Source organism: Ascaphus truei, chromosome 2 (assembly GCF_040206685.1).
Source record: "Ascaphus truei isolate aAscTru1 chromosome 2, aAscTru1.hap1, whole genome shotgun sequence".
In the NCBI taxonomy this organism is placed as follows: Eukaryota; Metazoa; Chordata; class Amphibia; order Anura; family Ascaphidae; genus Ascaphus; species Ascaphus truei.
In genome coordinates, this window is record NC_134484.1 from 475,510,366 (window position 1) to 475,654,544 (window position 144,179).

General features: G+C 50.4%; 2 protein-coding genes across 2 annotated transcripts in view; one reads left to right on the plus strand and one right to left on the minus strand.

Moving 5' to 3' along the window:
- Positions 1-47,361: 47,361 nt before the first annotated feature.
- LOC142487995 (uncharacterized) lies at positions 47,362-111,286 on the minus strand. Its single transcript, XM_075588285.1, has 4 exons — positions 111,082-111,286; positions 87,834-87,960; positions 85,843-85,947; positions 47,362-55,625 (listed from the first exon to the last, which is right to left on the minus strand). Exons 1-4 carry the CDS (start codon positions 111,088-111,090, stop codon positions 51,721-51,723), a joined length of 4,146 nt encoding a protein of 1,381 aa, XP_075444400.1. The 5' UTR covers positions 111,091-111,286; the 3' UTR covers positions 47,362-51,720.
- A 26,727-nt stretch (positions 111,287-138,013) lies between these two features.
- LOC142488003 (uncharacterized) overlaps positions 138,014-144,179 on the plus strand; it is a 20,872-nt gene continuing 14,706 nt past the window's right edge. The window contains exon 1 of the mRNA XM_075588307.1: positions 138,014-138,115. Coding sequence (XP_075444422.1) covers positions 138,101-138,115 — 15 coding nt within the window. The 5' untranslated portion in view covers positions 138,014-138,100. The remainder of the gene's footprint in view (positions 138,116-144,179) is intronic.

The following is a 144,179-nucleotide window of genomic DNA, read 5'->3' on the forward strand; positions in this document are numbered from 1 at the left end:
GCAGAACCCCCTCCTAGCACACTACAAATAGCAGAGCCCCTCCTAGCACACTACAAATAGCAGAACCCCCTCCTAGCACACTACAAATAGCAGAACCCCCCTCCTAGCACACTACAAATAGCAGAACCCCCCTCCTAGCACACTACAAATAGCAGAGCCCCCTCCTAGCACACTACAAATAGCAGAACCCCCCTCCTAGCACACTACAAATAGCAGAGCCCCCTCCTAGCACACTACAAATAGCAGAACCCCCTCCTAGCACACTACAAATAGCAGAACCCCCTCCTAGCACACTACAAATAGCAGAACCCCCTCCTAGCACACTACAAAAAAGCAGAATCCCCTCCTAGCACACTACAAATAGCAGAGCCCCCCTCCTAGCGCACTACAAATAGCAGAATCCCCTCCTAGCACACTACAAATAGCAGAACCCCCTCCTAGCACACTACAAATAGCAGAACCCCCTCCTAGCGCACTACAAATAGCAGACCCCCCTCCTAGCGCACTACAAATAGCAGAACCCCCTCCTAGCACACTACAAATAGCAGAACCCCCTCCTAGCACACTACAAATAGCAGAGCCCCCTCCTAGCACACTACAAATAGCAGAACCCCCTCCTAGCACACTACAAATAGCAGAACCCCTCCTAGCGCACTACAAATAGCAGAACCCCTCCTAGCACACTACAAATAGCAGAACCCCCTCCTAGCACACTACAAATAGCAGAACCCCTCCTAGCGCACTACAAATAGCAGAAACCCCCTCCTAGCACACTACAAATAGCAGAGCCCCCCTCCTAGCACACTACAAATAGCAGAACCCCTCCTAGCACACTACAAATAGCAGAACCCCCTCCTAGCACACTACAAATAGCAGAACCCCCCTCCTAGCACACTACAAATAGCAGAACCCCTCCTAGCACACTACAAATAGCAGAACCCCCTCCTAGCACACTACAAATAGCAGAACCCCTCCTAGCACACTACAAATAGCAGGACCCCCCTCCTAGCACACTGCAAATAGCAGAACCCCCCTCCTAGCGCACTACAAATAGCAGAACCCCCCTCCTAGCACACTACAAATAGCAGAACCCCTCCTAGCACACTACAAATAGCAGAACCCCCTCCTAGCACACTACAAATAGCAGAACCCCCTCCTAGCACACTACAAATAGCAGAACCCCCTCCTAGCACACTACAAATAGCAGAACCCCCCTCCTAGCACACTACAAATAGCAGAACCCCTCCTAGCACACTACAAATAGCAGAACCCCCTCCTAGCACACTACAAATAGCAGAACCCCCTCCTAGCACACTACAAATAGCAGAACCCCCTCCTAGCACACTACAAATAGCAGAACCCCCTCCTAGCACACTACAAATAGCAGAACCCCTCCTAGCACACTACAAATAGCAGAACCCCCTCCTAGCACACTACAAATAGCAGAGCCCCCCTCCTAGCGCACTACAAATAGCAGAACCCCCTCCTAGCACACTACAAATAGCAGAACCCCTCCTAGCGCACTACAAATAGCAGAACCCCCTCCTAGCACACTACAAATAGCAGAACCCCTCCTAGCGCACTACAAATAGCAGAACCCCCTCCTAGCGCACTACAAATAGCAGAACCCCCTCCTAGCGCACTACAAATAGCAGAACCCCCTCTCCTAGCACACTACAAATAGCAGAACCCCCTCCTAGCACACTACAAATAGCAGAACCCCCTCCTAGCGCACTACAAATAGCAGAACCCCCTCTCCTAGCACACTACAAATAGCAGAACCCCCTCCTAGCACACTACAAATAGCAGAACCCCCCTCCTAGCACACTACAAATAGCAGAGCCCCCCTCCTAGCACACTACAAATAGCAGAACCCCTCCTAGCACACTACAAATAGCAGAACCCCCTCCTAGCACACTACAAATAGCAGAACCCCTCCTAGCACACTACAAATAGCAAAACCCCCTCCTAGCACACTACAAATAGCAGAACCCCCCTCCTAGCGCACTACAAATAGCAAAACCCCCTCCTAGCACACTACAAATAGCAGAACCCCCTCCTAGCACACTACAAATAGCAGAACCCCCCTCCTAGCACACTACAAATAGCAGAACCCCTCCTAGCACACTACAAATAGCAGAACCCCCTCCTAGCACACTACAAATAGCAGAACCCCCTCCTAGCACACTACAAATAGCAGAACCCCCTCCTAGCACACTACAAATAGCAGAACCCCCCTCCTAGCACACTACAAATAGCAGAACCCCCTCCTAGCACACTACAAATAGCAGAACCCACTCCTAGCGCACTACAAATAGCAGAACCCCCTCCTAGCACACTACAAATAGCAGAACCCACTCCTAGCGCACTACAAATAGCAGAACCCACTCCTAGCGCACTACAAATAGCAGAACCCCCTCCCAGCGCACTACAAATAGCAGAACCCCTCCTAGCACACTACAAATAGCAGAGCCCCCCTCCTAGCACACTACAAATAGCAGAACCCCTCCTAGCACACTACAAATAGCAGAACCCCCCTCCTAGCACACTACAAATAGCAGAACCCCCCTCCCAGCACACTACAAATAGCAGAACCCCTCCTAGCGCACTACAAATAGCAGAACCCCCTCCTAGCACACTACACATAGCAGAGCCCCCTCCTAGCGCACTACAAATAGCAGAACCCCCCTCCTAGCACACTACAAATAGCAGAACCCCCCTCCTAGCACACTACAAATAGCAGAACCCCCTCCTAGCACACTACAAATAGCAGAGACCCCCTCCTAGCACACTACAAATAGCAGAACCCCCTCCTAGCACACTACAAATAGCAGAACCCCCTCCTAGCACACTACAAATAGCAGAACCCCCCTCCTAGCACACTACAAATAGCAGAACCCCCTCCTAGCACACTACAAATAGCAGAACCCCCCTCCTAGCACACTACAAATAGCAGAACCCCCCTCCTAGCGCACTACAAATAGCAGAACCCCTCCTAGCACACTACAAATAGCAGGACCCCCTCCTAGCACACTACAAATAGCACAACCCCCTCCTAGCACTCTACAAATAGCAGAACCCCCCTCCTAGCACACTACAAATAGCAGAACCCCCTCCTAGCACACTACAAATAGCAGAACCCCCTCCTAGCACACTACAAATAGCAGAACCCCCCTCCTAGCACACTACAAATAGCAGAACCCCCTCCTAGCGCACTACAAATAGCAGAACCCCCCTCCTAGCACACTACAAATAGCAGAACCCCCCTCCTAGCACACTACAAATAGCAGAACCCCTCCTAACACACTACAAATAGCAGAACCCCCCTCCTAGCACACTACAAATAGCACAACCCCCTCCTAGCACTCTACAAATAGCAGAACCCCCCTCCTAGCACACTACAAATAGCAGAACCCCCTCCTAGCACACTACAAATAGCAGAACCCCCTCCTAGCACACTACAAATAGCAGAACCCCCTCCTAGCACACTACAAATAGCAGAACCCCCCTCCTAGCACACTACAAATAGCAGAACCCCCCTCCTAGCACACTACAAATAGCAGAACCCCTCCTAGCACAGTACAAATAGCAGAACCCCCTCCTAGCACACTACAAATAGCAGAACCCCCCTCCTAGCACACTACAAATAGCACAACCCCCTCCTAGCACACTACAAATAGCAGAACCCCTCCTAGCACACTACAAATAGCAGAACCCCCTCCTAGCACACTACAAATAGCAGAACCCCCTCCTAGCACACTACAAATAGCAGAGCCCCCCTCCTAGCGCACTACAAATAGCAGAACCCCCCTCCTAGCGCACTACAAATAGCAGAACCCCCCTCCTAGCGCACTACAAATAGCAGAACCCCCCTCCTAGCACACTACAAATAGCAGAGACCCCTCCTAGCACACTACAAATAGCAGAACCCCCTCCTAGCACACTACAAATAGCAGAACCCCCTCCTAGCGCACTACAAATAGCAGAACCCCCTCCTAGCACACTACAAATAGCAGAGCCCCCCTCCTAGCACACTACAAATAGCAGAACCCCCTCCTAGCACACTACAAATAGCAGAACCCCTCCTAGCACACTACAAATAGCAGAACCCCCTCCTAGCACACTACAAATAGCAGAACCCCCCTCCTAGCACACTACAAATAGCAGAACCCCCTCCTAGCACACTACAAATAGCAGAACCCCCCTCCTAGCACACTACAAATAGCAGAACCCCCCTCCTAGCACACTACAAATAGCAGAACCCCCCTCCTAGCACACTACAAATAGCAGAACCCCCTCCTAGCACACTACAAATAGCAGACCCCCCTCCTAGCACACTACAAATAGCAGAACCCCCTCCTAGCACACTACAAATAGCAGAACCCCCTCCTAGCACACTACAAATAGCAGAACCCCCTCCTAGCACACTACAAATAGCAGAACCCCCTCCTAGCACACTACAAATAGCAGAACCCCCCTCCTAGCACACTACAAATAGCAGAACCCCCTCCTAGCACACTACAAATAGCAGAACCCCCCTCCTAGCACACTACAAATAGCAGAACCCCCCTCCTAACACACTACAAATAGCAGAACCCCTCCTAGCACACTACAAATAGCAGAACCCCCCTCCTAGCACACTACAAATAGCAGAACCCCCTCCTAGCGCACTACAAATAGCAGAACCCCCTCCTAGCACACTACAAATAGCAGAACCCCCTCCTAGCACACTACAAATAGCAGAACCCCCCTCCTAGCACACTACAAATAGCAGAATCCCCTCCTAGCACACTACAAATAGCAGAACCCCCCTCCTAGCACACTACAAATAGCAGAACCCCCTCCTAGCACACTACAAATAGCAGAACCCCCCCCCTAGCGCACTACAAATAGCAGAACCCCCCCCCTAGCGCACTACAAATAGCAGAACCCCCTCCTAGCGCACTACAAATAGCAGAACCCCCTCCTAGCACACTACAAATAGCAGAACCCCCCTCCTAGCGCACTACAAATAGCAGAACCCCCCTCCTAGCACACTACAAATAGCAGAACCCCCTCCTAGCACACTACAAATAGCAGAACCCCCTCCTAGCACACTACAAATAGCAGAACCCCCTCCTAGCACACTACAAATAGCAGAACCCCCCTCCTAGCACACTACAAATAGCAGAACCCCTCCTAGCACACTACAAATAGCAGAACCCCTCCTAGCGCACTACAAATAGCAGAACCCCCTCCTAGCGCACTACAAATAGCAGAGCCCCCTCCTAGCACACTACAAATAGCAGAACCCCTCCTAGCGCACTACAAATAGCAGAACCCCCTCCTAGCACACTACAAATAGCAGAACCCCCCTCCTAGCACACTACACATAGCAGAACCCCCTCCTAGCACACTACAAATAGCAGAACCCCCCTCCTAGCGCACTACAAATAGCAGAACCCCCCTCCTAGCACACTACAAATAGCAGAACCCCCCCCCTAGCGCACTACAAATAGCAGAACCCCCTCCTAGCACACTACACATAGCAGAACCCCCTCCTAGCACACTACACATAGCAGAACCCCCTCCTAGCACACTACAAATAGCAGAACCCCCCTCCTAGCACACTACAAATAGCAGAACCCCCCCCCTAGCGCACTACAAATAGCAGAACCCCCTCCTAGCGCACTACAAATAGCAGAACCCCCTCCTAGCACACTACAAATAGCAGAACCCCCTCCTAGCACACTACAAATAGCAGAACCCCCCTCCTAGCACACTACAAATAGCAGAACCCCCTCCTAGCGCACTACAAATAGCAGAACCCCTCCTAGCGCACTACAAATAGCAGAACCCCCCTCCTAGCACACTACAAATAGCAGAGCCCCCTCCTAGCACACTACAAATAGCAGAACCCCCTCCTAGCACACTACAAATAGCAGAACCCCCTCCTAGCACACTACAAATAGCAGAACCCCCTCCTAGCACACTACAAATAGCAGAACCCCCTCCTAGCACACTACAAATAGCAGAACCCCCCTCCTAGCACACTACAAATAGCAGAACCCCCTCCTAGCACACTACAAATAGCAGAATCCCCTCCTAGCACACTACAAATAGCAGAGCCCCCCTCCTAGCACACTACAAATAGCAGAGCCCCCCTCCTAGCACACTACAAATAGCAGAACCCCCCTCCTAGCGCACTACAAATAGCAGAACCCCCTCCTAGCACACTACAAATAGCAGAACCCCCTCCTAGCACACTACAAATAGCAGAACCCCCTCCTAGCGCACTACAAATAGCAGAACCCCCTCCTAGCACACTACAAATAGCAGAACCCCCTCCTAGCACACTACAAATAGCAGAACCCCCTCCTAGCGCACTACAAATAGCAGAACCCCCTCCTAGCGCACTACAAATAGCAGAACCCCCTCCTAGCACACTACAAATAGCAGAACCCCCTCCTAGCACACTACAAATAGCAGAACCCCCCTCCTAGCACACTACAAATAGCAGAACCCCTCCTAGCACACTACAAATAGCAGAACCCCCTCCTAGCACACTACAAATAGCAGAACCCCCTCCTAGCACACTACAAATAGCAGAACCCCCTCCTAGCACACTACAAATAGCAGAACCCCCTCCTAGCACACTACAAATAGCAGAACCCCCTCCTAGCACACTACAAATAGCAGAAACCCCTCCTAGCACACTACAAATAGCAGAGCCCCCCTCCTAGCACACTACAAATAGCAGAACCCCCCTCCTAGCGCACTACAAATAGCAGAACCCCCTCCTAGCACACTACAAATAGCAGAACCCCTCCTAGCACACTACAAATAGCAGAATCCCCTCCTAGCGCACTACAAATAGCAGAACCCCCTCCTAGCACACTACAAATAGCAGAACCCCCTCCTAGCACACTACAAATAGCAGAACCCCCTCCTAGCACACTACAAATAGCAGAACCCCCTCCTAGCACACTACAAATAGCAGAAACCCCTCCTAGCACACTACAAATAGCAGAACCCCTCCTAGCACACTACAAATAGCAGAACCCCCCTCCTAGCGCACTACAAATAGCAGAAACCCCTCCTAGCACACTACAAATAGCAGAGCCCCCCTCCTAGCACACTACAAATAGCAGAACCCCCCTCCTAGCGCACTACAAATAGCAGAACCCCCCTCCTAGCACACTACAAATAGCAGAACCCCCTCCTAGCACACTACAAATAGCAGAACCCCCTCCTAGCACACTACAAATAGCAGAACCCCCTCCTAGCACACTACAAATAGCAGAACCCCCTCCTAGCACACTACAAATAGCAGAACCCCTCCTAGCGCACTACAAATAGCAGAACCCCCTCCTAGCACACTACAAATAGCAGAACCCCCTCCTAGCACACTACAAATAGCAGAACCCCCCTCCTAGCACACTACAAATAGCAGAACCCCCCTCCTAGCGCACTACAAATAGCAGAACCCCCTCCTAGCACACTACAAATAGCAGAACCCCCTCCTAGCGCACTACAAATAGCAGAACCCCCTCCTAGCACACTACAAATAGCAGAACCCCCCTCCTAGCACACTACAAATAGCAGAGCCCCCCTCCTAGCACACTACAAATAGCAGAACCCCCTCCTAGCACACTACAAATAGCAGAACCCCCCTCCTAGCACACTACAAATAGCAGAACCCCCTCCTAGCACACTACAAATAGCAGAACCCCCCTCCTAGCACACTACAAATAGCAGAACCCCCTCCTAGCACACTACAAATAGCAGAGCCCCTCCTAGCACACTACAAATAGCAGAACCCCCTCCTAGCACACTACAAATAGCAGAACCCCCTCCTAGCACACTACAAATAGCAGACCCCCCTCCTAGCGCACTACAAATAGCAGAATCCCCTCCTAGCGCACTACAAATAGCAGAGCCCCCCTCCTAGCGCACTACAAATAGCAGAACCCCCCTCCTAGCACACTACAAATAGCAGAACCCCTCCTAGCACACTACAAATAGCAGAACCCCCTCCTAGCACACTACAAATAGCAGAACCCCCTCCTAGCACACTACAAATAGCAGAGCCCCCTCCTAGCACACTACAAATAGCAGAACCCCTCCTAGCACACTACAAATAGCAGAACCCCCTCCTAGCACACTACAAATAGCAGAACCCCCTCCTAGCGCACTACAAATAGCAGAATCCCCTCCTAGCGCACTACAAATAGCAGAACCCCCTCCTAGCGCACTACAAATAGCAGAACCCCCTCCTAGCACACTACAAATAGCAGAGCCCCCTCCTAGCACACTACAAATAGCAGAGCCCCCTCCTAGCACACTACAAATAGCAGAACCCCCTCCTAGCACACTACAAATAGCAGAATCCCCTCCTAGCACACTACAAATAGCAGAACCCCCTCCTAGCACACTACAAATAGCAGAGCCCCCCTCCTAGCACACTACAAATAGCAGAACCCCCTCCTAGCACACTACAAATAGCAGAACCCCCCTCCTAGCACACTACAAATAGCAGAACCCCCTCCTAGCACACTACAAATAGCAGAACCCCCTCCTAGCACACTACAAATAGCAGAACCCCCCTCCTAGCACACTACAAATAGCAGAGCCCCCTCCTAGCACACTACAAATAGCAGAGCCCCCCTCCTAGCACACTACAAATAGCAGAGCCCCCCTCCTAGCACACTACAAATAGCAGAACCCCCTCCTAGCACACTACAAATAGCAGAACCCCCCTCCTAGCACACTACAAATAGCAGAACCCCCTCCTAGCACACTACAAATAGCAGAACCCCCTCCTAGCACACTACAAATAGCAGAAACCCCTCCTAGCACACTACAAATAGCAGAGCCCCCCTCCTAGCACACTACAAATAGCAGAACCCCCCTCCTAGCGCACTACAAATAGCAGAACCCCCCTCCTAGCACACTACAAATAGCAGAACCCCCTCCTAGCACACTACAAATAGCAGAACCCCCTCCTAGCACACTACAAATAGCAGAACCCCCTCCTAGCACACTACAAATAGCAGAACCCCCTCCTAGCACACTACAAATAGCAGAACCCCTCCTAGCGCACTACAAATAGCAGAACCCCCTCCTAGCACACTACAAATAGCAGAACCCCCTCCTAGCACACTACAAATAGCAGAACCCCCCTCCTAGCACACTACAAATAGCAGAACCCCCCTCCTAGCGCACTACAAATAGCAGAACCCCCTCCTAGCGCACTACAAATAGCAGAACCCCCTCCTAGCGCACTACAAATAGCAGAACCCCCTCCTAGCGCACTTCAAATAGCAGAACCCCCCTCCTAGCACACTACAAATAGCAGAGCCCCCCTCCTAGCACACTACAAATAGCAGAACCCCCTCCTAGCACACTACAAATAGCAGAACCCCCCACCTAGCACACTACAAATAGCAGAGCCCCTCCTAGCACACTACAAATAGCAGAACCCCCTCCTAGCACACTACAAATAGCAGAACCCCCTCCTAGCACACTACAAATAGCAGAACCCCCTCCTAGCACACTACAAATAGCAGAACCCCCCTCCTAGCACACTACAAATAGCAGAACCCCCCTCCTAGCACACTACAAATACCAGAACCCCCTCCTAGCACACTACAAATAGCAGAACCCCCTCCTAGCACACTACAAATAGCAGAACCCCCCTCCTAGCACACTACAAATAGCAGAACCCCCCTCCTAGCACACTACAAATACCAGAACCCCCTCCTAGCACACTACAAATAGCAGAACCCCCTCCTAGCACACTACAAATAGCAGACCCCCCTCCTAGCGCACTACAAATAGCAGAATCCCCTCCTAGCGCACTACAAATAGCAGAGCCCCCCTCCTAGCACACTACAAATAGCAGAACCCCCTCCTAGCACACTACAAATAGCAGAACCCCTCCTAGCACACTACAAATAGCAGAACCCCCTCCTAGCACACTACAAATAGCAGAACCCCCCTCCTAGCACACTACAAATAGCAGAACCCCTCCTAGCACACTACAAATAGCAGAACCCCCTCCTAGCACACTACAAATAGCAGAACCCCCTCCTAGCACACTACAAATAGCAGAACCCCCTCCTAGCACACTACAAATAGCAGAACCCCCTCCTAGCGCACTACAAATAGCAGAACCCCCTCCTAGCACACTACAAATAGCAGAACCCCCTCCTAGCACACTACAAATAGCAGAACCCCTCCTAGCACACTACAAATAGCAGAACCCCCTCCTAGCACACTACAAATAGCAGACCCCCCTCCTAGCACACTACAAATAGCAGAATCCCCTCCTAGCACACTACAAATAGCAGAACCCCCCCTCCTAGCACACTACAAATAGCAGAACCCCCCTCCTAGCGCACTACAAATAGCAGAACCCCCCCTCCTAGCACACTACAAATAGCAGAACCCCCTCCTAGCACACTACAAATAGCAGAACCCCCCTCCTAGCGCACTACAAATAGCAGAACCCCCCTCCTAGCGCACTACAAATAGCAGAACCCCCCTCCTAGCACACTACAAATAGCAGAACCCCCCTCCTAGCACACTACAAATAGCAGAACCCCCCTCCTAGCACACTACAAATAGCAGAACCCCCTCCTAGCACACTACAAATAGCAGAACCCCCCTCCTAGCACACTACACATAGCAGAACCCCCTCCTAGCACACTACAAATAGCAGAACCCCCCTCCTAGCACACTACAAATAGCAGAGCCCCCCTCCTAGCACACTACAAATAGCAGAACCCCCCTCCTAGCACACTACAAATAGCAGGACCCCCTCCTAGCGCACTACAAATAGCAGAACCCCCCTCCTAGCACACTACAAATAGCAGAACCCCCCTCCTAGCGCACTACAAATAGCAGAACCCCCCTCCTAGCGCACTACAAATAGCAGAACCCCCCTCCTAGCGCACTACAAATAGCAGAACCCCCCTCCTAGCGCACTACAAATAGCAGAACCCCCCTCCTAGCACACTACAAATAGCAGAACCCCCCTCCTAGCACACTACAAATAGCAGAACCCCCTCCTAGCACACTGCAAATAGCAGAACCCCCTCCTAGCACACTACAAATAGCAGAACCCCCCTCCTAGCACACTACAAATAGCAGAACCCCCTCCTAGCACACTACAAATAGCAGAACCCCCCTCCTAGCACACTACAAATAGCAGAACCCCCTCCTAGCACACTACAAATAGCAGAACCCCCTCCTAGCGCACTACAAATAGCAGAACCCCCTCCTAGCGCACTACAAATAGCAGAACCCCCCTCCTAGCGCACTACAAATAGCAGAACCCCCCTCCTAGCGCACTACAAATAGCAGAACCCCCCTCCTAGCGCACTACAAATAGCAGAACCCCCCCTCCTAGCGCACTACAAATAGCAGAACCCCCCTCCTAGCGCACTACAAATAGCAGAACCCCCCTCCTAGCACACTACAAATAGCAGAACCCCCCTCCTAGCACACTACAAATAGCAGAACCCCCTCCTAGCACACTGCAAATAGCAGAACCCCTCCTAGCACACTACAAATAGCAGAACCCCCCTCCTAGCACACTACAAATAGCAGAACCCCCCTCCTAGCACACTACAAATAGCAGAACCCCCCTCCTAGCGCACTACAAATAGCAGAACCCCCCTCCTAGCGCACTACAAATAGCAGAACCCCCCTCCTAGCGCACTACAAATAGCAGAACCCCCCTCCTAGCGCACTACAAATAGCAGAACCCCCCTCCTAGCACACTACAAATAGCAGAACCCCCTCCTAGCACACTACAAATAGCAGAACCCCCCTCCTAGCACACTACAAATAGCAGAACCCCCTCCTAGCACACTACAAATAGCAGAACCCCCTCCTAGCACACTACAAATAGCAGAACCCCCCTCCTAGCACACTACAAATAGCAGAACCCCCCTCCTAGCGCACTACAAATAGCAGAACCCCTCCTAGCGCACTACAAATAGCAGGACCCCCTCCTAGCGCACTACAAATAGCACGACCCCCTCCTAGCACTCTACAAATAGCAGAACCCCCCTCCTAGCACACTACAAATAGCAGAACCCCCTCCTAGCACACTACAAATAGCAGAACCCCCTCCTAGCACAGTACAAATAGCAGAACCCCCTCCTAGCACACTACAAATAGCAGAACCCCCTCCTAGCACACTACAAATAGCAGAACCCCCCTCCTAGCACACTACAAATAGCAGAACCCCCCTCCTAGCACACTACAAATAGCAGAACCCCTCCTAGCACAGTACAAATAGCAGAACCCCCCTCCTAGCACACTACAAATAGCAGAACCCCCTCCTAGCACACTACAAATAGCAGAACCCCCCTCCTAGCATACTACAAATAGCAGAACCCCCCTCCTAGCACACTACAAATAGCAGAACCCCCCTCCTAGCACACTACAAATAGCAGAGCCCCCCTCCTAGCACACTACAAATAGCAGAAACCCCCCTCCTAGCACACTACAAATAGCAGAACCCCCTCCTAGCACACTACAAATAGCAGAACCCCTCCTAGCACACTACAAATAGCAGAACCCCCTCCTAGCACAGTACAAATAGCAGAACCCCCTCCTAGCACACTACAAATAGCAGAACCCCCTCCTAGCACACTACAAATAGCAGAACCCCCCTCCTAGCGCACTACAAATAGCAGAACCCCCCTCCTAGCGCACTACAAATAGCAGAACCCCCCTCCTAGCGCACTACAAATAGCAGAACCCCCCTCCTAGCGCACTACAAATAGCAGAACCCCCTCCTAGCACACTACAAATAGCAGAACCCCCCTCCTAGCGCACTACAAATAGCAGAACCCCCTCCTAGCACACTACAAATAGCAGAACCCCCCTCCTAGCACACTACAAATAGCAGAACCCCCTCCTAGCACACTACAAATAGCAGAACCCCCTCCTAGCACACTACAAATAGCAGAACCCCCTCCTAGCACACTACAAATAGCAGAACCCCCTCCTAGCACACTACAAATAGCAGAACCCCCCTCCTAGCACACTACAAATAGCAGAACCCCCCTCCTAGCACACTACAAATAGCAGAAACCCCCCTCCTAGCACACTACAAATAGCAGAACCCCCCTCCTAGCACACTACAAATAGCAGAACCCCCTCCTAGCGCACTACAAATAGCAGAACCCCCTCCTAGCACACTACAAATAGCAGAACCCCCTCCTAGCACACTACAAATAGCAGAACCCCCTCCTAGCACACTACAAATAGCAGAACCCCTCCTAGCGCACTACAAATAGCAGAACCCCCTCCTAGCACACTACAAATAGCAGAACCCCCTCCTAGCACACTACAAATAGCAGAACCCCCTCCTAGCACACTACAAATAGCAGAACTCCCCTCCTAGCACACTACAAATAGCAGAACCCCCTCCTAGCACACTACAAATAGCAGAACCCCCTCCTAGCACACTACAAATAGCAGAACCCCCCACCTAGCACACTACAAATAGCAGAACCCCCTCCTAGCACACTACAAATAGCAGAACCCCCCTCCTAGCACACTACAAATAGCAGAACCCCCTCCTAGCACACTACAAATAGCAGAACCCCCTCCTAGCACACTACAAATAGCAGAACCCCCTCCTAGCACACTACAAATAGCAGAACCCCCCTCCTAGCACACTACAAATAGCAGAACCCCCCTCCTAACACACTACAAATAGCAGAACCCCTCCTAGCACACTACAAATAGCAGAACCCCCCTCCTAGCACACTACAAATAGCAGAACCCCCTCCTAGCGCACTACAAATAGCAGAACCCCCTCCTAGCGCACTACAAATAGCAGAACCCCCTCCTAGCACACTACAAATAGCAGAACCCCCCTCCTAGCACACTACAAATAGCAGAACCCCCCTCCTAGCACACTACAAATAGCAGAACCCCCCCTAGCACACTACAAATAGCAGAACCCCCTCCTAGCACACTACAAATAGCAGAATCCCCTCCTAGCACACTACAAATAGCAGAGCCCCCCTCCTAGCACACTACAAATAGCAGAGCCCCCCTCCTAGCACACTACAAATAGCAGAACCCCCTCCTAGCACACTACAAATAGCAGAACCCCCTCCTAGCGCACTACAAATAGCAGAACCCCCTCCTAGCACACTACAAATAGCAGAACCCCCTCCTAGCACACTACAAATAGCAGAACCCCCTCCTAGCACACTACAAATAGCAGAACCCCCTCCTAGCACACTACAAATAGCAGAACCCCCTCCTAGCACACTACAAATAGCAGAGCCCCCTCCTAGCACACTACAAATAGCAGAACCCCCCTCCTAGCACACTACAAATAGCAGAACCCCCTCCTAGCACACTACAAATAGCAGAACCCCCCTCCTAGCACACTACAAATAGCAGAACCCCTCCTAGCACACTACAAATAGCAGAGCCCCCTCCTAGCACACTACAAATAGCAGAACCCCCTCCTAGCGCACTACAAATAGCAGAACCCCTCCTAGCACACTACAAATAGCAGAACCCCTCCTAGCACACTACAAATAGCAGAGCCCCCTCCTAGCACACTACAAATAGCAGAACCCCCTCCTAGCACACTACAAATAGCAGAAACCCCCTCCTAGCACACTACAAATAGCAGAACCCCCTCCTAGCGCACTACAAATAGCAGAACCCCCTCCTAGCACACTACAAATAGCAGAACCCCCCTCCTAGCACACTACAAATAGCAGAACCCCCTCCTAGCACACTACAAATAGCAGAATCCCCTCCTAGCGCACTACAAATAGCAGAACCCCCTCCTAGCACACTACAAATAGCAGAACCCCTCCTAGCACACTACAAATAGCAGAACCCCCTCTCCTAGCACACTACAAATAGCAGAACCCCCTCCTAGCACACTACAAATAGCAGAACCCCCTCCTAGCGCACTACAAATAGCAGAACCCCCTCCTAGCACACTACAAATAGCAGAACCCCCCTCCTAGCACACTACAAATAGCAGAACCCCCTCCTAGCACACTACAAATAGCAGAACCCCCTCCTAGCACACTACAAATAGCAGAACCCCCTCCTAGCACACTACAAATAGCAGAACCCCCTCCTAGCACACTACAAATAGCAGAATCCCCTCCTAGCGCACTACAAATAGCAGAACCCCCTCCTAGCACACTACAAATAGCAGAACCCCTCCTAGCACACTACAAATAGCAGAATCCCCTCCTAGCGCACTACAAATAGCAGAACCCCCTCCTAGCACACTACAAATAGCAGAACCCCCTCCTAGCACACTACAAATAGCAGAGCCCCCTCCTAGCACACTACAAATAGCAGAGCCCCCTCCTAGCACACTACAAATAGCAGAATCCCCTCCTAGCACACTACAAATAGCAGAATCCCCTCCTAGCACACTACAAATAGCAGAGCCCCCCTCCTAGCACACTACAAATAGCAGAGCCCCCCTCCTAGCACACTACAAATAGCAGAACCCCCTCCTAGCACACTACAAATAGCAGAACCCCCTCCTAGCACACTACAAATAGCAGAACCCCCTCCTAGCACACTACAAATAGCAGAAACCCCTCCTAGCACACTACAAATAGCAGAGCCCCCCTCCTAGCACACTACAAATAGCAGAACCCCCCTCCTAGCGCACTACAAATAGCAGAACCCCCTCCTAGCACACTACAAATAGCAGAACCCCCTCCTAGCACACTACAAATAGCAGAACCCCCTCCTAGCACACTACAAATAGCAGAACCCCCTCCTAGCGCACTACAAATAGCAGAACCCCCTCCTAGCACACTACAAATAGCAGAACCCCCCTCCTAGCACACTACAAATAGCAGAACCCCCCCTCCTAGCACACTACAAATAGCAGAACCCCCTCCTAGCACACTGCAAATAGCAGAACCCCCTCCTAGCACACTACAAATAGCAGAACCCCCTCCTAGCACACTACAAATAGCAGAACCCCCTCCTAGCACACTACAAATAGCAGAACCCCCTCCTAGCACACTACAAATAGCAGAACCCCTCCTAGCACACTACAAATAGCAGAACCCCCTCCTAGCACACTACAAATAGCAGAACCCCCCACCTAGCACACTACAAATAGCAGAACCCCCTCCTAGCACACTACAAATAGCAGAACCCCCCACCTAGCACACTACAAATAGCAGAACCCCCCACCTAGCACACTACAAATAGCAGAACCCCCCACCTAGCACACTACAAATAGCAGAACCCCTCCTAGCACACTACAAATAGCAGAACCCCCTCCTAGCACACTACAAATAGCAGAACCCCCCTCCTAGCACACTACAAATAGCAGAACCCCCTCCTAGCACACTACAAATAGCAGAACCCCCTCCTAGCACACTACAAATAGCAGAACCCCTCCTAGCACACTACAAATAGCAGAACCCCCTCCTAGCACACTACACATAGCAGAACCCCCTCCTAGCACACTACAAATAGCAGAATCCCCTCCTAGCACACTACAAATAGCAGAGCCCCCCTCCTAGCACACTACAAATAGCAGAGCCCCCCTCCTAGCACACTACAAATAGCAGAGCCCCCCTCCTAGCACACTACAAATAGCAGAACCCCCTCCTAGCACACTACAAATAGCAGAACCCCCTCCTAGCGCACTACAAATAGCAGAACCCCCTCCTAGCGCACTACAAATAGCAGAACCCCCTCCTAGCACACTACAAATAGCAGAACCCCCTCCTAGCACACTACAAATAGCAGAACCCCCCTCCTAGCACACTACAAATAGCAGAACCCCCTCCTAGCACACTACAAATAGCAGAACCCCCTCCTAGCGCACTACAAATAGCAGAACCCCCTCCTAGCACACTACAAATAGCAGAACCCCCTCCTAGCACACTACAAATAGCAGAACCCCCTCCTAGCACACTACAAATAGCAGAACCCCCTCCTAGCACACTACAAATAGCAGAACCCCCTCCTAGCACACTACAAATAGCAGAACCCCCTCCTAGCACACTACAAATAGCAGAACCCCCTCCTAGCACACTACAAATAGCAGAAACCCCTCCTAGCACACTACAAATAGCAGAGCCCCCCTCCTAGCACACTACAAATAGCAGAACCCCCCTCCTAGCGCACTACAAATAGCAGAACCCCCTCCTAGCACACTACAAATAGCAGAACCCCTCCTAGCACACTACAAATAGCAGAATCCCCTCCTAGCGCACTACAAATAGCAGAACCCCCTCCTAGCACACTACAAATAGCAGAACCCCCTCCTAGCACACTACAAATAGCAGAACCCCCTCCTAGCACACTACAAATAGCAGAACCCCCTCCTAGCACACTACAAATAGCAGAAACCCCTCCTAGCACACTACAAATAGCAGAGCCCCCCTCCTAGCACACTACAAATAGCAGAACCCCCCTCCTAGCGCACTACAAATAGCAGAACCCCCCTCCTAGCACACTACAAATAGCAGAACCCCCTCCTAGCACACTACAAATAGCAGAACCCCCTCCTAGCACACTACAAATAGCAGAACCCCCTCCTAGCACACTACAAATAGCAGAACCCCCTCCTAGCACACTACAAATAGCAGAACCCCCCTCCTAGCACACTACAAATAGCAGAACCCCTCCTAGCGCACTACAAATAGCAGAACCCCCTCCTAGCACACTACAAATAGCAGAACCCCCTCCTAGCACACTACAAATAGCAGAACCCCCCTCCTAGCACACTACAAATAGCAGAACCCCCCTCCTAGCGCACTACAAATAGCAGAACCCCCTCCTAGCACACTACAAATAGCAGAACCCCCTCCTAGCGCACTACAAATAGCAGAACCCCCTCCTAGCACACTACAAATAGCAGAACCCCCCTCCTAGCACACTACAAATAGCAGAGCCCCCCTCCTAGCACACTACAAATAGCAGAACCCCCTCCTAGCACACTACAAATAGCAGAACCCCCCTCCTAGCACACTACAAATAGCAGAACCCCCTCCTAGCACACTACAAATAGCAGAACCCCCCTCCTAGCACACTACAAATAGCAGAACCCCCTCCTAGCACACTACAAATAGCAGAGCCCCTCCTAGCACACTACAAATAGCAGAACCCCCTCCTAGCACACTACAAATAGCAGAACCCCCTCCTAGCACACTACAAATAGCAGACCCCCCTCCTAGCGCACTACAAATAGCAGAATCCCCTCCTAGCGCACTACAAATAGCAGAGCCCCCCTCCTAGCGCACTACAAATAGCAGAACCCCCCTCCTAGCACACTACAAATAGCAGAACCCCTCCTAGCACACTACAAATAGCAGAACCCCCTCCTAGCACACTACAAATAGCAGAACCCCCTCCTAGCACACTACAAATAGCAGAGCCCCCTCCTAGCACACTACAAATAGCAGAACCCCTCCTAGCACACTACAAATAGCAGAACCCCCTCCTAGCACACTACAAATAGCAGAACCCCCTCCTAGCACACTACAAATAGCAGAACCCCCCTCCTAGCACACTACAAATAGCAGAACCCCCTCCTAGCACACTACAAATAGCAGAGCCCCCCTCCTAGCGCACTACAAATAGCAGAACCCCCTCCTAGCACACTACAAATAGCAGAACCCCTCCTAGCGCACTACAAATAGCAGAACCCCCCTCCTAGCACACTACAAATAGCAGAACCCCCTCCTAGCGCACTACAAATAGCAGAACCCCCTCCTAGCACACTACAAATAGCAGAACCCCCTCCTAGCGCACTACAAATAGCAGAATCCCCTCCTAGCGCACTACAAATAGCAGAACCCCCTCCTAGCGCACTACAAATAGCAGAACCCCCTCCTAGCACACTACAAATAGCAGAGCCCCCTCCTAGCACACTACAAATAGCAGAGCCCCCTCCTAGCACACTACAAATAGCAGAACCCCCTCCTAGCACACTACAAATAGCAGAATCCCCTCCTAGCACACTACAAATAGCAGAACCCCCTCCTAGCACACTACAAATAGCAGAGCCCCCCTCCTAGCACACTACAAATAGCAGAACCCCCTCCTAGCACACTACAAATAGCAGAACCCCCCTCCTAGCACACTACAAATAGCAGAACCCCCTCCTAGCACACTACAAATAGCAGAACCCCCTCCTAGCACACTACAAATAGCAGAACCCCCCTCCTAGCACACTACAAATAGCAGAGCCCCCTCCTAGCACACTACAAATAGCAGAGCCCCCCTCCTAGCACACTACAAATAGCAGAGCCCCCTCCTAGCACACTACAAATAGCAGAACCCCCTCCTAGCACACTACAAATAGCAGAACCCCCCTCCTAGCACACTACAAATAGCAGAACCCCCTCCTAGCACACTACAAATAGCAGAACCCCCTCCTAGCACACTACAAATAGCAGAAACCCCTCCTAGCACACTACAAATAGCAGAGCCCCCCTCCTAGCACACTACAAATAGCAGAACCCCCCTCCTAGCGCACTACAAATAGCAGAACCCCCCTCCTAGCACACTACAAATAGCAGAACCCCCTCCTAGCACACTACAAATAGCAGAACCCCCTCCTAGCACACTACAAATAGCAGAACCCCCTCCTAGCACACTACAAATAGCAGAACCCCCTCCTAGCACACTACAAATAGCAGAACCCCTCCTAGCGCACTACAAATAGCAGAACCCCCTCCTAGCACACTACAAATAGCAGAACCCCCTCCTAGCACACTACAAATAGCAGAACCCCCCTCCTAGCACACTACAAATAGCAGAACCCCCCTCCTAGCGCACTACAAATAGCAGAACCCCCTCCTAGCGCACTACAAATAGCAGAACCCCCTCCTAGCGCACTACAAATAGCAGAACCCCCTCCTAGCGCACTTCAAATAGCAGAACCCCCCTCCTAGCACACTACAAATAGCAGAGCCCCCCTCCTAGCACACTACAAATAGCAGAACCCCCTCCTAGCACACTACAAATAGCAGAACCCCCCACCTAGCACACTACAAATAGCAGAGCCCCTCCTAGCACACTACAAATAGCAGAACCCCCTCCTAGCACACTACAAATAGCAGAACCCCCTCCTAGCACACTACAAATAGCAGAACCCCCTCCTAGCACACTACAAATAGCAGAACCCCCCTCCTAGCACACTACAAATAGCAGAACCCCCCTCCTAGCACACTACAAATACCAGAACCCCCTCCTAGCACACTACAAATAGCAGAACCCCCTCCTAGCACACTACAAATAGCAGAACCCCCCTCCTAGCACACTACAAATAGCAGAACCCCCCTCCTAGCACACTACAAATACCAGAACCCCCTCCTAGCACACTACAAATAGCAGAACCCCCTCCTAGCACACTACAAATAGCAGACCCCCCTCCTAGCGCACTACAAATAGCAGAATCCCCTCCTAGCGCACTACAAATAGCAGAGCCCCCCTCCTAGCACACTACAAATAGCAGAACCCCCCTCCTAGCACACTACAAATAGCAGAACCCCTCCTAGCACACTACAAATAGCAGAACCCCCTCCTAGCACACTACAAATAGCAGAACCCCCTCCTAGCACACTACAAATAGCAGAACCCCCTCCTAGCACACTACAAATAGCAGAACCCCTCCTAGCACACTACAAATAGCAGAACCCCCTCCTAGCACACTACAAATAGCAGACCCCCCTCCTAGCACACTACAAATAGCAGAATCCCCTCCTAGCACACTACAAATAGCAGAACCCCCCCTCCTAGCACACTACAAATAGCAGAACCCCCCTCCTAGCGCACTACAAATAGCAGAACCCCCCCTCCTAGCACACTACAAATAGCAGAACCCCCTCCTAGCACACTACAAATAGCAGAACCCCCCTCCTAGCGCACTACAAATAGCAGAACCCCCCTCCTAGCGCACTACAAATAGCAGAACCCCCCTCCTAGCACACTACAAATAGCAGAACCCCCCTCCTAGCACACTACAAATAGCAGAACCCCCCTCCTAGCACACTACAAATAGCAGAACCCCCCTCCTAGCACACTACAAATAGCAGAACCCCCCTCCTAGCACACTACACATAGCAGAAACCCCTCCTAGCACACTACAAATAGCAGAACCCCCCTCCTAGCACACTACAAATAGCAGAGCCCCCCTCCTAGCACACTACAAATAGCAGAACCCCCCTCCTAGCACACTACAAATAGCAGGACCCCCTCCTAGCGCACTACAAATAGCAGAACCCCCCTCCTAGCACACTACAAATAGCAGAACCCCCCTCCTAGCGCACTACAAATAGCAGAACCCCCCTCCTAGCGCACTACAAATAGCAGAACCCCCCTCCTAGCGCACTACAAATAGCAGAACCCCCCTCCTAGCGCACTACAAATAGCAGAACCCCCCTCCTAGCACACTACAAATAGCAGAACCCCCCTCCTAGCACACTACAAATAGCAGAACCCCCTCCTAGCACACTACAAATAGCAGAACCCCCTCCTAGCACACTACAAATAGCAGAACCCCCTCCTAGCGCACTGCAAATAGCAGAACCCCTCCTAGCACACTACAAATAGCAGAACCCCCCTCCTAGCACACTACAAATAGCAGAACCCCCTCCTAGCACACTACAAATAGCAGAACCCCCCTCCTAGCACACTACAAATAGCAGAACCCCCCTCCTAGCGCACTACAAATAGCAGAACCCCCCTCCTAGCGCACTACAAATAGCAGAACCCCCCTCCTAGCGCACTACAAATAGCAGAACCCCCCTCCTAGCGCACTACAAATAGCAGAACCCCCCTCCTAGCACACTACAAATAGCAGAACCCCCTCCTAGCACACTACAAATAGCAGAACCCCCCTCCTAGCACACTACAAATAGCAGAACCCCCTCCTAGCACACTACAAATAGCAGAACCCCCTCCTAGCACACTACAAATAGCAGAACCCCCCTCCTAGCACACTACAAATAGCAGAACCCCCCTCCTAGCGCACTACAAATAGCAGAACCCCTCCTAGCGCACTACAAATAGCAGGACCCCCTCCTAGCGCACTACAAATAGCACGACCCCCTCCTAGCACTCTACAAATAGCAGAACCCCCCTCCTAGCACACTACAAATAGCAGAACCCCCTCCTAGCACACTACAAATAGCAGAACCCCCTCCTAGCACAGTACAAATAGCAGAACCCCCTCCTAGCACACTACAAATAGCAGAACCCCCTCCTAGCACACTACAAATAGCAGAACCCCCCTCCTAGCACACTACAAATAGCAGAACCCCCCTCCTAGCACACTACAAATAGCAGAACCCCTCCTAGCACAGTACAAATAGCAGAACCCCCCTCCTAGCACACTACAAATAGCAGAACCCCCTCCTAGCACACTACAAATAGCAGAACCCCCCTCCTAGCATACTACAAATAGCAGAACCCCCCTCCTAGCACACTACAAATAGCAGAACCCCCCTCCTAGCACACTACAAATAGCAGAGCCCCCCTCCTAGCACACTACAAATAGCAGAAACCCCCCTCCTAGCACACTACAAATAGCAGAACCCCCTCCTAGCACACTACAAATAGCAGAACCCCTCCTAGCACACTACAAATAGCAGAACCCCCTCCTAGCACAGTACAAATAGCAGAACCCCCTCCTAGCACACTACAAATAGCAGAACCCCCTCCTAGCACACTACAAATAGCAGAACCCCCCTCCTAGCGCACTACAAATAGCAGAACCCCCCTCCTAGCGCACTACAAATAGCAGAACCCCCCTCCTAGCGCACTACAAATAGCAGAACCCCCCTCCTAGCGCACTACAAATAGCAGAACCCCCTCCTAGCACACTACAAATAGCAGAACCCCCCTCCTAGCGCACTACAAATAGCAGAACCCCCTCCTAGCACACTACAAATAGCAGAACCCCCCTCCTAGCACACTACAAATAGCAGAACCCCCTCCTAGCACACTACAAATAGCAGAACCCCCTCCTAGCACACTACAAATAGCAGAACCCCCTCCTAGCACACTACAAATAGCAGAACCCCCTCCTAGCACACTACAAATAGCAGAACCCCCCTCCTAGCACACTACAAATAGCAGAACCCCCCTCCTAGCACACTACAAATAGCAGAAACCCCCCTCCTAGCACACTACAAATAGCAGAACCCCCCTCCTAGCACACTACAAATAGCAGAACCCCCTCCTAGCGCACTACAAATAGCAGAACCCCCTCCTAGCACACTACAAATAGCAGAACCCCCTCCTAGCACACTACAAATAGCAGAACCCCCTCCTAGCACACTACAAATAGCAGAACTCCCCTCCTAGCACACTACAAATAGCAGAACCCCCTCCTAGCACACTACAAATAGCAGAACCCCCCTCCTAGCACACTACAAATAGCAGAACCCCCCACCTAGCCCACTACAAATAGCAGAACCCCCTCCTAGCACACTACAAATAGCAGAACCCCCCACCTAGCACACTACAAATAGCAGAACCCCCTCCTAGCACACTACAAATAGCAGAACCCCCCTCCTAGCACACTACAAATAGCAGAACCCCCTCCTAGCACACTACAAATAGCAGAACCCCCCTCCTAGCACACTACAAATAGCAGAACCCCCCTCCTAACACACTACAAATAGCAGAACCCCTCCTAGCACACTACAAATAGCAGAACCCCCCTCCTAGCACACTACAAATAGCAGAGCCCCCTCCTAGCACACTACAAATAGCAGAACCCCCCTCCTAGCACACTACAAATAGCAGAACCCCCTCCTAGCGCACTACAAATAGCAGAACCCCCTCCTAGCGCACTACAAATAGCAGAACCCCCTCCTAGCACACTACAAATAGCAGAACCCCCCTCCTAGCACACTACAAATAGCAGAACCCCCCTCCTAGCACACTACAAATAGCAGAACCCCCCCTAGCACACTACAAATAGCAGAACCCCCTCCTAGCACACTACAAATAGCAGAATCCCCTCCTAGCACACTACAAATAGCAGAGCCCCCCTCCTAGCACACTACAAATAGCAGAGCCCCCCTCCTAGCACACTACAAATAGCAGAACCCCTCCTAGCACACTACAAATAGCAGAGCCCCCCTCCTAGCGCACTACAAATAGCAGAACCCCCTCCTAGCGCACTACAAATAGCAGAACCCCTCCTAGCACACTACAAATAGCAGAACCCCCTCCTAGCACACTACAAATAGCAGAACCCCCTCCTAGCGCACTACAAATAGCAGAACCCCCTCCTAGCGCACTACAAATAGCAGAACCCCTCCTAGCGCACTACAAATAGCAGAACCCCCTCCTAGCACACTACAAATAGCAGAACCCCCTCCTAGCACACTACAAATAGCAGAACCCCCTCCTAGCACACTACAAATAGCAGAACCCCCTCCTAGCACACTACAAATAGCAGAGCCCCCTCCTAGCACACTACAAATAGCAGAACCCCCCTCCTAGCACACTACAAATAGCAGAACCCCCTCCTAGCACACTACAAATAGCAGAACCCCCCTCCTAGCACACTACAAATAGCAGAACCCCTCCTAGCACACTACAAATAGCAGAGCCCCCTCCTAGCACACTACAAATAGCAGAACCCCCTCCTAGCGCACTACAAATAGCAGAACCCCTCCTAGCACACTACAAATAGCAGAACCCCTCCTAGCACACTACAAATAGCAGAGCCCCCTCCTAGCACACTACAAATAGCAGAACCCCCTCCTAGCACACTACAAATAGCAGAGCCCCCTCCTAGCACACTACAAATAGCAGAACCCCCCTCCTAGCGCACTACAAATAGCAGAAACCCCCTCCTAGCACACTACAAATAGCAGAACCCCCTCCTAGCGCACTACAAATAGCAGAACCCCCTCCTAGCACACTACAAATAGCAGAACCCCCCTCCTAGCACACTACAAATAGCAGAACCCCCTCCTAGCACACTACAAATAGCAGAATCCCCTCCTAGCGCACTACAAATAGCAGAACCCCCTCCTAGCACACTACAAATAGCAGAACCCCTCCTAGCACACTACAAATAGCAGAACCCCCTCTCCTAGCACACTACAAATAGCAGAACCCCCTCCTAGCACACTACAAATAGCAGAACCCCCTCCTAGCACACTACAAATAGCAGAACCCCCTCCTAGCACACTACAAATAGCAGAACCCCCTCCTAGCACACTACAAATAGCAGAACCCCTCCTAGCACACTACAAATAGCAGAATCCCCTCCTAGCGCACTACAAATAGCAGAACCCCCTCCTAGCACACTACAAATAGCAGAACCCCCTCCTAGCACACTACAAATAGCAGAGCCCCCTCCTAGCACACTACAAATAGCAGAGCCCCCTCCTAGCACACTACAAATAGCAGAATCCCCTCCTAGCACACTACAAATAGCAGAATCCCCTCCTAGCACACTACAAATAGCAGAGCCCCCCTCCTAGCACACTACAAATAGCAGAGCCCCCCTCCTAGCACACTACAAATAGCAGAACCCCCTCCTAGCACACTACAAATAGCAGAACCCCCTCCTAGCACACTACAAATAGCAGAACCCCCTCCTAGCACACTACAAATAGCAGAAACCCCTCCTAGCACACTACAAATAGCAGAGCCCCCCTCCTAGCACACTACAAATAGCAGAACCCCCCTCCTAGCGCACTACAAATAGCAGAACCCCCTCCTAGCACACTACAAATAGCAGAACCCCCTCCTAGCACACTACAAATAGCAGAACCCCCTCCTAGCACACTACAAATAGCAGAACCCCCTCCTAGCGCACTACAAATAGCAGAACCCCCTCCTAGCACACTACAAATAGCAGAACCCCCCTCCTAGCACACTACAAATAGCAGAACCCCCCCTCCTAGCACACTACAAATAGCAGAACCCCCTCCTAGCACACTACAAATAGCAGAACCCCCTCCTAGCACACTACAAATAGCAGAACCCCTCCTAGCACACTACAAATAGCAGAACCCCCTCCTAGCACACTACAAATAGCAGAACCCCCCACCTAGCACACTACAAATAGCAGAGCCCCTCCTAGCACACTACAAATAGCAGAACCCCCTCCTAGCGCACTACAAATAGCAGATCCCCCTCCTAGCACACTACAAATAGCAAAACCCCCTCCTAGCACACTACAAATAGCAGAACCCCCCTCCTAGCACACTACAAATAGCAGAACCCCCTCCTAGCACACTACAAATAGCAGAACCCCCTCCTAGCACACTACAAATAGCAGAACCCCCCTCCTAGCACACTACAAATAGCAGAACCCCCTCCTAGCACACTACAAATAGCAGAACCCCCCTCCTAGCACACTACAAATAGCAGAACCCCCTCCTAGCACACTACAAATAGCAGAGCCCCCCTCCTAGCACACTACAAATAGCAGAACCCCCCTCCTAGCACACTACAAATAGCAGAATCCCCTCCTAGCACACTACAAATAGCAGAACCCCCCTCCTAGCACACTACAAATAGCAGAACCCCTCCTAGCACACTACAAATAGCAGAACCCCCTCCTAGCACACTACAAATAGCAGAACCCCCCTCCTAGCACACTACAAATAGCAGAACCCCTCCTAGCACACTACAAATAGCAGAACCCCCTCCTAGCACACTACAAATAGCAGAACCCCCTCCTAGCACACTACAAATAGCAGAACCCCCTCCTAGCACACTACAAATAGCAGAACCCCCCTCCTAGCGCACTACAAATAGCAGAACCCCTCCTAGCACACTACAAATAGCAGACCCCCCTCCTAGCACACTACAAATAGCAGAATCCCCTCCTTGCACACTACAAATAGCAGAACCCCCCTCCTAGCACACTACAAATAGCAGAACCCCCCTCCTAGCGCACTACAAATAGCAGAACCCCCCTCCTAGCGCACTACAAATAGCAGAACCCCCCTCCTAGCGCACTACAAATAGCAGAACCCCCCTCCTAGCGCACTACAAATAGCAGAACCCCCCTCCTAGCACACTACAAATAGCAGAACCCCCCTCCTAGCACACTACAAATAGCAGAACCCCCCTCCTAGCACACTACAAATAGCAGACCCCCCTCCTAGCACACTACAAATAGCAGAACCCCCCTCCTAGCACACTACAAATAGCAGGACCCCCCTCCTAGCACACTGCAAATAGCAGAACCCCTCCTAGCACACTACAAATAGCAGAACCCCCCTCCTAGCACACTACAAATAGCAGAACCCCCTCCTAGCACACTACAAATAGCAGAACCCCTCCTAGCACACTACAAATAGCAGAACCCCCTCCTAAGCACACTACAAATAGCAGAACCCCCTCCTAGCACACTACAAATAGCAGAACCCCCTCCTAGCACACTACAAATAGCAGGACCCCCCTCCTAGCACACTACAAATAGCAGAACCCCCTCCTAGCACACTACAAATAGCAGAACCCCCTCCTAGCACACTACAAATAGCAGAACCCCCTCCTAGCGCACTACAAATAGCAGGACCCCCCTCCTAGCGCACTACAAATAGCAGAACCCCCTCCTAGCGCACTACAAATAGCAGAACCCCCTCCTAGCACACTACAAATAGCAGAACCCCTCCTAGCACACTACAAATAGCAGAACCCCCTCCTAGCACACTACAAATAGCAGAACCCCCTCCTAGCACACTACAAATAGCAGAACCCCCCTCCTAGCGCACTACAAATAGCAGAACCCCCCTCCTAGCGCACTACAAATAGCAGAACCCCCCTCCTAGCGCACTACAAATAGCAGAACCCCCCTCCTAGCACACTACAAATAGCAGAACCCCCCTCCTAGCACACTGCAAATAGCAGAACCCCTCCTAGCACACTACAAATAGCAGAACCCCTCCTAGCACACTACAAATAGCAGAACCCCCTCCTAGCACACTACAAATAGCAGAACCCCCCTCCTAGCACACTACAAATAGCAGAACCCCCCTCCTAGCACACTACAAATAGCAGAACCCCCTCCTAGCACACTGCAAATAGCAGAACCCCCTCCTAGCACACTACAAATAGCAGAACCCCCTCCTAGCACACTACAAATAGCAGAACCCCCTCCTAGCACACTACAAATAGCAGAACCCCCTCCTAGCAAACTACAAATAGCAGAACCCCCTCCTAGCGCACTACAAATAGCAGAACCCCCTCCTAGCGCACTACAAATAGCAGAACCCCCCTCCTAGCACACTACAAATAGCAGAGCCCCCTCCTAGCGCACTACAAATAGCAGAACCCCCTCCTAGCGCACTACAAATAGCAGAACCCCCTCCTAGCGCACTACAAATAGCAGAACCCCCTCCTAGCACACTACAAATAACAGAACCCCCCTCCTAGCACACTACAAATAGCAGAACCCCCCTCCTAGCACACTACAAATAACAGAACCCCCCTCCTAGCACACTACAAATAGCAGAACCCCCTCCTAGCACACTACAAATAGCAGAACCCCCTCCTAGCACACTGCAAATAGCAGAACCCCTCCTAGCACACTACAAATAGCAGAACCCCCTCCTAGCACACTACAAATAGCAGAACCCCCCTCCTAGCACACTACAAATAGCAGAGCCCCCTCCTAGCACACTACAAATAGCAGAGCCCCCCTCCTAGCACACTACAAATAGCAGAACCCCCTCCTAGCACACTACAAATAGCAGAACCCCCTCCTAGCACACTACAAATAGCAGAACCCCCTCCTAGCACACTACAAATAGCAGAAACCCCCCTCCTAGCACACTACAAATAGCAGAGCCCCCTCCTAGCGCACTACAAATAGCAGAACCCCCCTCCTAGCACACTACAAATAGCAGAGCCCCCCTCCTAGCGCACTACAAATAGCAGAACTCCCCTCCTAGCACACTACAAATAGCAGAACCCCCCTCCTAGCACACTACAAATAGCAGAACCCCCTCCTAGCACACTACAAATAGGCAGAACCCCCTCCTAGCACACTACAAATAGCAGAACCCCCCTCCTAGCACACTACAAATAGCAGAACCCCCTCCTAGCACACTACAAATAGCAGAACCCCCTCCTAGCACACTACAAATAGCAGAACCCCCCTCCTAGCACACTACAAATAGCAGAGCCCCCTCCTAGCGCACTACAAATAGCAGAACCCCCCTCCTAGCACACTACAAATAGCAGAGCCCCCCCTCCTAGCACACTACAAATAGCAGAACCCCCCTCCTAGCGCACTACAAATAGCAGAACTCCCCTCCTAGCACACTACAAATAGCAGAACCCCCCTCCTAGCACACTACAAATAGCAGAACCCCTCCTAGCACACTACAAATAGCAGAACCCCCTCCTAGCACACTACAAATAGCAGAACCCCCTCCTAGCACACTACAAATAGCAGAACCCCCCTCCTAGCACACTACAAATAGCAGAACCCCCTCCTAGCACACTACAAATAGCAGAACCCCCCTCCCTAGCACACTACAATAGCAGAACCCCCTCCTAGCACACTACAAATAGCAGAACCCCCCTCCTAGCGCACCTACAAATAGCAGAACCCCCCTCCTAGCACACTACAAATAGCAGAACCCCCTCCTAGCACACTACAAATAGCAGAACCCCCCTCCTAGCACACTACAAATAGCAGAGCCCCCCTCCTAGCACACTACAAATAGCAGAACCCCCCTCCTAGCACACTACAAATAGCAGAGCCCCCTCCTAGCACACTACAAATAGCAGAACCCCCCTCCTAGCACACTACAAATAGCAGAACCCCCTCCTAGCGCACTGCAAATAGCAGAACCCCCCTCCTAGCACACTACAAATAGCAGAACCCCCCTCCTAGCACACTACAAATAGCAGAACCCCCTCCTAGCGCACTACAAATAGCAGAACCCCCTCCTAGCACACTACAAATAGCAGAACCCCCTCCTAGCACACTACAAATAGCAGAACCCCCTCCTAGCACACTACAAATAGCAGAGCCCCCCTCCTAGCACACTACAAATAGCAGAACCCCCCTCCTAGCACACTACAAATAGCAGAGCCCCCCTCCTAGCACACTACAAATAGCAGAACCCCCCTCCTAGCGCACTACAAATAGCAGATCCCCCTCCTAGCACACTACAAATAGCAGAACCCCCCTCCTAGCACACTACAAATAGCAGAACCCCCTCCTAGCACACTACAAATAGCAGAACCCCCCTCCTAGCACACTACAAATAGCAGAACCCCCCTCCTAGCACACTACAAATAGCAGAACCCCCTCCTAGCACACTACAAATAGCAGAACCCCCTCCTAGCACACTACAAATAGCAGAACCCCCTCCTAGCACACTACAAATAGCAGAACCCCCCTCCTAGCACACTACAAATAGCAGAACCCCCTCCTAGCACACTACAAATAGCAGAACCCCCTCCTAGCACACTACAAATAGCAGAACCCCCTCCTAGCACACTGCAAATAGCAGAACCCCTCCTAGCACACTACAAATAGCAGAACCCCCCTCCTAGCACACTACAAATAGCAGAACCCCCCTCCTAGCACACTACAAATAGCAGAACCCCTCCTAGCACACTACAAATAGCAGAACCCCCTCCTAGCACACTACAAATAGCAGAACCCCCCTCCTAGCACACTACAAATAGCAGAACCCCCTCCTAGCACACTACAAATAGCAGAACCCCCTCCTAGCACACTACAAATAGCAGAACCCCCTCCTAGCACACTACAAATAGCAGAACCCCCCCCTAGCACACTACAAATAGCAGAACCCCCCTCCTAGCGCACTACAAATAGCAGATCCCCCTCCTAGCGCACTACAAATAGCAGAACCCCCTCCTAGCACACTACAAATAGCAGAGCCCCCCTCCTAGCACACTACAAATAGCAGAACCCCCCTCCTAGCACACTACAAATAGCAGAGCCCCCCTCCTAGCACACTACAAATAGCAGAACCCCCCTCCTAGCGCACTACAAATAGCAGATCCCCCTCCTAGCACACTACAAATAGCAGAACCCCCCTCCTAGCACACTACAAATAGCAGAACCCCCCTCCTAGCGCACTACAAATAGCAGAACCCCCTCCTAGCGCACTACAAATAGCAGAACCCCCTCCTAGCACACTACAAATAGCAGAACCCCCTCCTAGCGCACTACAAATAGCAGAACCCCTCCTAGCACACTACAAATAGCAGAACCCCCCTCCTAGCACACTACAAATAGCAGAACCCCCTCCTAGCACACTACAAATAGCAGAACCCCCCTCCTAGCACACTACAAATAGCAGAACCCCCTCCTAGCACACTACAAATAGCAGAACCCCCTCCTAGCACACTACAAATAGCAGAACCCCCTCCTAGCACACTACAAATAGCAGAACCCCCTCCTAGCACACTACAAATAGCAGAACCCCCTCCTAGCGCACTACAAATAGCAGAACCCCTCCTAGCACACTACAAATAGCAGAACCCCTCCTAGCACACTACAAATAGCAGAACCCCTCCTAGCGCACTACAAATAGCAGAACCCCTCCTAGCACACTACAAATAGCAGAGCCCCCTCCTAGCACACTACAAATAGCAGAACCCCCTCCTAGCACACTACAAATAGCAGAACCCCTCCTAGCGCACTACAAATAGCAGAACCCCTCCTAGCACACTACAAATAGCAGAACCCCTCCTAGCACACTACAAATAGCAGAACCCCCTCCTAGCACACTACAAATAGCAGAACCCCCCTCCTAGCACACTACAAATAGCAGAACCCCCTCCTAGCACACTACAAATAGCAGAACCCCTCCTAGCACACTACAAATAGCAGAACCCCCCTCCTAGCACACTACAAATAGCAGAACCCCCTCCTAGCACACTACAAATAGCAGAACCCCCCTCCTAGCGCACTACAAATAGCAGAACCCCCTCCTAGCACACTACAAATAGCAGAACCCCTCCTAGCACACTACAAATAGCAGGACCCCCTCCTAGCACACTACAAATAGCAGAACCCCCTCCTAGCACACTACAAATAGCAGAACCCCCTCCTAGCACACTACAAATAGCAGAACCCCCCTCCTAGCACACTACAAATAGCAGAACCCCCCTCCTAGCACACTACAAATAGCAGAACCCCCTCCTAGCACACTACAAATAGCAGAACCCCCCCTAGCACACTACAAATAGCAGAGCCCCCTCCTAGCACACTACAAATAGCAGAACCCCCCTCCTAGCACACTACAAATAGCAGAACCCCCTCCTAGCACACTACAAATAGCAGAACCCCCTCCTAGCACACTACAAATAGCAGAACCCCCTCCTAGCGCACTACAAATAGCAGAACCCCCCTCCTAGCGCACTACAAATAGCAGAACCCCCTCCTAGCACACTACAAATAGCAGAGCCCCCTCCTAGCACACTACAAATAGCAGAACCCCCTCCTAGCACACTACAAATAGCAGAACCCCCCTCCTAGCACACTACAAATAGCAGAACCCCCTCCTAGCACACTACAAATAGCAGAACCCCCTCCTAGCACACTACAAATAGCAGAACCCCCTCCTAGCACACTACAAATAGCAGAACCCCCTCCTAGCACACTACAAATAGCAGAACCCCCTCCTAGCACACTACAAATAGCAGAACCCCCTCCTAGCACACTACAAATAGCAGAACCCCCCTCCTAGCACACTACAAATAGCAGAACCCCCCTCCTAGCACACTACAAATAGCAGAACCCCCTCCTAGCACACTACAAATAGCAGAACCCCCCTCCTAGCACACTACAAATAGCAGAACCCCCTCCTAGCACACTACAAATAGCAGAACCCCCTCCTAGCACACTACAAATAGCAGAACCCCCTCCTAGCACACTACAAATAGCAGAACCCCCTCCTAGCACACTACAAATAGCAGAACCCCCTCCTAGCACACTACAAATAGCAGAAACCCCCCTCCTAGCACACTACAAATAGCAGAACCCCCCTCCTAGCACACTACAAATAGCAGAACCCCCTCCTAGCACACTACAAATAGCAGAACCCCCCTCCTAGCACACTACAAATAGCAGAACCCCCTCCTAGCACACTACAAATAGCAGAACCCCCCTCCTAGCACACTACAAATAGCAGAACCCCCTCCTAGCACACTACAAATAGCAGAACCCCCTCCTAGCACACTACAAATAGCAGAACCCCCTCCTAGCACACTACAAATAGCAGAACCCCCCTCCTAGCACACTACAAATAGCAGAACCCCCTCCTAGCACACTACAAATAGCAGAACCCCCTCCTAGCACACTACAAATAGCAGAACCCCCTCCTAGCGCACTACAAATAGCAGAACCCCCTCCTAGCGCACTACAAATAGCAGAACCCCTCCTAGCACACTACAAATAGCAGAACCCCCTCCTAGCACACTACAAATAGCAGAACCCCTCCTAGCGCACTACAAATAGCAGAACCCCCCCTAGCACACTACAAATAGCAGAACCCCCTCCTAGCACACTACAAATAGCAGAACCCCCTCCTAGCGCACTACAAATAGCAGAACCCCCTCCTAGCACACTACAAATAGCAGAACCCCCTCCTAGCGCACTACAAATAGCAGAACCCCTCCTAACACACTACAAATAGCAGAACCCCCCTCCTAGCACACTACAAATAGCAGAACCCCCTCCTAGCACACTACAAATAGCAGAACCCCCTCCTAGCACACTACAAATAGCAGAACCCCCTCCTAGCACACTACAAATAGCAGAACCCCCTCCTAGCACACTACAAATAGCAGAACCCCCCTCCTAGCACACTACAAATAGCAGAACCCCCTCCTAGCGCACTACAAATAGCAGAGCCCCCCCTAGCACACTACAAATTAGCAGAACCCCCCTCCTAGCACACTACAAATAGCAGAACCCCCTCCTAGCACACTACAAATAGCAGAACCCCCCTCCTAGCACACTACAAATAGCAGAAACCCCCTCCTAGCACACTACAAATAGCAGAGACCCCTCCTAGCACACTACAAATAGCAGAATCCCCCTCCTAGCGCACTACAAATAGCAGAACCCCCTCCTAGCGCACTACAAATAGCAGACCCCCCTCCTAGCACACTACAAATAGCAGAACCCCCCTCCTAGCACACTACAAATAGCAGAACCCCCCTCCTAGCACACTACAAATAGCAGAACCCCCCTCCTAGCACACTACAAATAGCAGAAACCCCCCTCCTAGCACACTACAAATAGCAGAGACCCCTCCTAGCACACTACAAATAGCAGAATCCCCTCCTAGCGCACTACAAATAGCAGAACCCCCTCCTAGCGCACTACAAATAGCAGACCCCCCTCCTAGCACACTACAAATAGCAGAACCCCCCTCCTAGCACACTACAAATAGCAGAAACCCCCTCCTAGCACACTACAAATAGCAGAACCCCCTCCTAGCGCACTACAAATAGCAGAACCCCCTCCTAGCGCACTACAAATAGCAGAACCCCCCTCCTAGCACACTACAAATAGCAGAACCCTCTCCTAGCACACTACAAATAGCAGAACCCCCTCCTAGCACACTACAAATAGCAGAACCCCCCTCCTAGCACACTACAAATAGCAGAACCCCTCCTAGCACACTACAAATAGCAGAACCCCCTCCTAGCGCACTACAAATAGCAGAACCCCCTCCTAGCACACTACAAATAGCAGAACCCCCTCCTAGCACACTACAAATAGCAGAACCCCCCCTCCTAGCACACTTACAAATAGCAGAACCCCCCTCCTAGCACACTACAAATAGCAGAACCCCCCTCCTAGCACACTACAAATAGCAGAACCCCCCTCCTAGCAACACTACAAATAGCAGAACCCCCTCCTAGCACACTACAAATAGCAGAACCCCCCTCCTAGCACACTACAAATAGCAGAACCCCCCTCCTAGCACACTACAAATAGCAGAACCCCCCTCCTAGCACACTACAAATAGCAGAACCCCCTCCTAGCGCACTACAAATAGCAGAACCCCCTCCTAGCACACTACAAATAGCAGAACCCCCTCCTAGCACACTACAAATAGCAGAAACCCCCTCCTAGCACACTACAAAATAGCAGAACCCCCCTCCTAGCACACTACAAATAGCAGAACCCCCCTCCTAGCACACTACAAATAGCAGAACCCCCCTCCTAGCGCACTACAAATAGCAGAACCCCCCTCCTAGCACACTACAAATAGCAGAGCCCCCTCCTAGCACACTACAAATAGCAGAACCCCCCTCCTAGCACACTACAAATAGCAGAACCCCCCTCCTAGCCACTACAAATAGCAGAACCCCCCTCCTAGCACACTACAAATAGCAGAGCCCCCCTCCTAGCACACTACAAATAGCAGAACCCCCTCCTAGCACACTTCAAATAGCAGAACCCCCTCCTAGCACACTACAAATAGCAGAACCCCCTCCTAGCACACTACAAATAGCAGAACCCCCTCCTAGCACACTACAAATAGCAGAACCCCCTCCTAGCGCACTACAAATAGCAGAACCCCCTCCTAGCAAACTACAAATAGCAGAACCCCTCCTAGCGCACTACAAATAGCAGAACCCCTCCTAGCACACTACAAATAGCAGAACACCCCTCCTAGCACACTACAAATAGCAGAACCCCCTCCTAGCACACTACAAATAGCAGAACCCCCTCCTAGCACACTACAAATAGCAGAAACCCCCTCCTAGCACACTACAAATAGCAGAGACCCCTCCTAGCACACTACAAATAGCAGAACCCCCTCCTAGCACACTACAAATAGCAGAATCCCCCTCCTAGCGCACTACAAATAGCAGAACCCCCTCCTAGCGCACTACAAATAGCAGACCCCCCTCCTAGCACACTACAAATAGCAGAACCCCCCTCCTAGCACACTACAAATAGCAGAACCCCCCTCCTAGCACACTACAAATAGCAGAACCCCCTCCTAGCGCACTACAAATAGCAGACCCCCCCTCCTAGCGCACTACAAATAGCAGAACCCCCTCCTAGCGCACTACAAATAGCAGAACCCCCTCCTAGCGCACTACAAATAGCAGAACCCCCTCCTAGCGCACTACAAATAGCAGAACCCCCTCCTAGCGCACTACAAATAGCAGAACCCCCCTCCTAGCACACTACAAATAGCAGAACCCTCTCCTAGCACACTACAAATAGCAGAACCCCCCTCCTAGCGCACTACAAATAGCAGAACCCCCCTCCTAGCACACTACAAATAGCAGAAACCCCCTCCTAGCACACTACAAATAGCAGAACCCCCCTCCTAGCGCACTACAAATAGCAGAACCCCCTCCTAGCGCACTACAAATAGAACCCCCTCCTAGCACACTACAAATAGCAGAACCCCCTCCTAGCGCACTACAAATAGCAGAACCCCCTCCTAGCGCACTACAAATAGCAGAACCCCCCTCCTAGCACACTACAAATAGCAGAACCCTCTCCTAGCACACTACAAATAGCAGAACCCCCCTCCTAGCGCACTACAAATAGCAGAACCCCCCTCCTAGCACACTACAAATAGCAGAAACCCCCTCCTAGCACACTACAAATAGCAGAACCCCCCTCCTAGCGCACTACAAATAGCAGAACCCCCTCCTAGCGCACTACAAATAGCAGAACCCCCTCCTAGCACACTACAAATAGCAGAACCCCCTCCTAGCGCACTACAAATAGCAGAACCCCTCCTAGCACACTACAAATAGCAGAACCCCCTCCTAGCACACTACAAATAGCAGAGCCCCCTCCTAGCACACTACAAATAGCAGAACCCCCCCTCCTAGCACACTACAAATAGCAGAACCCCTCCTAGCACACTACAAATAGCAGAACCCCCTCCTAGCACACTACAAATAGCAGAACCCCCTCCTAGCACACTACAAATAGCAGAACCCCCCTCCTAGCACACTACAAATAGCAGAACCCCCCTCCTAGCACACTACAAATAGCAGAACCCCCTCCTAGCACACTACAAATAGCAGAACCCCCTCCTAGCACACTACAAATACCAGAACCCCCCTCCTAGCACACTACAAATAGCAGAGCCCCCTCCTAGCACACTACAAATAGCAGAACCCCCTCCTAGCGCACTACAAATAGCAGAACCCCCCTCCTAGCGCACTACAAATAGCAGAACCCCCTCCTAGCGCACTACAAATAGCAGAACCCCCTCCTAGCGCACTACAAATAGCAGAACCCCCTCCTAGCACACTACAAATAGCAGAACCCCCTCCTAGCACACTACAAATAGCAGAACCCCCCTCCTAGCACACTACAAATAGCAGAACCCCCTCCTAGCACACTACAAATAGCAGAACCCCCCTCCTAGCACACTACAAATAGCAGAACCCCCTCCTAGCGCACTACAAATAGCAGAACCCCCTCCTAGCGCACTACAAATAGCAGAACCCCCTCCTAGCACACTACAAATAGCAGAACCCCCCTCCTAGCACACTACAAATAGCAGAACCCCCTCCTAGCACACTACAAATAGCAGAACCCCCTCCTAGCACACTACAAATAGCAGAACCCCTCCTAGCACACTACAAATAGCAGAGCCCCCCTCCTAGCACACTACAAATAGCAGAACCCCCTCCTAGCACACTACAAATAGCAGAACCCCCCTCCTAGCACACTACAAATAGCAGAACCCCCTCCTAGCACACTACAAATAGCAGAACCCCCTCCTAGCGCACTACAAATAGCAGAACCCCTCCTAGCGCACTACAAATAGCAGAACCCCCTCCTAGCACACTACAAATAGCAGAACCCCTCCTAGCGCACTACAAATAGCAGAACCCCCCTCCTAGCACACTACAAATAGCAGAACCCCCTCCTAGCACACTACAAATAGCAGAAGCCCCTCCTAGCACACTACAAATAGCAGAACCCCCCTCCTAGCACACTACAAATAGCAGAACCCCTCCTAGCACACTACAAATAGCAGAACCCCTCCTAGCACACTACAAATAGCAGAACCCCCCTCCTAGCACACTACAAATAGCAGAACCCCTCCTAGCACACTACAAATAGCAGAACCCCCTCTCCTAGCACACTACAAATAGCAGAACCCCCCTCCTAGCACACTACAAATAGCAGAAACCCCTCCTAGCACACTACAAATAGCAGAACCCCTCCTAGCACACTACAAATAGCAGAACCCCCCTCCTAGCACACTACAAATAGCAGAACCCCTCCTAGCACACTACAAATAGCAGAACCCCTCCTAGCACACTACAAATAGCAGAACCCCCCTCCTAGCACACTACAAATAGCAGAACCCCCTCCTAGCACACTACAAATAGCAGGACCCCCCTCCTAGCACACTACAAATAGCAGAACCCCTCCTAGCACACTACAAATAGCAGAACCCCTCCTAGCACACTACAAATAGCAGGACCCCCCTCCTAGCACACTACAAATAGCAGAACCCCTCCTAGCACACTACAAATAGCAGAACCCCCTCCTAGCACACTACAAATAGCAGAGCCCCCTCCTAGCACACTACAAATAGCAGAACCCCCCTCCTAGCACACTACAAATAGCAGAACCCCTCCTAGCACACTACAAATAGCAGAACCCCCTCCTAGCACACTACAAATAGCAGAACCCCCTCCTAGCACACTACAAATAGCAGAACCCCTCCTAGCACACTACAAATAGCAGAACCCCCCTCCTAGCACACTACAAATACCAGAACCCCCTCCTAGCACACTACAAATAGCAGAACCCCCCTCCTAGCACACTACAAATAGCAGAGCCCCCTCCTAGCACACTACAAATAGCAGAACCCCCCTCCTAGCACACTACAAATAGCAGAACCCCCTCCTAGCACACTACAAATAGCAGAACCCCCCCTCCTAGCACACTACAAATAGCAGAACCCCCCTCCTAGCACACTACAAATAGCAGAACCCCCCTCCTAGCGCACTACAAATAGCAGAACCCCCTCCTAGCACACTACAAATAGCAGAACCCCCTCCTAGCACACTACAAATAGCAGAACCCCCCTCCTAGCGCACTACAAATAGCAGAACCCCCTCCTAGCGCACTACAAATAGCAGAACCCCCCTCCTAGCGCACTACAAATAGCAGAACCCCCTCCTAGCGCACTACAAATAGCAGAACCCCCTCCTAGCACACTACAAATAGCAGAACCCCCTCCTAGCGCACTACAAATAGCAGAACCCCCCTCCTAGCGCACTACAAATAGCAGAACCCCCCTCCTAGCGCACTACAAATAGCAGAACCCCCCTCCTAGCACACTACAAATAGCAGAACCCCCCCTCCTAGCACACTACAAATAGCAGAACCCCCCTCCTAGCGCACTACAAATAGCAGAACCCCCCTCCTAGCGCACTACAAATAGCAGAACCCCCCTCCTAGCGCACTACAAATAGCAGAACCCCCCTCCTAGCGCACTACAAATAGCACGGCCCTGGCAGGAGAGGGAGGGAGGGGGGGAGGGAGCACGGCACGGTCCTGATCTCTCCCCTGGCGGTGGGGGGGGGGAGGGAGCACGGCACGGTCCTGATCTCTCCCCTGGCGGTGGGGGGGGAGGGAGCACGGCCCTGGCAGGAGAGGGAGGGAGGGGGGAGGGAGCACGGCACGGTCCTGATCTCTCCCCTGGCGGTGGGGGGGGGGGAGGGAGCACGGCACGGTCCTGATCTCTCCCCTGGCGGTGGGGGGGGGAGGGAGCACGGCACGGTCCTGATCTCTCCCCTGGCGGTGGGGGGGGGAGGGAGCACGGCACGGTCCTGATCTCTCCCCTGGCAGCGGAGGGGTGAGGGAGCACGGCCCTGGCAGGAGAGGGAGGGAGGGGGGAGGGAGCACGGCACGGTCCTGATCTCTCCCCTGGCAGCGGGGGGGAGGGGGGAGGGAGCACGGCCCTGGCAGGAGAGGGAGGGGGGGAGGGAGCACGGCCCTGGCAGGAGAGGGAGGGGGGAGGGAGCACGGCCCTGGCAGGAGAGGGAGGGGGGAGGGAGCACGGCCCTGGCAGGAGAGGGAGGGAGGGGGGAGGGAGCGCGGCCCTGGCAGGAGAGGGAGGGGGGAGGGAGCGCGGCACGGTCCTGATCTCTCCCCTGGCAGCGGGGGTGGGAGGGGGGAGGGAGCACGGCCCTGGGGGGGGGGGGGGGGGAGGGAGCGCGGCACGGTCCTGATCTCTCCCCTGGCAGCGGGGGTGGGAGGGGGGAGGGAGCACGGCCCTGGGGGGGGGGGGGGGGGAGGGAGCACGGCACGGTCCTGATCTCTCCCCTGGAATGATTCTCCTTTTTTCTAATATCTGTAATTAGAGTTATGTGCGGTTATACTCGGTGCCGCTTTATACTGAAGCTTTATATGAGGGGGTCCCCTCTTGCTTTGGATAGACACTCCCCGCAGTAATGGCTCTGTCTCTCCCTCCTCCCTCAGGCCAGCCAGAGCTTGTGTACAGGATCGAGCGCGGGTACGAGCCCTGTATCCAGACTCGCCAGGTCTCACAGGAGCGGCCCGCAGCGGATCATACTCACATGGGTAAGGACACGCTACGGGAACACGCAGGGCGTGTGAGTGCCCCCCCTTGCAGGCACTCCCACCCCCTTCCCAGTTTCTCCTCCACCCCTTCCCACTTTCCCCTCCCCCCCTTCCCACTTTCTCCCCCCTTCCCACTTTCTCCTCCCCCCCCCTTCCCACTTTCTCCTCCCGCCCTTCCCACTTTCTCCTCCCCCCCTTCCCACTTTCTCCTCCCCCCCTTCCCACTTTCTCCTCCCCCCTTTCTCCTCCCCCTTCCCACTTTCTCCTCCCCCCCTTCCCACTTTCTCCTCCCCCCCTTCCCACTTTCTCCTCCCCCCCTTCCCACTTTCTCCTCCCCCCCTTCCCACTTTCTCCTTCCCACTTTCTCCTCCCCCCCTTCCCACTTTCTCCTCTCCCCCCCTTCCCACTTCTCCTCTCCCCCCCTTCCCACTTTCTCCTCTCCCCCCTTCCCACTTTCTCCTCTCCCCCCCTTCCCACTTTCTCCTCTCCCCCCCCTTCCCACTTTCTCCTCTCCCCCCCCCTTCCCACTTTCTCCTCCCCCCCTTCCCACTTTCTCCTCCCCCCTTCCCACTTTCTCCTCCCCCCTTCCCACTTTCTCCTCCCCCCTTTCCCACATTCTCCTCCCCCATCCCACATTCTCCTCCCCCCATCCCACTTTCTCCTCCCCCCATCCCACTTTCTCCTCCCCCCATCCCACTTTCTCCTCCCCCCCATCCCACTTTCTCCTCCCCCCCCCATCCCACTTTCTCCTCCCCCCCATCCCACTTTCTCCTCCCCCCCATCCCACTTTCTCCTCCCCCCATCCCACTTTCTCCTCCCCCCCCATCCCACTTTCTCCTCCCCCCATACCACTTTCTCCTCCCCCCCATACCACTTTCTCCTCCCCCCCATACCACTTCTCCTCCCCCCATACCACTTTCTCCTCCCCCCCATACCACTTTCTCCTCCCCCCCATACCACTTTCTCCTCCCCCATCCCACTTTCTCCTCCCCCCCATACCACTTTCTCCTCCCCCATCCCACTTTCTCCTCCCCCCATCCCACTTTCTCCTCCCCCCATCCCACTTTCTCCTCTCCCCCCCTTCCCACTTTCTCCTCTCCCCCCCTTCCCACTTTCTCCTCTCCCCCCCTTCCCACTTTCTCCTCTCCCCCCCTTCCCACTTTCTCCTCTCCCCCCCTTCCCACTTTCTCCTCCCCTCCCCCCCTTCCCACTTTCTCCTCCCCCCCTTCCCACTTTCTCCTCCCCCCTTCCCACTTTCTCCTCTCCCCCCCCCTTCCCACTTTCTCCTCTCCCCCCCTTCCCACTTTCTCCTCTCCCCCCCCCTTCCCACTTTCTCCTCTCCCCCCCCCTTCCCACTTTCTCCTCTCCCCCCCCTTCCCACTTTCTCCTCTCCCCCCCTTCCCACTTTCTCCTCTCCCCCCCCTTCCCACTTTCTCCTCTCCCCCCCCTTCCCACTTTCTCCTCTCCCCCCCTTCCCACTTTCTCCTCCCCCCTTCCCACATTCTCCTCCCCCCCATCCCACATTCTCCTCCCCCCCATCCCACATTCTCCTCCCCCCCATCCCACATTCTCCTCCCCCCATCCCACATTCTCCTCCCCCCCATCCCACATTCTCCTCCCCCCCATCCCACATTCTCCTCCCCCCCATCCCACATTCTCCTCCCCCCCATCCCACATTCTCCTCCCCCCATCCCACATTCTCCTCCCCCCATCCCACATTCTCCTCCCCCCATCCCACATTCTCCTCCCCCCATCCCACATTCTCCTCCCCCCATCCCACTTTCTCCTCCCCCCATCCCACTTTCTCCTCCCCCCCATCCCACTTTCTCCTCCCCCCATCCCACTTTCTCCTCCCCCCCATACCACTTTCTCCTCTCCCCCCCATACCACTTTCTCCTCTCCCCTCCTTCCCACTTTCTCCTCTCCCCCCTTCCCACTTTCTCCTCCCCTCCCCCCCTTCCCACTTTCTCCTCCCCCCTTCCCACTTTCTCCTCCCCCCTTCCCACTTTCTCCTCTCCCCCCCCTTCCCACTTTCTCCTCTCCCCCCCCTTCCCACTTTCTCCTCTCCCCCCCTTCCCACTTTCTCCTCTCCCCCCCCTTCCCACTTTCTCCTCTCCCCCCCCCCTTCCCACTTTCTCCTCTCCCCCCCCCTTCCCACTTTCTCCTCTCCCCCCCCTTCCCACTTTCTCCTCTCCCCCCCTTCCCACTTTCTCCTCTCCCCCCCTTCCCACTTTCTCCTCCCCCCATCCCACATTCTCCTCCCCCCCATCCCACATTCTCCTCCCCCCCATCCCACATTCTCCTCCCCCCCATCCCACATTCTCCTCCCCCCCATCCCACATTCTCCTCCCCCATCCCACATTCTCCTCCCCCCATCCCACATTCTCCTCCCCCCATCCCACATTCTCCTCCCCCCATCCCACATTCTCCTCCCCCCATCCCACATTCTCCTCCCCCCATCCCACTTTCTCCTCCCCCCACCCCACTTTCTCCTCCCCCCATCCCACTTTCTCCTCCCCCCACCCCACTTTCTCCTCCCCCCATCCCACTTTCTCCTCCCCCCATCCCACTTTCTCCTCCCCCCCATCCCACTTTCTCCTCCCCCCCATCCCACTTTCTCCTCCCCCCCCATCCCACTTTCTCCTCCCCCCCCATCCCACTTTCTCCCCCCCCCATCCCCCATACCACTTTCTCCTCCCCCCCATACCACTTTCTCCTCCCCCCCATACCACTTTCTCCTCCCCCCCATACCACTTTCTCCTCCCCCCTTCCCACTTTATCCTCTCCCCCCTTCCCACTTTCTCCTCTCCCCCCCTTCCCACTTTCTCCTCTCCCCCCCTTCCCACTTTTCTCCCCCCCTCCCCCCGGTCCCTTTTTTTTTGTTTTTGTTTATTTCTTCCCCCCCTCGTCCCCCCCTTTTTTTTCTTCCCCCGTCTCCCTTTTTTTTCTTCCCCCCCCCCCCAACCACTTCTCTGCACAGAGAGACTGTCTCTGCCCGGGGGGGGAACCTTCTCTCATTGTCCCTGTATTATCCGCGTGTGACCCAAGTGCTTCATCTTGACCTTGAACAGCCAACTTCTGGTTAAGTAGAGTGCAAGCTCTCCGGCCCACACAGCCCGTCCTAAGGCAGACTGTTTGTATTGCTGCAGATTGGAGAGACCTCGGTGCGAGGCTGGAAGAGGATGAGCTGGATGTGGAGCTGTGCGTTGAGTGCCCAGGTCCGTAATGATGAACGCGCGATACACGCGTCCGATAACTATACAGTGAGGGTGTGACCCGGGGTCTGACACTGCAACAAAGTGTCCCCCCGCCCCCGTCTCTCCCTTCCGCCCTCCCCCCGTCTCTCCCTTCCGCCCTCCCCCCGTCTCTCCCTTCCTCCCTCCCCCCCGTCTCTCCCTTCCTCCCTCCCCCCCGTCTCTCCCTTTCTCCCTTCCTCCCTCCCCCCGTCTCTCCCTTCTCCCTCCCTCCGTCTCTCCCTTCCTTCCTCCCTCCCTCCCCCCGTCTCTCCCTCCCCCCCCCCCCGTCTCTCCCTTCTCCCCCCCCGTCTCTCCCTTCCTCCCTCCCCCCCCCGTCTCTCCCTTCCTCCCTCCACCCCCCGTCTCTCCCTTCCTTCCTCCCTCCCTCCCCACCCGTCTCTCCCTTCCTCCCTCCCCCCCGTCTCTCCCTTCCTCCCTCCCCCCCGTCTCTCCCTTCCTCCTCCCCCCGTCTCTCCCTTCCCTCTCTTTCCCCTCCCCCCCATCTCTCCCTTCCCTCTCTTTCCCCCCCCCCGTCTCTCCTTCCCTCTTTCCCCCCCGTCTCTCCATTCCCTCTCTTTCTCCCCCCCCGTCTCTCCCTTCCCTCTCTTCCCCCCCCCCGTCTCTCCCTTCCCTCTCTTCCCCCCCCCCCCGTCTCTCCTTCCCTCTCTTCCCCCCCCCCCGTCTCTCCCTTCCCTCTCTTTCCCCCCGTCTCTCCCTTCCCTCTTCCCCCCCCCCCCGTCTCTCCCTTCCCTCTCTTTCCCCCCCCCTGTCTCTCCCTTCCCTCTCTTCCCACCCCCCCCGTCTCTCCCTTCCCTCTTTCCCCCCCTGTCTCTCCCTTCCCTCTCTTTCCCCCCGTCTCTCCCTTCCTCTCTTCCCCCCCTTCCCTCTCTTCCCCCCCCGTCTCTCCCTTCCCTCTCTTTCTCCCCCCCCCGTCTCTCCCTTCCCTCTCTTCCCCTGTATTGGTTATTGGAGTGGGAACATTACCTTGTTATTGTGCGAGGTCCCGGCCACAGGAGCACATTGTACGACCTCCCCTTTCTCCGCATGCTGTGACCAGCTTCCCCGCACGGGAGGAGGTGTTAGTCCTCTGCATGTGAACGTATCTGATCTCTTCTCTAGCAACGGGAAACGGCTTCACGGCATAATAGTCAGAGGGGGCCGCATTGTATCCGGAGACTGCAGAGATACACGGACCCCGCGTCTATTAACTCCGTGCAGGGAGGTTTCATAGGGAACAGCTCCACCTTGAATTGGCAGGGGAACTTGTTTCAGGGAGAAAGTAACACCATTTTTTTAAGGGGGGGGGGGTCAATTAAGAGTCTCCATCATAAATGGAATAGGCCAGCACAGAGGGAAGACCTCCCTCTCATACACGATCCAGGTGTTCCAGGGGTGGGGCGGGTGTGAGGGAGATATCAGGTGGGACGGAGGGGTGCGAGGGGCAGGATGTCCTGGTTACCTCTCGTGTACAATCTGACCCTTCTCTTCCTCCCCCAGGGGAGCTGCTGGAAGACCGTGACAATGAGCCCCAGTGGGACATGGTGGACATTCTAATATTCCTGGCTGAATTCTTCGACTTCTAGCGTTTGAGCTTTTTGCTGTTGTTACTCTTCCTCGCCTCCTTTTTGTAATATCTGCTTCCAATAAACAGTTTATTTTTTAGGTAGGTGTCTGTCCCCCTTTCTGTAAGGTTAAATGTGCTTCAGAACAGGGGTCTTCAACGCGTCGGTCGCAAGCGATCGGTAGCTCACTGACTGCCACTGAATAGCTCGCAGTGCCAGCAGCGCTCCGGTGGTTACCTCTCCCCACTTCCGGGCCTCTCCTGCTCTCCTTTCTCCAATCCCCCCCCCTCCCCCTGCTGGGCCTCTCTGGCCTCTCTACCTGCTGGGCCTCTCTCCCTGCTGGGCCTCTCTGGCCTCTCTCCCTGCTGGGCCTCTCTGGCCTCTCTCCCTGCTGGGCCTCTCTGGCCTCTCTCCCTGCTGGGCCTCTCTGGCCTCTCTCCCTGCTGGGCCTCTCTCCCTGCTGGGCCTCTCTGGCCTCTCTCCCTGCTGGGCCTCTCTGGAAGTCGGGCTCAACTTCCGCATGTATAGTATGTATATCCCCTTTTGGGTTAACATTGTAGGCTCACATAGAGTAACGCTCCCCTCCCACCATAGGCTCTGCCAAGTTGCCCAGTACCAGAAGTCCTGCCCACTTCTGCTTGCTGACAATGACATCCCAGTAGGGTATATAAAGTGAGGGAGAAGGCTAGAAGTGGGTTTCCTGGAGGAGTCACGGTGGAGGGGCCTCATTGTGTATAGTGTAAATAAGGTAGTGTCTAGATCAGAGGTGCGCAAACATTCCCCCCCTGCACACCCGTCTGCTCGCGCCCCCTCTTATCTTGTCTCCGACGTCAAATGATGCCGCGGTGTCACGTGATGTCGCAACGTCATTTGTCTCCGGAGACAAGGTAAGAGAAGTTGGAGGCCTCTCGCCGTGCCCCCCAGTTTGCGCACCCCTGGTCTAGATGATTCTGTTGTTTGGGATAGTGCCCATACCACATAGTGTCTATAGAAATGGCTCATCCCTGCTCACATGGAGGAAGCTTGGGCCCAGATGGGGTTCCCTGAGCTGTAACCCCCAAGGCATAGCAGGATCCGCCCAACTGGCAGGTCCATAGGTAACTAATCCAGAAGGCCATGAGGTGGCATCCAGTACCCGAGACTGGGATACTGGCAACAATACGAGAAAGTATGGCCCAGATGGTGCTCCCAGGGAGCCGTGACCCCCCGTTCTGGCCGAGCCGTGACCCCCACCCCCCGTTCTGGCTGAGCGGAGCCGCGACCCCCATTCTGGGTGTGGGAGTCTCTGTCCTGCTTCTCATGTTCCCAACAGAAGGGAAAACAAATATAAGGTACTAAGGTTTAGCTATGTTCATTTCATTGGTATAAACATATTACTGTGACCCCGGGACGTGGGACCTGCCCGTTTCTAAAGGTGCTTCTTATAAATGCTGCTCCCCGCAGCATTGCCGTTTCCTCCGTGGCCTGGGCCACTAACCTGTATGTACCACGGCGGCCATTGTCCATGCGCTTTTAAGCCGAACTTTGAACACCGGTTAAACTACAAAACCAACACATTTCATTAACCCCCTCATTGCTGACGTCATGTCCGAATGCTTTTACTTGTTGCTCGGTCTGACTGCGATCAGCTGCTCCTTGACTTTGTGTGTCGTCCCCCCCTCCCCCTGTCGCAGAGATGTAGATTAATTTATATTCCTGAATTTTCCATCCATCCTGTTAATCATTTCCAATGGTATAAACACAACAGGAAAGGCTCCCGTTCAAATAAAGCCTTATGTTGTGGGGTACAAATGCGGGGTGGTTCTAGGTTTTTTGGAGGGGCCCTGCGATCCAGCCCTCGTGAGTTGTTGAGTGGGGGGAGAGGGGCTCTGCAATTTAACAATTACACAATAGTTGCATTTGGATTTGTGATGGGATTTCTAGAAAAAGTTCGGATGACCCCACTGGGTGTTTAACTAAACCGTGTACACAAGACACGGCTTCACCGAAGCTTGGCATTAACCAGACCACAAAATATCATTTGAAGGATTTTAATGGTCAATTTCAACATAGTTTTGTACAACATAGGATAATAACACATGGCTGTAAAAGAGAATACATTTCAGATACAAGCTATGACACAATGTAAGAAAAATGTATACACAATCAACTTCTTGAGTGAACACTTCCTATAGTGGGGAGAAGAGGGGACTACGAGACGTGTCTTGTAATAAAGAGTCTGTACACCAGAGACGGCCAACTCTAGTCCTCAAGGACCACCAACAGGTCGGGTTTTAAGGATGTCCCTGCTTCAGACTGAGCCACCTGTGCTGAAACAGGGATATCCTGACCTGTTGGTAGCTCTTGATGACTGGCGTTGGCCGCCCCTGGGGTAGATGTTTTGCAGAAGGAGAAATAGGTTACAGAACACATCAAAATGGGAAGTCCCAGGAAGAGTGGAAGGGAAAATTTCAATGGGGTCTTGGACCCAAAAATAGTAGCGTCCCCTTAGGGTGATTCACTAGTAAGAGCAAAACTGCCTCAATATGAGTCCGAAGCAACAATTTAATAGGGCCAGGACGCGCACAACTAATGATGCATTTATCTTCCACTGAGTGAACAGACGTAAATTCATCGATAGTTGTGTGATAGCCATGTAGAATTCTGGGCTCTAGCCACACAAAATAGCCGTCCCAGATAACCAGGCGAGAGAAGCCAGCCTGGGCGCCGGTTTTCTGTTGGCGCTCATTCCTTTCTTCCCTGCAGCCATGATGTTCAGAAGAGCGTAATCCACCTGTCTCCTGTTTATCACCGTCTCTAAAGCAGGACCGGACGTCAAGTCCTACTCTATATGAGGTGCACTTACTGAAGTCTCCCGGCTTCAAAACGGTCACTAAACCAGTTACAAAAAGAAAGGCGGCATGTTTACCTCATTCAAACGATTTCTTCAAAGTGCAGGTCTCCTCAAAGAGGAGATACAAAGCAGAACAGTGAGAGGTCCATATGGGATCTGGAACATTGTCTTGCCTATGTTTTTGGCTGTCACATGAAAGGAGAACTTCATTATGAACGTGTGAGTAGAGCGTTACTTTGTATCTCTTTGAGGAGACCTTCACTTTGAAGATATCGTTTGTCTGTTAGATTGTGTTGGCTGCACAAGCCGGATTCTCCGCGCCTGAGGCGGTTCTCCCGCACTTTTGGAATTATCTTTATCTCATGGAAATGACCATTTTCCCACAGATAAATCTGGTGCTGTGCTTTTTGCAGCTGGGAAACCCTGGTAAATAACACCCTATATATACACACACTATCTATACTAACTACATGAACCTACAGAAGTAAAAGCGATCTTATAAAGTCTCCGTCAGCAAAAAAAAATTCATTATATATAGGAAGCAGGGGGTCTCTGGCAATGAACCGCGTTAATTTCCGCTCCTGGGACCCACTGGTTCTTGAGATACTTACCAGGGAAAGTGCCGACACTGTCCCCACCAGGAGAAACAAAATGGAGGTTTAAATCTCCTGCATCACTCCCAGCCAATGGGGAGCATCGCGGTTTCCCACTGTCCGGCATCACACAGCGGTTTGAACCAATGAAGAACAGACGGCACCTTCTTTGGTAAGTATCCTGGGGCGCAGGGGGTGCACGCAGCTTAACACCATTCACCCCCCCCCACAGACCCCCTGTGGTGCGGGAGCAGAGGGGACTGCCACTTTGCAAGAAATAAAGTCCAGATGATGGGCTCAGTGTATAATGCGAGGTGCAGTGGCATTCAGGTTGATCCATGTGCAAAGTGGACTTTTCCCACACTAGTAAATAAGCATGACACGATACATCGGGAATCATGAAGCTCTGATGCATGGGGTCTGGTATTAATTCAAATCAATAGCAATTAAAGCTACATCGGGGTGTGATACCCTAAATCGGAGATGGATTAATCTGCCCCTTAAAACTACCCTATAATTAAGCCCCGTCATTAGAGAAATAGGACTTTATACCCACTCGCCAACTCTGCCACATCCCCTATAGTGTATAATGTGACATTGTATGAAGCCCACCTCCACACCCGATATTTTATCATGGGTTCCTGACAGTTTCTCTGGGATGTAATAACCCCACCACAAAAACGCTGTACAAATAAAACCTCTCGGTAAGCTACGTATTCGATATAAAAACACACGGTCGAAAATAAGAAACATTCAGGAACGCGGAAACCACAGAGCTGCGAGCTTCCGCTGACGGACATAGCCCGCGGAAATAAATATTTCATTTATAATAAGCTCCGAGGTCGGGAAAGTGCATGGAAGCAGCGCGCAGCCTCGGCGTCGCGCGCTCAATGTTCGTGTTTCCGTTCTATTCGCACCAGAACGGTCCGTCTAAAACAAGATTCTTTCAGAAGGAATTGATGGGCTGTATTTACGAACCACGTCATGTCCCCGGTTCAGGTAAGAAAAGCTATACACCCCCCCCCCCCCCAAAATATATATCGAGCAGCGCTGACTGTCGCTTTGAATTAAATACGGTTACATTTTTTTTTAAAAATCACAAACCTCATATGTTTGTAAATGCAGTGTTATGAATCTAAAACCCAGAATGTATTTACATTAATCACTACTCCCGTCTTCAATTTCCTAATGGAGGATATCTAGACATTTCCTATTTTATGCCTATACATTTGAGATAATGACATCTGTTTTCCATATGATCCTGGATTTAATAATAAACCCAGTTGGTGAGCAGGGTTTGGGTTCAAGGACCCACATCTGCATTTCCAAACCTTTGTCATGTTTGCGATAATCGGATGTTTTGTACGGATTTCACTTTCCTAGGTGAACAAGGCGAGATTACCACTTGCGCAGTTGATAGAACACACTTTCCCATAAATAAATAGAACTAATCGCGGAGTGCATTCCGAAATCCAATGGGTGCAATATTAGGTGGGAGGCCTCCCGCCACCGTCGCCCTCTCTGTAATGCAGCAGCTGAGCCGGGATTGTACACCTGCACGGTTATAACACCGTGGTGGCTGCAGACGGGAAGAAACGATGTAGCAGGAAGCAAGCGCAGGACCCATGTTCCAGGCAACATTAAACCAACTCGGTGAAGACTTCTGTGCAAACCGATAGTGACACCTCCAAAGTATAATGCAAGCAGGAGTTGGGAGGCCATGTTTACTAAGCGATGCTATCCCATAAGACACCTGATGACCCATTCACTTGGGTGGTAAGGTGTCTTATGGGATAGCACTGCTTAGTATATAGATGGGCAAAGATGCCTCTCCCAGCTTCTTCCTAGGATCCAGATAAGTGGACTCTGGGTGGAGACATCTTGTAAATGGCCAAAGAAAGATGGAGACGCGCACCGCAAGCAGATTCACGTATAGGTTGCCAAAGGGCCCTTTTGGCTGAAATCCTTTCACATGACACGTCGGTTTGGGCATTCTCGGATGTAGGAAAGCCAATGTTTCGCAGACTGCCCTGACACAGCCATTCTGCTGCCTGAAGCTCAAACAGATAAAAGCTACTTTGCCAAGATAAGAAATCAGTACAGATTCAAACAAGGTCATTCAACTCTAAAACCAGGGCAATGAGTATTGGGCTACACCTTCTGATAAAAACAGGCAGCATTAGTATACTCCTGACAGAATAAATGGTACACGGATTTATTCTGGGACAGCTTCATCAGTCTGAGTATTTCTTAAAAGCACATAAATTCATTTTCTTCATAAATACAATATCGGGCGATTAAAAAAGGGGCAAGCTAAGACAACGATCCTCTGTCCATGTTGGGATGTGTGAAGAAAGAGAGCAAAATGTTAGCTTTTACGAAATATTGACTATCGTCCTTCCAGCAGTAGCTGCAAATGATGTGCTCTGATTTAGGGCACTGAACAGTTTCTAAGTGTATTTCCATCATGCTGGAATGACGGAAGAGAGTTTTGAATAATAATGGTGTGCAACCTATTGACATAACGATGTGATGTTTAGTGAGGAGAGCTTTGGTCTGGGTGATAAATGGAGTTTGGTTTGAAAGAGAGATTACCCTTAGAGGGTGGAGGTTATAGACAGCAGACATATTTACTGTGGGAGGGGCCTATGGCCCTAAACATCTTTAAATATGTAGGGATCTGTAAGCATTCCAACAGTATGTGCAAGTGAAGGAAGTTATGATTTGTTATGTACTAGTGAAATGTCAGTAAGCCGAATGAACGCAAAGACAATGGGGTGAATATATAATACTTGAAAGAAGCTTTAGATACAGATCGAATCCTCTTTGTCAAAGTGCTATGCTTCGGATAAAGCTACATTAACTTAATGAGAGAAATTTTCTCCCAATCTCTTTTAAAAAATGTATTAGTTATCCAATGCACTAACTTTATAGTCAGAAGCTGCAGTCATTTGCTTATGTGAATCATTTCATGCAGTCTAAGCTTTGTCCGGTCAATGAATCGCTTCCCACAAACAGGGCAACCATAAGGTCTCTCGCCTGTGTGGATTTTCTCATGTCTTATAACATGTGACTGCTGTGAAAACTTTTTCTTACAGTAAGTGCATGTAAAGGGTTTCTCTCCTGTGTGTATTCTCTGATGGTTTACGAATGTCGACCTATCACTAAAGCGTTTGTCACATTCCATGCATTGAAACGGTCTTTCGTTTGTGTGGGTTCTGTGGTGCACCATAAGGGATGAGTTCTGGCTAAACCTTTTCCCACATTCCAGGCACTCGTAGGGCCTTTCTTTACTATGTATTCTCATATGGTATATGAGATGAAGAGAGTCGGCGAATGTGTCACCACATTCCAGGCATGTGTACGGATTCTCTCGTCCTAAGTGTATTTTGCTGTGATTGATAAGTGATGATTTGCAGGTAAACACTTTCCTGCAGACTTTGCACCGGTAACAATCCCCTCCTGTTAAAATAATCCTGCGCTTCTTCAAGTGCAAAACACAGCTCGTTTCTTTCCCTCCCTCTTGATTTGGCAGGCAGTTCTGCTTACGGTATTTACCGCATTTTATGCAAATACTGCAGTTATCCCCCACTTTCTGAGCGGTCACGGGATTGAGTTTGTTGCTACAATCTGCAGGTTTGGCTGCTGTGTTGGGCTCCCCATATTTGACACAGCCGGGCATTACGTTAACGGGGTCTCTCTCACATCCAGAACCTTTTTGCTTTTTCGAACTACTCTGGGTTTTCGGCGGTTCAGTTTTTCTGAACTTGCCACTGACAGAACAAGGCTGATTCTCTGCGCTGCTAATTTCATTTGTGACGAGGGCCGAGCTATCGTCAATCTGATCCAAACCACTAACACAAGCGTGGCTCTTTCCCTGCTGCACACGCAGCTTTGCTTTGCCAGTCAATTTCCCACAATTAGCACATACACCAGATTTCTTTCTTATATGGACCTCCTTATGGGGACCACATTTCTTATCCCTACAAGTTTTGGTTCCCAGCTTTTGGTGCCTTGTACAGGTTGATTTTGTGCCGACATTATTTTTCTTACACTTCAAACCTCCGAAACTTGTTGGCTCTTTTTCAACACTTGAACTACTCTGAGCGGCATTCTCACTGCATGAAAACTCAGCGGGTTTTTCGTTCCGGTGGGGTTTCTCTGGGGTCGTTTGAATGCATTTCTCGCTGCCGGGGCGCTTTTTTATTCCGGCGTTGTCCATCTCACTTGGAACATGAACGGAATTTCTAGCAAACGTTTTGTGACATTTGTTGCATGCAGAAGCATTATTCCTCATCTTGGGTTTGTGGCGGATTTGGGGCTTTGCCTTGCGAGTGATTTCTCCTCCTTTAGCGCGGGAATAGGACCGCTTCCCTGCGTGAAGTTTCTGTGTTGAGATTCGGTTCGATTTCTCTTCAGAAATCTTGTCACAATGTGCATTTTTTGACCCGATGTCCAGTTCCTCATCTTTTGAGCAGCTCGGTATAATAATACCAATGTCTCTCTCGCATTCCACTTCTTTGAGAATTGGGGTCTTTTTGTTACCGCTTGAACTGTCATTGAGGTTTTCTTTGATCTGCCCCAATTGGTTAGGTTTCTTTTTACTTTGGCTTTTCTGCAGTACACTTTGATCTGATCGTTCATGGTCAATACCCGGTGTATTCCCTGTGCCGATCATCTCAGGTAGAGCAGTGGTAGGGATCGTATCAAACATGTCTTTCCACCTATTACATTTACTGCACAAATAAGGGCTTTTCCCGATTTCGGCTCTCTGATGTATATTGAGCTTTGTCCAGTGAGTGATTTTCCCACAGTTAGTACATGAATAAGATTTTAAAATTTTTTGATCATTTTGTGTTGAGTTGGGATCGGAAGGTGCATCGTCTGACTTTTCTTCTTTTTGGGTTCCCTGCTCCTCGCCTGGACGTGCTTTTTGAGCAGTATTAATCTTGCGGTTAGCGTTGCCTTCTCTGTGTTTATGTTGCTTGTCTCTCTTGCTGTTTTGTCCGCGCTCTGTATCTTCCTCATGCAGATGACACATCTTTTTACTTTGAGTCGGTGTATTCTGCTTACCACTCCCCTCACTAGCACTACTTTTCGTTTCTGCTGTATTTGCCATTTGTATTTTGTTAGTTTCATCACCGAGTTGTTGTCGCTCTGCTCTCTGCATATTCTCCTTGTTCTTCTTATTGCATGGACTTGGGCTCTCTGATGTCTGGGTTCTGTTAAGCTCTTCATTATCTATGCAATGTCTCTTTGTTTTTGTTCTCTTGGTTTGTGTGGTCTCTTTGCTGCTTTTCTCAGTCTCATTACATGGATCGGAGACCCCAACCCCCTGAGATTGTGTGGCCTCTTTGCTGCTTTTCTCATTACATGGATCGGAAAACCCAAACCAATGAGATTGTGTGGTTTCTTTGCTGCTTTTCTCAGTCTCATTACATGGATCGGAGACACCAAACCCTTGAGATTGTGTGATCTTGTTTTTCTCACTCACGTTAAAAGTACTCTGTTGCTTTGTTTCTAGGATAAGTGTGGTCTCTGTGCTGAGTTTCTCACCCAAATTCCTCACATGTGGACATCTTGTTCTCTGCATCTCTACAGCCTGCTCCCCCTCACTAAACGCACTTTGATCATTTGCTCTCTCGATGATATACATGGTGACTTTCTCATTAAACGTGACATGTCTATTTCTTTTCTTGGTTGGTTGCTTATTGGTCTTTTCATTCACAGCACATGTACCACCCCTGCCTTTTCCCTGTGTTTGTGTCAGTTCTTTGCCGTTTTTCTCATTCTCCGTGTTGTCTTTTCTTTGGAATTTCACAGCCTTTGTTTTTCCCCCACTCTGATAACCTTTAGCAGCCTGCCCTCTTACCTGGGTCTCCTGGGTCTGTGTGGTCTCCAAAGAGTTTTCGCTCTCTTCGGGTGCATCTAGGTCTCTTTTTCTCTGAGGTTGTGTGGTATTTGCTATGATCTTGTCTACAACTTGAGTTTGGGTAACTGGTGCATCTTGTTCTCTCCCAACACATGTTCCTAGGTCACTTTCTCCCTGGGGTTGTGTGTTCTTTCCAGTTGTAACATCAGATGTATCATGGTCTTTTGTTTGGGTTGTGCCCAGATCTCTTCCATGGATCTGAACGGCCTCCGTAACTTTTTCCTTTTCATTACAGCTACCTGGACTCTCCATACTTTGGGTTTGTGTGGCTTCTTTATTTTCCTCACAGTGGTCATCTTTTCTCTGTGTGTATGTAGCCTGGACATTTGGGTTATGAGATGAACCCATGTCTTCTTTGGGGGATTGTATAGGCTTTGTATGTTTCTCAGTCCTGCCACACATGACTGGGTCCTCTGTTTGTTTGACCGGCTCAGCATTCATTTCACTGTTACTTGTGCATTGTCCATCTATTGTTTGGGTTCCTGTGTCGGCATCTTTGAAAGTAAAATCTGTGCCTATGAAGGATTCTCCTGCCACTGATGATCTTGGATTCTTACCATCTGGTGACTTATAAAGTACATTGTCTGCAATGTCCTTGTTCTCCGAACTGCAGAGAGTCTTCCTTGTATGGCATCTCTTATGGTTCTTGATTTGCTTCTTTCTCTTTGGCCATCTAAATGGGTTCACTCTTGGGTATCTTCTCTGTTGGTTTACACTTTTCTCGCTAGCATCACTTGTATCTGGATTCTCAACCACAGTGTTTTCCTGAAGTAATGCATTGACGGAAGGAATATCTGACGTGCTTAAATTCATTACGTACACCTCTTCTCCTTGCAGGCATTGTTCTACATCAGTTCCATTTTCCCATTGCCTCGGCTCGCTGACATCACGCTGCTCCTCATCCGTGGACCCATCGCTCGCTGTATTAAAACACATGGAGAGTTAAGACGTTTTATCATTTGCGAAGGAACTATATATTTTCCTACTATGTAAACAGTGTGAGAAAGAGCTTTTCCTTTGTACGGGACTGCATGAATTAAGGACAATGTGGGGTTATTCATTATAGTGCAATGGGGAACTGTACGGAAACTTACATGAGTCAGAGAAATTCCCCAAATGAAGCACCATTTTAATCCCATAACACATTGGTCTATTGACAATAACCTTCTCTCAATTCATTGTTCCAGAAAAAAACTATTCTCAACACGTAAATGTTAAAGGAAGTCACTTTAGATGTCGACCAGGTACCACATTGTCTAATAAACCAGTTTGATGAACATTATTTGAACTTAAATAAGGAGATGTGTGTACATTCACTGGCTGTGGTGGCTAGGGTTGCCAGGAGACTTCTCCAAAAATACTGGACTCAATGGTGAAAGGTGCGTCAGGTCACTATGTCCAGGGAGGAAAATACCGGACACATACATGTCCAGTATTACAGTACCTCTCATTTTTTACTGGACAGAGTGTCCAAACACAGGCCAGTCCGGTTCAATACCGGACACCTGGCAACCCTAGTGGAGGCATCTTTTTAGTAATAACAAGTTAACGCCACAGTACCAGATAGACGGGGAAATTACTTTTCTTTTAGACATTTCCTTTACTTTTCTTTATCATCACATATTTAACAGCAAAATCCCCAAGCAGATTTACATTTTTGACTCAAAACCATTTGTGCTGGGTCTCCTGTAGGTGGCCACCTGTGTGAATACTCCAGGACATGGCTTAAAACTTAATCCAGACCAGCACAATCTGCACCCACAACTCATTTAGGTATCATCTCAGAACTGGCTCCTGATACAAGTACAATGGATGATGCGTTCCTGGCCATTGTGGTTTGTTGCATTTAGGTTGTTCCACTCTAAATTGTGTAACCCTATGAAGCATGTAGCGCCATAACATGAGCATTACAAATATTACAAGGAGCCATTACAGGAAATATGTTGGTGCATGGTGGATCAACCAATACAGACGGGAGGGATTATTCTACTAGCCCCGAAGTCATCATTGTGAAACCTGTCTTTATTCGGCATGTTCACAAGAAACGTTATGAAATATGAGACAAACCCTGTTCTCTATTGCAAATCACTTCCTCTAAACCACGTCTATAAAAAGTGACAACCCGCAGTTTAACAGTCAGTCTTCCCAGATTGTACTAGAAGCGGAATGACCCCAGGTGCTAACTCCATCCCCAGTCTGATTTACGGGTTTTGCTATCTCAGCCAAACCCATATTTCAGGCTCTGGCTGGAATTTACAATACCAATATCACCGCCCTTCAGGTGTTCTTAGAAAAAAAGACGATTTTTTAGCCGCGGTTTGTATAACGGAGATATGAGAATAGCAGTACTGGGCAAAAAAAAATAATACGAATTTGAGGTTTTTTTGACAAACCGACCGGATTGTCAGTGCCGGAGTAAAAAAGCCTTTTATACATGGAGTGGGCATGCGAGAAGTGTGTACAGGGCTAGCAAAGCACGGCCACCCGCTGCGAAAGTGCACAGAGCTACTAGTGCAATCCCCAGACACTGCGCATGACACAAGGAGGCCGTCATTTCAAGTACCACTGGATTAATGTTACAATGTGGATACCATCAACAATTATCACCGTCTAAAAGTCTGTATGGAGACAACGGAGCCAGTATCCATGTGGTGAAGACAAAGACATGGCTTCCATATCCAGCGTCACCTCCTCCGGACCAGACAACCCATTTCCTTGCAGGTCACTAGGATACCATATTACATTGTATTACATGTGTGGAAGATTAATGTGGAGCTATTTATTAAACTCCGGAGGGTGTTTTCAATGAAAAACAGCTATTTTCACATGCAATGCATTTTACTGTATTTAATTGTGTTCACAAAGTTATTTGGAACAAAAAGCGTATATTTTTGATCTCACAAAGCATACTGTTCCTGTTAGTGCCAGAGTGTGCATTTTGATGCTAGTGCTTATTTTTGTAAATATAATTTTTCCCTCCTGTAATTTCCCGATTTTTCCTTCGATATTGGAAAAGCATATTTCAGAGCAACTTATATTTTACTGTGACACAGGATTGCACACGCACACGCTTTGACTACCTCACGTATGCACTTTTTATCTTTGCACAGTTTTTTTTTCTTACACCCATTGTTCTCACACATTCACGTCCAAAGCCACAGAGACAGAGAAACAGACACAGACACAGACACACACAGAGACAGACACACACACACAGAGACAGACAGGCAGACACAGACAGAGGAAGGCAGACAGAGAGACAGAGGCAGGCAGACAAAGGCAGGCAGGCAGACAAAGGCAGAGGCAGACACACAGAGAGACAAATTCACAAATGAAATCATTTCAAATAATGAACAACAACAACATTGTTGGTCATTTAGAGGTGCACTGCAGGAAACAAAGTGTCCCTTTCAAATGTAAAGAACAACAACAGACAAAATGAAAGTTAAAGCTCCATCTCCTCCGGTCCAATGTTTTTCTTTGACTAAATGCAGCCGTTTCCTGCCTTTAGGGTAACGCAATGATCTAAGCTGCCGATGGATCCGTTCTCCCGTGATCAATCAGCGAGGATCCTGCGTCCCAGGGCGCGCAATATTACCATCTGCTATTTGTGAAGTGCCAACAGATCCCGTAGCGCGGTACAATGAGGGTGCAGAGTTATGTATATTACATAAACACAATGACATACAAATAAGGGCAAATAGATGAGGTCTCTGATCCTGAGAGCTTACACTCTACAGGGACTGAGGGACAACGTGGAAACTAAAGGTAAAATGCTGCTCGCAGTGGGATGGAGTATGCCCCAGCCACACACTTAGTACCAATAGGTTTGGGGTTGTTAGAAAGCATGGAGTTTGATCCAACCGCACACCTGGTACCAATAGGGTGGGGGGGGGGGCGGGAAGGGTTTAGAAGTATGACAGAAAGGCTTCCATAACAAAGTTGCGTTTTCAGAGAGGTGGGGGAGAGCCTGATGATACGTGGCAGGGAATTCCGTGGCAGGGAATTCCAAGGGCCAGCACGGGAGAGGTCTTGTAGCTGGGAGTGAGAGTTAATAAGGCAGGAGGTAATGCGGATGTCGTGGGCAGAACGTAGGGGGCGTTTAAGGATATACAGTATTTGCTGGGTGAGGGCTGAGATGTAAGGGGGGGGGCAGCGTTGTTGAGAGCTTTGTAAGTCAGAGTTTTACATTTTATTGTACAGGACATGGGAAGCCAGTGTAGGGATTTGCATAGTGGAGCAGCAGAAGTGGAGCGGTGAGTGAGGTAGAGGATATGGGAAGCCAGTGTGGGGATATGTGCAGTGGACCAGTAGACGTGTAGCAGTGAGTGAGGTAGAGGATATGGGAAGCCAGTGTAGGGATATGAGTAGTGGAGCAGTAGAAGTGGAGCGGTGAGGGAGGTAGAGGATATGGGAAGCCAGTGTGGGGATATGTGCAGTGGAGCAGTAGAAGTGGAGTGATTAGTGAGGTAGAGGATATGGGAAGGCAGTGTAGGGATATGAGTAGTGGACCAGTAGAAGTGGAGTGGTGAGTGAGGTAGAGGATATGGGAAGTCAGTGTAGGGGTATGAGTAGTGGAGCAGTAGAAGTGTAGCAGTGAGTGAGGTAGAGGATATGGGAAGCCAGTGTGGGGATATGAGTAGTGGAGCAGTAGAAGAGGAGCGGTGAGTGAGGTAGAGGATATGGGAAGCCAGTGTGGGAATATGAGTAGTGGACCAGTAGAAGTGGAGCGGTGAGTGAGATAGAGGATATGGGAAGCCAGTGTAGGGATATGAGTAGTGGAGCAGTAGAAGTGGAGCGGTGAGTGAGGTAGAGGATATGGGAAGCCAGTGTAGGGATATGAGTAGTGGAGCAGTAGAAGTGGAGCGGTGAGTGAGGTAGAGGATATGGGAAGCCAGTGTAGGGATATGAGTAGTGGACCAGTAGAAGTGGAGCAGTGAGTGAGGTAGAGGATATGGGAAAGCCAGTGTGGGGATATGAGTAGTGGAGAAGCAGAAGTGGAGCAGTGAGTGAGGTAGAGGATATGGGAAGCCAGTGTGGGGATATCTTCAGTGGAGAAGTAGAAGTGGAGCGGTGAGTGAGGTAGAGCAGCGGTGCGCAAACTGTGGGGCGCGACCCCCAGGGGGGGCGCGACACTGCCGACGGGGGGCGCGGGGTTTACAGAGGCCCCGCGCGCTTCCCGAAGGCACTTAAATTAAGTGCCGGGGGAGCTGCAGGGCCTCTGTAAACCTATCTTACCGTGGCTCCGGCGGCTTCCTCCCTGCGTCGCCATGGCAACGCGGCGTCAAAATGACGCTGCGAAGTCATGTGACGTCACGTTGCTATGGCAACGTGACGTCATTACGCCGGAGCGCGGGTCAGTTGGGGTTGGGGGGGGGGGGGGCGCGGGAGTGAGGGGACAGCCGGCAGGGGGGCGCAGGGAAAAAAGTTTGCGCCCCCCTGAGGTAGAGGATATGGGAAGCCAGTGTAGGGATATGCGTAGTGGAGCAGCAGAAGAGGAGCGGTGAGTGAGGTAGAGGATATGGGAAGCCAGTGTAGGGATATACACTGTGGAGCAGTAGAAGAGGAGCGGTGAGTGAGGTAGAGGATATGGGAAGTCAGTGTAGGGATATGCGTAGTGGAGCAGCAGACGAGGAGCGGTGAGTGAGGTAGAGGATATGGGACACCAGTGTAGGGATATGAGTAGTGGAGCAGTAGAAGTGGAGCGGTGAGTGAGGTAGAGGATATGGGACGCCAGTGTGGGGATATGAGTAGAGGAGCAGTAGAAGTGGAGCGTTGAGTGAGGTAGAGGATATGGGACGCCAGTGTGGGGATATGAGTAGAGGAGCAGTAGAAGTGGAGCGGTGAGTGAGGTAGAGGATATGGGAAGCCAGTGTGGGGATATGTGCAGTGGAGCAGCAGACAAGGAGCGGTGAGTGAGGTAGAGGATATGGTACGCCAGTGTAGGGATATGAGTAGTGGAGCAGTAGAAGTGGAGCGGTGAGTGAGGTAGAGGATATGGGACGCCAGTGTGGGGATATGAGTAGAGGAGCAGTAGAAGTGGAGCGGTGAGTGAGGTAGAGGATATGGGATGCCAGTGTGGGGATATGAGTAGAGGGGCAGTAGAAGTGGAGCGGTGAGTGAGGTAGAGGATATGGGAAGCCAGTGTGGGGATATGTGCAGTGGAGCAGCAGAAGTGGAGTGGTGAGTGAATTAGAGGATATGGGAAGCCAGTGTAGGGATATGCGTAGTGGAGCAGCAGACAAGGAGCGGTGAGTGAGGTAGAGGATATGGTACGCCAGTGTAGGGATACGAGTAGTGGAGCAGTAGAAGTGGAGCGGTGAGTGAGGCAGAGGATATGGGAAGCCAGTGTAGGGATATGAGTAGGGGACAAAGGTGAAAAGGAAGTGCGCAACTATTAAACAATATCACACACGTGAAGTGATAATACAGTGATAATAAAAGTATAATACGTGACCTATTAATCAGATTGGTGCGTCTGCAGCTGTGGTACCGGGGATGGCTCAGAGCACCCTCTAGAACGTCAGACAAATGTACAAAAAACACAGCGCACAACGCTCATAGTGCATTAAAAGTATATTAAGACAGTAAATCAATAAGGTAACTATTGTGCGTACATCAATAAAATTCAAATAGGCATTTTAGGGGTAAGTTACCCATTCACCAACACTGTAAACCGGATCAGATGTCATCAGCAGGGGCCATGCACAAACACTGTGGACCGGATCAGTTGTCATCTACTGGAACTGGAGCTGGTACGTGAATCCCAGGTTCCAAATGGGTAGGTAAGGAGTCCTTTAACTGTACCCGGTAAAAGTGAGCAGTGTCCAGCCACTTGCGGCTCACGGGGGAACGGCCGTGTCCCGCGGGTCTCAGCGATGGCTGGTTTCTCTCCTTCTGTCCACCGCTCCAGCACTTCCGGGTAGTGACGTCACTACAGCTCGCGTCACGTCACAGTCCTTCTCCGGTGGCCGGATCAGTATAAATAACGGGGCAGAGAGTCAAATAGCACACTTCCAACGCGTTTCGAAACCGTATAGGTTTCTTCATCAGGGAATAAAGAATGGTACAATAACTAACATTAAAATACCCCACGCTAGCAGCCCATTGGTCCGTCGCACGGACGTCCTATGCAATGGGATAGCGGCAAGGGGGAGTGAATCCTTACAAAAAAACTTATCAACAACAACTTTATTATTCATAGACAACACACAATTAAAAGGAAAACGATTCTAAAACAAAAGAAAAAAGTATTAATGCATCATAATATTTTAAATAATTACAATCTAAAAATAAGTGCACACTAGCAATCAGAAACAAATGGAATAAGGACATTGAATAGAAGTTAGAAACTTATAAAGAAGAAGCATGAGCTAAAAAATGAACCCTGGCAAAGGGACATTATTTTAAAGGAGCCATCATATACAATCCCATAGTATGCTAAAAATTATTTTCTATATAAAAAAATAAATATATATATATATATATATATATATATATATATAAAATTTTATTACACATATACACTTAAAAATTTTACTATATAGATATTTAAAAATATATATACTCTAAAAGATCAAAGGAATTGATTGAAATAAAAATGACCAATATAGATAATACAAATACTCAATAGAGGGACCAGATATCAATATCCTCATTTACACCCCCTGGAAGTAGTGTGTTCAATTTATGTATCCAGAAGGTTTCTTGTTTTGACAGTTCTTTAACCCTATCCCCTCCCCTTCTATTTCTCTGTATATGCTTAATGCCTTTAAACAAAAGAGAGGAGGGGTCCCTATTGTGGTGTAGTGCATAATGCTTAGATAAGCTATGTTGCATATATCCTATTTTTATATTTTGCAAATGTTCTTGAATCCTTACTTTTAATGGACGCTTCGTGCGTCCCACATATTGCAAGGAGCACGGGTATTCTATTACATATACTATATGGTCTGCATTGCATAGAATAAAATCAGTGACTTCATGTTCTTCTCCAGTGGAATTACATGTAAATGATTTCCTGACAGGATGCATGTGTTTACACACCGAGCACTTTCCACATTTAAAGTTCCCTACAGGTTTTGTGTTCAGCCACCGTTTCTCCCCAGTCAGATTTTCTTTTCTTTTAATGTCACTGGGTGATAGTACATTTTTTTAGATTTTTGGCTTTCCTGTATATAAATTAAGGGTGCTTTGAAATGTGGGCACCTAGTATCGGGTCATTAGAGAGAATAGCCCAGTGTTTTTTCACAATCTGTTCTATTTGCACTGTCATTGAATTAAAACTGGTGATAAAGGCCACATTACATTTATCCTCATCTACCCTTCTATGTTCTCTTTCTTTTCCTTCGGAATTAGCATTGTACTTCTATCCAGTTTCCTTACTTTATCCAAATCATTCATTAGTTTATCCAAAGGGTAGCCCCTTTCTAGAAATCTGGATGTCAATTTTTTAGCCTGTTCTTCGAAATCTCTACCCAAACTGCAGTTTTTCCTTAATCTGTAACACTGGCCACTAGGTATGTCCCTTTGCCAGGGTTCATTTTTTAGCTCATGCTTCTTCTTTATAAGTTTCTAACTTCTATTCAATGTCCTTATTCCATTTGTTTCTGATTGCTAGTGTGCACTTATTTTTAGATTGTAATTGTTTCAAATATTATGATGCATTAATACTTTTTTCTTTTGGTTTAGAATTGTTTTCCTTTTAATTGTGCGTTGTCTATGAATAATAAAGTTGTTGTTGATAAGTTTTTTTGTAAGGATTCACTCCCCCTTGCCGCTATCCCATTGGATAGGACGTCCGTGCGACGGACCAATGGGCTGCTAGCGTGGGGTATTTTAATGTTAGTTATTGTACCATTCTTTATTCCCTGATGAAGAAACCTATACGGTTTCGAAACGCGTTGGAAGTGTGCTATTTGACTCTCTGCCCCGTTATTTATACTGATCCGGCCACCGGAGAAGGACTGTGACGTGACGTGAGCTGTAGTGAAGTCACTACCCGGAAGTGCTGGAGCGGTGGACAGAAGGAGAGAAACCAGCCATCGCTGAGACCCGCGGGACACGGCCGTTCCCCCGTGAGCCGCAAGTGGCTGGACACTGCTCACTTTTACCGGGGACAGTTAAAGGACTCCTTACCTACCCATTAGGAACCTGGGATTCACGTACCAGCTCCAGTTCCAGTAGATGACAACTGATCCGGTCCACAGTGTTGGTGCATGGCCCCTGCTGATGACATCTGATCCGGTTTACAGTGGTGGTGGATGGGTAACTTACCCCTAAAATGCATATTTGAATTTTATTGATGTATGCACAATAATTACCTTATTAATATACTTTTAATGCACTATGAGCGTTGTGCGCTGTGTTTTTTGTGTATATGAGTAGGGGAGCAGCAGAAGAGGAGCGGTGAGTGAGGTTGAGGACATGGGAAGCCAGTGTAGGGTATATACATAGTGGAGCAGCAGAAGAGGAGCTGTCATGGAACAAGAACTACATTTCTGACTCACCCCCCTCTCTCCTTTGCAGCTTCTGCCTGTCAGATCTTATTCTCAGCTGCATGGAGTTTGCACACACATACTGTGCCTGTGTAACTCGCAACAATGTTGCATTTCTTGCCTCTGGGCATGAAAGCAGTGAGCTGCTACTGCAGCCCCTGTGATCCTCACCAGAATGGGCTAGTCTGCCCCCCCCCCCCTCCTGTTTGGTCTAGATAGTCTGTCCCAAGGCTATTCCCTTTACCCACATTGCCCCTCACTTCCTTTTCCACCATACCTCTGGATGAGTGAGTACCTTGCTGTAAACCCCTGTACTGGTACTGTAGGATTATCTTTTTCACCTGCTCTTAACTACCAAGGCACCCACAGAGAGACACTAATCATACATCAACATCTCTTCACAAGTGACTGTATTTTATGCTACTTTCCCCAAATAAAGTAAAGAAAAGAAACAGAACTTGTTGTGCTTGGGAAAGAGGGCCGAGTTGACACTATCTGGGCTAAATCATCTTACACATGACCCCTGGCTTTCAGAATAGGAGCGGTGAGTGAGGTAGAGGATATGGGAAGCCAGTGTAGGGATATACATAGTGGAGCAGCAGAATAGGAGCGGTGAGTGAGGTAGAGGATATGGGAAGCCAGTGTAGGGATATGAGTAGTGGAGCAGCTGAAGGGGATCGGTGAGTGAGGTAGAGGATATGGGAAGCCAGTGTAGGGATATGTGCAGTGGAGCAGTAGGAGTGGAGCGGTGAGTGAGGTAGAGGATATGGGAAGCCAGTGTAGGGATATGAGTAGTGGAGCAGCTGAAGGGGATCGGTGAGTGAGGTAGAGGATATGGGAAGCCAGTGTAGGGATATGTGCAGTGGAGCAGTAGAAGAGGAGCGGTGAGTGAGGTAGAGGATATGGGAAGCCAGTGTAGGGATATGCGCAGTGGAGCAGTAGAAGAGGAGCGGTGAGTGAGGTAGAGGATATGGAAGCCAGTGTAGGGATTTGCACAGCGGAGCAGCAGAAGAGGAGCGGTGAGTGAGGTAGAGGATATGGAAGCCAGTGTAGGGATTTGCACAGCGGAGCAGCAGAAGAGGAGCGGTGAGTGAGGTAGAGGATATGGGAAGTCAGTGTAGGGATATGCGCAGTGGAGCAGTAGAAGAGGAGCGGTGAGTGAGGTAGAGGATATGGGAAGCCAGTGTAGGGATATGCGCAGTGGAGCAGTAGAAGTGGAGCGCTGACTGAGGTAGAGGATATGGGAAGTCAGTGTAGGGATATGCGCAGTGGAGCAGTAGGAGTGGAGCGGTGAGTGAGGTAGAGGATATGGGAAGCCAGTGTAGGGATATGCGCAGTGGAGCAGTAGGAGTGGAGCGGTGAGTGAGGTAGAGGATATGGGAAGCCAGTGTAGGGATATGCGCAGTGGAGCAGTAGAAGAGGAGCGGTGAGTGAGGTGGAGCATATGGAAGCCAGTGTAGGGATTTGCACAGCGGAGCAGCAGAAGAGGAGCGGTGAGTGAGGTAGACGAGTCTGGACGCAGTATTGTTGATGGATTGGAGTTGGGACACACGGAAAAGAGGAATGCCGGCTGGCAGAAGGTTGCAGTAGTCAAAGTGGGACAGGATCAGTGAGTAAATGAGGATTTATGTCACATGACGAGTGAGAAATGGACGCGTCCTCGCGATGTTTCCGAGGTGGAGGCGGCAGGACATGGTGAGTGCTTTAATGTTAGGAATGAGGGAGAGAGTCCAGGATTATCCAGAGGCAGCAGGTCTGGGGTGTTGATGAGATTGTGGGATTATTGACCATGAGAGAGAGTTTGGGTGTAGGGATGGCAGTGAGGGAGTTTGGGTGTAGGGTTGGCAATGAAGGAGAGTTTGGGTGTAGGGGTCGCAGTGAGGGAGAGCTTGGGTGTAGGGATGGCAGTGAGGGAGAGTTTGGGTGTGGGGTTGGCAATGAGGGAGAGTTTGGGTGTAGGGTTGGCAATGAGGGAGAGTTTGGGTGTAGGGATGGCAGTGAGGGAGAGTTTGGGTGTAGGGATGGCAGTGAGGGAGAGTTTGGGTGTAGGGATGGCAGTGAGGGAGAGTTTGGGTGTAGGGATGGCAGTGAGGGAGAGTTTGGGTGTAGAGATAACAGTGAGGGAGAGTTTGGGTGTAGGGATGGCAGTGAGGGAGAGTTTGGGTGTAGGGGTGACAGTGAGGGAGACTGTGGATGTAGGGGTGACAGTGAGGGAGACTGTGGGTGTAGGGGTGACAGTGAGGGAGACTTTGGGTGTAGGGGTTGCAGTGAGGGAGACTTTGGGTGTAGGGGTTGCAGTGAGGGAGAGTTTGGGTGTAGGGGTTGCAGTGAGGGAGAGTTTGGGTGTAGGGGTGACAGTGAGGGAGAGTGTGGGTATAGGGGTGACAGTGATGGAGAGTTTGGGTGTAGGGGTGACAGTGAGGGAGAGTTTGGGTGTAGAGATGACAGTGAGGGAGAGTTTGGGTGTTATGGTGACAGTGAGGGAGAGTTTGGGTGTAGGGATGGCAGTGAGGGAGAGTTTGGGTGTAGGGGTGACAGTGAGGGAGAGATTGGGTGTAGAGATGACAGTGAGGGAGGCTGTGGGTGTAGGGGTGACAGTGAGGGAGAGTTTGGGTGTAGGGATGGCAGTGAGGGAGACTATGGGTGATGGGGTGACAGTGAGGGAGAGTTTGGGTGTAATGGTGACAGTGAGGGAGAGTTTGGGTGTAAGGGTGACAGTGAGGGTGGAGTTTGGGTGTAGCGGTGGCAGTATTGTATTATATGTCTTTATTTATATAGCGCCAAAAATGTACTCGGCGCTTCACAAATAATACAGTACAGTGAAATATACTACGATAAGTGCAGCAAATTCAGACAATAGGAAAGGAAAATCGCTGCACCGGAGAGCTTACAATCTAAGAGGTATGTTATTAGACTTACAAAGACAACAGGTGAGGGAATAAGCGCTGTAGATGGCAGTCCTTGGCCATAATGGGTGGCAGGGGTGACTGTGGGTGTGGGACAATAGCCACGAGTGCAGGCTATTGGGATGCTTGATTTGTGGGGGGAATTTTAAGGTTATTATTAAATTAGAAGGTTAACACAATTTACAGGGGAAGAGGTGGCAGGGAGGTGTGGGTGAGAGCAGATGTGTATGTCTGTGTTCAGGTTTAGGGGAGATCCCCAGAAGCAGGAAGGAGTAGATAGAGGGTGTGAATAGAGGATTTGTGTGGGTGTTTTTGATTGAGGGGTAAAGAAGTTGTTGGGAGAGAGGTTTATAAATAATGGCGCAGTGGGGACGTTGGAGAGAACAGAGACGTTCACCAAGGAGTGAGGAAAGAGTAAACATAAAAAGCAATAGGGAGGGCATAGTGAGATGCAGGGGGAGACTTCCCAGGTACTTGGGGATAGAAAGAGTACCAGGAATCACAGCGTATCGAAAGTAAAGTTCTCACAGCTGCAGAGTTGTTGTGCAGAGTCCCGATCTTCCTCCAATCTTCACCTCCAATTTCAACACCAAAATTAACTCTGCCAGACACTTTAAGATGGGAAAAACAGCCAAATGGCTCACAGCCAAGATAGTCTGTCTTAAATACTGTGATCACGTGCAATTGAATAACAATTAAGGGAGGGGTCTGCCTAATCAACTCAAGGAAACATATCCAAAAAGTTAATTAAATGTTAAGTTCTCTTGCAATTGATAGCAGGAGAATTCAGCTCAAAGTGAGGGAGAGTTTGGGTGTAGGGGTGACAGTGAGGGAGAGTTTGGATGTAGGAGTGACAGTGAGGGAGAGTTTGGGTGTAGGGGTGACAGTGAGGGAGAGTTTGGGTGTAGGGGTGACAGTGAGGAAGAGTTTCGGTGTAGCGGTGACAGTGAGGGAGAGTTTGGGTGTAGGGGTGACAGTGAGGGAGAGTTTGGGTGTAGAGGTGACAGTGAGGGAGAGTTTGGGTGTAGAGGTGACAGTGACAGAGAGTTTGGGTGTAGGGGTGACAGTGAGGGATAGTGTGGGTGTAGGGGTGAGTGAGGGAGAGTGGGCGTAGGGGTGGCAGTGAGGGAGTGTGGGGGCGTAGGGGTGACTTTGAGGGAGAGTTTGGGTGTAGGGGTGACAGTGAGGGAGAGTTTGGGTGTAGGGGTGACAGTGAGGGAGAGTTTGGGTGTAGGGGTGACAGTGAGGGAGAGTTTGGGTGTAGGGGTGACAGCGATGAAGAGTTTGGGTGTAGGGGTGACAGTGAGGGAGAGTTTGGGTGTAGGGGTGACAGTGAGGGAGAGTGTGGGTATAGGGGTGACAGTGATGGAGAGTTTGGGTGTAGGGGTGACAGTGAGGGAGAGTTTGGGTGTAGGGGTGACAGTGAGGGAGAGTGTGGGTGTAGGGGTGACAGTGAGGGAGAGTGTAGAGGGAGAAAGGGGGTGGCCCGGTATTAAAGGGGTTGCACCCCATTTGGCCATCCCCTGACCTCACCAGGGAGACAAGGGGTTAACTGGGCTGAGGTCCAGAAATGTGATTTAACCCTTGTTATGACATGAAAATGTGTATTCCCCTGTTCCCATGCTTTATTGTAATATCTGGTTTAATCAGTGTCTGCATCACACACACACTAGGATCCATCCGGGAGTACAAGGGTTAATAGTTCTTTAGTGATTATAGCCCTTTGTGTAATTTTCCCGCCTTTTCAGGCACCATTTTGCAGGGTCCCATAGGCCGCCATTGAAGCTCCATGCGTTTCAATGGCGAATCCTGCTGTTTTTGGTCCTGTTTCCGGTGAAGACCAGCAGATGGCGTCCGAGAGGAGGAGCGGCGGTTTCCCATTCCCAATGGGCCCATTGACTTCAATGGAGGTTCCTCGACGGAGCTTTCCAGGAACGAGTTGGCTGCCGTCCAAACCGCAAAACCGCAAAGCGGATACTTTTTCTATAAGAGAGCTTTGATCACTTAGCAGTCAAGTTCAACGACAAGTGGCGTGGGAATAAACAGTTCTAGAGCACCTAGAAATAAAATTCTTTTTGCCCCTAGTTCCTAGGCCTCCCCCCACTCGACCACAACCGGGTCCCCGAATCCTGGACACCCGATAAGGGTCGAACCGAGAAGAGCGGGTCGCGCCATAGGTTCCAATGGCGGCGGCAGAAACAGCTCAAGAAAACGGCTAAGTGTAAAAAGCTGAAATTTAGGAATCCATATCTCCGGTTCCGGAGGGTCCAGAGGGCCAGGGTTTGGGGTACCTGTAGTCACTGCTTCGGCATCGCTGCAGAACAATCCTTGACCCTCTTGGACCAACCCGACGGAGTATGGACCCCCTTGAAAGTTCGGTACTTTTCCCATAGACTACAATGGCGGCCAATCTCCATTGACCGGCTATGGCGGAAAAACCCCATTGACTTCAACGGCGGAGTAGCCCTGTTGAAAGTCTATGGCGGCGGATTCCCATAGCCGCCAGCGGCGGCGGTTTACCATTGAAAGTCTATGGCGGCGAAGCCCGTTGTTTTCAATGGGGATTTAGTTAAAAACCGTGATTTAATTTACAGCGGAATTTATTGTATTAAAATAGGAAACGGTTTAAGGTGTATTTGTGTAACTCCGGTTCCGAAGGTCGTAGCAAGTCGCAAATTGGACCATAGGGTGTCCCAGTTCCGGCATTGAGAACTGGGAAGTTTGGACCCGCTGGACCCAACGGAACCGGATATTTTAATATGTTTGTGTTTTATCTTTAATACTGTGTCCCAAGGTATGGACAGGAACCAGAGGAAATTCCCTTGGCCATAAGGCAGCAGATGGTCAGGGAAAGCGTCCCAATGTCTAGAATTTAAGTGCTGTTCAAAGGAGTTTATCACCTACACTGTTTACAGGAGGGCGGAGATGACTCAAATCAGAGCAGTCTATAAGTGTCCCATTTAACACCTCACAACAAAGGATATCCTGCCAGAAATTCCATTTAGTAGACTGGCTGGCATTCCTGATGCAAATGTGGGGCTGCAGAAATGAGACCCCAGAGTCCAACTGAGCATGTAGAAAAAAAAAGGGGGGTGATGTATATTAGCGCCGACATTTTGGAACCCCCTCCCTACTGCTTGAGACGTCACGACGGCATCTCGTTGGAGGACAAAAAGTGTTGAACTGCGAACTGGAACGTGTTTCCCGTGACGCTCAGTGCTGCTGCTAGTAGTGACACGTTCTGTATTGTGATTCACATCTTGCAGTTCCACATCCAACGAATGAGGTTGCATCTGGTCATCAGAATACCAACAGTTTGCTGATCATTCCGAAATTTGAACTATCTACATTGGATCAAAGAATCCACCTAATTGGACTTATTAGGCACCGGTATCCCTTTATTGTTCCAACTGAGCATGTGCCAACTAGCAGGGGGGCATGTATCAAAATGGGTTCCCACGTTAGAGAGTGGCTACAGGTAATTACTGACCAATCACCTGTACCTAATGTTAAGGATAGGGTTACAAAAGGTATATAATCTGTGGTCAACCCTTTATCTTGATTGCTGAAAGAAATGCTATGCAACATACTTCTCATTCCCCATTCCCCAAAGTAAGTGTACTTCTTGCCTGTTACTGTACTATATCTTGTGTTCACCTATCCAAAGGAATAAATATACTTTATTATATCTAAGCCTCGTTCAGTTAAAACCCAGTTAATTGGTGTAAATTACAACCTGTCATAAGCTATCGTCACAGGCTTGTAAATTAACTGGTGGCAGCGGTCGGGATTGAACTGGACCTGGATTACAGTATTTTGCGGGGTGCTGTGATCCAGTGGGAACTTGATGGTAATTGCAAGTTCCTGGGACTAAAGATATTGAACACACGGTAGTGCAACAAGTAACGCAAGTTGTCACACCACCTCACTGCTGCGACCCAGAACCATGAGTGAAGCGGAAAACTCCTACTACCTGAGGACTAGAACTCAGCTAAAAGACAAGTGCCGTGAATATGGACTGGATATGAGGACCAGGAGGTCGCAGACATGATCGCCGCAATCACGGAATATGAAGCCGAGCTTGCAGAGTCTCAGGATACGGCTCAGCTTGCTCTTGTACAGCCGCCCGGAGATCAGGGACCGAACCCAGTGCCGGGGCGGCAGAATCCCGGGGACGGGACAAGTGCACCTCCCGGGGCCAGTGCAATAGGAAGGGCACTGATGGCTGCGGCCACCAGTCCGTTTACCCCTGAAATGTTGGCACTGATTACGACGTGGGGAGACCGAGGGACAGCAGAGGAGCGGCTAAAGTTTATCTCTATGGCAGTGAACAGACCCGCTTATTGCCCCCCGGTCCAACCCCGCAAAGATGAACCCTAACTGGACAAGCACAGTCTCACCAAGTACGTGGAAGGCACTGATCAGATCGACAGTTTTTTAAAGAACTTTGAAACGCAGTGCCGGCGGTACAGGGTGCTTCCCCAGCATAGGGTTGCACGCTTGGACCCGCTACTCTCCGGCTTGGCTAAGCAGACAATGATGGCGCTTCCAGAGGAGTATGCTGATGATTATGACCACCTGAAAGAACTATTGCTATTTCAGCACGGTTTTACCCCTGAAGCTTACCGGGGTAAATTCCGGCTGGAGGAGAGGCACCCTCAGGAGTCCTACGTCACCTATGTGACCCGCATGGCTTTATACGGGATCCGCTGGGTGGAGTGCTATGAGGCCAGGACTTACCAAAGCCTGCTGGACCTCATCTTTCAGGAGCAGCTCATGCAGCAGTGCCCGCCGGCGGTGAGGGCATGGGTTTATGACAAAAAGCCCAAGACTTACACAGAGGCGGCGAGGATGGCAGACGACTATGTGGTCAGCCGAGCCCAGATGACCGCCAAGGCACCAGCCAAAGCTGCGGCAGCGCCGGCGCCGGCCAAAAAATCTGCTAGTACCCCCCAATGGACTCAGAAGCCGCCTGCGGGCAGCAATTCACAGAAGGCGGGGGAGCTCCGGCATGAGCGCCGGTGCTACAACTGTAACAGCACTGGTCACCTCAGACCAGATTGCCCGGAACCCCTGCGTTCCAACAGACCCCATCAGGGGCAACGCACCCCAGCTGCGAAGCCGGTAGCCCGCGTGCGGGTGGCTTCCAAAGAACCAGGACCGGTCATGGAAACAACTCCCAGCGAGACGTCCCATGTCACCCCTATCCCGGTTTCATCGGTGCCTACAGCCAGGAGCGGAGGACATCTCAGCGCAGACCTGCAGCAGACGGACGGCCGGAGCAAACATCTCACCCCGGTCACAGTCGGTGACCGGCAAGCAGTCGGCTTGCTGGATTCAGGAGCTGCAGTGACCCTGGTCCGACCTGATATGGTCCGGCCAGAGGAATTGCTCCCAGGCCCTGGGATGCAGATCACTGTGGCCGACGGAGAGCCACGTTTCTTGCAAGTGGCCAGAATCTTTTTGGATTGGGGGGAGGGCAAGGGTGTGCGGGAGGTGGGGGTTTTACCCCGTTTGGATGCTGAAATTCTTTTGGGCAACGACCTGGGACCGATGACCTGCACCTACGACCGTGTGCCCCAGCCTGCTGCAGTGGCGGCAGTTACCCGGAGCCAGACAGCGGCAATGCTGGCGGCGGCCGCTCCAGTCCTCCAGCCTTTGGGACCAACGTTAGCGGAGGGCGCAGAGGAGCCCGGGGAGGTAAGCCAGGATCAGTTGCAACAACAGGCTGACTTACTGTTCCCTCTCACTCTTCCCCATTCCCCTGACAATGACATGACTGGGGGGTGGCCAGACTTAGGAGCCCAGTTTAGGGAGGCAGTGAAGACAGACCCTACCCTGGCCGGCGTGAGACTTCGGGCGTCCGAATCTCAGGCAGGGGAGGGCACTGAGCACTGCCTATGGCATAAGGGACTCCTGTACAGAGAAGAAGGGAACCCGGGGATAGAGGACGGGGTGACCGGTAAGCGACAGCTAGTAGTGCCCCAGGGGTACCGACAGCAATTGTTACGGGTAGCTCACTCTATTCCGTTAGCGGGACATCAGGAGGTCAACAGAACGAGAGCCCGGTTATTACAGCGTTACTACTGGCCGGGGGCATCCCGAGATGCGAGCAATTTCTGCCGCTCTTGTGATGCCTGCCAGCGAGTAGGTAAGGCGGGCGACCGTGTGAAGGCACCCAAAACCCCTACCGATAATAGGGGAACCCTTCCAGAAGGTAGCGATGGACCTTATAGGACCCCTTATGAATCCTAGCAGGTCAGGGAAGTGCTACATCCTCACGGTGGTGGATTTTGCCACCCGGTACCCTGAGGCGGTAGCGCTTGGCACCATAAGTGCCAAGACAGTGGCAGCAGCTTTGCTGAACATTTTTTGTACGGTAGGTTTCCCTAGTGAGATCCTAACCGATCATGGGTCGCAGTTCATGAGTGAACTGTTACATTGTCTCTGGGATGCATGTGGTGTTCAGCACCGGCGCACTACCCCTTACCATCCCTAGACAAACGGATTATGTAAGAGGTTTAACGGTACCCTGAAGCAGATGCTTCAGACCTTTATAGAGGCGGAGGGGAAGGACTGGGAGATTCATTTACAGCACTTGCTGTTTGCATACCGAGAGGTACCGCAAGAATCTACAGGCTTCTCCCCCTTCGAGTTACTATATGGCCGCAGGGTACGTGGACCTCTGGACCTATTCCGTGAGGGATGGGAAGGGGAGACTACTGCTACTGATGCTTCAGTGATCCAGTATGTAGCAGATCTCCGAGACCGGTTAGAGATGCTCATGGGGGTGGCCCAGGACCACCTCAGGGCTGCTCAGACCAAGCAAAAGCAATGGTATGACCAGTATGCCGGTAGCAGAGAATTCATCCCAGGACAGCAGGTGCTTGTTCTCAAACCCACTCGGGAGAACAAGCTGATGGCTGCCTGGTCGGGACCGTACCCGGTTATCCGAAAGGTGAATGAGTGCAACTATGTTGTACTGGTAGCGCCTGAGAGGCACAAGACATATCACATTAACATGTTGAAAGAGATCAGAGCACCGAGTATGGGAGCAGTGATGGCCATTTGTAGCCCACTGCTGGAGGATCCGGCGAGCAATGCTCTGCCTGATCTCCTAGGGGAGGCTAGGCAGGGAAACACTGTGGAGCAGGTGGAGATAGGAGCACAGTTGAGTGCTAGGCAGAAGGAAGAAGCCAGGGACATGCTAGCTCAGTTTAGCGACCCTCTTCACTGACATGCCAGGGACCACACATCTCACCAAACACCCAGTGCACACAGGGGACCTGCAGCCTCTGCATAAGCATGCTTATAGAGTGTCAGCAGAGGTCAAGACCAGTATGGAGAGAGAGATAGAGGAGATGCTGACCCTAGGGTTAATTACTCCGTCCCAGAGCCCTTGGGCAAGTCCAGTAGTCCTAGTCCCTAAAAAGGACAAGACCACCCGGTTTTGTGTGGACTACCGGTTGCTCAACGCTTGGACAGCGTCAGATGCTTACCCCATGCCCCGCATGGATGAGTTACTAGATGAACTCGCGGGGGCAAAGTATCTGACCACCATGGATGGCAAAGGCTATTGGCAAATTCCACTGACCCTGGAGGCTAGGGAGAAGTCAGCATTCATCACTCCAAGTGGCCTCTATGAGTTTTTGGTGATGCCATTTGGGATGAAGAATGCCCCGGCTACCTTTCAACGCCTGGTCAATAGGTTACTGGAAGGGATGCAGAGCTATGCCAGGGCTTACTTAGATGACATTGCTGTCTTTAGTAATTCCTGGGAATCCCACATAGGACATGTAGCTGCGGTGCTGGATAGGATCAGGGAGACTGGGCTTACCTTGAAACCCACTAAGTGTATGGTAGGGATGGCAGAAGTCCTGTACTTAGGGCACAGGGTGGGTGGAGGGCATCTCAAACCAGAGCCAGCCAAGGTAGAAGCCATAGTTCAGTGGCCTGTTCCAAAAACAAAGAAACAGGTCATGGCATTTTTGGGCACCGCAGGGTACTATAGGAAATTTGTCCCACAGTACAGCGCCGTGGCCAAACCCCTGACTGATCTGACTAAGAAGCAACTGCCTGTGCTTATTACCTGGACTCCTGCCTGTGAAACTGCTTTCTAGGCACTGAAAATTGCGCTTGCTGGAGCACCCATACTGGCTGCCCCAGACTATACCAAGCATTTTCTCATTCAGACTGATGCCTCAGACTTTGGTATTGGAGCTGTACTGAGCCAGGTGGGGGACGACGGCAAAGAGCACCCTGTGGTGTATCTCAGTCGCAAACTGCTACCCAAAGAGGTGGCATATGCCACCATTGAGGAGTGCTTGGCCATTGTGTGGGCACTCAAAAAGCTCCAGCCCTATGTATATGGGAGGGCTTTCACGGTCATCATGGACCACAACCCTCTGAGTTGGCTACAGAGGGTGTCAGGGGAAAATGCCAAGTTGCTGAGATGGAGCTTGGCTTTACAAGAATTTGAATTTACCATTCAGCACAAAAAGGGCAGTGAAAACAGCAATGCTGATGGACTTTCACGCCAGGACTATTCCTCTGAGACTGAATTCATTAATGGTGCCAGCAGTGCCCCACTCCCCGTTAGGGCCAGTGGCCCACAGGTCACCCATTAAGAAGGGGAGGTGTAGAGGGAGAAAGGGGGTGGCCCGGTATTAAAGGGGTTGCACCCCATTTGGCCATCCCATGACCTCACCAGGGAGACAAGGGGTTAACTGGGCTGAGGTCCAGAAATGTGATTTAACCCTTGTTATGACATGAAAATGTGTATTCCCCTGTTCCCATGCTTTATTGTAATATCTGGTTTAATCAGTATCTGCATCACACACACACTAGGATCCATCCGGGAGTACAAGGGTTAATAGTTCTTTAGTGATTATAGCCCTGTGTGTAATTTTCCCGCCTTTTCAGGCACCATTTTGCAGGGTCCCATAGGCTGCCATTGGAGCTCCATGCGTTTCAATGGCGAATCTTGCTGTTTTTGGTCCTGTTTCCGGTGAAGACCAGCAGATGGCGTCCGAGAGGAGGAGCGGCGGTTTCCCATTGTAAGTCAATGGGCCCATTGACTTCAATGGAGGTTCCTCGACAGAGCTTTCCAGGAACGAGTTGGCTGCCGTCCAAACCGCAAAACCGCAAAGCGGATACTTTTTCTATAAGAGAGCTTTGATCACTTAGCAGTCAAGTTCAACGACAAGTGGCGTGGGAATAAACAGTTCTAGAGCACCTAGAAATAAAATTCTTTTTGCCCCTAGTTCCTAGGCCTCCCCCCACTCGACCACAACCGGGTCCCCGAATCCTAGACCCCCGATAAGGGTCAAACCGAGAAGAGCGGGTCGCGCCATAGGTTCCAATGGTGGCGGCAGAAACAGCTCAAGAAAACGGCTAAGTGTAAAAAGCTGAAATTTAGGAATCCATATCTCTGGTTCCGGAGGGTCCAGAGGGCCAGGGTTTGGGGTACCTGTAGTCACTGCTCCGCCATCGCTGCAGAACAATCCTTGACCCTCTTGGACCAACCCGACGGAGTATGGACCCCCTTGAAAGTTCGGGACTTTTCCCATAGACTACAATGGCGGCCAATCTCCATTGACCGGCTATGGCGGAAAAACCCCATTGACTTCAACGGCGGCGTAGCCCCGTTGAAAGTCTATGGCGGCGGATTCCCATAGCGGCGGTGGTTTGCCATTGAAAGTCTATGGTGGCGAAGCCCGTTGTTTTCAATGGGGATTTAGTTAAAAAACGTGATTTAATTTACAGCGGAATTTATTGTATTAAAATAGGAAACGGTTTAAGGTGTATTTGTGTAACTCCGGCACCGAAGGTCGTAGCAAGTCGCAAATTGGACCATAGGGTGTCCCAGTTCCGGCATTGAGAACTGGGAAGTTTGGACCCGCTGGACCCAACGGAACCGGATATTTTAATATGTTTGAGTTTTATCTTTAATACTGTGTCCCAAGGTATGGACAGGAACCAGAGGAAATTCCCTTGGCCATAAGGCAGCAGATGGTCAGGGAAAGCGTCCCAATGTCTAGAATTTAAGTGCTGTTCAAAGGAGTTTATCACCTACACTGTTTACAGGAGGGCGGAGATGACTCAAACCAGAGCAGTCTATAAGTGTCCCATTTAACACCTCACAACAAAGGGTATCCTGCCAGAAATTCCATTTAGTAGACTGGCTGGCATTCCTGATGCAAATGTGGGGCTGCAGAAATGAGACCCCAGAGTCCAATTGAGCATGTGCCAACTAGCAGGGGGGTATGTATCAAAATGTGTTCCCACGTTAGAGAGTGGCTACAGGTAATTACTGACCAATCACCTGTACTTAATGTTAAGGATAGGGTTACAAAAGGTATATAATCTGTGGTCAACCCTTTATCCTGTGTTCTTCTATACCATCTTGATTGCTGAGAGAAATGCTATGCAACATACTTCTCATTCCCCATTCCCCAAAGTAAGTGTACTTCTTGCCTGTTACTGTACTATATCATGTGTTCACCTATCCAAAGGAATAAATATACTTTATTTTATCTAAGCCTCGTTCAGTTCAAACCCAGTTATTTGGTGTAAATTACAACCTGTCATAAGCTATCGTCACAGAGAGTTTGGGTGTAGGGGTGACAGTGAGGGAGAGCTTGGGTGTAGGGGTGACAGTGATGGAGAGTTTGGGTGTAGGGGTGACAGTGAGGGAGAGTGTGGGTGTAGGGGTGACAGTGAGGGAGAGTTTGGGTGTAGGGGTGACAGTGAGGGAGAGTTTGGGTATAGGGGTGACAGTGAGGGAGAGTTTGGGTGTAGGGGTGACAGTGAGGGAGAGTTTGGGTGTAGAGGTGACAGTGAGGGAGAGTGTGGGTGTAGGGGTGACAGTGAGGGAGCGTGTGGGTGTAGGGGTGACAGTGAGGGAGCGTGTGGGTGTAGGGGTGACAGTGAGGGAGAGTTTGGGTATAGGGGTGACAGTGAGGGAGAGTTTGGGTGTAGGGGTGACAGTGAGGGAGAGTTTGGGTGTAGAGGTGACAGTGAGGGAGAGTGTGGGTGTAGGGGTGACAGTGAGGGAGCGTGTGGGTGTAGGGGTGACAGTGAGGGAGAGTGTGGGTGTAGGGGTGACAGTGGAACGGGGAATGATTATTAGTTCTGTTTTGGACATGCTAAGCGTCAGGTAATGGTAGGACATCCAGGCGGAGTTTGCCGATAGACAGTTGCTGACACAGGAGAGAGGGGAGAGGTCAGAGGATGAGAGATAGATTTGGTTGTCATTGGCATAGAGAGGATATTGAAAACCCAAAGATTGTATTGGTTCACCAAGAGAGGAGGTAAAGGGGAGAAGAGATTGGGCGGTAGTTAGAGAGGGCTTCTTCAGGGTTTCCTATTTCAAAGGGGAAGTGCTGTGGCTTCCTAAATGGTTGCTATAGCAACCCAAGGAACCGTATTACATTAAATATAATTAACAAGAGCATAAACAATTAGTAAAAAAAAAAAAAAAAAAAAAAAGTGCCGTTACTATGACCTAATACTACACAACGGATTTATTTATAAAAAAAACGCACACAGGATTTGCTAAATGAAATGCTGTTTCAAATAATATGTTACAAAACTATAAAGAGAAAGGTTACCCGTAGGGAACGCACAGTTAGAGTTTGCCGCGTTTGGCGGGTGTTGGGGGAAGGGACGGGGCTCGCCCCGCACTCGCTCTTCCCTCGCAGCTCGGCGGTGACGGTGGAGGAGTGCTTGCTGTAATTAGCGGAGTCCTAGCACAGCTTTGCTTGTGAGGGGAGCTGAGAACGTCCGTGGCTTCTATGATTACATTCAATAGCTCCAACATACAAGATTCGTGCTGCTGCATATTTTGGTTCATGCAGAGGAAAATCTGGGACAAGATGGCGTTGCGTTGTTGATGCACATGCAAGATGTCCCGCTGTAATTTGATGTGTTCCTGCATGTGCCGCCCTAGAGCGTGGACGTCCCGTTGCAAGGAGTTCATGAGGTCCATCAGGGAGGTGTGGAATAACTCCTGGGAATTGTAAAATTGCCTCTCTTTCAGAGCCCATCCGTCTGGCGTCTGTTCCATGTCCCAACGCATGGGCAATGGACTTCTCGTGGTTGTGTGTCCCGTCTTCATCTTCTGCTTTTGGGATGTGGTTTGGAACGGTAGAGCACTGATCTCTTCTCTTTCGCGATGGGCTACAGTACGGGCTCCGTCTACTTGCGTCGCAAGTCCGCCGGGTTGCAAATGATGATCATTGTGCCGAGCCGGTCCTGTAATATTGAAGGAGTGTTAATGGGAGCACGTGTCAGCAGCACGGGTATTTTAATACGGTAAAAGGTCATTTCATTATAAATGTCACCGTATTGCACGTACGGTTTGTATGAAACCAGGGCAAATGTCTAACCACTATGATGGAGCTCAAACGCCATTATATGTTTGATGTAGGGCAAAATAGGCTGTTTTAACGAAGGATGCATTGAATTCTCTTTGCAGTCCCACAGTCTGGGCCCATGTGGTAATGTGCAATGCATGGGGTGGGTTTAATTGCAGGCAGTGCACAATCCAACATGAAATAGCTTCATCTCTAACACTTGCATAGTGTAAATGTGTGAGGTTTCGTATGAAGATATAGAAATGTCATTGGCTTGAGGTAACCATATACTGTATACACTTGTCTGCCATGAATGAGGGGTTATATTTACACTGCACTAATATGCCTCTGCCTCCGATTCCACACCCCTAGTGTCCGACTTGCCTAAGCGCTTGGGAATGGTTTGTTGCAGTTGTGTCTTTGCTTTGTTAAATATGGCGGCTGTGTAAGTGGCTTGCCGTTACTCAATGTGCTTCGCCGGGTTCTCCTTACATTTCCATTTGCAATCAGCGATTCCGTCCTGAGTGAACCCCCGGGACATTATCCTTCTTGCATACTGTATTTCTGTGCACCATTTGATTTTTCTGCCGTGGATATTTTTCTCAGCCACTCTTAGAAGCAACTGGTTCTCCACCTGGAGAACTTTCCACCGGCTCATCATGCTCTTCCTGAGTCAAGCCCAATTGCTGTATCCTGTTCTTGTTTATCTTAGTAGATGGAAGTCTCAGTGTCATATTTAGGTAGTTCGTGCTGTTTACTTTTCCTCTCTCAACACATCTCCTTCCTTGGCACACCTGCCCCATCCATCTTCACCACTTCCTGTGTCCTCTTCCATCTCTACCAAATGACTCCCTCCCCCACTCCCTCGTACCCCCAGCATCACCATTATTCTTCCCCTTTCAACTCTACGTCCAGCCACACGCCTCTTCTCCTCCACCTCTTCACGGCAGCACGCCACGGAAGATGACACAGAACAAGCAAGACAGATTCACTGACGAGATCAAAGTCACAGAAACCACCAACCACAGCAATTTCCCAGGAAAGACAGAAAATAAAATGTGTACGCAGAAATGACACATGCGGGCGATACAAAAATACTGACTCTCTCATAACCGTGAGAACACATTCCTATGGAAAGCTGCTGCTCACAGTCTGGCTGTGTGCATCATGTCGTATAAATCCTGCACCAAGAAACTATAGTATAAACGCTGCTTTTCACACCATTTGTCACAATGCCACATGTATTAATCGGAAGATTGAAATGTTTAAGGCGAATTGTTGCATCCAATCCTGAGTAGAAGAAATAGGTCGCGTCGTGGCTTCTCTCTCCTGCCCAGCGCTGCCTGTCCTGGCCATGCTATATATACACGTTTGGTATCGTCATTACAGGAAGTCATAGCTTTCACCACACAATCAGGGTTTGCCAGGTATCAGTATTCAACCGGAGGTTATACAGGACATGTATGTGTGTACCGGTATTACCTCTCTGGGCGTGTATGTGTATACCGGTATTACCTCGCTGGGCGTGTATGTGTATACCGGTATTACCTCTCTGGGCGTGTATGTGTATACCGGTATTACCTCTCTGGGCGTGTGTGTATACCGGTATTACCTCTCTGGGCGTGTATGTGTATACCGGTATTACCTCTCTGGGCGTGTATGTGTATAACGGTATTACCTCTCTGGGCGTGTATGTGTATACCGGTATTACCTCTCTGGGCGTGTATGTGTATACCGGTATTACCTCTCTGGGCGTGTATGTGTATACCGGTATTACCTCTCTGGGCGTGTATGTGTATACCGGTATTACCTCTCTGGGTGTGTATGTGTATACCGGTATTACCTCTCTGGGTGTGTATGTGTATACCGGTATTACCTCTCTGGACGTGTATGTGTATACCGGTATTACCTCTCTGGGCGTGTATGTGTATACCGGTATTACCTCTCTGGGCGTGTATGTGTATACCGGTATTACCTCTCTGGGCGTGTATGTGTATACCGGTATTACCTCTCTCTCTGGGCGTGTATGTGTATACCGGTATTACCTCTCTGGGCGTGTATGTGTATACCGGTATTACCTCTCTGGGCGTGTATGTGTATACCGGTATTACCTCTCTGGGTGTGTATGTGTATACCGGTATTACCTCTCTGGGCGTGTATGTGTATACCGGTATTACCTCTCTGGGTGTGTATGTGTATAACGGTATTACCTCTCTGGACGTGTATGTGTATACCGGTATTACCTCTCTGTTCATGTATGTGTATACCGGTATTACCTCTCTGGGCGTGTATGTGTATAGCGGTATTACCTCTCTGGGTGTGTATGTGTATAACGGTATTACCTCTCTGGGCGTGTATGTGTATACCGGTATTACCTCTCTGTTCATGTATGTGTATACCGGTATTACCTCTCTGGGTGTGTATGTGTATACCGGTATTACCTCTCTGGACGTGTATGTGTATACCGGTATTACCTCTCTGGGCGTGTATGTGTATACCGGTATTACCTCTCTGGGTGTGTATGTGTATACCGGTATTACCTCTCTGGACGTGTATGTGTATACCGGTATTACCTCTCTGGGCGTGTATGTATATACCGGTATTACTCTCTGGGCGTGTATGTGTATAGCGGTATTACCTCTCTGGGTGTGTATGTGTATACCGGTATTACCTCTCTGGGCGTGTATGTGTATACCGGTATTACCTCTCTGGGCGTGTATGTGTATACCGGTATTACCTCTCTGGGCGTGTATGTGTATACCGGTATTACCTCTCTGGGCGTGTATGTGTATACCGGTATTACCTCTCTGGGCGTGTATGTGTATACCGGTATTACCTCTCTGGGGGTGTATGTGTATACCGGTATTACCTCTCTGGGTGTGTATGTGTTTTACGGTATTACCTCTCTGGGCGTGTATGTGTATACCGGTATTACCTCTCTGTTCGTGTATGTGTATACCGGTATTACCTCTCTGGGTGTGTATGTGTATAACGGTATTACCTCTCTGGGCATGTATGTGTATACCGGTATGACCTCTCTGTTCGTGTATGTGTATACCGGTATTACCTCTCTGGGCGTGATATGTATACCGGTATTACCTCTCTGTTCGTGTATGTGTATACCGGTATTACCTCTCTGGGTGTGTATGTGTATACCGGTATGACCTCTCTGTTCGTGTATGTGTATACCGGTATTAACTCTCTGGGTGTGTGTCCCCCCAGTATTACCTCTCTGGACATGTATGTGTCCGGTATTACCTTTCTGGACATAGTAACCTGACAGGCTTTGGGGGGCTGCGGGATTTTCCCCCGAGCATGGCTGTTGCTAGGGGCCTGGGCAGTTTCCTCCATCCTGACTGGCTGCTGCTTAGTAAGGCAGCCAATCAGGAGAAGGTGTCAGGAGCCTGGGGACGGGGCCTAGGAGAGGAGGAAAGAGCGTGGAGCAGAGAGAGGTGAGGTTGTGCGTCTCTGTGTCTATGCAAATGAGAGGGACGGGGGAGAGAGAATGAGAGGGGTCGGGGGAGAGACAATGATGGATATGGGGGGAGAAACAATGAGGGATGGGGGAGAGAGAATGAGAGGGACGGGGGGAGAGAATGAGAGGGACGGGGGGGAAAGAATGAGAGGGACGGGGGGAAAGAATGAGAGGGACGGGGGGAAAGAATGAGAGGGACGGGGGGAAAGAATGAGAGGGACGGGGGGAAAGAATGAGAGGGACGGGGGGAAAGAATGAGAGGGACGGGGGGAAAGAATGAGAGGGACGGGGGGAAAGAATGAGAGGGACGGGGGGAAAGAATGAGAGGGACGGGGGGAAAGAATGAGAGGGACGGGGGGAAAGAATGAGAGGGACGGGGGGAAAGAATGAGAGGGACGGGGGGAAAGAATGAGAGGGACGGGGGGGAAAGAATGAGAGGGACGGGGGGGAAAGAATGAGAGGGACGGGGGGGAAAGAATGGGAGGGATGGGGGGGGAAAGAATGAGAGGGATGGGGGGGAGAGAATGAGAGGGATGGGGGGGAGAGAATGAGAGGGATGGGGGGGAGAGAATGAGAGGGATGGGGGGGAGAGAATGAGAGGGATGGGGGGGAGAGAATGAGAGGGATGGGGGGGAGAATGAGAGGGATGGGGGGGAGAATGAGAGGGATGGGGGGGAGAGAATGAGAGGGATGGGGGGGAGAGAATGAGAGGGATGGGGGGGAGAGAATGAGAGGGATGGGGGGAGAGAATGAGAGGGATGGGGGGGAGAGAATGAGAGGGATGGGGGGGAGAGAATGAGAGGGATGGGGGGAGAGAATGAGAGGGATGGGGGGAGAGAATGAGAGGGATGGGGGGGAGAGAATGAGAGGGATGGGGGGGAGAGAATGAGAGGGATGGGGGGGAGAGAATGAGAGGGATGGGGGGGAGAGAATGAGAGGGATGGGGGGGAGAATGAGAGGGATGGGGGGGAGAGAATGAGAGGGATGGGGGGGAGAGAATGAGAGGGATGGGGGGGAGAGAATGAGAGGGATGAGGGGGAGAGAATGAGAGGGATGGGGGGGAGAGAATGAGAGGGATGGGGGGGAGAGAATGAGAGGGATGGGGGGAGAGAATTAGAGGGATGGGGGGAGAGAAAAGGAGAGGGATGGGGGGGAGAGAAAAGGAGAGGGATGGGGGGGAGAAAAGGAGAGGGATGGGGGAGAGAATTAGAGGGATGGGGGAGAGAGAGAAGGGGGCTGAGAGAGGATGAGCGACAATGAGGGATGGGGGGGAGAGAATGAGAGGGATGGGGGGGAGAGAATGAGAGGGATGGGGGGGGAGAATGAGAGGGATGGGGGGGAGAGAATGAGAGGGATGGGGGGGAGAGAATGAGAGGGATGGGGGGGAGAGAATGAGAGGGATGGGGGGGAGAGAATGAGAGGGATGGGGGGGAGAATGAGAGGGATGGGGGGGAGAGAATGAGAGGGATGGGGGGGAGAGAATGAGAGGGATGGGGGGGGAGAGAATGAGAGGGATGGGGGGGAGAGAATGAGAGGGATGGGGGGGAGAGATTGAGAGGGATGGGGGGGAGAGAATGAGAGGGATGGGGGGGAGAGAATGAGAGGGATGGGGGGGAGAGAATGAGAGGGATGGGGGGGAGAATGAGAGGGATGGGGGGGAGAGAATGAGAGGGATGGGGGGGAGAGAATGAGAGGGATGGGGGGGAGAGAATGAGAGGGATGGGGGGGAGAGAATGAGAGGGATGGGGGGGAGAGAATGAGAGGGATGGGGGGGAGAGAATGAGAGGGATGGGGGGGAGAGAATGAGAGGGATGGGGGGGAGAGAATGAGAGGGATGGGGGGGAGAGAATGAGAGGGATGGGGGGGGGAATTAGAGGGATGGGGGGAGAGAAAAGGAGAGGGATGGGGGGGAGAGAAAAGGAGAGGGATGGGGGGGAGAAAACGAGAGGGATGGGGGGAGAGAATTAGAGGGATGGGGGAGAGAGAAGGGGGCTGAGAGAGGATGAGCGACAATGAGGGATGGGGGGAGAAACAATGAGGGATGGGGGGAGAAACAATGAGGGATGGGGGGAGAAACAATGAGGGATGGGGGGAGAAACAATGAGGGATGGGGGGAGAAACAATGAGGGATGGGGGGAGAAACAATGAGGGATGGGGGGAGAAACAATGAGGGATGGGGGGAGAAACAATGAGGGATGGGGGGAGAAACAATGAGGGATGGGGGGAGAAACAATGAGACGGATGGGGAGAGAATGAGAGGGATGGGGGGAAAGAATGAGAGGGATGGGGGGAGAGAAAACGAGAGGGATGGGAGAGAGAAGGGGGCTGACAGAGGATGAGACGATGAGGGGAGGGTGGGGGTGTTACTGCAGGTATGTTATTTATAATTGATCTGACCGTTACATTTCTCCCCAGATTTGCACCATTTTCTATTCTATTTCGTGAAAGACTCCTGGGGGGGGGCGCTCCGTTCCCAGGATGTTTTTTTTTTACCAAATAGAATATGAAATTGGTGCAAACTGGAGAGAATTAAAAAAAAAATATTGACGTACCGATTAGAACATTTATAAATAACACACCTCCCCGCCGACTTTCCGAGCGCGTCGCACCTTTCACCGTTGTGTCCCGTACTTCGGGAGAAGTCGCCTGGCCGCCCTGCACACAATATAATAAATATCCCGCACTGATGAACAGCACGATTACGAGGGACGATCACTGGCCCGTGTCTAGAAAGTTACCAGCAACGGCGTCCGTCTTCTACAGTGAGCTACAGGTCTACTGCGCCCTCCACCACTCTCATTACACTCACCCAATCACCTATATAGCTCATGATGACTGGAGGACTACACCCGGCCCCAGGAGGAAAACAGAGTTTAGCCACGAATCGTCCCGCGCTGACTTACCTATGTGGATATTCGCCAGAGAGTCGCCCTCGTATGAACACGCGTCGCGGCTCTTGATAAATGGCTCCTCTCCTAAGTCAATGCTCGATATAATGTCGGGACAACCTGGAAAGGAAACGCACGTTGGTCTTCGTGTTCGAGAAAAGTCGCGGCAATGCGTACAACGGGATGTACTGAAAATAATGTACACAAAAAGCAATAATATGAGATTATCGCACGTCCGGACACCCCGCCCCACGTGACATGAGTGCCTGGTCTAAAGTCTACCCAGCAACATGATAAAACCTACATTTATCAACGTTTATTTACATACAAATGAAGCCGCCGGGCCCACCCTAATCTGCCCGTTATCCTATTTACTGGACAACCTCACACCCTATTTGGATACATATAAGGCTATCCTACATAAAAGGCTATCCTACATATAAGACAAAGCATTTTCTGATTCCCCTTTCTGTATTATTTACCACCTCCGCTGGGCGGCTACTGCACGAATCCACCTCATCCTTTCCACGAAGAAGCACTGCGCCACCCACCAGCTTCAGAACGTGACCTCGTGTTCTAGCTCTTCTCTCTCCCTGAAATATGCTTCCCTGCTCTGCTGGTGCAGTAACACAACTGGCAACAATGTCCCAGAACCCATCAATATTGTATTGTTTAACCTTTGGTGGCTGGAGATCGCCAGTGACCCAGCTCACCTGGGCAGGTGAAGGCACGAGGGTACATCCTGGGGCATCATTAGGTGTTGGGGTGGAATATTGGCTAGGTCCACCGGACAGGACGTGGACATGGGCAGGGTTAAGATAATGATAACATCAAGGTGTTCTTGCTGGTAACAGAGAGGAGTACATGCACACTGCAATATGGTGCTGGAGGGGGTTACTTATCTGCCGGTCGGTGCACTGGGTCCAGGGAGGTCCAGACGTCCCAGAGGAGAACAGTGTAGAAAATGGAAGCAGGCACACGGTCTTATGCAAAGAATATGTGATGTGCCACCAAAAGGTCCATCGTTTCGGCAGGGAACTGCCTTTATCAAATCCCTTGCCGAAATGTTGGACCTTTTGGTGGCACATCAAATATTCTTTACATAAGACCGTGTGCCTGCTTCCATTTTCTACACTGTTCTTGCTGGTAAGCAATATTTGCTGCTTTTTAGCACTAAATTACTATATAGTGGTAAAGTTCTATGATTTTCTGTGTGGCTAAAGATGGCGTCATCATTACAAACAACGGTGATTGGCAATGTGCGTGTAAGTTCTACGGTCCAGAAACACCTGATCATGAACGAGATAAACATTGTAAAAATGTCACTTGGCACGCCCACCAGTGATGTCACGCCCACCAGTGATGTCACGCCAGTGATGTCAGACACTGTAGCGTGGAAGTTATAAGGGGGCGTTGCTGCGGCTGCTTTCCATGTTCCAAGCAGAACAGAAAGCACATCGATTGCTGGTTAAAAAAAGTCTACTGAGGTTTAGGTCTGTTATTTTTACGTCCATGTGTGTACGCCTTCACCGTTTACCAGTTTGAAATCAATTCACGTTATGGAGTCCGTAAAACTGCCCCGTTGGATGTGCTTCCTGGTGGATTTGAGCCCTTTCGGATTTGCAGAGGAGGTCGTGTTACGGAAGCGTGTCTAACGGGAGTGGACAACTCCAGTCCTCAAGGGCCACCAACAGGTCAGGTTTCTAGGATATACCTGCTTCAGGACAGGTGGCTCAATCAGTGGCTCAGTCGAAGACTGAGCCACTGATTGAGCCACCTGTCCTGAAGCAGGGATATTCTGCAAACCTGATCTGTTGGTGGCTCTTGATGACTGCAGTTGCCCACTCCCTGGTGTAGAACATCCATGTTAGATTTATGGAAATGGTGAAGCCGAGACCTGGCAAAGTGGTGTCCAGAAATACTCAGGCCAAAACAGCCAACACCTTCTAATCTCAGCGAAAACTGCAACACATCCAAACATCTTAAAGAACTAGAATACTTCTTACAGAGCGAGAGGACCATCTGGTAATTGTCCTTCATTACATTCTTGTAAAGGTTCCTCTGTTCTTCACTCAAATACTCCCACTCGTCCTCCGTGAAATACACAGCGACGTCGTCAAACGTCACCGGGACCTGGAACAGAAAACAACAGTTCTTCTGAGCAAGATCTTCTTTTACCAAGATCCCCAATATATACACGGATTAGAGTATGACACCAACAGTAGCCGTATACTTTGCATACTTCTAAATAAACAGGTCAAGAGTAACAAAAAAAAAAATGACATTGATTGTGGAGTAATGGGTTGACCAAGTATCAACTGCTCCTAACTGCTCCTGCTAATTTAATGCCGGGGGTCGCGTGAGGCCTCCGCAACTCTCAATTTACCGGGATTCAGAAGGGTGGTGACGCGTCGCCATGGCAACGCGGCGTCAAATGATGCTGCGGGACCATGTGACGTCACATGACCCATCGCTACGGCAATTCTGCGTCAAATGACGTAGCGGGTCACGGCGTGACCTCACATGACCCCGCGGTGTGATTTGATGCCGGAAAACAAGGTAAGGGGAGCGGGAGCACCGGGGCGGGGAGGGAGACGGGGGGGGGGGGAGGGGGGAAACAGGGCCAATAGTTTGCACACCCCTGCGTTACACCACCATTTTACCCGCACCCACCATTGTTAGGACCACCGAAAGGGATGGCATGACAAGGAGAAATGAGATGTCGCAGCGTTTCAAATAAGCTGGGACTCGTAATGAAGACCCCTACGGAATTTAATTTCTGGTTTACACCTCCAGCCAAATGGCATCATGCCCCCGGAGGGTCGGTACACATTAGCTTTGGGATGTATGATATTGAAGGCACGTCAGAGCAGATCGCTGAAGATGTGCCGGCTTCGTGCAGCATGATATGAGTAATAAGAAAGGGGTACTGAGGAAACATTGGGTTTTAGTGATTTGGGATGTGTGTTTATCTTGTGTGTCTCGGTTTTAGCTTTCTTGGCTCCCGAGTAAACGATAGAAAGAATGTAACTATGTGTGTGCTCTGTGAGCTGCCGGAGGCTACCAATGCTTTGCGTTCAGGTACCAAAGGGGTTAACATGCAACGCACACATCCAACAAATAAAATACAGAAAGCATAACATCCATATGTGCCAATAACAAGCCTTTAGTGGCCACCTAGACATGGGGTTACCAAGACAAGCTGGTCACTACTAAGGGGTTAATATAATAATAAGTTGGACATTGTTAACATTCTATATTGATTATGACCTATCCTAAGCAGACTCTTCAAACACTGAGCATGTCTATAGTTTACCAGAAAGTAATACATTGAGAGTTACCTCTCGTTTTCAAGTAATACAGTATAAGTGATAAGGATAACACTTGCCCGGGGCCTGTGCGCTATTTCTGCGTAGCAGCCCCAACATCGCCGGGTATTGGAGTTCATGGAATACAACCTGAACAATACTTTTTTCTTTATTACATATTTTGACCATTATTAAAATTTAGTGTGCCCAGGCCTTGGAGTGTTAAGGCACGCAATGTGTGTGTGACGAAAGTGTACTAATGGCAGTGATACGTTTAAGGGGTCATTCTCTTCTAGGGGCAAAGTGTACTAATGTCAGTGACATGGTTAATGTGTCATTCCCTCCTAGGGGCAAAGTGTACTAATGGCAGTGACATGGTTAAGGGGTCAGTCCCTCCTAGGGGCAAAGTGTACTAATGTCAGTGACATGGTTAATGTGTCATTCCCTCCTAGGGGCAAAGTGTACTAATGGCAGTGACATGGTTATGGGGTCAGTCTCTCCTAGGGGCAAAGTGTACTAATGGCAGTGACATGGTTAAGGGGTCAGTCCCTCCTAGGGGCAAAGCGTACTAATGGCAGGGACATGGTTAAGGGGTCAGTCTCTCCTAGGGGCAAAGTGTACTAATGGCAGTGACATGGTTAAGGGGTCAGTCTCTCCTAGGGGCAAAGTGTACTAATGGCAGTGACATGGTTAATGTGTCAGTCCCTCCTAGGGGCAAAGTGTACTAATGGCAGTGACATGGTTATGGGGTCAGTCTCTCCTAGGGGCAAAGTGTACTAATGGCAGGGACATGGTTATTAGGGGTCAGTCCCTCCTAGGGGGCAAAGTGTACTAATGGCAGTGACATGGTAATTAGGGGTCAGTCCCTCCTAGGGGCAAAGCGTACTAATGGCAGGGACATGGTTAAGGGGTCAGTCTCTCCTAGGGGCAAAGTGTACTAATGGCAGTGACATGGTTAATGTGTCAGTCCCTCCTAGGGGCAAAGTGTACTAATGGCAGTGACATGGTAATTAGGGGTCAGTCCCTCCTAGGGGGCAAAGTGTACTAATGGCAGTGACATGGTTAATGTGTCAGTCCCTCCTAGGGGCAAAGTGTACTAATGGCAGTGACATGGTTAATGTGTCAGTCCCTCCTAGGGGCAAAGTGTACTAATGGCAGTGACATGGTTAATGTGTCATTCCCTCCTAGGATCAAAGTGTACTAATGGCAGTGACAGGGTTAAGGGGTCAGTCCCTCCAAGGGGCAAAGTGTACTAATGGCAGTGACAGGGTTAATGTGTCATTCCCTCCTAGGAGCAACGTGTACTAATGGCAGTGACATGGTTAATGTGTCATTCCCTCCTAGGGGCAAAGTGTACTAATGGCAGTGACAGGGTTAAGGGGTAAGTCCCTTCTAGGAGCAAAGTGTGCTAATGGCAGTGACAGGGTTAAGGGGTCAGTCCCACCTAGGGGCAAAGTGTACTAATGGCAGTGACATGGTTAATGTGTCATTCCCTCCTAGGGGCAAAGTGTACTAATGGCAGTGACAGGGTTAAGGGGTAAGTCCCTTCTAGGAGCAAAGTGTACTAATGGCAGTGACAGGGTTAAGGGGTAAGTGCCTCCTAGGGGCAAAGTGTACTAATGGCAGTGACATGGTTAAGGGGTCAGTCCCTCCTAGGGGCAAAGTGTACTAATGGCAGTGACAGGGTTAAGGAGTCAGTCCCTCCTAGGAGCAAAGTGTACTAATGGCAGTGTAAGGGGTGACACCTGTGTGACTAATATCTTTTTACCCAAAACTGACAACTAAAAGTGTTTTTTAAATCATTATTTAAAAGTAGTTTATAACCCTGGTGAGCTGACACTTGGGAGGGGTCTGATTTCCTGCCAGCTCTGTTATCTGATGTCTCATGTCTCTGCACTGCTAACTCTCCCACTCGCCCACCCCTTATCTTTATTGTCTCCCTAATAAAGACAGGGTGAGATAAGGGCAAACAAAACACTTGATTTACAAGCAACTCCCCCTCCCCTCTCTACCCCCTCCCCCCTCTCTACCCCCTCCCCCCTCTCTACCCCCCTCCTCCCTCTCCCCATTCAGAGGCTCCTAAGTGTAAGGCTTGTAATATAGTGCGCGCTGGTGAATGTGCGGGCGCACGGTGTTGCACGTGCGTTTTGTTTGCAGAGGGTAAGCGGTGACGCGCACGGCTAGGGGGCGTGGCTATGTCACAGCGCTAGGTCGCGCTATGATTGGTTCATAGCGTCACATGGAGTGTGACAAGAAGTACAATTCTCTTGTACTTTCGCTGGTCTGCCGCGCCACCGCTCACGGCCGCGCGCGTCTCGACTGTGTCAACGTCAGCCTCCCAGCCAGTTGTAATTGACGCACGGTAGCGCAACAGCGCGCTCTATATTACAGGCCTAAGTTTATAGTCCTTGCTACAGCGACGGCGACGGCGACCTGTGACGTCACTCGTCGCCGTAGCAAAAGTTGCACTCTGGTGTGCGACATAGCTGGCTGCAAGGGGCGGTGATGTCAGGTAGGGGGAAGGCAGAGGGGCAGTATCAGCAGGAAGGAAGGAAAGGGGGAAGGAAGTAACGGAGAGTCCCAGCGCCAAACCACAACTGATTAGCAATGTGAGTGGAAGTGTTCTGGTCCCAGCACACCCGGAGAGGTGCGTAGGGACAGGCAGCTTAACTCAATCCCATATATCAAGCAAGGGGACCTTCTTACTGGATGAAGTGTTTATTTGGGGCAGCAACATACAAATAAAAAGGGGGGAAAGGTACTGAGGGAACACTGGGACATGAGAGCAATGAGGGGAAGGGGAGCTATGAGGGAAGTGCGGTAAATGCAGGATAAAGGGATAGGTAAAAACCAGTAACTTTACCAGGGGAGGAGAGATGGCTGCTGGTACTGTGACCGCATGCTGGTCTGGGCTGATGGGAAATGAACTGGGACAATACCACCTGGCAAGGGGAGGGGGAGGAGTCCATCCTGGTAAAAGGCAGGGGGGTTGCCAAGGCAACTGCAAAGCAACGGTTTATGATATGTTAACCCCTTAGCCAGGCCTGGTGTTAAACTGATATGGTCTAGAGATAATGTCATATGTTCTGCCAACGATGAGATTCTCTGACATAAACAAAAGGTTTTTCAAAGCATTCTCTGGAGGGGGTTTATGGATTGCCAGGGGGCGTGGCTAAGAAAGTATTAAAAATGAGAATATCATGTGAGGTCATCCCCTCTGCATAATAGGAGTTACAAATCTGTAATCATGTCACCGAATACCATGTTCTAACATCACCCACTGTATGTTTATCAGGAACTGGGTGACAGATATGTGACGGTAGGGGTAAAGGTAGGGGTAAATATGGCTGCTGTTAATAAAGGTCAAGTCTGCCATTACCCCTACCTGTCAGCAATACATTGGTATTATATTATATGTTATGTATATATATGTATGTCTGCTTGGTTCCAGCACCTCAGGAATCAGGGGTTAATATATTTGCAGGAGAATTGTTGCAACTTGGTCTGTGACCTTTCCCTGTGACCTTATGTTGCAAATGTTATGTTGCAGTTCTACCCACCAATTAGGGCCTGGGCATGTAGGCAGCACCTGGTCCTGAGTGTTGCAATAGGGAATAAAACACAAAAGCGCACCGAGGGTCAAGATTTAATTAAAACATGTTAGTAGTAATAACAATAAAAACTTACATATAAGGGTAAGTACATCCAGTATTAAGGTGCAGAGGAAACAGTCCTGGTGGTGTCCTGGGCATAAAGAGATGGTGCAGAGGCTTACAAGGTAGACCCACGTGCTGGGGCTGCCTGGCTCAGCACCATATAGTTCTTACTTCCGGGTTGCAGCTTCTCGCAGGACCCGTGAATAGTAGCCCACTTCAAATGCCGGTTTCCCAGAGAAACTCACTCCGGCGTGCCGAAGGGTCTCTGGTTGTTGATGGGACAGCTGGGGGTAGGTACACCTGTGGGCTGACTTCTAGCTGCACCGTAGGGCTTTCGCAACGCGTTTCACACAGTGTTGTGCTTCATCAGGCGATATTTTGGACACCTACGTGGGGGCCTTTTAAACAGTAATACTGGGTTCCCAATAGGGTAGAGAATTAGCCAATAGGAGTACATGCATAATAAATGCAATGCACTAACGAGGCTTAAAAGGTATTGTGAATGCAAACGGTATGCATTGAACCTTATATTAATAAAAACAAATAAATTTCATCAGCAATATATTAATAATTAAATAAAAGACACTGCAAAAAGCCACCCATGTAGGTAATAACCCATAATTGATCATGTAAAGGTATTACAGGATCACACTTGAATCACAAAGATACATGCAATAAATACATAAAAACACATTGTAAATGGGGGATAGAAAGGAAGGGAAAGAGGTGAAGGGTTTAAATAGATAGAGTGAAACAGATAAATGAGAGGAGAGAAAGAAGGATAATATAAAAAGAAAAAAGAGAGGGGGCGGGAAAGGGAGAGAAGGATGAGATAAACTAGCAGGGGGAAAAAAAAAGGGTGAAGAAGAGGTAGAAAGAAAACAAAAGAAAAAGAAAGAGAGGAAAAAAGAAATGAAAAAGGGAGAAAGAAAAGGGGGGGAGGGAAGGGGAGGGGGGGAAAAGGGGAGGAAGGAGTGAGAGGGGGGGGGGGGGAGTCCCAGGGGTATAGGGATTAAGAACTAAAAATGGATCTCAATAATTTTAATAATGGATAAAAAATCTCATTAGTCTTAATGCAACAACTAATATCTGTTTATCTCAAAAAGGGTGTCAGTTCGATATAATCATTGAGACCTCCTGGGTATTTGGACTGTAGGGTAAAGATCCAAAATTGCTCACGTTTGGCAAGTTGTAGATCTCTATCTCCTGCCCTCACATTGCTTTTTATTATCTCAATACCCATATATTGTACACCCACTGTACTACAATTGTGTACTTCTTTAAAGTGAGTCAAAAGATGAGTTAGAGGTTTGGAGGTCCCTTCTAGTTTAGGGATATTAGTTATGTTACGTAAATGCTCCATAATGCGTAGTTTCAAATTTCGCTTTGTCCTGCCCACGTACTGCAGTCCGCAGCTACACTGCAGAATGTACACCACATACTGTGACAGACAATCAATAAAACTCGAAATTTTGAAAATAGTCCCTGTAACGTGGGATTTAAAGGTCTTACAGGTTAGCATTTTTGGGCAAATCTTGCACCTAGCGCATTTATGATTTCCCACGACTCCCAGTTGGTCCCTTAGATCTTTCTTGGGTTCTTTGTCTGTTCCCTTTAATAGACTAGGGGCAAGGATGGTTTTTAAAGTTTGTGCTTTTTTAAAAACAACGGGTGGTTTCGGGGCAAGGAATTTATTTAAAATTGGATCCATATGTAAAATGTGCCAATGTTTGGTCAAAATATTTTTTATGGAGTTATGGGAAGAATTAAATTGTGTCACAAAATATGGTGTCTCTTGTTTGTCTTTTTTATGGTTGACAGGGGGGGAATCGAGTGTGTGAATGTTATCGACTTCTAAGTCAGTGTTTTTACATCCTATGGTTTTGGCATGAATTTGTTTACTCTTTTTCTTTTTTAGTAATAATGAATCCCTATTTTTATTCAGTGCTTTAAGGTAGGATTCGGATATTAATTCCTCCTGATAGCCCTTGTGTCTAAAGCGTTTAATCAGTATTTGTGACTGTTCCATATAGCTATCAACAGTTGCACAATTCCTCCTGATGCGGAGAAATTGGCTATACGGAATATTGTCAATGCACTTCTTTTGATGTCCGCTTTTGGGATGCAAATAGGAATTTACATTAGTGTCTTTAAAGAAAGTTTGGGTAAGAAGAGAGTCTCCCTTAATGGAGATTGATAGGTCCAGGAAGGTAGTATTGTCCTTTTGGACATTGCTAGTAAAGGTGAGATTAAAGTTGTTGTTATTTATTCTATCAACAAAGTTTTTAAATGACGTCTCATCGCCATCCCAGATAACTAGTATATCATCAATGTATCTCCTCCAGAGTTTTAACTGAGGAGGAGATACAGTGATACCCCATATATGCATCGACTCCCACCATCCCATGTAAAGATTGGCGAAGGAAGGTGCAAAGCGGGTCCCCATAGCAGTACCACAGTGTTGTACATAGTAGTCGTGCTGAAAAAGAAAATAATTGTGTTGCAAAATGAACTCTATGGAATCGTGAATAAAGTGACGCTGTATAGGTGGGAGTGTATCGTGAAGTGCTAGATAGAAATCTATAGCTTCTAATCCACCTTTGTGAGGTATTGATGTGTAAAGTGCCTGTACATCTAAAGTGGCTAGTAAATAGGTGTTCACCCAAGGAAAATCGTGAAGTAGAGTAAGAACCGAGGTAGTGTCTAATAAGTGTGAAGGTAATGTTGGCACAAGAGGTTGTAAAAAAGTGTCTACATATTGGGAAAGGTTCGCTGTGAGAGAGTTAATACCCGATATAATAGGTCGCCCAGGAGGATCAGTGAGGGATTTGTGAATCTTGGGTAGGTGATAAAGGATAGGGATGGTGGGAGCAGCGCAAAATAGGTACTCGTATTCTGCCTTACTTAGCACACCAGATTGTCGTGCACTTACAAGTAGTAATTTAAGATCTTCCTGATATTGTTTGGTGGGATCTTTGGATAGTTTCCGATAGGAATTACTATCAGATAACAGCCGTAATGCCTCCCTACAGTAATCAGTCCTGTTTTGGAGGACAATGGCCCCGCCTTTATCTGCCTCACGTATAATGACATCTTGATTGTTTTTTAATTCTTGTAATACTAGTTTTTCTTGTGTAGTTAGGTTATTAGTGTATTCTCACTCCTTCCTCCCCTTTTCCCCCCCTCCCCTTCCCTCCCCCCCTTTTCTTTCTCCCTTTTTCATTTCTTTTTTCCTCTCTTTCTTTTTCTTTTGTTTTCTTTCTACCTCTTCTTCACCCTTTTTTTTTCCCCCTGCTAGTTTATCTCATCCTTCTCTCCCTTTCCCGCCCCCTCTCTTTTTTCTTTTTATATTATCCTTCTTTCTCTCCTCTCATTTATCTGTTTCACTCTATCTATTTAAACCCTTCACCTCTTTCCCTTCCTTTCTATCCCCCATTTACAATGTGTTTTTATGTATTTATTGCATGTATCTTTGTGATTCAAGTGTGATCCTGTAATACCTTTACATGATCAATTATGGGTTATTACCTACATGGGTGGCTTTTTGCAGTGTCTTTTATTTAATTATTAATATATTGCTGATGAAATTTATTTGTTTTTATTAATATAAGGTTCAATGCATACCGTTTGCATTCACAATACCTTTTAAGCCTCGTTAGTGCATTGCATTTATTATGCATGTACTCCTATTGGCTAATTCTCTACCCTATTGGGAACCCAGTATTACTGTTTAAAAGGCCCCCACGTAGGTGTCCAAAATATCGCCTGATGAAGCACAACACTGTGTGAAACGCGTTGCGAAAGCCCTACGGTGCAGCTAGAAGTCAGCCCACAGGTGTACCTACCCCCAGCTGTCCCATCAACAACCAGAGACCCTTCGGCACGCCGGAGTGAGTTTCTCTGGGAAACCGGCATTTGAAGTGGGCTACTATTCACGGGTCCTGCGAGAAGCTGCAACCCGGAAGTAAGAACTATATGGTGCTGAGCCAGGCAGCCCCAGCACGTGGGTCTACCTTGTAAGCCTCTGCACCATCTCTTTATGCCCAGGACACCACCAGGACTGTTTCCTCTGCACCTTAATACTGGATGTACTTACCCTTATATGTAAGTTTTTATTGTTATTACTACTAACATGTTTTAATTAAATCTTGACCCTCGGTGCGCTTTTGTGTTTTATTCCCTGCTGTTGCCCGCGTTTGGAGCCATCCTGCGACGGGACCTGTGGAGGAGGGGTGCCTTCACATCACATCAGCTGCAAGAGGGAAGAGTTGATCCACTACGAGATCCTGTTAGGAAGCAAGAGCGCGGTTTGACTTTCTTATCTATGGTAACTGTGTTGCTTATTTCTAAGGAACACTACTTTCCCTTTACCCCACATCATTCTCGCTGCACTACCAAAGACTTCCATTTAGTATTACAATTGTGTTATCCAGTAGATATTTGTTCACTGTGCTATTGTGCAATTTATATTTATTCAGCAATTGTTTTTCCTCCTCCATGTTCCAATTCCCTCCCCCCCCTTCCCCAGGCCCCTCTTCCCTGCCACTCATTTCTCCTCTGTCCCTCCCCTCCTCCTCCCCCCCCAGGTCTGTGCCTCCACCTTCCCCTGCCCTTATTAGACGTATTATGGATGTACCACACACTAGCCAATTCCTACAATGTATTAACAATAGATACAGGAAGGCAGAAATCCTTAACAAATTATTCTCTGATAAACCTCTGACTGAGGAAAATGTACCTAATCTCTCTGATCAAATTGATACTTTGCATAAACTAATAGAAAAAGAAACTCGGTCCTGGTTGGATATGGTCACACTAGAGGAGTATGCCAGGTGTGGCCGTATTCCCAGAGGCTTAAGATTTAGAAAAAAACCAACATATGCTGCTGACAATGACGAATTTGTAAAGGAGTGGGACAGACTCCTTGATCATTGTTCATTTGAATTGATCAGATTGCTGGTGTTAGAGAGAAAGAAAGAACTAACAGAATTAGACTCCAAGATCACTCAGATCAAAAATGAGATTCTATCAATGTCTTGCTTAGATCAATTACCCAAACTTACAGAAGACATGTGTTCTAAATTGAAGAAATTTGAAAATCAAATATTGGCATCCAAAAATAGGAAATTTCTTAGGGATAAACTTGACTATTCTCTAAACCAACAGAGATCATGGGATAACTCGAGAGACAAGAAACAACAGGAAGGAGTAGATGCTTCACATAATCCCAAGACGCCCGTTCCTACTCCCAATTTAGACCATGTAAGTAACAACCCACATAAATCTCACAAATATCATCCACAACCACCCAGAACACCCAGAGACCCCAATTATTATCAACACAATCCACACTTCTTTCCTCATCACGACCAACATTATAGACACACGCCTCAACATCATAGAGACAGCACTTCATATAAACCCCCATGGGGTCACCCCACGGGACACCCTAGTCATTGGAAATATCAAAAATCAAAAAATAATAAACATTACCAGAAGTATCACTACACACGTGATCACAACCCTAGAGAACCCCCTAGGAACTCAAGGAGTACAGTAACACAACAGCAACCAAACATTAAAGATATCAAAGAGAACCCAATCCCAGTGACTAATAAATATGAGGTCTTAGGAACATTGCCAGAATCACAAAATGAGGATTTTTTAGCCAGATTGAATCAAGTCAGGCAAACAATACCAACCTGGGATCCAAATCATCCACCAGAGACCAAACAAAAACCATCAAGAAAAAGGGAGAATTCAGAAGGGGAACAAGGGGGAGAGGAGGAATCATTACAACCCTGCAAAAAACCCACCCAGACAATATCACACTGATTAACAACGGTATTTACAATTTATCATCTATCACTGTAGATAATACACTTATGATGCTGTTAAGTAAAGGTTTATCATTTGCCCCCACATGTGAAGCTAAGAATTTCGATCTGTATGTGGATCTTCAAAAATTCACTCGAAAACTCACACTGGGTAGACATTTTTCGAATGCTCCATACAGTGTTGAAGCAGCATCCCTCGATATATGTTCAAATATTGAGGGCTTTACCATAGAAGAACAAGCTGCGTTGGTTGACCTCACCAACTTAGCAGATGAGGGATATATGGATGCTCATTCTAAATGTCCAGTGAACCATACGAACTATAAACCTCGATCAGTTTTTTATCCCTATCACTCTCGTGGTCATTATATAGAAATCTTCAATAAATTAGTAGAGAAGGATTTTAGAGAACTGTGCCAAATTGAACATGGGAAACATAAATACACTAATAACCTAACTACACAAGAAAAACTAGTATTACAAGAATTAAAAAACAATCAAGATGTCATTATACGTGAGGCAGATAAAGGCGGGGCCATTGTCCTCCAAAACAGGACTGATTACTGTAGGGAGGCATTACGGCTGTTATCTGATAGTAATTCCTATCGGAAACTATCCAAAGATCCCACCAAACAATATCAGGAAGATCTTAAATTACTACTTGTAAGTGCACGACAATCTGGTGTGCTAAGTAAGGCAGAATACGAGTACCTATTTTGCGCTGCTCCCACCATCCCTATCCTTTATCACCTACCCAAGATTCACAAATCCCTCACTGATCCTCCTGGGCGACCTATTATATCGGGTATTAACTCTCTCACAGCGAACCTTTCCCAATATGTAGACACTTTTTTACAACCTCTTGTGCCAACATTACCTTCACACTTATTAGACACTACCTCGGTTCTTACTCTACTTCACGATTTTCCTTGGGTGAACACCTATTTACTAGCCACTTTAGATGTACAGGCACTTTACACATCAATACCTCACAAAGGTGGATTAGAAGCTATAGATTTCTATCTAGCACTTCACGATACACTCCCACCTATACAGCGTCACTTTATTCACGATTCCATAGAGTTCATTTTGCAACACAATTATTTTCTTTTTCAGCACGACTACTATGTACAACACTGTGGTACTGCTATGGGGACCCGCTTTGCACCTTCCTTCGCCAATCTTTACATGGGATGGTGGGAGTCGATGCATATATGGGGTATCACTGTATCTCCTCCTCAGTTAAAACTCTGGAGGAGATACATTGATGATATACTAGTTATCTGGGATGGCGATGAGACGTCATTTAAAAACTTTGTTGATAGAATAAATAACAACAACTTTAATCTCACCTTTACTAGCAATGTCCAAAAGGACAATACTACCTTCCTGGACCTATCAATCTCCATTAAGGGAGACTCTCTTCTTACCCAAACTTTCTTTAAAGACACTAATGTAAATTCCTATTTGCATCCCAAAAGCGGACATCAAAAGAAGTGCATTGACAATATTCCGTATAGCCAATTTCTCCGCATCAGGAGGAATTGTGCAACTGTTGATAGCTATATGGAACAGTCACAAATACTGATTAAACGCTTTAGACACAAGAGCTATCAGGAGGAATTAATATCCGAATCCTACCTTAAAGCACTGAATAAAAATAGGGATTCATTATTACTAAAAAAGAAAAAGAGTAAACAAATTCATGCCAAAACCATAGGATGTAAAAACACTGACTTAGAAGTCGATAACATTCACACACTCGATTCCCCCCCTGTCAACCATAAAAAAGACAAACAAGAGACACCATATTTTGTGACACAATTTAATTCTTCCCATAACTCCATAAAAAATATTTTGACCAAACATTGGCACATTTTACATATGGATCCAATTTTAAATAAATTCCTTGCCCCGAAACCACCCGTTGTTTTTAAAAAAGCACAAACTTTAAAAACCATCCTTGCCCCTAGTCTATTAAAGGGAACAGACAAAGAACCCAAGAAAGATCTAAGGGACCAACTGGGAGTCGTGGGAAATCATAAATGCGCTAGGTGCAAGATTTGCCCAAAAATGCTAACCTGTAAGACCTTTAAATCCCACGTTACAGGGACTATTTTCAAAATTTCGAGTTTTATTGATTGTCTGTCACAGTATGTGGTGTACATTCTGCAGTGTAGCTGCGGACTGCAGTACGTGGGCAGGACAAAGCGAAATTTGAAACTACGCATTATGGAGCATTTACGTAACATAACTAATATCCCTAAACTAGAAGGGACCTCCAAACCTCTAACTCATCTTTTGACTCACTTTAAAGAAGTACACAATTGTAGTACAGTGGGTGTACAATATATGGGTATTGAGATAATAAAAAGCAATGTGAGGGCAGGAGATAGAGATCTACAACTTGCCAAACGTGAGCAATTTTGGATCTTTACCCTACAGTCCAAATACCCAGGAGGTCTCAATGATTATATCGAACTGACACCCTTTTTGAGATAAACAGATATTAGTTGTTGCATTAAGACTAATGAGATTTTTTATCCATTATTAAAATTATTGAGATCCATTTTTAGTTCTTAATCCCTATACCCCTGGGACTCCCCCCCCCCCCCCCTCTCACTCCTTCCTCCCCTTTTCCCCCCCTCCCCTTCCCTCCCCCCCTTTTCTTTCTCCCTTTTTCATTTCTTTTTTCCTCTCTTTCTTTTTCTTTTGTTTTCTTTCTACCTCTTCTTCACCCTTTTTTTTTCCCCCTGCTAGTTTATCTCATCCTTCTCTCCCTTTCCCGCCCCCTCTCTTTTTTCTTTTTATATTATCCTTCTTTCTCTCCTCTCATTTATCTGTTTCACTCTATCTATTTAAACCCTTCACCTCTTTCCCTTCCTTTCTATCCCCCATTTACAATGTGTTTTTATGTATTTATTGCATGTATCTTTGTGATTCAAGTGTGATCCTGTAATACCTTTACATGATCAATTATGGGTTATTACCTACATGGGTGGCTTTTTGCAGTGTCTTTTATTTAATTATTAATATATTGCTGATGAAATTTATTTGTTTTTATTAATATAAGGTTCAATGCATACCGTTTGCATTCACAATACCTTTTAAGCCTCGTTAGTGCATTGCATTTATTATGCATGTACTCCTATTGGCTAATTCTCTACCCTATTGGGAACCCAGTATTACTGTTTAAAAGGCCCCCACGTAGGTGTCCAAAATATCGCCTGATGAAGCACAACACTGTGTGAAACGCGTTGCGAAAGCCCTACGGTGCAGCTAGAAGTCAGCCCACAGGTGTACCTACCCCCAGCTGTCCCATCAACAACCAGAGACCCTTCGGCACGCCGGAGTGAGTTTCTCTGGGAAACCGGCATTTGAAGTGGGCTACTATTCACGGGTCCTGCGAGAAGCTGCAACCCGGAAGTAAGAACTATATGGTGCTGAGCCAGGCAGCCCCAGCACGTGGGTCTACCTTGTAAGCCTCTGCACCATCTCTTTATGCCCAGGACACCACCAGGACTGTTTCCTCTGCACCTTAATACTGGATGTACTTACCCTTATATGTAAGTTTTTATTGTTATTACTACTAACATGTTTTAATTAAATCTTGACCCTCGGTGCGCTTTTGTGTTTTATTCCCTGCTGTTGCCCGCGTTTGGAGCCATCCTGCGACGGGACCTGTGGAGGAGGGGTGCCTTCACATCACATCAGCTGCAAGAGGGAAGAGTTGATCCACTACGAGATCCTGTTAGGAAGCAAGAGCGCGGTTTGACTTTCTTACCTGAGTGTTGCAATATTATGTTTTAAGTGTATAAAAAGGTGGGGAGAGAGACCCCTAGCAGAGAGTTACAGAGGTGTGACTGTGACAGGGAGAAACTGCTGTGTCCACTCCAGTGCTGGTCTCAGGCCTGAAAAACAGTCCTGTATGCACTGGGCAAGAAGAGAGAACAGGGGAAATCTCTGCAAGTCTGTCCCTGCAACTAGGTATGCAGGGTATCCCCCAGTTGGGTATGTGTGATGTTTGTGTGTTTTGTACAGTACAGTTGTGGATATACTTTTCCAATAAATTAATTTGATAAAAACTCTCGTGTTCTGCCTGGCGATATTGATCCCTGGTATTAGTACTGGTCTCCCGTGACGAGATATTAATTTGTTGCTCAGGTTTAGTGGTACATCGGTCATGTTTAGTCTTGTCGAGTCCGCCATGAACGCTTTAATGTATTGATATGACTCACGTGTGTGTAAGTATTACAGAAGGGAAGTTATGAGTGCGGGTATATCGTGTATAACGGCGTTTGGAAGGAGTTTTCCCCCCCTCTGTCGTAAAACCATCAATATCACAGCTGATTTATGACAGGGGCTGGCTTATGTGGTTTCCATGGGGGAAAAGAATATTTACGTCTGGGCAATGTATTAGATTTTTAGATTTCAACAGAGGAGTGTTTTGGACCAAACACTCGATATCTCATCTTCTGCACTAGTGACCTCTCTGGGAGAAAACATGATGATGTATATGGTTTTTATTTATGTTATATCCTTTTTATTTTGAGAAACTGTTCTGCATCTATTGTAATTGTACAGTATGTTCTTGTAATCCTTTTTTCTGTAATCTATGCAATATAGAATCCAATGAAGCAGACGGCACTCCACTTGCAAGTAGAAAAAATTGGGTGCTTGTCCAATAAAGCAATAATAAACCATACGATACCGTTAGAAGCACGAGATCAGGAGACAGCACTCTGGTAAGTTTGATCACAAGTTTTAAAACTTGTGATCAAACTTACCAGAGTGCTGTCTCCTGATCTCGTGCTTCAAACGGTATCGTACGGTTTATATATATTATTATTATTCTGCAATATATATAGAATATATAGAATAATTGAGTTCTTCAGTAATAGGTGATACCTTTTTTATTGGACTAACAATTTATGTCATAGGACAAGCTTTCGAGAGTTCTCCTCTCTTCTTCAGGTCAAGCAATATATATATATCAACTGTAAATATTACTGTATGCTCATTTGCATGAAGTGTGTTCCTGAAGTGCTTTGTGCTGTGTGACAATGGTGAAAGGCGGGGTTGCAGACCGGCCTAAGACATGCAAATGAGCACACAGTTATATTTCCATTTGCTATATGCTTTGCTGTGCAGGGTTTTTGTCACTTTTTTACTCACCATACTGTAACTTAACTAAGTATACACACACACACACACACACACAATAAGTAATGCTTTGGGCTCTGAATGAACTGTTGGACACTCTGGAGTATTTACATTTTCGCACACATTTTGCTACAACAGATTTTTGTGTGTTAAGTGCATAGTTTTTCTATAACAGGGACCTGGTACCCTCGCTATTATTATTACATCTTTTGTTTGCATAAATATCTCAGGGGTGGCAGTGTATAGATATGATTGCAATTGAGTAAGGGGTTAATATTAACTCAATGGAGGTACCTTTGCGGAGGAGAAAGGTGAATTGGCTTGAGTAGCCGTGTGTAAGTCACGTGCTCACCTGTGTGCTGTTTGTGACGCTGGTATATTGGGACGGATTTAGGGGAATGTGGCGGTGAAGGGGTACCCAGGCTAGTAAATAAAGGTATTATGCCAGGCTAGGTGCCCCTGAACCTTATTGGGGATTGTAGATTGTCAGCTCTGCAACCCATTAATGGCAGTAACACTGTGATTTTAATAAAAATGTCTGTGTCTCTCCCACCAGGTATAAGGTGGCAAGAGATATATGCTTTTAAGTTACAGTAATGTTCAGTAGGGGTAAAAATCCCTTTGCATGAGAGACATAGTGGCTACTCCACCCTCTAAGCTTCAAAGGCAATCCAGGATATGGAGGTGTTAAACCATTTGTTAGCAAGGAGGGGGAAAGGCAGAAAATTTCAATAAGCCATCCTGGCAAGATGTCACTCTGCCCAGACTGAGCGGCACCAGGGAAGAGGGGCAGGGTCTCATATGCTATGCGGCAAAGGTGCAAAGTTCACACATGCCCTGAGCAAAATGAGAAGCCCCTCTGCCAGGTTTGCAAAGTATAGGCAACTCTGTGACAGGGGTGTAGAGGGAGAAAGGGGGTGGCCCGGGATTAATGGGGTTACACCCCAATTGGCCATCCCCTGACCTCACCCGGGAGTCAAAGGGTTAACTGGGCTAAGACCCAGAACAGTGATTTAACCCCTGTAATGACATGTACATGTGTATTCTCCTGTTCCCCTGTTCCATTGTAATGTCTGGTTTACTCAGTGTCTGCATCACACACACACTAGAATCCATCCGGGAGCACAAGGGTTAATAGTCCTTTAATGATTATAGCTCTTTGTGAAGTTTTCCCGCCTTTTCAGGCACCATTTTGCAGGTCCCCATTGGCCGCCATTAGGGCTCCATGCATTCTAATGGAGAATCTTGTTGTTTTAGTCCTGTTTCCTGTAAAGACCAGCAGGTGGCGTCCGAGAGGGAGAGCGGCAGTTTCCCATTGAAAGTCAATGGGCCCATCGACTTCAATGGAGGTTCCTCGAGGTAACTTTCGAAGAACAAGTTGGCTGCCGTCCAGACCGCAAACCGCAAAGCGGGATACATTTTCAATAGGAGAGCTTTGATCACTTACAAGTCAAGGTCAACGTCAAGTGGCGTGGGAATAAACAGTTCTAGGGCCCCTAGGAATAAAATTCTTTTGGCCCCTAGTTCCGAGGCTTCCCCCCACTCGACCACAACTGGGTCCCCAAATCCTGGACCCCCGATAAGGGTCGAACCGAGAAGAACGGGTCGCGCCATAGGCTTTGCCGGCGGCGGCAGAAACGGCTCAGAAAAATGACTAAGTGTGAAATGCTGTATTTTGGTACTCCATATCTCCGGTTCCGGAGGGCCCAGCGGATCAAGGTTTGGGGTGTCTGCAGGCACTGCTCCGGCATCACTGCAGAACCATCCTTGACCCTCCTGGACCAACCCGACGGAGTATGGACCCCCTTGAAGGTTCGGGACTTTTCCCATAGACTTCAATGGCGGAGAAACCCCATTGACCTCAATGGCGGCAATTTACCATTGAAAGTCTATGGCGGAGAAGCCCGTTGTTTTCAATGGGGATTTAGTGAAAAGCTGAGATTTCTTTTTTAGCGGAGATTTTTGTATTAAAATGAAAAATGATTTAATGTGCATTTGTGTAACTCCGGTTCCATAGGTCGTAGCAAGTCTCTTTTTGGACCATATGGTGTCCCAGTTCCGGCCATGAGAACTGGGAAGTTTGGTTCTGCTAGACCCAATGGAACCGGATATTTTAATACGTTTATGTTTTATGTTTAATCCTGTGTCCCAAGGTATGGACAAAGACTCAGAGGAATTCCTTTGCATACCAGGATAGCAGATGGCCCTAGAGGCGCCCCAATGTCTAGAATTTAAGTATTGTTCAAAGGGTCTTGTCACCCTCCCTGATTATTTAAGGGCGGAGGAGGCTCAAACCAGAGCAGCCTCCAAGTGTCCCAGTTATCACCTTCCAACAAAGGTTATCTTGCTAGAGATCCAGATGGGTAGACTGGCTGGCATTCCATTTGCCTATGGGGGGCTACAGAAACGAGACCCCAGAGTTCTACTGCGCATGTGCCAGCTAGCAGGGGGGCCTGTCCTAAAATGTGTTCCCCCATCAAAGATTGGCTGGAGATAATTGAAAACCAATCACAGGTACTTAAGGTTAAGGATAGAGGGACAAAAAGGTTTATAAACTGCTGTTCCCCATATATCCTTTGTCTTCGTTTGCTGATATGGTTACCTGATATCACCTGAATGATTACCTGATTGCTGAAGAGAAATGCTACATCTAACTTCTCATTCCCCAACCCCTAAGTAAGTGTACTTCTTGTCTGTTACTGTATTATTCGTGTGTTCACCTATCCTAAGGAATAAAAACACTTTATTATATCTAAGACTCGTTTCAGTTCAGACCCAGTGATAAATATATATCATCTGTTATATATATTTATGTGACCTTATACAGCCTGCCATAATCTCACCGTGACAAGGGGGAAGGAAATATTCCCACGAAGAAGAGAGGCTGTACTAGTGAGGCATAGGAATGTTAACCCTATAAGAACCTGTGCAGTCCATCAGGAAGAGAGTCATCATGCTGTAACAGATTCATCATGCTGTAAGAGATTCGTAACATCGTAGCAAAGATTCAGCTAAGCTTCAAGAGTTCGTAAGAACTAAAGTTTCAAGATCCCATACTACGGAGACAGAACGAAAGAAGCAGCTCCGGCGGAGTAAAACAGCAGTGGCAAGTTGTGCTGCTGACCGAGGACTGTTTTCAGGCTCTTTTCGCCAGCAACTCCCGCTCCTGAGAAATTGCTCCTAGAGACTTTGTTTTGCAATATCTCGTTTTGGAAACAAGATATTTCATTTAACCCCGTTCCAGTAAATGTATTTTCGTTGTAATTGTAAACCAAGCTGTGTGTGTTCATTCTGTAAATAAATCACAATTTATTTTATCCCTTGCTTTGCTCAATCAAATGATCCGGGTAGTTTGGTGTTAAAAGTTCTGGTCTCCAGTGACAGGGAGATTTACTCATCTGAGGGACATTTGCGAAGGTGAAGAGTGGGGCAGCTTGCGGGTTATGTATTAATCCTGGTCCATTTGAGGGACCTTTGTGGAGGTGAAAAGTGGGAGCGCTTGCGAGTGGCGTATTAACCCTTGTCCCGCATGCAGGCCACGTGCTCTCAGGTGTGGCGTATAGGATACTGCTTATAAAAGTAATCGTCTTCTTTTTATCCACCCAGAATATAACCATGTCACTTATTCGCGTGCCACGAAATCCGGCCTGATTTATCTCGTCGAGACGCGCTCTCCCTCAGCAGGTAATGAGCGCTGCTCTCCACGTGTAATGATCCCTCTCACTAGTACACAAAGTGCTTAAAGATTAACCAGCGGCTTGTAGATAAGGAGGTTCCCAATCTGTTTTATCTCGCGGATTCAGCAGAGATTGGAAGCTCATCACACACAACCCGCCCTCTGCATCTCCCCCTCCTCTCCATGCGAAGGGGGCGGCTTCCGTGGGGCAAAACCCTTCCCCCGCACAACCCCTACCCCACACACCCACACACACACAACCCGCCCTCTGCATCTCCCCCTCCTCTCCATGCGAAGGGGGCGGCTTCCGTGGGGCAAAACCCTTCCCCCGCACAACCCCTACCCCACACACACACACACAACCCGCCCTCTGCATCTCCCCCTCCTCTCCATGCGAAGGGGGCGGCTTCCGTGGGGCAAAACCCTTCCCCCGCACAACCCCTACCCCACACACACAACCCCTACCCCACACACACAACCCCTACCCCACACACACAACCCGCCCTCTGCATCTCGCCCTCTCCATGCGAAAGGGACGGCTTCCGTGGGGCAAAACCCTTCCCCCGCACAACCCCTACCCCACACACACACACAACCCGCCCTCTGCATCTTCCCCTCCTCTCCATGCGAAGGGGGCGGCTTCCGTGGGGCAAAATCCTTCCCCCGCACAACCCCTACCCCACACACACAACCCGCCCTCTGCATCTCCCCCTCCTCTCCATGCGAAGGGGACGGCTTCCGTGGGGCAAAACCCTTCCCCTGCACAGCCCCAACCTCACACACACAACCCGCCCTCTGCATCTCCCCCTCCTCTCCATGCGAAGGCGGCGGCTTCCGTGGGGCAAAACCCTTCACCCGCACAACCCCTACCCCACACACACAACCCGCCCTCTGCATCTCCCCCTCCTCTCCATGTGAAGGGGGCGGCTTCCGTGGGGCAAAACACTTCCCCCGCACAACCCCTACCCCACACACACACAACCCGCCCTCTGCATCTTCCCCTCTCCATGTGAAGGGGGCACCTTACGTGGGGCAAAACCCTTCCCCCACACAACCCCTACCCCACAAAAGCCCACTACAGGGGACGGCTCGCTCACCCCAAACAAGTCGCACCCAGCACATTACATCCCACAGTTTGCAGGTCTTAGTATTAAACTTGTAGGATTTTAATAAGTAATAATAACAGCAATAATTGTACGAACGAGTAATAATAACAGTAATAATTGTACGAGCGAGTAATAATTATAGTAATAATTGTATGAGCGAGTAATAACATTAATAATTGTACGGGCGAGTAAGAAAAGTAATAATTGTATGAGCGAGTAATAAAAGTAATAATTGTATGAGCGAGTAATAACAGTAATAATTGTATGAGCGAGTAATAACAGTAATAATTGTATGAGCGAGTAATAACAGTAATAATTGTACGAGCGAGTAATAACATTAATAATTGTACGGGCGAGTAAGAAAAGTAATAATTGTATGAGCGAGTAATAACAGTAATAATTGTATGAGCGAGTAACAGTAATAATTGTACGAGCGAGTAATAACAGTAATAATTGTACGAGCGAGTAATAACAGTAATAATTGTACGAGCGAGTAATAACAGTAATAATTGTATGAGCGAGTAACAGTAATAATTGTATGAGCGAGTAATAACAGTAATAATTGTATGAGCGAGTAACAGTAATAATTGTATGAGCGAGTAATAACAGTAATAATTGTATGAGCGAGTAATAACAGTAATAATTGTATGAGCGAGTAATAACAGTAATAATTGTATGAGCGAGTAATAACATTAATAATTGTACGAGTGAGTAAGAAAAGTAATAATTGTATGAGCGAGTAATAACAGTAATAATTGTAGTCTTCAGTAATAATAACAAGTAATAATTGGAAGAGCGAGTACACAACAACAGTAACAATTTTCTGAGCGAGTAATAAACAGTAATAATTATATGGGCGAGCAATAATAGTAATAATTGTACGAGCGAGTAGTAATAGTAATGGCAGGTTTGAGTAATAATAATAGTAATAATTGTAAGAGTAATAATAATAGCAACAATTGTACAGATGAGTAATAATAGTAATAATTGTACGGCTGAGTAATAATAACAGCAATAATTGTATGAGTGAGCAGGGCAGGTACCATTAAACAGGAGCACAGCACAGCACACACTGTCACCTCCGCACAGCACAGCTGTCACCTCCGCACAGCACAGCACACACTGTCACCTCCGCACAGCACACACTGTCACCTCCGCACAGCACAGCTGTCACCTCCGCACAGCACAGCACACACTGTCACCTCCGCACAGCACACACTGTCACCTCCGCACAGCACACACTGTCACCTCCGCACAGCACACACTGTCACCTCCGCACAGCACACACTGTCACCTCCGCACAGCACAGCTGTCACCTCCGCACAGCACAGCACACACTGTCACCTCCGCACAGCACAGCACACACTGTCACCTCCGCACAGCACACACTGTCACCTCCGCACAGCACAGCACAGTCACCTCCGCACAGCACAGCACAGTCACCTCCGCACAGCACACACTGTCACCTCCGCACAGCACAGCAAAGCAGACACTGTCACCTCCGCACAGCACAGCACAGCACACACTGTCACCTCCGCACAGCACACACTGTCACCTCCGCACAGCACACACTGTCACCTCCGCACAGCACACACTGTCACCTCCGCACAGCACACACTGTCACCTCCGCACAGCACACACTGTCACCTCCGCACAGCACACACTGTCACCTCCGCACAGCACAGCACACACTGTCACCTCCGCACAGCACAGCACACACTGTCACCTCCGCACAGCACACACTGTCACCTCCGCACAGCACACACTGTCACCTCCGCACAGCACACACTGTCACCTCCGCACAGCACACACTGTCACCTCCGCACAGCACACACTGTCACCTCCGCACAGCACAGCACACACTGTCACCTCCGCACAGCACAGCACACACTGTCACCTCCGCACAGCACACACTGTCACCTCCGCACAGCACACACTGTCACCTCCGCACAGCACACACTGTCACCTCCGCACAGCACACACTGTCACCTCCGCACAGCACAGCACACACTGTCACCTCCGCACAGCACACACTGTCACCTCCGCACAGCACACACTGTCACCTCCGCACAGCACACACTGTCACCTCCGCACAGCACAGCACACACTGTCACCTCCGCACAGGACACACTGAACAGATCCCCTCCTCTCCCGGGGGTCAGAGCAGATCCCCTCCTCTCCCGGGGGTCAGAGCGGGGGGGGGGAGAACAGATCCCCTCCTCTCCCGGGGGTCAGAGCGGGGGGGGGGGGGAGAACAGATCCCCTCCTCTCCCGGGGGTCAGAGCGGGGGGGGGAGAACAGATCCCCTCCTCTCCCGGGGGTCAGAGCGGGGGGGGGAGAACAGATCCCCTCCTCTCCCGGGGGTCAGAGCGGGGGGGGGGGGGGAGAACAGATCCCCTCCTCTCCCGGGGGTCAGAGCGGGGGGGGGGGGGAGAACAGATCCCCCTCTCCCGGTGGTCAGAGCCTCGGGCCTGAATAATAATAATAATAATAAGGGATCCTACAAACCCCAGCCATTCTCCGGTCCCGTCTCCGGTCTCTCGTGCTTCTGTCCCAGCTGCACCAGGGAACTTCCTGTCACAAGGGATCCTGGGTAACCGGGTGACGGAGCGCAGGACGGCCCCCTTCCCCCCCTCCCGTGCATCAGACAGAGACTGCTTCCGCCATGAGCCAGGAAGCACCATGCCCGGGCACGGCCTGCTGGGAACTGGAGTCCCACGGAACGCTCCAGCTGCGGGGGAGAATGCCGGCGTGTGGGCGGCAGGACTACAGCTCCCAGCATGCCGCGCTCCCCGCAGCAGAGGAATGCAGGGGCCTTTGTCACAGAGCGTAACCAGAGCCAGGCACAGTGTCACCAGCAGGGACACCCGACACCGTCACCTCCCCGAGTCCCCAACCCCAGGCACAGTGTCACCAGCAGGGACACCCGACACCGTCACCTCCCCGAGTCCCCAACCCCAGGCACAGTGTCACCAGCAGGGACACCCGACACCGTCACCTCCCCGAGTCCCCAACCCCAGGCACAGTGTCTCTAGCAGGGACACCCGACACCGTCCCCTCCCCGAGTCCCCAACCCCAGGCACAGTGTCACTAGCAGGGACACCCGGCACCGTCACCTCCCCGAGTCCCCAACCCCAGGCACAGTGTCACTAGCAGGGACACCCGGCACCGTCCCCTCCCCGGGTCCCCAACCCCAGGCACAGTGTCACTAGCAGGGACACCCGGCACCGTCCCCTCCCCGGGTCCCCAACCTGCGGCTCTCGCAGACTATACGTGTCACGGGGCAGAAATATATATAATAATAATACGAGTAATAATAACGTTGTTTCATGGCGCGGGACTCGGCGCGCGGCACAGTCACAGTGCGGCGCGCGGTACAATCACAGTGCGGCGCGCGGCACAATCACAGTGCAGCGCGCGGAGACGGGCCTGCGCGGGACCTTCCTCCCGTGTAGCAGCAGGGGGGGGGAGGGGCGGGTACGATGCCTTTTATTGCACCAACAATTAGTTGCAATGTTACAAGCTTTCCAACCTCTCGGGGCCCCGGGTACACAGCCCGGGCCGGCTGGGGTGTTTGCGGGGCTCTTACCATCCCCCTCCTGCAGGGTACCGTCATCATGGCGTCGCCGTGTCATGCGTCACGTTGTCATTGCAACGCCGTGCCAAGCCCTCCGTTTAACTGTTGCGGGCGGGGTCTGTGTAACCGCGGGGCTCGGAGCACCGGCATCACGCCAGCCATGTATATAGCGCGCGGTACGCAGCACATAGGAATGCTAGACACGGGCTCTGCCCCGGGGAGCTTACAATCTATGTTTCCGGTGCCTGAGGCACAGGGAGATAAAGTGACTTGCCCAAGGAGCTGACACCGGGATTTGAGCCAGGCGCTCCCTGTGCCACGCTCAGCGGTGTCGTGCCGGACTCTGTGTCCGTGCTCGCTGAGCCGCGCCTGCGGGAAACCGCATACCTCTTCTATTTGGAATAAAATGAAATCTATAACAATTGTTAGTCCAACAAACCCAGAGCGTGTGCCGAGCACGTGCGTGTGCCGAGCTCAGGCGTGTGCCGAGCGTGGGCGTGTGTGTGCCGAGCGCGGGCGTGATCCGAGGGCGGGCGCGTGCCGAGCGCGTGAGTGCGTGATCCGAGGGCGGGCGCGTGCCGAGCGCGGCCCGAGGACGGGCGCGGGCCAAGGGCGGGCGTGCCTCCCCCCTCTCATACTCCCTGCCTCCCCCCTCTCATACTCCCTGCCTCCCCCCTCTCATACTCCCTGTCTCCCCCCTCTCATACTCCCTCCCGTCTCTCTCACATGCACTCTGCCTCCCTCCCCTCATACTCCCTCCTCCCTCTCACATACTCTCTGCCTCCCTCCTCTCATACTCCCTCCTCCCTCTCACATACTCTGCCTCCCTCCTCTCATACTCCCTCCTCCCTCTCACATACTCTCTGCCCCCCTCCTCTCATACTCCCTCCTCCCTCTCACATACTCTCTGCCCCCCTCCTCTCATACTCCCTCCCTCACATACTCTCTGCCCCCCTCCTCTCATACTCCCTGCCCCCCTCCTCTCATACTCCCTCCTCCCTCTCACATACTCTCTGCCTCCCTCCTCTCATACTCCCTCCTCCCTCTCACATACTCTGCCTCCCTCCTCTCATACTCCCTCCTCCCTCTCACATACTCTCTGCCCCCCTCCTCTCATACTCCCTCCTCCCTCTCTCACATACTCTCTGCCCCCCTCCTCTCATACTCCCTCCTCCCCCTCACATACTCTCTGCCTCCCTCCCCTCATACTCCCTCCTTTTTCTCACATGCTCTCTGCCTCCCTCCTCTCATACTCTCTGCCCCCCTCCTCTCATACTCCCTCCTCCCTCTCTCACATACTCTCTGCCCCCCTCCTCTCATACTCCCTCCTCCCTCTCTCACATACTCTCTGCCTCCCTCCTCTCATACTCCCTCCTTTTTCTCACATGCTCTCTGCCTCCCTCTTCACTCCCACATACTCTCTGCCTCCCTCTTCACTCCCACATACTCTCTGCCCCTCCTCTCATACTCTCTCCTCACTCTCACATACTCTCTGCCCCCCTCCTCTCATACTCCCTCTCCTCTCTCACATACTCTCTGCCCCCCTCCTCTCATACTCCCTCTCCTCTCTCACATACTCTCTGCCCCCCTCCTCTCATACTCCCTCTCCTCTCTCACATACTCTCTGCCTCCCTCCTCTCATACTCCTCCCTCTCTCTCTCACATACTCTCTGCCTCCCTCCTCCCTCTCTCACATGCTCTCTGCCTCCCTCCTCTCATACTCCTCCCTCTCTCTCTCACATACTCTCTGCCTCCCTCCTCCCTCTCTCACATGCTCTCTGCCCCCCTCCTCTCATTCTCCCTCCTCCCCCTCACATGCTCTGTTTCCTTCCTCTCTATCGTGCTCTCGCTCTCTGTCTCCCTCCTCTCATACTCCCTCCTCCCTCTCTCACATGCTCTCTGTCTCCCTCCTCTCATACTCCCACTCATACTCCTATACTCCCTCCTCTCATACTCCCTCCCTCACATACTCTCTGCCCCCTCCAATCATACTCCCCCTCTCTCTCACATGCTCTCTGCCTCCCTCCACCCTCTCTAACATGCTCTCTGCCTCCCTCCACCCTCTCTCACATGCTCCCTCCCTCCTCTCATACTCCCTCACATACTCTCTGCCCCCTCCAATCATACTCCCCCTCTCTCTCACATGCTCTCTGCCTCCCTCCACCCTCTCTCACATGCTCTCTGCCTCCCTCCACCCTCTCTCACATGCTCTCTGCCTCCCTCCACCCTCTCTCACATGCTCTCTGCCTCCCTCCACCCTCTCTCACATGCTCTCTGCCTCCCTCCACCCTCTCTCACATGCTCTCTGCCTCCCTCCACCCTCTCTCACATGCTCCCTCCCTCCTCTCATACTCCCTCCCTCCCTCCTCTCATACTCCCTCCCTCCCTCCTCTCATACTCCCTCCCTCCCTCCTCTCATACTCCCTCCCTCCCTCCTCTCATACTCCCTCCCTCCCTCCTCTCATACTCCCTCCCTCCCTCCTCTCATACTCCCTCCCTCCCTCCTCTCATACTCCCTCCCTCCTCTCATACTCCCTCCCTCCCTCCTCTCATACTCCCTCCCTCCTCTCATACTCCCTCCCTCCCTCCTCTCATACTCCCTCCCTCCCTCCTCTCATACTCCCTCCCTCCCTCCTCTCATACTCCCTCCCTCCCTCCTCTCATACTCCCTCCCTCCCTCCTCTCATACTCCCTCCCTCCTCTCATACTCCCTCCCTCCTCTCATACTCCCTCCCTCCTCTCATACTCCCTCCCTCCCTCCTCTCATACTCCCTCCCTCCCCTCATACTCCCTCCCTCCCTCCCTCCTCTCATACTCCCTCCCTCCCTCCTCTCATACTCCCTCCCTCCCTCCCTCCTCTCATACTCCCTCCCTCCCTCCTCTCATACTCCCTCCCTCCCTCCCTCCTCTCATCCTCCCTCCCTCCTCTCATACTCTCATCCTCCCTCCCTCCTCTCATACTCTCATCCTCCCTCCCTCCCTCCTCTCATACTCTCATCCTCCCTCCCTCCCTCCTCTCATACTCTCATCCTCCCTCCCTCCCTCCTCTCATACTCCCTCCCTCCTCTCATACTCCCTCCCTCCCTCCTCTCATACTCCCTCCCTCCCTCCCTCCTCTCATACTCCCTCCCTCCCTCCCTCCTCTCATACTCCCTCCCTCCCTCCTCTCATACTCCCTCCCTCCCTCCTCTCATACTCCCTCCCTCCCTCCTCTCATACTCCCTCCCTCCTCTCATACTCCCTCCCTCACCTCATACTCCCTCCCTCACCTCATACTCCCTCCCTCACCTCATACTCCCTCCCTCACCTCATACTCCCTCACACTCCCTCCCTCACATACTCTGCCTCCCTCCTCTCATACTCCCTCCTCCCTCTCTCACATACTCTCTGCCTCCCTCCTCTCATAGTCCCTCCTCCCTCTCACATGCTCTCCTCCCCCCTCCTCCCTCTCACATGCTCTCCTCCCCCCCTCCTCCCACACTCTCTCCTCCCCCCTCCTCCCACACTCTCTCCTCCCCCCTCCTCCCACACTCTCTCCTCCCCCCTCCTCCCACACTCTCCTCCCCCCCTCCTCCCACACTCTCCTCCCCCCTCCTCCCACACTCTCTCCTCCCCCCTCCTCCCACACTCTCTCCTCCCCCCTCCTCCCACACTCTCTCCTCCCCCCTCCTCCCACACTCTCTCCTCCCCCCTCCTCCCACACTCTCTCCTCCCCCCTCCTCCCACACTCTCTCCTCCCCCCTCCTCCCACACTCTCTCCTCCCCCCTCCTCCCACACTCTCTCCTCCCCCCCTCCTCCCACACTCTCTCCTCCCCCCTCCTCCCACACTCTCTCCTCCCCCCTCCTCCCACACTCTCTCCTCCCCCCTCCTCCCACACTCTCTCCTCCCCCCTCCTCCCACACTCTCTCCTCCCCCCTCCTCCCACACTCTCTCCTCCCCCCTCCTCCCACACTCTCTCCTCCCCCCTCCTCCCACACTCTCTCCTCCCCCCTCCTCCCACACTCTCTCCTCCCCCCTCCTCCCACACTCTCTCCTCCCCCCTCCTCCCACACACTCTCCTCCCCCCTCCTCCCACTCTCTCCCCCCTCCTCCCACACTCTCTCCTCCCCCCTCCTCCCACACTCTCTCCTCCCCCCTCCTCCCCACACTCTCTCCTCCCCCCTCCTCCCACACTCTCTCCTCCCCCCTCCTCCCACACTCTCTCCTCCCCCCTCCTCCCACACTCTCTCCTCCCCCCTCCTCCCACACTCTCTCCTCCCCCCTCCTCCCACACTCTCTCCTCCCCCCGCCTCCCACACTCTCTCCTCCCCCCTCCTCCCACACTCTCTCCTCCCCCCTCCTCCCACACTCTCTCCTCCCCCCTCCTCCCACACTCTCTCCTCCCCCCTCCTCCCACACTCTCTCCTCCCCCCTCCTCCCACACTCTCTCCTCCCCCCTCCTCCCACACTCTCTCCTCCCCCCTCCTCCCACACTCTCTCCTCCCCCCTCCTCCCACACTCTCTCCTCCCCCCTCCTCCCACCCCTCTCCTCCCACACTCTCTCCTCCCCCCTCCTCCCACACTCTCTCCTCCCCCCTCCTCCCACACTCTCTCCTCCCCCCTCCTCCCACACTCTCTCCTCCCCCCTCCTCCCACACTCTCTCCTCCCCCCTCCTCCCACACTCTCTCCTCCCCCCTCCTCCCACACTCTCTCCTCCCCCCTCCTCCCACACTCTCTCCTCCCCCCTCCTCCCACACTCTCTCCTCCCACACTCCCCCCTCCTCCCACACTCTCTCCTCCCCCCTCCTCCCACACTCTCTCCTCTCCCCTCCTCCCACACTCTCTCCTCCCCCCTCACTCTCTCCTCCCCCCTCACTCTCTCCTCCCCCCTCCTCCCACACTCTCTCCTCCCCCCTCCTCCCACACTCTCTCCTCCCCCCTCCTCCCACACTCTCTCCTCCCCCCTCCTCCCACACTCTCTCCTCCCCCCTCCTCCCACACTCTCTCCTCCCCCCTCCTCCCACAATCTCTCCTCCCCCCTCCTCCCACACTCTCTCCTCCCCCCTCCTCCCACACTCTCTCCTCCCACACTCCCTCCTCCCACACTCTCTCCTCCCCCCTCCTCCCACACTCTCTCCTCCCCCCTCCTCCCACACTCTCTCCTCCTCCCACACTCCCTCCTCCCTCTCTCACATACTCTGCCTCCCTCCTCCCACACTCTCTCCTCCCCCCTCCTCCCACACTCTCTCCTCCCCCCTCCTCCCACACTCTCTCCTCCCCCCTCCTCCCACACTCTCTCCTCCCCCCTCCTCCCACACTCTCTCCTCCCCCCTCCTCCCACACTCTCTCCTCCCCCCTCCTCCCACACTCTCTCCTCCCCCCGCCTCCCACACTCTCTCCTCCCCCCGCCTCCCACACTCTCTCCTCCCCCCTCCTCCCACACTCTCTCCTCCCCCCTCCTCCCACACTCTCTCCTCCCCCCTCCTCCCACACTCTCTCCTCCCCCCTCCTCCCACACTCTCTCCTCCCCCCTCCTCCCACACTCTCTCCTCCCCCCTCCTCCCACACTCTCTCCTCCCCCCCTCCTCCCACACTCTCTCCTCCCCCCTCCTCCCACACTCTCTCCTCCCACACTCTCTCCTCCCCCCTCCTCCCACACTCTCTCCTCCCCCCTCCTCCCACACTCTCTCCTCCCCCCTCCTCCCACACTCTCTCCTCCCCCCTCCTCCCACACTCTCTCCTCCCCCCTCCTCCCACACTCTCTCCTCCCACACTCCCCCCTCCTCCCACACTCTCTCCTCCCCCCTCCTCCCACACTCTCTCCTCTCCCCTCCTCCCACACTCTCTCCTCCCCCCCTCACTCTCTCCTCCCCCCTCCTCCCACACTCTCTCCTCCCCCCTCCTCCCACACTCTCTCCTCCCCCCCTCCTCCCACACTCTCTCCTCCCCCCTCCTCCCACACTCTCTCCTCCCCCCTCCTCCCACACTCTCTCCTCCCCCCTCCTCCCACACTCTCTCCTCCCCCCTCCTCCCACACTCTCTCCTCCCCCCTCCTCCCACACTCTCTCCTCCCCCCTCCTCCCACACTCTCTCCTCCCACACTCTCTCCTCCCCCCTCCTCCCACACTCTCTCCTCCCCCCTCCTCCCACACTCCCTCCTCCCTCTCTCACATACTCTGCCTCCCTCCTCCCACACTCCCTCCTCCCTCTCATGCTCTCTGCCTCCCTCCAATCATACTCCCCCTCTCTCTCACATGCTTTCTGCCTCCCTCCACACTCTCTCACACGCTCTCTGCCTCCCTCCTCTCATACTCCCTCCTCCCTCTCTCACAAGCTCTCTGTCTCCCTCCTCTCATACTCCCCCCCCTCTCATACTCCCCCCCCTCACAAGCTCTCTTCCCCCTTCCTCTCATACTCCCCCCCCTCTCTAACACGCTCTCTGCCTCCCTCCTCTCATACTCCCTCCTCCCTCTCACATTCTCTCTGTCTCCCTCCACTCATACTCCCTCCTCCCTCTCTCACATGCTCTTTGCCTCCCTCCTCTCTCTCTCTCTCTCTCACATTCTCTCTGTCTCCCTCATCTCACACTCCCTCCTCAAACTCCCTCCTCCCTCTCTCACATGCTCTCTGCCTCCCTCCTCCCTCACATGCTCTCTGCCCCCCCTCTGATACTCCCTCCCCCCCTCCTCTGATACTCCCTCCCCCCCTCCTCTGATACTCCCTCCCCCCCTCCTCTGATACTCCCTCCCCCCCTCCTCTGATACTCCCTCCCCCCCTCCTCTGATACTCCCTCCCCCCCATCTCTGATACTCCCTCCCCCCCTCCTCTGATACTCCCCCCCCCCCTCCTCTGATACTCCCTCCCCCCCCTCCTCTGATACTCCCTCCCCCCCTCCTCTGATACTCCCTCCCCCCATCCTCTGATACTCCCTCCCCCCATCCTCTGATACTCCCTCCCCCCTCCTCTGATACTCCCCCCCCCTCCTCTGATACTCCCCCCCCCTCTGATACTCCCTCCCCCCTCCTCTGATACTCCCTCCCCCCTCCTCTGATACTCCCTCCCCCCTCCTCTGATACTCCCTCCCCCCCTCCTCTGATACTCCCTCCCCCCCCTCCTCTGATACTCCCTCCCCCCTCTCTCACATGCTCTCTGCCTCCCTCCTCTCATACTCCCTCCCTACTCTCAAACTCCCTCCTCCCTCACATGCTCTCATACTCCCTCCTTTCTCTCACATGCTCTCTGTCTCCCTCCTCTCATACTCCCTCCTCCCTCACATGCTCTCTGCCTCCCTCCTCTCATACTCCCTGTGATGGTGAGGGGGTAACCAGGCTCACTAATAAAGGTTAAGCCCACTTGGTTTCCCTTGAACTGTGTTTTGGGGTCTTAGAGTGTCAGCTCTTGGACCTGTGTATTGCGCATGTGTTGCCTTGCAGTGTGTAAAGGAAGCAGGTGAGCTTACACTCTATCTCAATACACCAAACGGCTGTAACATATTGTAACAGAAGCGTGTATAGAAGTATATTTTATTAAGCAGCAGTGTTTTAAGAAAATATGTTTTACTTTATACATGTAACATAAGGCTGGGTCTTTTCATCTCGGGATCAAAGGAGAACTCCTGGCCACCCCAGGATTTGGTGCCAGGTTGTCTCCTGGAAGTCCCATAGATCAAAGTAACACTTGTGCCATAGGTGTGAGCAGCCAGATGGGCAGGATAACTCAGTTAAGTGCTAGCATCCTGGGATGAAGGCAAGCTATCCTGGTCAGTTGTCACCTGCCCCAGACTTTCGGGCATTGAGCCTGTGGGGGGGCTTATAATTGTAAGTGAGCAGGATGGCGATCTGCGCACGTGCCCTCTTACTTTTCTGAAGCCATAGGTGCTAGCTTTCACAAACCTGGCAAAGTGTGTAATTGGTCAGCGATGAAATTCCCACGCCGGGGGTTGGTGGACAAGCTGTGCGACTGCCTGTCACAAAGTGTATAAGACAGCTAGTCACCATCCCAGAGGTGTGATTCAATGTGTGTCCCAGGAATTCCAAGCTCTTTGGTAATGTAAGGCCTCGGGCATGGTGCCTCGGGCCGCGCTGAGCCGTGCTCCTGCTCTGCCTCGCCTGCTCAAGCTGGTGCTTTTTTGCGTCCTGGCAGGCGAGGCAGTGAGCGCGCTTTGGGGGTGGGGCGGAAGCGGGGCTAGTCCCTCGTTCCCATTGGATGTTTGCGGTCACGTGACCGCTCCTCTGCTCCCCTCAGCGCGGAAATTTTAAACCAGCCAGTCTCCTGCAATTTGCTGAGCCTCCGCATGCATGCGGAAGCGGCTCCTAAGGCCGCGCTGATTACAGATGAAGAGGGTAAGTTCATCTGCTCAGCGCGGCTCAGCGGGGTCTGTTCTACCATGTCCCCGACCTAAGGCTTTGTCCCCGCTGGCGCTGAGCGCGCTCATGCTTGTAGAGCTCTCCAAGCATGAGCGCCGGGTGTCCTTTAAATTTTTGCAAGAGCTCGTGGGGGGGGGGGGGAGGGGCGGGAGGGGGAGACGCTGCAGGGGAAGCTGAGCGCGCTAGAAAGTCTAAAAAATTATTTACCTGAGCGCCGGTGAGTGTGTGTGCACGCACATACCCGCGCAAGCAGGGACTTGCACATTATATATGTATATATATATATATATAGTGGTTGACAAATCACAAAAAAATCTACTCGCCACCTAGTACCAAACGTGTGCTGCTTGGGCCAATATTTACTCGCCCGGGGGTTAAATCCACTCGCCCGGGGCGAGCAAATGTATAGGTTTGTCGAACACTGTATATATATATATATATATCTATATATCACTCAATGTACTGGTTCATATAGACAGGTGCTAGTCTCAAATAATAGAAATACAACATTACCATTCTCTCGTCCGGTAGAGACAGACTGCAGTCGGTTCAGTAATCATGAAAATCGGTATTGGGCATCTGAATAGAAAAGATAAATCACCCAATCTGGCGTTTCGGTCCTATTGCACCCCCTTGAGAAAGGTCCTATTCCAGGACCGAAACGTCGGATTGGGGGATTTATCTTTTCTATTCCGATGCCCAATACAGATTTTCATGATTACTGAACCGAGTGCAGCCTGTCTCTACCGGACGAGAGAATGGTAATGTTGTGTGTATATATATATATATATATATATATATATATATATATATATATATAGCCCTCTTCCCCCCCCCCCCCCAAGTGAGATTGGGGTGGGTAGGTGTATCTGACTACTTCTCAGTGTGGTGCTGTACCTGTTTGGCAACCAGGAGAGCTGAGCTTCCGCCACGGGGAACCTGGGGTATGTACTTACACTCGGTGCAGCGCGTCCACTGATGAGGGATCCCAACGGGGTGGGAGTGTGCCCTCACCAGAACAACCATACAGTAAATACACACGTGTGTATAAACAGTATTTACTGAGCATGAACTGTAACTCTGTCCTGGGACCTCTTCTCTTTTCTCTGTACACACTCTCTCTAGGTGACCTAATAACATCTTTTGGGTTTAATTATCACCTCTATGCCGACGACACACAAATATACTTTTCAACACCTGTCCTTCTACCTGCTGTACAAACCAAAGTTTCTGAATGTCTCTCTGCTAGATCATCCTGGATGGCCCTCCGACGCCTTAAACTCAACATGGCTAAAACAGAGCTCCTCATACTTCCTCCCAAACCTGGCCCTACTACCTCCTTCCACATTGTAGTTCCAACAGTAATCATTCACCCAGTAGCCCAAGCACGCTGCCTAGGGGTCACACTCGACTCCTCTCTCACATTCGCCCCTCACATTCAAAACATTTCTAAAACTTGTCGCTTTTTCCTCCGCAATATAACAAAGATACGCCCTTTCCTCTGTTGCTCGACTGCTAAAACTCTGACTCAGGCCCTCATTCTCTCCCGTCTTGATTACTGTAACCTGCTGTCTGGCCTTCCTGCCTCTCACCTGTCTCCCCTACAATCTATCCTAAACGCTGCTGCCAGAATCACTCTACTCTTTCCTAGATCTGTCTCAGCATCTCCCCTCATGAAATCCCTCTCCTGGCTTCCGATCAAATCCCGCATCTCACACTCCATTCTTCTCCTCACTTTTAAAGCTTTACACTCTTCTGCCCCTCCTTACATCTCATCCCTAATTTCTCGTTATGCACCATCCAGACTCTTGCGTTCTTCTCAAGGATGTCTTCTTTCTACCCCCTTTGTATCTAAAGCCCTCTCCCGCCTTAAACCTTTCTCACTTTCTGCCCCACACCTCTGGAATGCCCTTCCCCTCAGTACCCGACTAGCACCCTCTCTATCCACCTTTAAGACCCACCTTAAGACACACTTGCTTAAAGAAGCATATGAATAGCACTGTGAATATTCTGAACACATGATACATAAAGCTTGGCCCCCTGCAGACGCACTTACCAGAACTCCCTCCTACTGTCTCTGTACGTTCTACCTACCAATTAGACTGTAAGCTCCTCGGGGCAGGGACTCCTCTTCCGAAATGTTACTTTTATGTCTAAAGCACTTATTCCCATGATCTGTTATTTATATTATCTGTTATTTATTTGATTACCCCATGTATTACTACTGTGAAGCGCTATGTACACTAATGGCGCTATATAAATAAAGACATACAATACAATACAATACTCTCTTTGCATAACATCAAACAATATATGAATAACAGTGCATCACTCTGAATGCATACCATCCCCTCACCCACATGTCCATCATCACATTCCCCTCAGTCTCTTGAGTGTCCACAACAGTAAAGAAAGTGTGAGTGTGAGGGATAGCGCTTCCCTGTGTTGGGGCCCGGTGGTGCACTTAATGTATACTACCTCCCTGACCAGTCCTGGTCAGGAAAATCCTTAGAACTCAGCAACACCGCACAGTGATCCCACGGCGTGCTGCGCTGCTCTCTGCAGGAATGGATGCACACGCTGACTTCACAGGAAAGGAATCTCCAGGCGGAATGATCCTTTATCACAGTCTCTGATACACGCTGTACTGACAGTCAGATACTGTCAGACAGCAATCCTCTTGCTCTCTAATTATGGTGAAGGAGTCCCTGTCCTAAGGCCGACCCTATACCATACAGCTTCCTCTGGTGTCACAGGGGACTAATTGGGCCCTGGGGTATCCCTCTACCCTAGTCCCTGCATGCAGAAGAACTCTAACTGACACAGCCAAATAACTGCTGCAGCTGCACTACAAACCTCACTGTATCTTCTAGTCAGAGCACACAGCACGGCAGCTGTGTCACTGACTAGACTTGCACACACCTAAGGGCAGGGTCCCTACCTAAGGGGCCTTCCCTGAAGCACTTACCCACTAACCTAGTGGGGAGTGGGGCCTACCTGGGGCCTGGGGGTAACCTGGCCTAGTGTAAGAGCCTTGCTCTTAACACACTTCCTCTCCCTTCCTGCTCCCAGCTCCAACTGCCAAACGTGGTCCCCGCAACATTGTAGCCTTCCTCCACAGGAGAAGCTGCAAAACCCTATTTGCTGGCTGGCTGCACGTGATGTGGGTGAAAGGGCAATCCCCAGAGGCTCCTGGGAATTGTAGTCCACTCAAGACCTCTGTAGCATTGGGACCGCGTGCGCTATCTTTACTGCGCACGCGCGATCCTGTAATGGCTACCGCGGTGGTTCTACGCATGTGCGACCTCACGCCAACCTTAACATTGCCGTCGGCACTCCTGGCACTATACAGCGCGTGCGCGACTACACTGCGCAACCGCGAGCCCCTACAAGATCGCGGCGCCCTGTAGCTGATGTCGCCGGCAGTCCCCGGTGACGCGAACGCCCCCGCAGCTCCCCGACATACCACGGGGGTCCCCGTTCTCCTGCGGTGGTAAGGGGGGCCAGGGGGAAGCCTGCTACATATATATATGCAAGTCACCTCGCAAAGCTACCCCCGCTCAGCGAGCTCAGCGCTAGTGGGGACGCAGCCTTAGATTCTCAGGCCACGTGTGCAGTTACAAGTCTCCAGCAGGAAGAGGCTACTTGAAGGAAAAGCTGCCTGGATTATTTTGCCTCTTTTCTTTCTTTGTTTTTCTCTTTTTTTTCCTTTCTTTGCTTTTCTCTTTTTTCGCTCTATTTTTCCTCTCGTTTCTTTTTCTTTCGCCTCTTATTTTCTTTTCTTTCTCTTTTTTCTCTCACCTCCTTTTATCACACAGCTTCTCCATTTTGGCTTTATTTTTGTTTAGTAAATCATGACACGGTGTAATATGTCATGTGTTGTTGTACATCTGAGGTTGTATTTACCTAATTTAACACCTGCTAAGGAACAGATGATTGTTATTATGTCCTGATGTGTAAAACCATAGAATTCAAAGAGGGTGTACTATCTTTTCCACACAACTTTGTGTACTGTATGTTATCACACATCACTACACATGATCCTGCAGCATGTTACATGTATGTATATTATCACACACCACTAATGATCCTGCAGCAGGTATGTTACATGTATTTATAATATCACGTCACTACACATGATCCTGCAGTATGTTGTGGCAGGACGGCCTCGCGGCGGGGTCAGTAAGACGCTTGACACGATGGGAAACTTTAAACACTAGTGGTTTATTAGCCACAACCAAAATAAGTACGGGTGCACTGTCCCTTTAAGAAACTACTTTCTTGCAAATTAAAGCCTAGTCCCTGTTAGGGACACTAATTCACTTCTTGAGCCCTTACTAACAGGACAGCCAGCTAATCTGGTCATGCCCAAAACATGCTACACAAACGATAACCAATAAGCATAATAAGAATAAAGTCTTATCTGTTTCAGCTACAAACAGCAAACAGGAACACGGTTCCGGGGAGCAGGCTGTGTCCAGCCTCGCAGCAATGTTTATCTTTATCCTGGGTTGGGGTCCCAGCAGCAAAGCTCCTCGCAGGACTGGGGACCAGAGCAGCAGCAGCTGCTACGGCTTCCAAGCCGGGAGAGTTCTCTCCACCTTCCTGTGGAAAAATAAGCTCTCCTTGTGTGAGCAACTTCCTGCTTTTTAAAGCACTTGTTTCACTGATAGTTCAGCCCCTGTTTAATTAGGCTGCAGGTGTGCTTCTTTCTGTCTGAGGAGATTAACACTCTGTGATCTGGCTGCAGCATCTCTCCCTTCACTATTCCAGCCTACTGAGTTAGTGACTCTGTCACATATCCCTCTCCCCAGCGAAACATTGTCCTGTGGAGCGGCCCGTGCACCATTCCCGTGCACCAGCATCTTCGTCGAAAATGTCTGACGTCGGCCCTTCCCTCCCCCTTTTTTTTTTCATGCCTTCCAATTTAGGCATTTTCTTTTTGGGGTAATTACCAGGCTACCTGTGTCTGAAGACTGGTACCTCCCTATCTCTTTGTCTTGTGCCAGTTTCAGTTTAAGGTTGATGCTCCGCTTTTGTTGTGTCTCTTCTTGACAAGGTTCCTGAGCATCCTGCTGTCTATTAGCTCTCTCTGCCAGGACTCTACGCCACGCTGTGACCTTGATCTGTAAATCCTGAAGATGCATTGTTGTCCTTGTCCTCTTGTGCTCAGAGTCTTCCTTATCCTGTAGAAGAGCATTGACCTCGGTCAGCTCATTGCATACACTCGCCAGTGACTGTTTGGCCTTCTCTTTTGGACCTTTCTTCAGTGTTGGGTTCCACACCATTTATCTTCAGTACTTCAACTTGGTCAGGATTCCTTTTAACCCGAAGTACACCCCATGGCACCTCTCTTTTACGGTCAGCAGACTCATAGGCTTGGGCCTTTCTGTCTTGACTCTTTAACTTACTCTGTTGGGAGATTTGCTGGACCATCTGTGCGGTCTTTCTCCCCTTATGATCACGGGCACACTTCCGTCTCATTCGCGGCTGTCTCTTCACAGTGGCTGCCCTCATGGCAAGGAATCCACTTTGTGTCCCCTGGGCACTGTAGTTTGATTGGATTCTTACTGTGCTAGTGCATCGCACTTTGGCCTTCGCATTCCGTGCCTTGTGGAAAGTAGACTGTAGTTCTGCAACGGTATCACGGTCATGCTTCCTGGAGTGCCTCCCTTGTTTTATCTCTACCGCCACCTTTTCCTTGGACTGCTTCAGTGACCCAAACGTCTGTCTTGGGGTTGCAAGCTTTTCCTCCAGCTTCATCTGAGAAACCTCCTGCTGGTCAGCCGTAGAGTCCAACGTAGCGTCCCGCTCAGTCTTCAGAGCCTCAAGCTCCTTGACCAGGTCACACTTTTGTTTCTCCGCAATCTTGCGGCCAGCACACTCAGACTCCAGGTCCTTCCTCAGGTCTTGAAGCAGTCCTTCTGCCTTTCTTCTTTCACTCAGTGCGGCTGCTAGTTCATCTTCGTTAGAATTGAGTCGCGATTCTACGTCTCCTAGCAGACTCAGAGCAAGGCTTAAATCTGTCTCTCTTTCTTTATTCTGGACCTGCAGCTGCTGGTGCTCCTCCCGGACCTTGTCTAGCTTCAGCTGTAGCCGGGCCCCCTCATTGGTCGTGTAGTCCAGCCGCTTGTGGATATCAGCCATCTCGGTTTCATGGTGCAACATCAGGCAAGCCACCTGTCGGACGGTCACCTTCTCCCACTCGGCGAGCTGTATCTTGCGCTCAGCAACCTGCGTTTGCAGCTCTTCAATCTGATGCTGCCAGTCCCCTCTCAGGGCCTTCACCTCTTCTCGGTGCTTACTCTGGGTTTGCATCAACGCCTCCTCCATCTTTTTGAGCTCTGCAGTTCTTGTCGCCAGTATCGCTGTTGCTTCTGTCTTCCAGGCTTCTTTCTCCTTGGCATACTGACTCATGGAGATGGAGTTGCCTCTCTGCTTCTCCAGCTCTTGCTCCAGTCTTTGGACCTTCTCATGTTCCCTCTCACACAGAGTCACCTGGCTTCTAAGCTCCGCCTCCAGCGATGCTCTTGTGGCACTCAACGTGATCTTCAGCTGCTCCAGGGCGAGGCATTCTTTTTCCAGCATTTTCTCTGCATTCTGCAGAGCAGCCTGTACTTCATTTTTTTCTTGCGCCAATTGCGTCTTCACTTTCTGCGCTTGGTGAAGCTTCTCAGTCCCATCACTAACCTGACCAGTCAGGTTTAAAACCTCTTCCTTCAGGTTTATATTCTCCATTTTCACAGTCTCTATATCCCTTAGGACTGTTTCATTGGCTTTCTTCAAAGTACCCAGCTCTGCCCCTAGCAATGCTCTTGTGGCGTACAGCGTGGCCCTCAGTTCCTCATGGTGTTCTGTGGGGACATACTGGGTACTCAGCCGTTCCTGTAGCACTCGCTGCTTCTCCTTGGCTGCTTGCAGACTTGCATGTAGCTCTTGCAGCTGGCTCTGCCATAAGTGCGTTGCCTGTGTGTGCTGCTGCAGGGAGACACGTTGCATCCTCTCTGCATTCTGCAGTGCTTCCTGCACCTCTAGCTTTTCCTGGATCAATTGCTTCTCCACTTTTCCTGCTTGGTGGAGCTTCTTATCACCTTTACTGATTTGATCAGTCAAGTCTGAATTTTTCTGCGTCAGACTTACATTCTCCTTCTTTACAGTCTCTAAATCCCTCAGGGCATTCTCAGGGGTTTCCTTCAACATACCCAGCTCTGTGTTTAGACTGTGGCCCTCCTGGCGTGAGAGCTCCAGCTCTGTTTTGAGAGCGCTAGCTTCTTGGTGAGAAACTTCTAAGTCTTTGATGAAGTTTTGCACATCTCTCTGGGACATCTCATAGCATAGTCTCCAGTCAGGACTTGTTCTCTCTGATTCCATGTTAGCAATTGCGGTGTTGGCCTTATCCAAATTTGTCTTCAGCTCCTCCAACTCACTCCGTAAGAGACGCTCTGTTTTCTTTAACTCCTTATACTCAAGTATAGCTGGGAGTATACACCTCTTTACCTTGGCGTTCGCTTCTCGCTCCCTATTCAATTGTTCCTGCAAGGCATCATAATCACGGTGGGCAGTTTGGAGTGCAGAAATTAAGGCCTCTTTTACCTGGATCAAGGATTCAGCTTCCCTTTGCTCCTTTTCCTTTGCCACCGTTCCTGTGACAATTCTGTCCATCACTCCGGTGTGCAGCACATCTCTGTGGCTTGCTGACGCCTGTTGTCCTGATATCGCAGGCTCAAGTGGTTCGGTCACTTCCTCTGTGACTTGAAAAATATTTTCATTTTTTCTCTTTGTTTTATTAGTTCCAGAGACATCAGTGGTACTGGGCACACACACACACTGGACACTTTTGCAGCTTTCATCTGCGGGTACGTCTCTCTTCTCGGGGCCACATATGCGTCATCATCATAATCATCATATGGCCTGAAGGGACACTGTTTTGTATGGTTATGTACATTGCAAAACTGACACTTGACGGCGGCCATTTTAAAACCCCGTTTTTTTTTTCCACACCCGACAAGGCAGACTTTGCACAACACACGAAGTTGTACGTGCTTTACAACCTTTGAACCTTCTGGGTTCTTCTTAGGGCAACATCTTTGCCAAAATCCATTTTCATTTTCTTTTATACCAGACAGGGCAAATTTTACACACAGCACTTGCTAGCTGCAAATTCACTCACTTCAGCAAAAGGCATTAGCTTTACACAGCAATCCTTTCATACCCGACGGGGCAAAATTTACACTCAGCACTTGCTAGCTGTAACTTCCATGCTTCAGCAAAAATCATTTTTTTTTTTCCGCTTGAGTTCAGTGTCTCAACACATCTTCATCTACTGACCCCCAGAGGCGTAACATCCCACTTCTGACACCACCTGTGGCAGGACAGCCTCGCGGCGGGGTCAGTAAGACGCTTGACACGATGGGAAACTTTAAACACTGGTGGTTTATTAGCCACAACCAAAATAAGTACGGGTGCACTGTCCCTTTAAGAAACTACTTTCTTGCAAATTAAAGCCTAGTCCCGTTAGGGACACTAACTCACTTCTTGAGCCCTTACTAACAGGACAGCCAGCTAATCTGGTCATGCCCAAAACATGCTACACAAACGATAAACAATAAGCATAATAAGAATAAAGTCTTATCTGTTTCAGCTCCAAACAGCAAACAGGAACACGGTTCCGGGGAGCAGGCTGTGTCCAGCCTCGCAGCAATGTTTATCTTTATCCTGGGTTGGGGTCCCAGCTGGTTCCAGCAGCAAAGCTCCTCGCAGGACTGGGGACCAGAGCAGCAGCAGCTGCTACGGCTTCCAAGCCGGGAGAGTTCTCTCCACCTTCCTGTGGAAAAATAAGCTCTCCTTGTGTGAGCAACTTCCTGCTTTTTAAAGCACTTGTTTCACTGATAGTTCAGCCCCTGTTTAATTAGGCTGCAGGTGTGCTTCTTTCTGTCTGAGGAGATTAACACTCTGTGATCTGGCTGCAGCATCTCTCCCTTCACTATTCCAGCCTACTGAGTTAGTGACTCTGTCACAATGTGTGTTACATGTATGTAGTCACACGTCACTACACATGATACTGCAGCATGTATGTTACATGTATGTATGTTATCACACGTCGTGATATCACTAGACATGATCACGCAGCATGTGTGTTACATGTATGTTTATTATCACACGTCACTATATGTTCCTGCAGCATGTTACATGTATGTATATTATCACGTCACTACACATGATCCTGCAGCATTTGTTACATGTATGTATGTTATCACATGTCACTAGACATGATCTGGCAGCATGTGGCATGTGCGTTAAATGTTTGCATGTTATCACACGTCACTACACATTATCCTGCAGCATGTTACATGCATGTATATTTTCACACGTCACTACACGTGATCCTGCAGCATGTGTTACATGAATGTCTGTATGTTATCACACGTCAGTAGTCATGATCCTGCTGCATGTTACATGTTTTCATGTTATCACGTCACTACACATGATCCTGCAGCAGGTGTTACATGTGTGTTATCACAGGTCACTACACATGATCCTGCAGCAGGTGTTACATGTATGTTACCACAGGTCACTTACACATGACCTTGCAGCAGGTGTTACATGTATGTTATCACACTACACATGATCCTGCAGCATTTGTTACATGTATGTATGTTATCACATGTCACTAGACATGATCCGGCAGCATGTGGCATGTGCGTTAAATGTTTGCATGTTATCACACGTCACTACACATTATCCTGCAGCATGTTACATGCATGTATATTTTCACACGTCACTACACGTGATCCTGCAGCATGTGTTACATGAATGTCTGTATGTTATCACACGTCAGTAGTCATGATCCTGCAGCATGTTACATGTTTTCATGTTATCACGTCACTACACATGATCCTGCAGCAGGTGTTACATGTATGTTACCACAGGTCACTTACACATGACCTTGCAGCAGGTGTTACATGTATGTTATCACACTACACATGATCCTGCAGCAGGTGTTACATGTATGTTATCACACTACACATGATCCTGCAGCAGGTGTTACATGTATGTTATCATACTACACGTGATCCTGCAGCAGGTGTTACATGTATGTTATCACACTACACACGATCCTGAGCAGGTGTTACATGTATGTTATCACACTACACATGATCCTGCAGCAGGTGTTACATGTATGTTATCACACTACACGTGATCCTGCAGCAGTTGTTACATGTATGTTATCACAGGTCACATGATCCTGCAGCAGGTGTTACATGTATGTTATCACACTACACATGATCCTGCAGCAGGTGTTACATGTATGTTATCACACTACACGTGATCCTGCAGCAGGTGTTACATGTATGTTATCACACTACACGTAATCCTGCAGCAGGTGTTACATGTATGTTATCACAGGTCACTACACATGACCCTGCAGCAGGTGTTACATGTATGTTATCACTCTACACATGATCCTGCAGCAGGTGTTACATGTATGTTATCACACTACACATGATCCTGCAGCAGGTCTTACATGTATGATATCACAGGTCACATGATCCCGCAGCCGGTGTTACATGTATGTTATCACACTACACATGATCCTGCAGCAGGTGTTACATGTATGTTATCACACTACACGTGATCCTGCAGCAGGTGTTACATGTATGTTATCACACTACAAGTGATCCTGCAGCATGTGTTACATGTATGTTATCACAGGTCACTACACATGATCCTGCAGCAGGTGTTACATGAATGTTATCACACTACACATGATCCTGCAGCAGGTTTTACGTGTATGCTATCACAGGTCACTCACTACACATGATCCTGCAGCAGGTGTTACATGTATGTTATCACACTACACATGATCCTGCAGCAGGTGTTACATGTATGTTATCACACTACACGTGATCCTGCAGCAGGTGTTACATGTATGTTATCACACTACACATGATCCTGCAGCAGGTATTACATGTATGTTATCACACTACTCATGATCCTGCAGCAGGTGTTACATGTATGTTATCACAGGTCATTACACATGATCCTGCAGCAGGTGTTACATGTATGTTATCACACTACACATGATCCTGCAGCAGGTGTTACATGTATGTTATCACAGGTCACATGATCCTGCAGCAGGTGTTACATGCATGTTATCACAGGTCACATGATCCTGCAGCAGGTGTTACATGTATGTTATCACACTACACATGATCCTGCAGCAGGTGTTACATGTATGTTATCACACTACACGTGATCCTGCAGCAGGTGTTACATGTATGTTATCACAGGTCACTACACGTGATCCTGCAGCAGGTGTTACATGTATGTTATCACACTACACGTGATCCTGCAGCAGGTGTTACATGTATGTTATCACAGGTCACGTGATCCTACAGCAGGCGTTACATGTATGTTATCACACTACACATGATCCTGTAGCAGGTGTTACATGTATGTTATCACACTTCACGTGATCCTGCAGCAGGTGTTACATGTATGTTATCACAGGTCACATGATCCTGCAGCAGGTGTTACATGCATGTTATCACACTACACATGATCCTGCAGCAGGTGTTACATGTATGTTATCACACTACACGTGATCCTGCAGCAGGTGTTACATGTATGTTATCACACTACAAGTGATCCTGCAGCATGTGTTACATGTATGTTATCACAGGTCACTACACATGATCCTGCAGCAGGTGTTACATGAATGTTATCACACTACACATGATCCTGCAGCAGGTTTTACATGTATGCTATCACAGGTCACTCACTACACATGATCCTGCAGCAGGTGTTACATGTATGTTATCACACTACACATGATCCTGCAGCAGGTGTTACATGTATGTTATCACACTACACGTGATCCTGCAGCAGGTGTTACATGTATGTTATCACACTACACATGATCCTGCAGCAGGTATTACATGTATGTTATCACACTACACATGATCCTGCAGCAGGTGTTACATGTATGTTATCACAGGTCATTACACATGATCCTGCAGCAGGTGTTACATGTATGTTATCACACTACACATGATCCTGCAGCAGGTGTTACATGTATGTTATCACAGGTCACATGATTCTGCAGCAGGTGTTACATGCATGTTATCACAGGTCACATGATCCTGCAGCAGGTGTTACATGTATGTTATCACACTACACATGATGCTGCAGCAGGTGTTACATGTATGTTATCACACTACACGTGATCCTGCAGCAGGTGTTACATGTATGTTATCACAGGTCACTACACGTGATCCTGCAGCAGGTGTTACATGTATGTTATCACAGGTCACGTGATCCTGCAGCAGGTGTAACATGTATGTTATCACACTACACATGATCCTGCAGCAGGTGTTACATGTATGTTATCACACTACACATGATCCTGTAGCAGGTGTTACATGTATGTTATCACACTTCACGTGATCCTGCAGCAGGTGTTACATGTATGTTATCACAGGTCACATGATCCTGAAGCAGGTGTTACATGCATGTTATCACAGGTCACATGATCCTGCAGCAGGTGTTACATATATGTTATCACAGGTCACATTATCCTGCAGCAGGTGTTACATGAATGTTATCACACTACACATGATCCTGCAGCAGGTGTTACATGTATGTTATCACACTACACATGATCCTGCAGCAGGTGTTACATGTATGTTATCACACTACACGTGATCCTGCAGCAGGTGTTACATGTATGTTATCACAGGTCACATGATCCTGCAGCAGGTGTTACATGCATGTTATCACAGGTCACATGATCCTGCAGCAGGTGTTACATGTATGTTATCACACTACACATGATCCTGCAGCAGGTGTTACATGTATGTTATCACACTACACGTGATCCTGCAGCAGGTGTTACATGTATGTTATCACAGGTCACTACACGTGATCCTGCAGCAGGTGTTACATGTATGTTATCACAGGTCACGTGATCCTGCAGCAGGTGTAACATGTATGTTATCACACTACACATGATCCTGCAGCAGGTGTTACATGTATGTTATCACACTACACATGATCCTGTAGCAGGTGTTACATGTATGTTATCACACTTCACGTGATCCTGCAGCAGGTGTTACATGTATGTTATCACAGGTCACATGATCCTGCAGCAGGTGTTACATGCATGTTATCACAGGTCACATGATCCTGCAGCAGGTGTTACATATATGTTATCACAGGTCACATTATCCTGCAGCAGGTGTTACATGAATGTTATCACACTACACATGATCCTGCAGCAGGTGTTACATGTATGTTATCACTCTACACGTGATCCTGCAGCAGGTGTTACATGTATGTTATCACAGGTCACTACACGTGATCCTGCAGCAGGTGTTACATGTATGCTATCACACGTCACTCACTACACATGATCCTGCAGCAGGTGTTACATGTATGTTATCACACTACACATGATCCTGCAGCAGGTTTTACATGTATGTTATCACACTACACATGATCCTGCAGCAGGTGTTACATGTATGTTATCACAGGTCATTCATTACACATGATCCTGGAGAAGGTGTTACATGTATGTTATCACAGGTCACATGATCCTGCAGCAGGTGTTACATGCATGTTATCACAGGTCACATGATCCTGCAGCAGGTGTTACATGTATGTTATCACACTACACATGATCCTGCAGCAGGTGTTACATGTATGTTATCACACTACACGTGATCCTGCAGCAGGTGTTACATGTATGTTATCACAGGTCACTACACGTGATCCTGCAGCAGGTGTTACATGTATGTTATCACACTACACGTGATCCTGCAGCAGGTGTTACATGTATGTTATCACACTACACGTGATCCTGCAGCAGGTGTTACATGTATGTTATCACAGGTCACGTGATCCTGCAGCAGGTGTTACATGTATGTTATCACACTACACATGATCCTGCAGCAGGTGTTACATGTATGTTAGTATGTTATCACACTACACATGATCCTGTAGCAGGTGTTACATGTATGTTATCACACTACACGTGATCCTGCAGCAGGTGTTACATGTATGTTATCACAGGTCACATGATCCTGCAGCAGGTGTTACATGCATGTTATCACAGGTCACATGATCCTGCAGCAGGTGTTACATGTATGTTATCACAGGTCACATGATCCTGCAGCAGGTGTTACATGTATGTTATCACATGTCACATGATCCTGCAGCAGGTGTTACATGTATGTTATCACAGGTCACATGAACCTGCAGCAGGTGTTACATGTATGTTATCACAGGTCACACGATCCTGCAGCAGGTGTTACATGTATGTTATCACAGGTCACACGATCCTGCAGCAGGTGTTACATGTATGTTATCACACTACACGTGATCCTGCAGCAGGTGTTACATGTATGTTATCACACTACACGTGATCCTGCAGCAGGTGTTACATGTTTGTTATCACACTACACGTGATCCTGCAGCAGGTGTTACATGTATGTTATCACACTACACGTGATCCTGCAGCAGGTGTTACATGTATGTTATCACAGGTCCCTACACGTGATCCTGCAGCAGGTGTTACATGTATGTTATCACACTACACGTGATCCTGCAGCAGGTGTTACATGTATGTTATCACAGGTCACGTGATCCTGCAGCAGGTGTTACATGTATGTTATCACACTACACATGATCCTGCAGCAGGTGTTACATGTATGTTAGTATGTTATCACACTACACATGATCCTGTAGCAGGTGTTACATGTATGTTATCACACTACACGTGATCCTGCAGCAGGTGTTACATGTATGTTATCACAGGTCACATGATCCTGCAGCAGATGTTACATGCATGTTATCACAGGTCACATGATCCTGCAGCAGGTGTTACATGTATGTTATCACAGGCCACATGATCCTGCAGCAGGTGTTACATGTATGTTATCACACTACATGTGATCCTGCAGCAGGTGTTACATGTATGTTATCACAGGTCACATGATCCTGCAGCAGGTGTTACATGTATGTTATCACAGGTCACATGATCCTGCAGCAGGTGTTACATGTATGTTATCACAGGTCACATGAACCTGCAGCAGGTGTTACATGTATGTTATCACAGGTCACACGATCCTGCAGCAGGTGTTACATGTATGTTATCACAGGTCACACGATCCTGCAGCAGGTGTTACATGTATGTTATCACAGGTCACACGATCCTGCAGCAGGTGTTACATGTATGTTATCACACTACATGTGATCCTGCAGCAGGTGTTACATGTATGTTATCACACTACACGTGATCCTGCAGCAGGTGTTACATGTATGTTATCACACTACACGTGATCCTGCAGCAGGTGTTACATGTATGTTATCACACTACACGTGATCCTGCAGCAGGTGTTACATGTATGTTATCACAGGTCCCTACACGTGATCCTGCAGCAGGTGTTACATGTATGTTATCACACTACACGTGATCCTGCAGCAGGTGTTACATGTATGTTATCACACTTCACGTGATCCTGCAGCAGGTGTTACATGTATGTTATCACACTACACGTGATCCTGCAGCAGGTGTTACATGTTTGTTATCACAGGTCACGTGATCCTGCAGCAGGTGTTACATGTATGTTATCACACTACACGTGATCCTGCAGCAGGTGTTACATGTATGTTATCACACTACACGTGATCCTGCAGCAGGTGTTACATGTATGTTATCACACTACACGTGATCCTGCAGCAGGTGTTACATGTATGTTATCACACTACACGTGATCCTGCAGCAGGTTACAGGTATGTTATCACACTACACGTGATCCTGCAGCAGGTGTTACAGGTATGTTATCACACTACACGTGATCCTGCAGCGGGTGTTACATGTATGTTATCACACTACACGTGATCCTGCAGCAGGTGTTACATGTATGTTATCACACTACACGTGATCCTGCAGCGGGTGTTACATGTATGTTATCACACTACACGTGACCCTGCAGCAGGTGTTACATGTATGTTATCACTACACGTGACCCTGCAGCAGGTGTTACATGTATGTTATCACACTACACGTGAACCTGCAGCAGGTGTTACATGTATGTTATCACTACACGTGATCCTGCAGCAGGTGTTACATGTATGTTATCACACTACACGTGATCCTGCAGCAGGTGTTACATGTATGTTATCACACTACACGTGATCCTGCAGCAGGTGTTACATGTATGTTATCACACTACACGTGATCCTGCAGCAGGTGTTACATGTATGTTATCACACTACACGTGATCCTGCAGCAGGTGTTACATGTTTGTTATCACAGGTCACGTGATCCTGCAGCAGGTGTTACATGTATGTTATCACACTACACGTGATCCTGCAGCAGGTGTTACATGTATGTTATCACACTACACGTGATCCTGCAGCAGGTGTTACATGTATGTTATCACACTACACGTGATCCTGCAGCAGGTGTTACATGTATGTTATCACACTACACGTGATCCTGCAGCAGGTGTTACATGTATGTTATCACACTACACGTGATCCTGCAGCAGGTGTTACATGTATGTTATCACACTACACGTGATCCTGCAGCAGGTGTTACAGGTATGTTATCACACTACACGTGATCCTGCAGCAGGTGTTACAGGTATGTTATCACACTACACGTGATCCTGCAGCAGGTGTTACAGGTATGTTATCACACTACACGTGATCCTGCAGCAGGTGTTACATGTATGTTATCACACTACACGTGATCCTGCAGCAGGTGTTACATGTATGTTATCACACTACACGTGACCCTGCAGCAGGTGTTACATGTATGTTATCACTACACGTGACCCTGCAGCAGGTGTTACATGTATGTTATCACACTACACGTGAACCTGCAGCAGGTGTTACATGTATGTTATCACTACACGTGATCCTGCAGCAGGTGTTACATGTATGTTATCACACTACACGTGATCCTGCAGCAGGTGTTACATGTATGTTATCACACTACACGTGATCCTGCAGCAGGTGTTACATGTATGTTATCACACTACACGTGATCCTGCAGCAGGTGTTACATGTATGTTATCACACTACACGTGATCCTGCAGCAGGTGTTACATGTATGTTATCACACTACACGTGATCCTGCAGCAGGTGTTACATGTATGTTATCACACTACACGTGATCCTGCAGCAGGTGTTACATGTATGTTATCACTACACGTGATCCTGCAGCAGGTGTTACATGTATGTTATCACACTACACGTGATCCTGCAGCAGGTGTTACATGTATGTTATCACACTACACGTGATCCTGCAGCAGGTGAGCAGCCACACATTATACAGACACTGAGACCTCACATGTCCCCTCCCTGGGGCTGGCCACAGGATTCAGCCCAGGAAACTGTGCTTAGAGCGCGGGGGCTGCTGGGAGTTGTAGTCCTGCCTCACAGAAGCAGTTAGGAAATGTCAGCAGCCTCGTGCAGCAGGACTACAACTCCCACCATGCAGCGCGGCCCCTCCTCCCCGCAGGAAGGGGCTCCCTGATGTGAGATTAGTGGGGACAGATCTGAGTTTCTTGTGATCACAGCGACTGGAGGCGGCATGTCTGTGTCCCAGGTGAGAGGGGGGAGAGCAGCATGTCTGTGTCCCAGGTGAGAGGGGGGGAGCAGCATGTCTGTGTCCCAGGTGAGAGGGGGGAGAGCAGCATGTCTGTGTCCCAGGTGAGAGGGGGGAGCAGCATGTCTGTCCCAGGTGAGAGGGGGGGAGCAGCATGTCTGTGTCCCAGGTGAGAGGGGGGGAGCAGCATGTCTGTGTCCCAGGTGAGAGGGGGTGAGCAGCATGTCTGTCCCAGGTGAGAGGGGGAGAGCAGCATGTCTGTGTCCCAGGTGAGAGGGGGAGAGCAGCATGTCTGTGTCCCAGGTGAGAGGGGGGGAGCAGCATGTCTGTGTCCCAGGTGAGAGGGGGGAGCAGCATGTCTGTGTCCCAGGTGAGAGGGGGGAGCAGCATGTCTGTGTCCCAGGTGAGAGGGGGGAGCAGCATGTCTGTGTCCCAGGTGAGAGGGGGGAGAGCGGCATGTCTGTGTCCCAGGTGAGAGGGGGGGAGCAGCATGTCTGTGTCCCAGGTGAGAGGGGGGAGAGCAGCATGTCTGTGTCCCAGGTGAGAGGGGGGGATAGCAGCATGTCTGTGTCCCAGGTGAGAGGGGGGAGAGCAGCATGTCTGTGTCCCAGGTGAGAGGGGGGAGAGCAGCATGTCTGTGTCCCAGGTGAGAGGGGGAGAGCAGCATGTCTGTGTCCCAGGTGAGAGGGGGGAGCAGCATGTCTGTGTCCCAGGTGAGAGGGGGAGAGCAGCATGTCTGTGTCCCAGGTGAGAGGGGGGATAGTAGCATGTCTGTGTCCCAGGTGAGAGGGGGGATAGCAGCATGTCTGTGTCCCAGGTGAGAGGGGGGAGCAGCATGTCTGTGTCCCAGGTGAGAGGGGGGAGCAGCATGTCTGTGTCCCAGGTGAGAGGGGGGAGAGCGGCATGTCTCTGTCCCAGGTGAGAGGGGGGGAGCAGCATGTCTGTGTCCCAGGTGAGAGGGGGGAGCAGCATGTCTGTGTCCCAGGTGAGAGGGGGAGAGCAGCATGTCTGTGTCCCAGGTGAGGGGGGGGGGAGCAGCATGTCTGTGTCCCAGGTGAGAGGGGGGGGGGAGCAGCATGTCTGTGTCCCAGGTGAGAGGGGGGAGAGCGGCATGTCTGTGTCCCAGGTGAGAGGGGGGGAGCAGCATGTCTGTGTCCCAGGTGAGAGGGGGGAGAGCAGCATGTCTGTGTCCCAGGTGAGAGGGGGGAGCAGCATGTCTGTGTCCCAGGTGAGAGGGGGAGAGCAGCATGTCTGTGTCCCAGGTGAGAGGGGGAGAGCAGCATGTCTGTGTCCCAGGTGAGAGGGGGAGCAGCATGTCTGTGTCCCAGGTGAGGGGGGAGCAGCATGTCTGAGTCCCAGGTGAGAGGGGGAGAGCAGCATGTCTGTGTCCCAGGTGAGGGGGGGAGAGCAGCATGTCTGTGTCCCAGGTGAGAGGGGGGGAGCGGCATGTCTGTGTCCCAGGTGAGGGGGGGGGGAGCAGCATGTCTGTGTCCCAGGTGAGAGAGGCATGTCTGTGTCTCAGGTGAGAGGGGGGAGCAGCATTTCTGTGTACCAGGTAAGAGGGGGGGGGGGAGCAGCATGTCTGTGTCCCAGGTGAGAGCAGCATGTCTGTGTCCCAGGTGAGAGGGGGAGCAGCATGTCTGTGTCCCATGTGAGAGGGGGGAGAGCAGCATGTCTGTGTCCCAGGTGAGAGGGGGGAGAGCAGCATGTCTGTGTCCCAGGTGAGAGGGGGGAGCAGCATGTCTGTGTCCCAGGTGAGAGGGGGGGAGCAGCATGTCTGTGTCCCAGGTGAGAGGGGGGAGAGCGGCATGTCTGTGTCCCAGGTGAGAGGGAGAGAGCAGCATGTCTGTGTCCCAGGTGAGAGGGGGGAGCAGCATGTCTGTGTCCCAGGTGAGGGGGGGAGCAGCATGTCTGTGTCCCAGGTGAGAGGGGGGAGCAGCATGTCTGTGTCCCAGGTGAGAGGGGGGAGCAGCATGTATGTGTCCCAGGTGAGAGAGGGGGGAGAGCAGCATGTCTGTCCCAGGTGAGAGAGGGGGGAGAGCAGCATGTCTGTCCCAGGTGAGAGAGGGGGGAGAGCAGCATGTCTGTGTCCCAGGTGAGAGGGGGAGAGCAGCATGTCTGTGTCCCAGGTGAGAGGGGGGAGCAGCATGTCTGTGTCCCAGGTGAGAGGGGGAGAGCAGCATGTCTGTGTCCCAGGTGAGAGGGGGGATAGTAGCATGTCTGTGTCCCAGGTGAGAGGGGGGATAGCAGCATGTCTGTGTCCCAGGTGAGAGGGGGGAGCAGCATGTCTGTGTCCCAGGTGAGAGGGGGGAGCAGCATGTCTGTGTCCCAGGTGAGAGGGGGGAGAGCGGCATGTCTGTGTCCCAGGTGAGAGGGGGGGAGCAGCATGTCTGTGTCCCAGGTGAGAGGGGGGAGCAGCATGTCTGTGTCCCAGGTGAGAGGGGGAGAGCAGCATGTCTGTGTCCCAGGTGAGGGGGGGGGGAGCAGCATGTCTGTGTCCCAGGTGAGAGGGGGGGGGGAGCAGCATGTCTGTGTCCCAGGTGAGAGGGGGGAGAGCGGCATGTCTGTGTCCCAGGTGAGAGGGGGGGAGCAGCATGTCTGTGTCCCAGGTGAGAGGGGGGAGAGCAGCATGTCTGTGTCCCAGGTGAGAGGGGGGAGCAGCATGTCTGTGTCCCAGGTGAGAGGGGGAGAGCAGCATGTCTGTGTCCCAGGTGAGCGGGGGAGAGCAGCATGTCTGTGTCCCAGGTGAGAGGGGGAGCAGCATGTCTGTGTCCCAGGTGAGGGGGGAGCAGCATGTCTGTGTCCCAGGTGAGGGGGGGAGAGCAGCATGTCTGTGTCCCAGGTGAGAGGGGGGGAGCGGCATGTCTGTGTCCCAGGTGAGGGGGGGGGGGGGAGCAGCATGTCTGTGTCCCAGGTGAGAGAGGCATGTCTGTGTCTCAGGTGAGAGGGGGGAGCAGCATTTCTGTGTACCAGGTAAGAGGGGGGGGGAGCAGCATGTCTGTGTCCCAGGTGAGAGCAGCATGTCTGTGTCCCAGGTGAGAGGGGGAGCAGCATGTCTGTGTCCCAGGTGAGAGGGGGGAGAGCAGCATGTCTGTGTCCCAGGTGAGAGGGGGGAGAGCAGCATGTCTGTGTCCCAGGTGAGAGGGGGGAGCAGCATGTCTGTGTCCCAGGTGAGAGGGGGGGAGCAGCATGTCTGTGTCCCAGGTGAGAGGGGGGAGAGCGGCATGTCTGTGTCCCAGGTGAGAGGGAGAGAGCAGCATGTCTGTGTCCCAGGTGAGAGGGGGGAGCAGCATGTCTGTGTCCCAGGTGAGGGGGGGAGCAGCATGTCTGTGTCCCAGGTGAGAGGGGGGAGCAGCATGTCTGTGTCCCAGGTGAGAGGGGGGAGCAGCATGTCTGTGTCCCAGGTGAGAGAGGGGGGAGAGCAGCATGTCTGTCCCAGGTGAGAGAGGGGGGAGAGCAGCATGTCTGTCCCAGGTGAGAGAGGGGGGAGAGCAGCATGTCTGTGTCCCAGGTGAGAGGGGGAGAGCAGCATGTCTGTGTCCCAGGTGAGAGGGGGAGAGCAGCATGTCTGTGTCCCAGGTGAGAGGGGGGAGAGCGGCATGTCTGTGTCCCAGGGGGGAGAGCAGCATGTCTGTGTCCCAGGTGAGAGGGGGAGAGCAGCATGTCTGTGTCCCAGGTGAGAGGGGGGGGAGCAGCATGTCTGTGTCCCAGGTGAGAGGGGGGGGGGAGCAGCATGTCTGTCCCAGGTGAGAGCGGCATGTCTGTGTCCCAGGTGAGAGGGGAGAGCAGCGTGTCTGTGTCCCAGGTGAGAGGGGGGAGCAGCGTGTCTGTGTCCCAGGTGAGAGGGGGGAGCAGCATGTCTGTGTCCCAGGTGAGAGGGGAGAGCAGCATGTCTGTGTCCCAGGTGAGAGGGGAGAGTAGCATGTCTGTGTCCCAGGTGAGAGAGGGGGGAGAGCAGCATGTCTGTGTCCCAGGTGAGGGGGGAGCAGCATGTCTGTGTCCCAGGTGAGAGGGGGGAGCAGCATGTCTGTGTCCCAGGTGAGAGAGGGGGGAGAGCAGCATGTCTGTGTCCCAGGTGAGAGAGGGGGGAGAGCAGCATGTCTGTGTCCCAGGTGAGGGGGGAGCAGCATGTCTGTGTCCCAGATGAGAGGGGGGAGCAGCATGTCTGTGTCCCAGGTGAGAGAGGGGGGAGAGCAGCATGTCTGTGTCCCAGGTGAGAGGGAGGGGGGAGCAGTATGTGTGAGTCCCAGGTTGGGTTTGGGGGGGGGAGTAGTATGTGTGAGTCCCAGGTTGGGTTGGGGGGGGGGAGCAGTATGTGTGAGTCCCAGGTTGGGTTGGGGGGGGGGGGGAACAGGATATGTGAGTCCCAGGTTGGGTTAGGGGGCAGCAGTATGTGTGAGTCCCAGGTTGGGTTGGGGGGGAGCAGTATGTGTGAGTCCCAGGTTGGGTTTGGGGGGAGCAGTATGTGTGAGTCCCAGGTTGGGTTGGGGGGGGGGGAGCAGTGTGTGTGAGTCCCAGGTTGGGTTGGGGGGGGGGGAGAGCAGTATGTGTGAGTCCCAGGTTGGGTTGGGGGGGGGGGGAGCAGTATGTGTGAGTCCCAGGTTGGGTTGGGGGGGAGGAGGAGCAGTATGTGTGAGTCCCAGGTTGGGTTGGGGGGGGAGCAGTATGTGAGTCCCAGGTTGGGTTGGGGGGGGAGCAGTATGTGTGAGTCCCAGGTTGGGTTGGGGGGGGAGCAGTATGTGTGAGTCCCAGGTTGGGTTGGGGGGGGGAGGAGGAGCAGTATGTGTGAGTCCCAGGTTGGGTTGGGGGGGGGAGCAGTATGTGTGAGTCCCAGGTTGGGTTGGGGGGGAGGAGGAGCAGTATGTGTGAGTCCCAGGTTGGGTTGGGGGGGGGAGCAGTATGTGAGTCCCAGGTTGGGTTGGGGGGGAGCAGTATGTGTGAGTCCCAGGTTGGGTTGGGGGGGGGGGGGGAGAGCAGTATGTGTGAGTCCCAGGTTGGGTTGGGGGGGGGAGCAGTATGTGTTAGTCCCAGGTTGGGTTGGGGGGGGGGGGGAGCAGTATGTGTGAGTCTCAGGTTGGGTTGGGGGGGTAGGGGGAAGAGCAGTATGTGTGAGTCCCAGGTTGGGGGGGGGGAGCAGTATGTGTGAGTCCCAGGTTGGGTTGGGGGGGGAGCAGTATGTGTGAGTCCCAGGTTGGGTTGGGGGGGGAGCAGTATGTGTGAGTCCCAGGTTGGGTTGGGGGGGGGAGCAGTATGTGTGAGTCCCAGGTTGGGTTGGGGGGGGGAGCAGTATGTGTGAGTCCCAGGTTGGGTTGGGGGGGGAGGGGGAAGAGCAGTATGTGTGAGTCCCAGGTTGGGGGGGGGGGGAGCATAATGAGACAGTGAGTAGGTAGTGGAAGCATTTTGTAAATAAATAAAAGCAGTTTTACTCTGGGCTTGTAAATGAGAAGTATCGGTACTCTGGACTCCCTAGTAACACTGTGTATATACCACAGGTGCAAACTCGCCCTTACTTTGCATAACATTGCTATGCTGCAGATCACAACACACACACACACACCAGTTCTATTAAATACTGTTAGTTTAGTAAAACCCTGGTGTGACTGATTTTTCCAAAAAATAAATAATAATCCCCACACACACACTCTGCCCCTCTGCCCCTCTGCCCCTCTGCCCCTCTGCCCCTCTGCCCCTCTGCCCCTCTGCCCCTCTGCCCCTCTGCCCTCACTAATATTCTGCACTGTAGATTGGAGCCAGCCCTCCCCTCTGAATCAGAGACCAGTCGTGCTGTGTTCTGCTCACTGAGAGAAGCTGGATGTTCTTATTTAGACTTGTACCCCCCAGCGTGTCCTGAACATGCAGATTTCCTAGCGCAGGCACCGGGCTTGTACAATGGATAATCAGGTAGAGGAGGATGTGTAGTTCACAGGGACAATCCTACTTCCTATTGGAGACCCGAGTGCAAAGTTCCCGAAGTGTGTGGCAGAAAGAAGCTTATGTGGCTGCTGAGTCCAGTCTCATTTAGCGCACGAGGAAAGAACTTTTCCTAAACAACTTGACAATGTAA

What these genes read in the sequence shown, in the direction of transcription:
- LOC142487995 (XM_075588285.1), bottom strand. An exon ending in CCAGATGGTCCTCTCGCTCT is followed by an intron (nt 85,948 to 87,833) that starts GTAAGAAGTATT and finishes TTTCCTTTCCAG; the next exon opens with GTTGTCCCGACATTATATCG. An exon ending in TCTGGCGAATATCCACATAG is followed by an intron (nt 55,626 to 85,842) that starts GTAAGTCAGCGC and finishes GTTTTAATACAG; the next exon opens with CGAGCGATGGGTCCACGGAT.